Here is a 144,179-nt window from a genome sequence, read left to right as displayed (position 1 = left end):
GTAAAGTTACGCAGATTTTCGAGAGTTTCCCTCGATTTCTCTAGGATTCCATCATCAGATCCTGCTTTCCTTATCATGCTACCACACCAGGGATATCTCCTTTCCACCAAAAAAAGAATTATTAAAATCTCTGTTCATAAACGACGAAGTTATCCCCGAATATACATTAAAATATATATATACTAGCGACCCGCTCCGGCTTCGCACGGGTATAAAATAAAATTATAGCTTATGTCATTCACTGAAAAATGATTAAAATAGATCCAGTAGTTTTGATTTATTCATTACTGCCCGTGGCCCGCACGCGTTAACTTTAGAGTAAAAGCCGGCCGGAACTGTCGCAAACGCTACGTATCGCAATTTTTAAATCTATAATATCTTCAAAAATATTCATTTAAATCATATGCTGTAAAGGGCCATATAGATCTATATTAAATCAACAATGTATTAAAGGTATTTAATTAGATAAGGATTAATGCTGTATTGGTTAAAATCGCTTTGAAAATTAGCCATTATTTGTTGTAAAAAGTAAATGACATAAAAATGTTATTGTGGGATATCCATAAGAGATAGACATATACCATAGCAGAGTTTTCTGTAGAATTTTTCAATGTGTATAATACTTAGAACATTATTTTGATAAATCTCGTAGGGTTCAGGCTGCGTTTGCAATGTAAGCGAAAAAAATGTAATTATTTATGACATCACATTAGAAATCTCAAAAATAACAGTTTTTTCCACTATTTAATGGATGTTATTATACATATAAACCTTCCTCTTCAATCACTCTATCTAAAAAAAAAAAGCGCATCAAAATCCGAAAAAAGATTTAAGCATACATAGGGACATAGGGACAGAGAAAGCGACTTTGTTTTATACTATGTATGTGCTCATTTCTTAATTTTACAGAAGAGAACTTTTAATTTTTTTTTTTAATGTTCTAATGTTAAAAACTTTATTCATACAAAATATTATAAAACTTTTAATTTTTTTTTTTCGCTTTTACTTCCTCATTTCTGGATATTTATAGTAGGTTTGAAATCTTTATAAAATTAATAGTTTACTTTCTTTGCTATAGTTAAAAATCAAAAATTTGCTATAGTTTAAAAATCATAAGATTTTTAAACTATAGCAATCATTATCATTAAATTATCAAAAAGTCCTAATAAAAGACATAACAAAAAAAGTGTCCTGAATTGTGATTTTGTTGCACCGAAAGTGCGATACATAGATATTGAGTTTCCTTCAGCCGAATTGAGTAACCTCCTCCTTTTTTTGAAGTCGGTTAAAAAAGACTTCATCCAAACCGGCAGCGAATCATTTTAACTCTCTCTTCTACTACTAATCCTTCACGATTTACTAAAAATACCGAGCTGAGCTCGGTCACCCAGGTACTTTACACTATGTATCACTAAGTGCCCTAGATATATTATTTATTAAGCTATTTCTTTCGTGTCTTTTTTTAAAATGAATTTTACACATTACTAGTGTTAAATCAAATAAGGTACTAAAAATCTGTTTACAGTTTGAAAGAATATTTTATATTCGGAACAGTTGCCATTCATTTTATTACGGAAATATTTCATCAAACAATCAATATTGAATCTTTGCCGAAGTCTCTCGAGAAATTTAATAAAAGTAACATTCGGATTGATATTAAAAATTTGGAGCAATGAATCTTTACATCGTGAATTGAAAGAGTGGCCAAGTTAACTTATATTTATCGCGTCAAGGGTTTCGTACAACTTAATTTTATAATATATTCCTTTTATTTTTACTCATTTGGCTTGCGATATATTATATGAACTTTAATTAAAATTGTCATAAAGTTTGAAAGATTTTGGGTAGGTAGAGCTTCGAACTATCCAACTTGTTTTTGGTTCTTAATTTTTTTTTTAAATTATCTATAATTGTTATTCTTAACAACAAGTCTATCTTTACGTAGTTTGGAAATCCTAAATATTTTGATGCGAACTGATTGTTTTTTGTTCAGTAAATTATTTTTCTATTCTGTTTTATCATTATCATACAAAATAATATAGGTATGTATATGTATAGTGTCAGTGGAACAGTGATTAAAATGATACATACCTTTATGCATATATGTTTACAATACACAATATATATATATAGATCTGTGTAGATATCTACATTTATGAAATATTTACAAGATATATTTAATAGATGTTAAATTATTATATATTTATACAATATTCATACGTAAAAAAAAACGAGTGTGCTTTAGACCACATGACTAAACTAAAATTTACAAAACGTAACTCTCCCTTTCTATCTTCACTAACTTATATCTCCCTCTCAACTTCCGTTCACCTCGCGCGATTACCTTTTCGTAACGCTCTCGTCATGCATTTAGCAGGTTATGTGTAAAGAAGTGTTACTTCAAAAAAAACTGTGTCTTAGATATACATAACGTAACTGGCTATGAAAGAAAGAGACAAAGAAATAAAAAAGATAGAAAGAAAGAAAATAATTGTGTTTGCAGACAAACGAAAAAAAACCGCCTTCAATTATATCAACAAGTAATACAACGCAGGTAGACAAAAAAAAATAGTCAAAAAATACGCATCATCAAAGATTACTCCAAAAGTTGTAATCAGATCTCGATGAAATTAGAGAGGTCTGATGACTACTTTTTGAGTAATCTTAGATAATGCTATTTTACTTGACTTGTTTTTATCTACCTACGTATTACTTGTAAATATAATTGGAGTCGGTTTTTTTACGTTTGCGAGCAAACACATTATTTTGAAATCAATTAAAACGCAACATGTGTAAAGATGTATTTATTGCTGTCGTGTACGTGATGTCCAATCTGGACTATCAGTTATATAGCGCGATACGAATTTTCATATATGTACATGTGACTGTATTTGTATAGAAAGTATTGTTTCACAAAATACAGTAAGTTCATACTGTACATCCTGAAAGCGCTAGGCTTTATACTACTTCTGTAACACAGCTCCGGTGGACTCAGAAGTTTGTATCACGACACTTTTCTCTCTAAAAGTTTTGTAACAGCCTTGCGGTACCCTTTAATCGAATTTAAAGAGAACTTCTTTGTTGAAACTTATAAGACCAAAGTTGAAAAATTTCGTCCTGAACAACGACGTACTTGTTGGTAACTTAGAATACGATAGTTGTACTTTGAATATGTTATTTCAGGCATGACATTTGTGTTGTAGGCTATGACTGTGGCCGTTGAAGGAGTTAGTTATACTTTACGTAGGTACCTTAAAGCTTCAGAAAAATGACAGGCTACAAGCGCAATACAGCTGTAGTACGCGTACGTACAAGTAAAATTATTTAAATATAAGCAGAAATATATATAATTTAAACATAGAATGTGTTGGATTTTACGAACTTATTTACGACGCATAAAATAAACAGTATAAATAATTTTATTGGTTTAGGAATTTGTGGCATCCGCATCGATTACTAAGAAGCATTACCAAGTTATGAAATAGAAACAACCAAATAAAAAACATATCATGTGTGATTCGGATAAAAAGTAAATAAATATTGTTGTCATGACATCGATCTGATTAAAATGTAAATATTCATTTGACATTGTTCCGCATTCAAATCAGCTGTTGTTTGTTTTGTTAAAAACATTGTATAAATAAATAAAGGAAAAAATATAGGAAGTGCGATCGGTTGATAACTTGATACATAGCAAATCCATTTATCGTTAACGAAGGAACAAGTTCTTTAAGAGAAAATAATGTTTTATTCTTCTAAATATCTCCTCTTTTGTATCATAGCAATTACTTTGACACATTTTGTACGTAGCGATACGTGTAATAGAAATGGTCGGGTATATGTTTTATTTGATTTTTTTTTTTTTTTAATTTAAACATCGTTTAATCACTGTATTTTTGTAGATTCACTAGTTAAACTACCCTCAAGTTGGCCATGCGAATGGAACAATGGAATAATACATTTTGCTTTTAATTTTTATGCATTGAGTAAGTGTAAATAATTTAAATTATTATGAATAATTTTGAACTGAGAGCTTAAGAATTATTTAATATTCGTTTATATTCGCAAGAAATTTTTAAATCACACAAACTCAACAACAAACAGTTATAACTGAGTTGTATGCTTGTAAGTTTCTCGATAGTTAATTTTATGGTCTATAAAATCTACGGCAGTAGATATGCAGTCGGTTTTATACAACAATAATTAATCAAACATCCTAATTTGCGTACTAAGTTTTAATATTTTTGATATTATCCAATTCTTAATTGTACCAAATTTATATGTATATATTTTTGAGCACTTAATAAGTTTATTATAGCATATTTCTGTACTAATTATTGTTGTTGAACCTTGACTTTTTACTTATACTAATACTTGTTCCATTAATCTTTATAGCATAAGGCCGTTGCTTCTTTCCTGAATATACTAGGCCATAGCCTGAAATAATAACACATGTTACAACTTATCTGTTTTCTTTGTGAAGTAGTTTTATATAATTATTATATCAGTGTGATCACAGTGTGATATCAGGTACATTACAACGACATTTTCTACTTATGCGTATTCCTGAGCCTCGTTTTTTTGTAATACATGAAGTGGCCGTTTTACCTACCATTACGGAGATAGGCTTTTGTAATCTTCATCTTCTAGAACAACGGCAGAGAGCTATTGCTGTTTCTTGTAATGGGTTCTTTAGACGCCACAAAATATTGTAAGGTACTTTTCGTATAATGTATGAATGATACATGCATTTGTAATAATTTCGTTTATTAATTTACAACTAAACTAAAGAGATATATTATTCTGATTTGAAAAGCGAGGAATATTTAATATCACATTTTGTAACACATTTCGTTAATTGCGTTCTGATTTTTACGTTTATCAGCTCAGGAATAATTACATACAAATATCTCTATCATATCAAAATTTTATATTCTTGTTTCACAATTTAGTAAAGAAAAAAAAGTTATCCTGGGGAATTCTGGTTGTAAAACGATGAAATGTTGACGCTAGATATTTTCAACAACACGTATGGATTGTTTGCTGTTTAAACAATGTTATTACTTTCTTATTATGTTTTTATAAAGCACACATTGAGAAATATATGAAAATTGTATATTCATCGCCATTCCAAGGCTTTGCGTTTAATTTTTTTTTGAGGCTGCATGTACATATATATGTATATTAATAATAAAGCTTTGTTAATTCTATAAGTATATGAATACAGTTCCATAGTATAGGAATCAGTAAATATATCAACCCATTTAGAGTAAATAAATTAGACATTTGATTTTTATAATTTTTCATTCAATTATATATTAAAATAATCATGTATAATAATTTCAATTATGTACCAATCATCAATATTACAGTTATAATTAATAAGTAATAAGTAAGTAAGTCTATACTTATAGAGTATGCAAGTAATAAGTATTTTATAATTTTTATAGTAGTTAAGTACCCCAAGCAATTTTAACGAGGGCGGGATATGGTAAGTCACCTCATATTATCGAGTTGTAGTGTCAGCATTATAACCATATCAATGAACAAACAGAAATAAGCGTATACAAAACAATAGTATTACTATCGCGATAGGATCCGTAACTCGTAGTTCAGTAGTTTTAGTGCTAACCTTTCATTAATCCATCCACATACTGATAACAATAACATGGTTACAGACAGTAACAAAAACAAAAACAGTAAGATTTCTTCGAAATCATTGTTATTACTGTGATTAATAATTATTGTCTAGTGTATAGTTTTATTAAAAAACCTTACATATATGTATATTCTCATTATACCCCTTTTAGTTGAACGTTATCTTTGTAAGGTCCAAAGCGTTTAGTCAGTGTCGTCCGAAGAGGCATCAAGTACATTGAGGCACGTTCCTGCTTGATATTCAAAGAAAAGAATCCAATCGAGCTGGCTAAAGGAAGCAATTTGACGTATCTATTCTTTACCTTCTCTGACGTTTTAGAAAACTGCTGCTTACCGTACTTGCATTTCTATAGACGACGGGTATTATTATTGTGATTATTATTCAACTATTTTAAATATACAAATTCTTAAAAACTAAAATTAATTTTATAAATTTCCTAAACTTTTTTTTATACAATTAGGTCGGCAAACAAGCGTACTACGGCCCACCTGATGGTAAGCGATTACCGTATACTATAGATGCTTGCAACACCAGAAGCATCGCTAGTGCGTTGCCGACCCGACCCCCGTGAGCTTTAGTCACCTTACCATCACCATCATTTAGCTGTTATCTTCTGTAAGGTCTAGGTACTTCCCCAGTCTGGCTGCTCCAGATTTAAGTTATACAGACTTAATTCATTAAGTTGACGTATAGGTAAGTAATAACTTTTTTCAATCACATTAAAATTCCACTCTAATGTTCTCTAAAAATTCATGAATCTGAGTCTCGGCTACTGTTTCCATCGGAATAATAGCCAAATCCACAAAAGGTTCATTTTCAATATCTATATATAAATAAATAGGTATAAATATATTTTGATAATATGTGTTTTAAATTACGAATTAACGCTGTAATTTACGTTTCCATAATGTCGCGAAAAACTAATGATTTTACAAATTTAATTTTTTGCTATTGTAACGTCCAATAATATTCTTATTTTAGACCGTATTGATTACACCCCTATGTATTTTACCAAAAGAAGTGGCTCACGCAATTCTACACGCGATGGGGTTGAAACACAAAAAACGGGAGCCATTTTCACAGTTTCGAACAAGGAATGTTCTTTTTCCTGTTAATTGCACTGAATAAAGTAAAAAAAAAACGGTAATTTTTTTTCTTTCAAATATATATTTGACATTAAAAAAATTCCTAACCTAACCTGAAGTCTCCACGTGTTACTCTTTAATAGAATATAGGAACGCTGTAATGATAGCGTGATTTGCCCACCAAATCTATAATGGTCACGGGAGGATTAGGCATCAAAAAACTTAATAAATCGCGATGAAATCCGAAAAAGTTGTTTCATTTTAGTTAAGCAACCTAGGTTTGATTGCCATAGTAATTATAAACTTGTCAGTATAAAAATAGTTTAATCTATAATAGGAGGTTGCTTTATTGTAATTTATAGGTCTCCGCTCAGTAACTAGTAATAAACGTTAACCTCTGTTTGCTGAGCACGTAAGAAAACAATCTAATAATATCGTTTATCGTACTGAAGTATAAAGTAAATTGCAATAGAAATTGATTTCAAGACTGGTTTTGTGTAACAACAAACAGTATCGCGCAGAATTTATTGCATCTTGGTTTTCTTTTAAGTTTGTATTTCAATAGCTTTAGAACAAGAAATTTAATACAAGTGCGATGAATTGTTTTACTTCAATAGCGATGGGTAGTAAGGTAATATGGGTTTTTTATTATAAATTTTAATTTGTTAATTTTATAAAGTTGATTTTATCAATATAATAATGATATTTTTTATAATTTACTACTGATACTCGAGACTTTATCACAATTACTTATTATATTAACAATGTAATTAGAATTTTCTAAAATAAATACTGAACCAGCAGTTCTTATAGAGATTGTTGTTTTTTTTTTAAACTTTAATTACTGTAATTTAAATATAGACATGGGTGCAAGATGTATAAGACTTAATTGAATTTTTTCCAGTACTTAATGATTAGCGCACATCTGCGGCCATGTATCTTATATATTTTATGTACTCGTAATTTACGAGATTATGTCATATTTAACAGTAATGATGAAAGTTTTGTAATAAATGAAAATTAACATACTTCGTAGCAATTTTGCAATAATTAAACTATTTTTTGTTCTAAGAAAAAACTTTCACGGTCACTATGAACACTTAAAATTCCATATTTACATATTCCGTATTCCCCATATTTCGGTGCCATGATCATATCGGGAGTTTCAAAATATTAATCGCGGAAAGTCCCGTAGAATCCAAAGAATTCTTGTCCTGTTCAATAGATACAGTGGCGTCTTCGTAGCACTTACCCACTATCTACATATTGCTTTCATAACCGATTCTTATATTTTTATAAGTTAAGTTTACTTATAACTTTTATTTTTCTTAAGAAATTCTATTATTTTCAGAGTTTGATTGCATTCGAGATGACCTCGAGCAAAGAAAATAAGTGGAATGTACATTTCATATACATAAGCATTAACCATATAAGTTTAATGAATTTTTTCAAATGATAATTTCAAATTTATTTTTTACTGCACTTAAGATAAAATTAAAAGATACAAGGATCTGAATCTTTACGAATTTCTTATCTTCATTCAACAGCAAAATTTAAAAAAGAGGGTGTGGAGAGGGAACAAGAGAAAGAGTAAAATCATGAGAGCGGAAAAGAGGGAGAGCCTATATGATAAAATGAAAAAGAGAAAGGGAGGAAAAGAGTAGATTTCTGGAAAAAAATAACCTTAAAGAAATCTGTAAGAATTTTTGCATTAAGCTTTGTAGTAGAACAATGTAAGTGTAGTTTAATATTAGTTTTGTTTATATATATGTGGGACATAAAACCCTATTAAATGAAAAGGTACATATTCTTTTGTAGCTGTGTTACAATTTGTTATAAAATTATATATTTAACTTATTAATTTCGTCTGAAATTCAATTTTTTTGCAAAGTCAGTTAGATATAGCTTTTAGACCCTTCCTCCCGTAAGAAGGGTATATCTATATGGGTAGCTACGGCTATGTGTTTATGTATCGAAATTCAATGAGGGTAGTATTGCATAAACAAACTAAAGTTATACTGTTGCCGTATAACACTATCCATGAAGCTGGAGGATTCTGGTAATAAAATCATTTCATGCAGTGATCTTTTTTACGACGGTCCTCTGTATAAAGGAACGCTTCAATTTTATATTCCCGTTTACAAAAAATATTTATGTGTTTCTTGAAACATAATTGCAGTTTACTGCGTCTCTCTTTATATTAATAAAGTAAAATATTAGACGTCGTAATATTCGATCGAAATAAAAAAAGCCGAATAGCAAATATGGTAGGTAAGTGTTCCATTGCAAATCAACAGAAATAGGTACAGCTAGTTTTTTTTCCATACATTTACAGGTTTTCTAATTATATTGTTCATTCCTTCAAAATTATAAGGTATTTATTCCGTTGATAAATGATTCGATGCTAAAAATGTAGCCAAATACTCAATAAAACTGAAAGATACCCACATCATCCTAGTTGTGTTTGACCATAAATTAAGGTTACTTCAATGTATTTTATTCGGAGAGTTAAATAGGATTCAAATAAAGTGTATTAATATGAGTAAATTGCATTAGACTTAGTAGTATGTATAATAAGACTTATTTTTGAACTGATGTAGAAACAAACATAAAAAGGGTAAAAGGATATCTAGCGTTTTAGGCACTTATTATTTATTTAGTACTAGTTTTCAATTTATTCGGCAAGTAATGAGCAAACTCGTATGTGCAGGACTCGAGACGTGCTTACATTACCAAACACACCGCCGCGCTGTCTTTTCTGAGACGTTATATATTTTCGTGTTAAGATTATAGGGTATAAATTTTATAATCTTTCTTGTTTTGAAGAAATTTTAAGAAAATCAATAATATTTTTTTAGGGGTAAAAACGTTATACTCGTACACTTACGTATTAGAAGGTAGCATCTATTTCGATTTTAGAAATTATACACAATTGGACTATTAATCTAACAGTACTACTAAAATATTTCAATGAGTATTTTATTGTCACTTTAACAAAGAAAGTATTTTCACCAAAATTAATAATTTATGTATAAGAATTAAAAAAAACCCTGAAGGTCTAACATGAAAACTTTTAAATGAACCTTTTCTTACAATTATCATTGTTAGCGGTATTACGTAAGCGAACCGTTTATTTTTTTAATGTTAATTCATTTGTTAAATGAATTAATAATAATTAATAAAGGGCTAGGTAAAGAATTGTAGGCAAACATACATAAAAATGTACTGTAGAACTACCACTTTTTTAAACCCCGTTGAAATGACAAAGATTATTGCAGTAACTATTTCATTTAAAATTTCATAGAAATGTGTGTTTTGTAAGCAAGACGGTATTTTACGGCAGGCGAAGTCTGCGACAATTTATTGGATTTTTGCCAAACGTTCGGACAGATGGATTTTCGCGATCACCCATTTTAAGACATTGTTTTTGAGGATATTATAAAATGAAATACTGGGAAAAAATTATGGAGCAAGCTTACCACTTACTTACCTCACCATAAACTTTATTTGTAAATATATTAAATATTAAAAATAATTTAATAAAAACTTATTAATAACTTTTACTTTATTTCGTTTAAAATATTATTATAAGTTAAATTACAATGAATTGTAATTAGTCGATTACCACGTATTATTAATTGTTCTATTGATTGCAAGTTTATTTGACTTCTTATCGTTTATTACAACAACTGGTGCTTATTAGCTTATATTATAATAACATCTTAATTTTATGGTACTCAAAACGGCTCGTAGTATTATTATTACATCAAACTGACAGAGATAATTAGCAAACTATAAATAAATAATAGTTTGAATGTTAATCGAACAAAGTTGACATAATACAAGCATACATTAAAATTCGATGTATATTATTACGCTACATTAATGTTTCGGTCCAAGCATAAAAGCGAATGGTCGGTAATATGAGCTCTGGAATCGTTTTGTTTTATGGTTATGCCAATTTTATACCCTTTCTGGTTAATTCTTATTAATAAAACCAGATAACGTTGCTTAGTGCCGAGCGTCACTGGTTTTGTAATGTTATAAAAAGAAAAACTTTGTAAGAAATGTAACTTGTAAAATTATACGTTTAAAGTACGGTGTTGGTTCCGAAACTCATGTACGGAAGTGAAAATTGGGTATGGCAGAAGAAACATGAAAGCAGAATAAATGCAGTTGAGATGAGAGCATTAAGAAGTATGATAGGAGTTAAACTGAGTGACAGGATAAGAAATAGTGAGATAAGGAAACGTTGTGGTCTGAAAGAAGATGTAGTGACAAAAATTGAGAAAGGTATGCTCAGATGGTTTGGTCATGTCGAGAGAATGAGTGAAGAACGATTGACGAAAAAAGTGTATAAGGCGACTGTGGATGGAAGGGTTGGAAGGGGTAGACCTAGGCAGACGTTCCGAGACCAATTAAGGGACGTCTTGAAAAAAGGCCAGGTCAAGAGTACCCTAAACCGAAGAGCATGTATGAAGGGAATAATAAAAGTGGACGAAGCGAAAGAAGTATGTAAGGATCGTAGCAAGTGGAAAGAAGTGGTCTCTGTCTACCCCTACGGGAAAGAGGCGTGAATATATGTATGCATGTATGTATGTATTAAAGTAAAAAAAAAAGCTATGACGTCTAGGGTCTACTTTTTATCAAAATTAATTTTGTATTGCTTAGGAAATTTTAAATTAGAAAAAAAAAAACAATGAACCACACTGGAACAATTTTTGCTCATTAGGTTTAATTTTATTTTCATAAAAGCTTAATTGATGATGTTATCTGTTCTTTTATCAGAACCATCAATTTTGTATACTTTTGGTACGATTGTTAGTTCAGGCCAGTAGATTAAATTCAGTCATATATCACAACATAAGTGTAGTATTTTTTCTTTCAATACTAATCATATAACGTTGTTTACATCTTTTTAATAAAATGTAATGAGCAATTTCTATCTATTTTAACTCTGCAGTGACCGCGCGGATTTCGTATGTAATCCACCCAAACAAAATCAATAATTTCTAAAAATCATCTTGACTTGAGTATACGATCAAAACAGTTCCTTTACACAAAAAAACGCAAAGCCACTGTACAGTATTTGTGCTTCCTGGACCTAACGACGATATCATCATCTTTTTGGAGACGTTGAATGAGCTAGGCCAAATGCTGGGTGGCATAAACGAGTGCACCCGACGAGTCTCGGTATGAATTTAGATAAAACTAAAGTTATGTTTAACAACCAAGTATATCGAGACCAGGATTATGTCTACCTAGTCCACACCATTCAAATAGACCGAAACAACTTCGAGAAGGAAGCTGATAGGAAGGTTTTCCTAGGCGGCGTTCGTCGAGTCTTCACTTTTAAGATTTCGCAAAGCTTAAAGACAAAATTGCCTTTGAGCAATGCGTCCTGCCTGTTTTAATGTTAGGCGCTGATACGTGGACACTGGTGAGGAGACTAATTCATAAGCTTAAAGTCTTCAGAAATGAAACTATCCACGACAGAACGAAAATGAGTCAAGATTAACGTAAGTACTCTGAATTAGTTAATTAAGGTGGCAGTAAGCTGGTCACCTGTGTTGCAGGACCGATGGTCGCTGGAGCAGACGTGCTTATGGAGTGGAGACCGCGTCTTGGCAAACGCAATGTGAGACGCCCTCCATCCCGCTGATCGATGATCTACGTAAGATTGGCGCTGGTGGCTGGATGAGGATCCCAGGGGATAACTGGGATGTCTGGTGCGTACTTGGGGATGCCTATGTCCAGCAAAACTGCGATAGCCTGAAGTGAGGACCTAAATGTACAGTTAGACTAAAATAGCAATTTTTTGTGTCCCTAAGCTGTAATACTTGTTAATTTCATTGAATTCGTTTTTTTAGTTTCGCAGCAAACAGTTACTTTTAATTAAAATCAAAGATTTAAATTGCCGATTAGATTTATATTATTTTCACACAAAACAATTACCTTTTGTTATGACTTTTCTGATGGAACCATACCTGTGTTATCCACCATATGCGAATACCTGTAAATCATCATCATCATCATCATCATTACAGCCTATACAGTCCACTGCTGGACATAGGCCTCCACAAGTTTACGCCAAAAACAACGTGAACTCATGTGTTTTGCCCATAGTCACCACGCTGGGCAGGCGGATTGGTGACCGCAGTACTGGCTTTGTCGCACCGAAGACGCTGCTGCCCGTAACCTGTAAATGGGTTAGTCGAAATGTACAATTTGTACTCATTTAATGTCTTATGTGCTGTTGGTGTTCCAAATAAAAAAAAAATAAACCTTATTATTAGTTACTTAGTAATAATATTACTTTTTTTGGTAGTATGAAGCTGGCCCCTTACTAAAACATATTTGCATAAATTTATGTCCCACCTATCAATAACGTGGGCATTGATGCATTTACATTACGATTTTCAAGAGGAATTTGCATAAGCATATTGCTTTAATTTATTTATCTCTTGAATGGAAAAATAATATTTAGCATTTATATTTTGAAAAATAATTCTATAACTGACCTCAGATTATTGTAATAGAGGTGATAGATATTAGCTATTCTCACTATCAAATTTCACCTATTACTTACAACCTTACAGTGTCCCATTTTGTCACGCCTATTCTGTTCATATTTTCAAAAAGCGTGATTCGTATTCGTGAGTTGTAGATAAAAGGAGATTTTGCAAAAAAAGAAACTGCCATATTTCAAATAAGTTCTGAGAAAAGACTTCTCGTGAAATGCATTGAACAGCGTGGTTTATTAAGCTCCGGAACTCTTGCCTGAATAGGAAAGGAAGCCTTTACCTAGTATTAACGAACTGTTAGCCTTTAGCGATTTATCCCGATTTTACCTGTGTGGAATGTGCTAAGAAAAGTCGTTGTAGTGTACAAAATTATACTTTAAAAACACAAGTACAAAAAATACACAGATAGAAAAAAATTATTTATCTAACTATAGTACTTACTTTTTTTGGTTTCTAGTGATTCTCGTGGTAGTTGTCTCTCTCATCGCAGTGTCATTAAATATTTTTAATCGGACTCATATTTATTTGTGTGCACAAATAATTCACATTTTAGTTTTATTATAATCAAATAGAAATGCTATGATATATCAATTTAACGTTTTCGGGGAAGAGATTAGATGATTAATAAAATAAATTGCACGCAATGGCAAAGCTGTTTCACAATTTAATATTAGTATTAAATTTGTAAGCATAGGCATTTCTAATATTAATTTGAGCACATCATTTGTAGATTCGTATTAAATTATTCGAGAAAAGATAAAATAGGCCTATTGCGGAGGGTTTTTCATGTTTAATGTATTTTGGAAATGTACGATTTTATTTTTGTGTTATCCACACATTGGAAATTCCAAAAATTTTTGAATATCGTATCGAAAAATGACCGCTCCAGCAGGGATCAAACCCGCGTCTCTGACTGACGATGATGATGGCTTAAACCGAATATAAAAATCATCATATCAAAAATTTCGATCTAGCGGGTATATCGTTCCATAGCTTAATTGGCTAGAGCGCCGACACGGTCAGTCGGAGACGCGATTTCGATCCCCGCTGGAGCGGTCAATTTTCGATATGATATTCAAAAATGTATTTTGGAAACTTCAGAAAAGGAGGAGGTTCTCGATTCGACTGTTTTTTGTGTTATTTAATTTATTTTGCAATTTATTTATGACGCCGCGTTGGCGCTACGGTTACAGCCATGGATTGTGCCTGTTGCGCTGACGGTTGCAGGTTCGATCCCCGCACATAACAAACATTTGTATTGGCTGAATAAGTGTTTGCCGTGGTCTGGGTGTTTGTGCAGTCCTTGTGGGTCTCCCCACCGTGCCTAGGAGAGCACGTTAAGCCGTCGGTCCCGGTTGTTATCATGTACACCTGATAGCGATCGTTACGTTGTTGGATTAAGCTCTGATCCTTCTCCTTACATGGGGAAAGAGGCCTATGCCCAGTAGTGGGATATTACAGGCTGAAGCGATGTATGTAAGTTTATTTGTTCGAGTGGAATCTTGCAAAATCAAATCAATCTCAAATCTGAAGCATATATCTTCAATCGGTTGAACTGAAATTTTGTATACACGTTTTATTTAGATAACAATGCAAGTTAGCTTTATAACGTCACTCTAAATCCAAGCTAGCTATGAGATGAACACAATGAGAAACCTACGTAACGATAGCTAAAAAGTAAAAATAATTTTAAAAGAAACATGCTTTTATTGTCAAGAATAAAATAAACTTTTTAACCGACTTCCAAAAAATGAGGAGGTGCTCAATTCCACTTCAGCACTTTTGAGTGGGTGGACCGATTTTGACAATTTTTTTTAATCGAAAGGTGGTGTGTGTCATTTGGTCCCACTTGAATTTATTTGAGATCTAATAACAACATTTTGAGTTATATCTAATAATGCGTTTTTACTTGACTATTTTTTCATCGACCTACGTTGTATTATACCATACTTTTTACTGGGTGTATCGATTTTGATGATTTTGAATTTAGTCGAAAGTTGGTGTTTATCTTGTGGTCACATTTAAATTTCATCGATATCTGATAAAACTTTTTGAGTGATCTTCGATAACGCGTATATATTTACTCAACTATATTTTCGTCTACCTACGTTGTTATTACTTGTCGATGTAATTGAAGTCGGTTTTTTTTTTCATTTGCGAGCAAATACAATTATTATTTACAACTTTTACTATCAACATAATTTCTTATTTGAGATAACACATGAGTTCACGTTATTTTTGGCGTGAACTTGTGGAGGCCTATGTCCAGCAGTGGACTGTAATGATGATAATTTTTTATTTAACGTCACTATACAATTTATATGACATCAAATCTTGTTGAGAAATCTACCTGTGTAGATAATGAAGTAAATTAAATAGTTGGATATTACTGATTTCAATTTTAAAATTTTCAAGCTAAGTAAATACGAGTACTTAAATTTTTTAACGTTCAAAATATTTATTAAGATTTAACTCAAAAATACGAACTTATTTGCCACTATATGTTCGAAAAAATTGATTCTATTATTAATTCAGAAGGTAAGCCAGGTGATATTCTGTGAAATTACATATTTACCTTCGAACGAAATAGGTACTTTCGCCTCTGAAAAGGTCACTTTAATTTGCTCTAAAACCCACAGGAGTTGAAGTTATTTTATGTTATTTTGGTTTGTACCAATCATGTATGTTTGTAATTCAGAATTAATTATCTGAAATTTTTATCATCACTCATCGTCACATCACTTCAGCCTATCGTAGTCCAAAGGCATAGGCCTAGGACATAGGACTCCACAAGTTGCCAAAAATGGCGTGAACTCATGTTTTGCCCATATTCACTACGCTGAACAGGCGGGTTGGTGACCGCGGGGCTGAATTTGTCGCACCGAACACGCTGCTTATATAGTTAGCAGTAGTCGGCATTGGTCGGCTTCTTAAGTTCCAAGGTGGTAGTGGAACTGTTTTAACCATTAGTTAAAAAAATTTTTAAGAATAAGATTACTTATTAAAATAGAATTATTAAAGACAGATATATAATTATGTAACAGTAATGTTTATTTGAAAAAGAAATAACTGTGTTTGAAAAAAGTGTCTGATAGACACGTGACTGATAACACGTGACTCCTTAAGAACGAGTACTGTGATATTTAAAAATAAAGTTATAATTGTGTTTGCTAGCAAATGAAAAAAAACGACTTCTAATACATCGACAAGAAATAAACAACGTAAGTAGACGAAAGTGAGTCGTCACTACGATTTTCGAAGGTTCCCCTCGATTTATCTGGGATGCCATCATCAGATCATAGTTTCTTTATCATGGGATAAAGAAACCAGGATGCCTTGAAATATCTCCTTTCCAAGAAAAAAGAGACTATGAAAATCGGTTCATACACGATGAAGTTATCCGCGAACACACATAAACAAAAATACATATACGGTCGAATTGAGAAACCTCCTTCTTTTTTGAAGTCGGTTTTATTTTATTTATGTATTTTATACTTTATTGTACACCACAAATACATTATATAAAAATATTTAAGAAAGTTACATATTATGGAATACAATAGGCGGGATTACGGCTAATTAGCCATTTGTTCTAGACAACCCAGATAAATAATTTATTTTTCATTCAGTAGCAAATACGATTACATTTTAGTAAAAAATCAGTTTGACTACATTTATACTATTAAGTACTCTTGCTGCGTTTAAAAGATTTTAAAATAATGATGACTTATTTAACAGATTCTGCTACTTCTTAAGAAGCCTTTTCTACGATCGCCAATTAAAGTGCAAGTTGATTTATTCACGAATACAAAATATTTAAAATTTACGATCATTAAATATTTAGTACAGGGATAGTTAATCTTACATGTTTTGTTCCTTTTTCTCCACAAGAAATTCTAGGACGATAGGAAAAAAAAATGTCAAAAACATTCCACTATTCATTAGATAAAATGTAGCTTTATTTTATTTTTTCATGAAAGGTCTATTAAAACTTTATTTTCGTACTCGAGAGGAGCATTGTGGAAGATTACCTTTATTTAAAATTAATTTAAGATAAAATTCGTAAAAGATTGGATATTTCAATAAATTGACGTTTAGTTCCAAAAGGTCTCAAAGTAGTTTTTTGTGCTACCCTTCTATATTGAAACCTTATCGTCTAAATATGCGGGTACATTGAAACTTTAATAATTATTCCGGTAAGAATGAAATCGTTTTGATCTGACTTGAATAGATTTTTACTTTTGATAAATATCTACCAAGTTTTTTTTGTAATTGTTTTTATTATTCTATCGTCATTGAATAACTGATTGTTTCTAATCGCTATTATAAAAAAAAAACACCTACATTAGATTTCTCTTCTACTTGTGGAAAGCATTTCAGTTGAAATTCAAAGTTTTTGGTCAATAAAATACTAACCAAGGAGCTGCTTGTATGATAAAGTGATTAGGTCAGTAATTTTCCAGCTTAAACTTACTACATTCGGTACTCCGAAACGCAATTAACCATTACCGTTTGGTTGACTTTACTGCTGAGCGTGGTCAGTGGTCACAGGGCGTAAAATTATATGTCGACTATTACTTGCGGTATTCCGACTCAATTGGATGAAATTGAAAAAAAGAAACAATATTTATTGAGGTGAAAAATAGTACATATATTAATTCTTAAGAATCCCGTCACTTATAGGCTTTAATGGAGGCTATATTACTTAAACAAGAAATATATACAACAAAAGCACCATCATCTGTCGAAATAAATACGTTATTATGTCATATCAATTACACAAATAAGTGCAAAGTCTAAATGAAAAAAACTCTTTGTTCTACTAGTACATGTGTTACAACAGAATAGAACAAAATTTATTTGTTGTTAGTAACTTTTTTACTTGTTACGTGTGAACATATCAGTGTACGTTTTTTTTTCTCTTTTAATCACTTTTCCAGATATTGTTTTTAATGTACATTCGCTTTATTTGACTTCTTGGATACGCCTGCCTGTAGTGCCTAGTAAGTAAATATAATTAAACTAATGAATACGATTAATTTTATAAGGTGTGTAGTGACTATTTTGCTAACATTGACTCAATTATCTATATCTTTAAAAATTACTATTAATTGTTGTAGTTGCAGCAGATCTGAGGGTAGTGCACATAGATAATCTATACAATAATAAATTTGTCCAGTCTCCGGTGTATAATAAACCGCAGGCTATAATTTAATTCTTTCATAATCTTTGTTTGACTAAATTAAAGCTACGCATCAGAAGAGCGAGTGTCCCGTTCTTGCAGTTTACTCGATGTTATGAAACAGTGGAAGCTTCGAAATGGTCTCGTAATATGGCGCGCTCTTTTTCGTGAAGTATGCATACGAGTTATGGGAGTATAACATACACACAGATAAATAATACTGCTCCCAATTTGTGTTGCGTTCCTTTGGTAAGTTAGTCATCGAGAGCTTCGGGGGATGGTCGGCAATAGGATTGTAATGCACTTGCTGTACTCCTGGTGTTGCGGTTATCCGTCTGCGGTTTCCGCTTACTATCATGTTGTTTATGCTTGTGTGTCACCTTGATAAAACATATATGAATGTATTCTTACGGTAAGTTACGACTCAACACTTACTCTAATATGTTATGTTTATGGTTACTAATATCTTAGTTTACTACAATGGATAGTATACACTATAGTGTAATTCTCGTTAATTGGCATTCAACACCGTATAACAATTGAGAAAGAGCTCTGCAAAAATGAAAAAAACTTTACATGCTTCTCTGTTTAAATAGTGAAAGGTTCGTTAAACGCCAGTTGAAATTCGGTTCAAAGTTTATGTTGAAACCTCCGACTAACTACAAGTTATATGCGGTTTCAAATACGCTTTAGCTAACTGATGCTGGAAAATTTATCTCAACGAAAAGTTTGAACAGTGGAATTGCACTGACCAGATCGATATTCGATTAAAACATCAATGGTTTTAAAATAAAAGACACTTAGGGGAGTAACAATTATGTTTGCTATTGTTGATCAAAGTGAAATCTATTTTTGAGTTCGCTATGCTTGGGATGTTTTTGACAAAGTAGGGTGGACGCTAATCTATTACAAAAGTAAGTTAAATAGTCCGAATAAATATTTAGTTGTTGATAGAATTTTTAAGACAAGTCAAGAAAATATATTTTTAAATATAGATATTGAAACTGACGTTAATTACGAACCTACGAAAATTACATTTATGCAATGATATTTTTAATCAAAGTTCGGTAAAACCGCTAATGTAACTTTATTAAAATTACTCTGTATTACAATTACTCAATACCTTTAACATTTAATATCACTGACAAATAAAAGAGGAAAATAATGGACAGAAACATAAGATGGGGCTAAATAAAATTATAATGTTCATTTACGTACGTAGTTATAATGTTCATTAATTTCTTTTCTAGGCACATTAAAAATTGACGCCCGCACTACCGCACGTCCACTGCACGCGCCTGTGTCTCCTATTTGTTTCGAACAGTTTGTTGATAGTACAATGTGTAATCGTTATAGTACTGGACTGATATCGAAACTTTTTTACAGTGAGAACACAATTAATCAATATGTTTATAATTAAAAAGATAACCCATTAAATAATGAAAAAAATAGTAGGTTGTCTTACTTTAAAAAGACTACGAATATTTAGGAGTACACCAAAATTAAATTTACATAACATATTTTATTCTAAAATTCATTATCTACTATCTTATCTTACTATTTAACTACAGTACAAAGTCCTGTTTTATATCTCAAATATTCTTCAAAAGAAGATTTTCACGATGTTTTTTAAGCGCGTTTTTTATCATTAATTTAATTTATTATGTAAAAATCGTTTAATATCACATTACCTTATATCATGTTACAGGTCCTTACCGTGAACGCCGGCTTTCTCTACTCGTGTGACGCTGACGCCAATTAAATAGCCACGTCCCTTACTCAGCTTACATACCGCAACACATAAACTGGATCTCTGCTCATATAAAAGGAAGGGGACTAATCCACCACGCTACTTCACTTCACTTTGTTGAGTAACAACCGAGACCGAAGGCCTTTGGCCTTTCGAAGCACGATAGACAGGCCACAAGGATATACACTGGATTTTTTTGCATATATTACATACATACAAAAAAGATAACACAGCTAACTAAAAACATTTTTAGTTTTCGGTATTTCGGGTTAAATAATTTTATTTAATTGTTAGTTACATCCACCCTAAGACTGACGGATGACTTGTAACTTATGCTGAGAAAAATAACGCTGTCTTTCGGTCTAACGTTATTAATGAAGTTTGTCTGAGACGGACACAAATATTATTTCTTTCTGGAAAAATTATTTTAACCTTTGGAATGAGTTAAATTAAAATACTAGCTGTATATACTACTGTATATGTGGTTTTCGTCTCTTATTGTTGTACTCCCAAATTGATTAATTAATATTTAAATAAAGTTTGTCTCATATTCAAATCTTGAAGATCTGTTATGAAACAGTTATCGATAAATGAACATTTTTCTTCATTTGCAAGCTTTCTGATTATGTCCCTAATTGAGAGTAACTCAGGTTATATAAGGTCAGGTCGGAGAGAGAGAGAGAACATACATACATACATATATACATAAAATCACGCTTCTTTTCCGTAGGGGTAGGCAGAGACCACTTCTTTCCACTTGCTACGATCCTTACATACTTCTTTCGCTTCGTCCACTTTCATTATTCCCTTCATACATGCTCTTCGGTTTAGGGTACTCTTGACCTGGTATTTTTTCAAGACGTCCCTTATTTGGTCTCGGAACGTCCGTCTCGTAAGATCTAGGCGGACGTTCCGAGGGAGAGAGAAAGAGGGAGATATAGTGTTAAATATTGAAGTAAAGTGTTTGGCACAAATCTTTGAATTATGGTTTTAAATACTCATATCTTTTGATGGTGAAATAAACATCAGAATATTAGATTTTGTAGTTTGACATTGCATTTCACCTTTAAGCATGGATGGCATCTCCGTAATGTATCCGGTAAAATATAAATCTATATTTTATATGACACATGCCAGCCGCTAGGCAGTAGATAAGGAGTGAGACATGAGTCAATGTTTAAAATAAGTATGACATAGGATCACAATAACAGAATCAAGGGTGAGAATAATCATTTTACTACAAACGTCATCATCACCAAATAAAAAACTTACCACTTAAAAAAATTATCTACATTTAAAAAAAAGTTCTGGTTGACAATCATGATAATTTGGTTGAAGAAAATAAGGTGTAGAAACACCTTATTTTCTTTCTTGCTACTCTCAAAGTTCTGATTTATTCTTTAAATACGAGTATTTTTCTTTAGAAACTATCAAGTATAGTATGTTTCTAGAAATGTAAATAAGGATTCAAAAAAGCGTCTGATGATAGACCTAATGGTCGACTCTTATGTATTCTAGGTTTATCGTGTATGCACATTTTTTATTTAGTTTTTGGTACCATTTATGGTTTTTTTTAACATCAAAAAATAAACTCGAAATATATTTAACCGTTTCTTAAATAATTTGATTGTTACATAACTTTTTACAAGTATTATGGTTGTTGGACAATATTATCTATTAGGCTTATCTAATTCTATTTTTTTTTTATTAGCAAGGTAACTTAGTAGTGTATATTTTCCTCGTCATTATTATCTTTAACAAACTTTGAAGTCGTTAGTTATCTTTGCAATCTATGGAACACCAAACAGATACGATTACCAAACAACGCGTAACGTGTTAGTTCATGATGTATCTAATACGTTACCCATGTTTATAATTTTCGATGGCACTACAAACGAATCGAAATGGACAAATAACTTGTATAATTATATTTTTATATATTTTGTTGTGGCTTATTTACATAAAATCACATTTGAATGAAAAATTCACATCACGTAGATTTCATACGAAATTATGTAACAAATTATTTCTCGGATGGAAATTATTTAGTAATTACGTCGGCTTGTTGTGTTTTATACCGAATTTGTTTTGAATAGCGTGTTTCGTTACTTTTGAATGTGACGTGTGTGGAATTAATTGTAAATTGAAATAGAACCAACTTTCCGCATTACCATGACAAACGGGAAGGAGGGTACCCCCCTGCGGTTACGAATTTGCATAATTTGCTCTAATATATAACCTTGTTATTAGGCACTGATACAGCGTATCGTATTTATTATACCCTGGTTCCCACTTGATATACGACTGTAAATAGTATTTGCTATTATATATTATTATTAAGACTGATTCTCTTGAACATGCAAAATTCTTAGTGCTATTCATAAATAATGTGAAATGTCAAATTAGTTTGTCAATATAAATTGTTTTTATTAATAAAATAATTAATTTACAATACTTTTGATAAGCAGTGTTTGCTAAAATGGACTCTTAAAATGATTAGGAATGTCGTCTAACATATGTATGTTTCTTGACATTTTTTATTCTTGTATATTTTGGTTGTGGCAATCGATGTTATTAGATAGATACTAGCTGTGCCCCCATGCTTTCCTCGGTAAATGGGCTATCCAACACAAAAATAATTTTTCACTTCGAACCGAAGAAGTTCTTAAGATTAGCGTGTTTAAACAAACAAACTTATCAGCTTTGTAATATTAGTATAGATATATAGATTTGCGAACAAAAATTGTCGTATATAATAGGAAACGTTTGGTTATTTTGTATTTATCTGGGCGGTAGGTACTCACACGTCACATCAAACCCGTAGTTTACCTGCGTTGTTTTGTTTAGTATATTGTAAATAAATATATTTACATAAAAAACAGGTATTTCGAAATCACAGAAATACACTTCAGGTTTATTTATATATATAGATATCATAAATGATTAATGTTTTATTTATATATATAGATATCATAAATGATTAATATGTACTCGTATAATCGTCAACACTTGGGCTTGTATAAATACCTAATAGTTCAATCGAAAATAACAGCAATAGAATGATTAAAAATTCAGTACCTAATTTAGCTCAATGATAAATTCATTTGTGAAGTATATGAAAAGATTAACGCTGGTGACCCACACGGGTCAGTTTGTCTATTATATCTTAACAGTACCAGTGCCTTCTCAAAAGCTAAATAATTACTGACTTAAGTGAATGTGGTAGAGTTTAATGAGTTACGGTTTCAAAGCAGAAACTGCATTCGTGCTATTGAGCTGTAAGACTAGTTAGGAAATAAACGTCTTAACCTAACTCCACTGCAAAGTCCTCGATTGACCGACAGACTTTAGACCAGTATAAACCGGTACAAACCGGATCTGAGAGTGTATTTGTCACGATCGGTTTAAATTAGATTTCTTGTTATGAACGGTCTAGTCTTGTCTAGTTATTTGCGTTTGATAGCATTGTATCGTCAGTGAGAAAATGGATACTTTATTTTAAAATGAATACTTGTTCTACACAAATATAAACTGTATCGTTATAATTTGATTTAGATAAAATCCATAAGCTGATTTAGTCAAATTTCTGTTACCGACTTATAAAATATTTCTTTTAAAATAGCATCTTTATATATTTTAACACGATTAAAAGCCATTATACTACTGGGAAAAATGAATAAATTACATTTTCATATTTTATAAAGTGGAAATGGTCAATATTTAAATTAAGTGCGCTTTGAAAGAATTAATAAAAAAGTATGGATTTTATTTTGAGTTGGAGTAAAGATATATAATTACCGTCGCTAAATACGATAGAGTAAGTCATTGGTAAAACACTATACAGCTACGTTCAAGAACTCTTTGTTTGGTTTTTGTTTAAATAAATAAAAAAAAAAACAATAGTATTTTTTTTCTAACACAACTAAATTTTTGAACATTTTTTTATTTATTTGTAGTTTCAAATTATGTATTAAAATTGAACTTAACTTTTTTTGTCTAACTTAGGTAATGTAAATGAGACGATCCATTTACTATCGGTAGGAAAATCATTTGTCTCATAAGTGAGGCACTATCACATACAAAGAGCATAAAGTCCGTTACAACATAATACGAGTTTAGTAGGCACTGTCTCGTAGGGTGCTTGAAGACCCATCTGTCCAAACTGTCCTGGCGAGATTCCAAAATTGTCTGTTCATTCACCGCAGATAAAATATCACCTTGTTTGCACCACAAGAAATGTAATTTCGCATGACAAAATCAATTTTTCTACTTCTTGCTTTTTATAACAACAATTTTTTACTGTTTTAGTATTCTGTTTCGTGCAATATAATTATGTGATTATGGTTTCGATTTTAATGTCTAATAACATTTTTATAACGTTTTAGTTATTATATTGTTGCGCAAACAATAATTTTTTAATTAACATAAGTGAAAAGATATTTAACGTGTTTATCGATGGTTTATCGTTGATATTTGGACATCTTGAGTTAAAAAAAGCAAAACATCTATAATAATTACACCAAAAATAATATTAGTAAACAAACTGTAACTCAAAATTTAAAAACATTTTATACACAAGCATAAGATTATATCGTTTAAAGTTATATTATAAAGACGCATCTTATTTTAACAACAAACCTCAGTCTAGCGTCTTAGCGGCTTAATTGTGCACTTGTAAGTTAAAACGAGTTCATTAGCCGACACGACTAAGTCGCGACTCCTTCTGACTTAATTATTTCAACGACGAAATTAGAACATTTAAATACAATATATTTAGAATAATTGAGAGTATTTCATCTCAATTAATTAATATTTTTATTTAAATTATTATATTAATATTATCACCATAAGGTAATATGTATTGTTAGAAGAAGTGACTCAACTTTCAAGTTTTTTTTTTTTTTTTTTTTTTTTTTTCTTTATTTAAGGAGTTTTAGTCCACAAGGACTACGCCACTCCATAGGAACATCACAAATTTGCATACATTAAATTAATGAGGTCGTCGTCGCATACCAATATTTACAATTTTGTACAACAGTTTAGCCGGTTTTGAGAGAGGATACGCCAAAATTGAATTACAACCTCCAAGTTCTTTAAAATTTTGAGTTATTCGCAGAATATCATTTCTAATATCCTCATTTCGGACACATTCCACCATAATGTGAACTGCATCTTCAATGATGCCGCATTCGGTACACAGCGGAGATGGTACCTTTTTCATCAAATAAGCAAACTTATTAAGTGGAATGTGACCGGAACGGAGTCTAAATGCTGTGGTTAACGTTTTCCTACTGAGCTTACATTCATCAAACCATGGTATTCTCCACGGATCAATCTGCATAGTCCTATACCATATGCCCTTCTCCACTGATCGCTCATCAAAATAAACTTTCCACATGTCATAACAGTATATTTTAATTAGATGTAAACAGTCAGTGAAGAAAGGCATATCGTTTACACTATCACCATCAGTACCTGCTTGTTTTGCCAGTATGTCTACTTCCTCATTTCCAGATAATCCAATATGAGAGGGAATCCATTGTAGAATTATCTCCTTTGAGTGAGAGGTTAAATCTTCAATGGATTTTATGATATCGTAAGCTATCGATGTACCTCTTAAATAAGAGAAACACCGAGCCACGTGTTGAAGAGCACTTTTGGAATCAGTTAAAATGACAAATTTTGTACAATTTATTAATTTAATATAAGATAGTGCCCTAGAAATAGCAATAAGCTCTAGATGAGTAACAGACATACTGTGACAAATTTTAAATTTAAAGCCTTTATTGATTTGTGGATCAAAGAATGCGGCACCACTATTTGACATTATATCTTTTGACCCGTCTGTGAAAACTTTATAATAATTACAATAGTTACTTTCCAAAAATGCAGAACAATTACGTTGCAGAGACGAAATTTCGTATGTTCTTTTGGGTTGAGATATGCTATCTATTTCACATCTAAACAGACTTTTGAAGTTATACCTACTAATCCAATAATCTAATGAATACATTCCCAAGCATTTCCTTTGATCCATAGCTAAATTTTTAAATTTCGAGTGTATATCTACGATAACTGGGGCTTTTTTACGTCTCCAATAACTATGTGAACTAAGAGAATATAGATCATTGATAACATTAATTGTGTTATTATTATATAGGGAAATAGATTTTAACCAAAATTTACCGGCAAGGAAAACTCTTCGAATATGTAGGGGCTGTATACAAAGTTCACTCTCCATCACGTGGATGGGAGTACTTTTAATAAAGCCACCGATTACACGTAAGGATTCATTTTGAATCTTATCTAAACTAAACAATTTTGATTTACAGGCATTACCGTATAGAAAACAACCATAGTCTAATCTGCTTCTTAAAATTGAAATATATAATCGTCTTAAATGTTTAGGGTGAACGCCCCAACCTGAACCGGACAGTACTTTAAGTAAATTCAAAATCTTATGCGCGTTTTGATATAAATAATTTATATGTTTGGTCCATTTCAAAGACTGATCTAACCACATACCTAAGTACTTTACGTTAGATACTTCCTGTAATGGACTATTATCTATCCTCAAACTAACATGATTTCTATTGACACCCCTTTTAAATATACACATTTGACTTTTAGAAGAAGAAACACTTAATCCTAAATTGTGTAATGAATTTATCAAGTAGTCTAAAGAACTTTGAAGAGAACTACAGGCATCTTCTATATTTTTTCCCGAAACATACAAAGCAAAGTCATCAGCGTACTGAGAAACAAAAACATTTTTAATTGATTTACAAATATTGAGTGTAGCAACATTAAATAACAGTGGTGATAATGGATCTCCTTGAGCTAAGCCCTGTCCTGTGCTTCGACTTATTAATCCTTCTACGTGTCTAATTTTTAAGTTTCTAAAAGTAAGAAAGTTCCAAAGATAACTGCATAATTTTGATCCACAACCAATTTTATCAAGTATTGTAAGTAGTACGTTAATATTTACGTTATTGTACGCGTTATCGATATCCACAAAGCAAGCCAGAGTTGATAAGCCCTTTGTGAAACCAGACTGAACTCTCGAAACTAAACGAGTTAAACTATCTACACTTGATTTAGATTTTCTAAAACCAACATTATCTACTGAAAATAAGTCATTTTTTTCAAAAAACCAATCTAGCCGCCTGTTTAAGATTAAGTGGAATATTTTACAGATACAAGAAATTAAACTAATGGGGCGTAAAGATGAAGTGAGCGTTATATCTCGACCAGGTTTAGGAATCGTTACAACACATATATCTTGCCACTGAGATGGGCAGAAACCTGTCGATAAACAGTTGTTGAATAAAGAAAGTAAGATGTTTTTTCCTATAGGCGGTAAATTTTTAATCATTGAAAAAGATATCTCATCACATCCTGGAGCCGAATCTCGAGATTTAATGCAAGCATCTAATTCGTGAAGTAGAATGGGAGATTCTAATTTAGCATTAGAAGAAGTAAAAGTAGGTTTAGGTGGAACTACAAATGCAGGGCATAAATTTACTAAAAAAGATTCGCTTTTCTCTTTATCTAGATAAGAAGTTTGCGCTCTGTTTCCTTTCATCCATTTCATCTTCTTCCATATTTCACTTGCGGCTGAGGCGTGATCCAAGGAATCGCAAAATCTATGCCAACTATCCCTTGATGCTTTTTTAATCATTTTTCGAGAAATTTGGACGCATTCATTTAATTTAGCTAAATTAGAAGGAGTTGGGTTTTTTCTGAAAATTGATAGGGCTAATCTTCGTTTGGCGACAGAATGAGACAGATTGAGTGACCAATATGGTTTTGGTGTAAATTTAGAAACAGGATTTAGATTAATTTTTTTAAAAGGGATAAACTCATTTGCAGCCTTATTAATATTATCAAGAAAACTATCGTATACTAACTGAGGTTCTCGATGTGTATTAAAATTAGAAAAGGATTGTTCTAAATATGCTGTGAATGATTTCCAGTCGGCTAATTTAAAATTACGTTTCCGCATAAAACTAGGAGTATAAGGGGAAGCAGTAGAAATAATAATAATTAAGTGGTCGCTTCCAAGTGTTTCATTGGTTATCTTCCAGTTAAAAAAACATGCTATATCCGATGTTACCACTGAAATATCTGGCGAGCTTTGTTGAACTGTACCACCCACCAGCTTTACTCGTGTGTGACTGCCATCGTTTAATGATAATAAATTATATTCACTGATGGAATCATAGATTTGAGAGCCTCTGGCATTAGTTGTGTGAGACCAAGTAAAGTGATGCGCATTATAGTCTCCTAAAATTAAAGTTTTAGAATTAAATTTTGAAAATAATAAGTCCCAGTCCTGACGGCAAGTACGCACCCACTGAGGACAGTACACAGCGATTAAATTCTGAATATTTTTACAATTAAATATCTTGACATATAAAATCTGAATATCTGTATTTGGATGATTAAAGTGACATAACTGAGCTTGTACAGACTTATGCATAACAATACAAACCCCGCCATAGCCATCAACTCGATCAGCCCTAAAAATCCTATAATTGTTGATTTTAAAAGGAATATCAGAATTCAACCAGGTCTCACTGATCACAGATATATGAATTTTATATTGAATTAACAATTGTTCTAACTCTAACCGTTTAGGTTCGATGCTCTGCGCATTCCATTGCATAATATTAATTGTAATATTTTCCTTAACATTATTATAACTAGACATTATTGGGATTTAAAAATGATTCAAATAATTTATTAAACAAAGACATATCCGAAAATCTATGCATTATTGTTGACACTCCCCATTCTACAAACATACAAATAATTGTTTTAACTTTCTCGATACAACTACACCTTTTAGAAAATATAATATTTTTTATTTTATTAATTAATTCTTGAAACGACTCACTCCTTGGATTCGACGTTGACTGAGGCTCAGAGTCCGATTGTTTATTAATTTCCTCTTCAACTGTGTTATACCTATCTCGCGTGTTTATGTATAACTCCGCACCACTAGGTTTAGCTCGGTGACGCCGCGGACGCAGTGACGGCCAGACCTCAGTACGGGGTCGTGCGCCGTTGAGCGTAGACGTTTCGTTCTCCGCCAAGGTACATGCGTCAGGTTTCGATGAAATTGAAAAATCACTGTCCGATGAAATCTGCTCTGATGAACTACGTTTCTTCCTTTTATTATTGGTCTCGTTATCTTTATTAGCTTTGTTATTATTTTCTAAAATGTTCGTGTAAATATTATGATTAGTTTCTTTATTTCCGTTATATGACAAAGATACACGATTTGAACTAGGTGAAAATGGAGCTACGTACATAGTTAATGCTCGACGATATGTACAGTTGAATTCCGACATTAAGGCTCTAATCTTCTTTTCTTTTACGTATACCGGACAGAATTTGGCTAAAGACATATGATTTTCCCGACAGTTCACACATTTGAAAGTAGTTGTTTCACAATTAGCATGATTTTTTCCACACTTAGGGCAGATAACTTTAATTGATGGGCAGAACTTTACTACATGACCAAACCGCCAGCACCGCGAGCATTGAGTAACAGGGAAGACAAAGGGTTCAACTCTTACTCTTAAATTATGTATGGTGATATATTCCGGTCTTGAACTCCCCAAAAAACACAAACGTACTGTTTCGCTCGGTAACCACCCAGATTCTGACGTATTTCTTCTTGATAATCTTTTTACAGAGAGTATTTTACAACCATTACTGCTTTTTATGGATTCTATAAGCTCTTCATCTGACAGCTCAGGTTCTATATCCCGTATAACTCCATACGATGACTGTACCTCCCATGTCTTGTATACTTTCCAGCCATTCTCTTTAACACTATGACAATTTATTAATTTTTCTGCATCTCTTAAATTTACAAATCGAACCAATACCTTAAAGGCATTAATATACTTTACATAGTTTATACCAATAATTTTTTCTTTATCAAAAAATTTTGCTAGTGAAAATTGTTTAGGCAACTTCTCAGAACTGGTGATACAAATATCAAATTTCTCAATTTTTCTTCTTTTTTCTGATCTCGATAAAGTCCAATCGCCGTCTATATTACCATCACCCTCATCCGTATTGTGTAAGTTCTTGTCATTATTAATTAAGTGGGTTTCACCCTGTGTGTAGTCTTCTTCCTCCATATCTTGCATAATTATATTAATATCTTCAAGTTCATTATCTTGAATCGCACCTTCACTCATACTCCATAAGGTTCTATTTTCGACACTAGCCGAGTGCGCTCAAGGGCGCCTTTGTTTACTTAAAGAAATATATAATACAATGATCTAATGCGTGCACGTGTTATTGACTCGAGACTGAATCGACAACTGAACTTTCAAGTTAGAAGGGGATGAAGCGAAGTGTTGCGACGTGTTTTCTACGTCACAACATCACGCGATTATCAGGCGATGCATGCAGGAGGCCTCAAGGTCGACAACAACGCACCGAACACGTTGGAACATTTTTTGGAGGGCTCTCGTCTAGTTCACTTTTGTCAGACTCACTACCATTTTTCATTGAAATTCCTTTGTTGTAATTTGATCATTTTTCTTTGTCGAATATTTTTAGGAATTGCAACTATTTTGTGAATTTTAGTTTTTATTTAATTTAATAATCCGCCCGATTTATAAAAGTATATATATCATATATACATGTACAGATTTAAATTTAAATTGACAAAAACTTTGTATTTTTTGGATAATAATAAAAAAAACACGGTAATTGAAAAAAAATTGTGTTTGCAGGCAAACGAAGAAAAACCGACTTCAATCATATCGACAAGTAATACAACGTAGGTAGACGAAAAATGGTCAAGTAAATACGAATTATCAAAGATTACTCCAAAAGTTGTAATCAGATTTCGATAAAATTTAAATGTGACCACATGATAAATATCGATTAAATTAAAAATCACCAAAATCGGTACACTCAGTAAAAAGTTATGCGGATTTTCGAGAGCTTCCCTCGATTTCTCTGGGATCCCATCATCAGATCCTGGTTTCCTTCTCATGGTACCAAACTAGGGATATCTTCTTTCCAACAAAACAATAATTATTAAAATCGGTTCATAAACGACGCAGTTATCCCCGAACATACATACTATATATATATATATATACGATTGAATTGAGTAACCTCCACCTTTTTTTGAAGTCGGTTAAAATTGATTTTAAATCGACAAAGACGTCACAAAAAACACACTACAATTTTAATTTAACACTATATTGTATTAATTTTAACTTAAATAATAAAGATTTATAATTTTGGCTCACGAGATACGAGTATCATCGTTGAAAGAGATATTCTAGTTCAAACAAAGCGTTATCGAGCCGCGCCATTCGATCCAGAGATAGATGATATCTGAAACATATGACGTGACCTCGTGAGTAATGTATCCTCACTAGTTTTATTACACGATCTTGTCCTTGTGATTATTTACTAAACAATTGTCATTATCAGCAAGAGTAAAGCTTTATCATTCGAAAACTCGACCATGATTCATGGTTACATCATTTCATGTATCATAATGAAGATTTTAATTTAAAAAGTGCATACATTTGCCAAAAATGTATTTCTTATGAACTTATGATTCCTTCTGAAATTTTCAAGATATTCTTTTACTTCCAGTATCTTCATTTATCCTTAATGTGACGTAAAAAAACTACTTATGCTTTTCCTTGTACCTCTCTGCTTCCTCTGTATCCGAAGTCCTCACTAGTGGCGCCATTAAGGTCATTAAGATTAACAGCTACAGACACTTAGATTTTAAACGCACAATTTCAATAAAAAGCATCACATATGGTTTTCATTTTATTTTTGATAAATCTTTAGTATAGACTGGATAAATGTGATCAAAAATACTGGACAGTAATAGACGATGGCCTGTAAAAATTATGTTTTAAAATGAAGGTACCTTTAGTTTTCTATCATTAGATTTAAATAGTCGGAAATAAAATAACAGATCCAAAATAAACCAGACACAACACATGTATAGTACGAGTATGTGTATGAAGCTTTTTGTATCTGAGCTCAGCAAATACTGCAAACATTTTTAAGATTCCTTTTTAAATCTGTATATACGGTCTTATATTTACAAGGATCACGTTTACTTACTTTTTTGCCTTAAAAATAAAAATAGTAAAATGGGTAGTCTGGAAAAGATCACTAACTACTGATAGACCACCTTTGCACGCTATGTAATTTTTTTAAGCTTTATTTTTATATTATTGTTATATGTTACAGTGTGCAATAAAGCTATACATTATTATTATTAATACTAATAAATATAAAATCGAGACTATAATGATACAATATGGTAGCTTACATTATAAGCACTTTTTCATTAAATAAATTTATAATAACGTTTGTTAAATGTCAGAACGTTAACACAATGACGTAATCAATCGTATTAAAATAATATAGTACTGTTATCTCAACCACACCGACCAATCTCCTTCGTGTTTTCTCCACTCCGTTTCCGTCCGTTTTACATGACTTTGGCGGAATCAACCCTGCTCCACTGGCACAAGTGAAAGCCATTAAACCAATCAATCACTCAATCAATCAAAATAATATGGTACGCAGAACTTGTACTTAAATTATATTAAAAAAAAAAAAAAAGAATAATTAGTGTAGTTTAAATAATTTTCTGTTTGTATATTTGTTGTTAAATATAATATAACTAGCTGTTGCCGCCAACATCATTGGCACGGGCCTTTTCATACTATCGCATATGCGTATATTCCCATAGTAACTGCACGTTTTGTAACGGAATACATAACTGAAACAATAAAAATATCATATTAGCACATACCTAATTATCCTATACATGAGCAGTGCCTCGTTTTTAACCGACTTCCAAAAAAGTAGGTGGTTCTCAATTCGACTGTATTTTTTTTATGTATGTTGTTACATCAGAACTTTTGACCGGGTGGACCGATTTCGACAATTTTTTTTTAATCGAAAGGTGGTGTGTGTCGATTGGTCCCATTTAAATTTATTTGAGATCTAACGACTACTTTTCGAGTTATATCTAATAATGCGTTTTTACTTGACGCTTTTTTCGTCGACCTACGTTGTATTATACCGCATAACTTTCAACTGGATGTACTGATTTTGATAATTCTTTTTTGTTGGAAAGTAGATATCCCTAGTTTGGTACCATGATAAGGAAGCCAGGATCTAATAATGGAATTCCAGAGAAATCGAGGAAAACTCTCGAAAATCCGCAATAACTTTTTACTGGGTGTACTGATTTTGATAATTTTTAATTTAATCGAAAGTTGATGTTTATAATGTGGTCACATATAAATTTTATCGAGATCTGATAACTACTTTTTGAGTAATCTTTGATAACGCGTAGTTACTTGGCTATTTTTTCGTCGATCTACGTTGTATTACTCGTCGATTTAATTGAAGTCGGTTTTTTTTCGTTTGCGAGCAAACACAATTATATATGATATACTCATTTTACTATATGAGATTTGAAAAATCTCTAAAAATGTTTCATTGTTTTATATTCAATAGCTAAATTATTTGAACTCATTCATCAGCCGAAATTAACGATTAATAAATTTTACCGCAATCAAATGACTAAACCTTCATTATTGATAACGATAGTATATATATTTGGTATTTTAGTATTCTTATCTGTACCTACTGTAGGTTTTTTTTTTCAATTTATTGGCCAATACGTAACAAATGAAATATATATTATACACAATACATTATACTTTGCAATTTAAGTACCGCGAAAACCTCGCGAGTTTATCTGGGTACAGCAAGTCACTCAGTAAATTCCGTTTGTTTTTGTAAAAAAATATTTTTTGTTTTTCGTGGTACTCTTATACATTTCTTACAGTTCTCTGGGTAGTTCGTTAACATATTCAGGTATTAAATAGTCGTCAGTTACTGTTATTATGAACGTCCCAATGCAAAAGGCTGTTGTTCTACAATTATTAAGTTATCAATTAAAGCTGAATCCAATGCATTGCAAATATTTTAGAGAATATAGATAGCATAATTTCAAGTCTCAAATTCACTTGAAATTATCATCATTACAGCCTATCATTATAGGCTGTAATGATGATAATTTCAAGTGAATTTGAGCCGGTCACATACTAAGACTGCAAGGTATCAATCAGGTCGGCCAAGACACCAAAACCAAGTGAGACGTTGGAAAGGCGAGATTCGTACAAATGGGTCATGCTGGTTCAATTAACGTTAGATTGGAAAATTTAGCAATTTTTGGAGAAGGACATCATTATCTTAAGGGTTCTCAAGGGTTAAACAAAAATATTTGTCTGCAGTAGCAATTTTTGTCACTTTTTCTATATATTGAAAAATATAATTCTTTTGTATTTTTTATTTTTAAGTAGGTATTTATAAACAGGAGCGAGTACTTTAATATCTTTCGTTACTGCACGACTGAAAAGTAATTAGATATTCGCATTCCCTCAATATATACTATAAACGTGACATGTAGTGATTAAAACCTTCGGCATAATGAAAGCGGAAGTCTTAGTATTCACCAAACAGAATACCGTATAGAACACCTAAAGTCTATTATAACATACTTATAAAGAACAGTAAAAACGGTTTCAATGAGGAAACGTACAGAAATTCTATTTCGAAATTCGATAACGTGTTGATTATACACGTAATAGAGAGTGTGAACCGAACAAAAGTTATGGCAGTGCAACCTCACGATTTATAGAGTTTAAATCAACCGTTCTGCTCGCTAAGCGGCGTAATGGTGCTCTTAAACCGAGGCCGTTATTGTGACTTTGTTAGTTGTAACTATTTAATGATTACTATTTTTAATAAAATCGCAAATACTATTTTACAAATACTAAAGTCTGGTAAGGGTAAAAAGGGTCCTAAAGTATAAGTACACAACTCTTTCTCGAGACATTAGTGGATTATCTTACGCATTAATATCACTAATAGTATTTATTAAAAAAAAAAAATTGGTTGTCTGTAAAGTCGGTTTACGGACGACAGTTTACAACGTCATAAAAAACATCTCCTCGGACGTATAGGCCAATCAAGTGATAGTGTAAGGAATATAAATAGATGCGGCGTAAGCCGTATGTACTTATTCCATATTATCAAGAAATAAAGAAAGACATTTATCTGAGACACATACACTGCTTACAACATACAACAAACGCAATGAGAGCACAAATACAATAAAAAAAAAATAATAATAAAAAAGTCAAAATTAAGTAAAGATGTAACTAAACATTTAAATAATTAATTTAAAAATGGAAAGTAAAATTTTTATTAAATAAAAAGTTAAAATAAAAAGAAAAGAATTATAATAATAATAATAAAAGCAACAAATACAGCCTTTCTTTATAATATTGAACATAAATGCGAAGAAAAGAGTAAAAAAGAATAAAAAAAATAAGATTAAAATAAAATAATATACTATCACTGGGCGTAACGGTACAATGGGCGTAACGCTAAGAGTCATCCTTTTCGTGCATGCCACCGGCGTTCATCGATTTATTAAACGTTGTCACGTCAAAAAAATAAGAGATTTTTAAAGAAGATATTTCTTGTAGCAAAAAAAAAACCAAATTAATATGTATAAGTATTGTATTAACTTATCACTGGGTGCTTGGATAAAAGATAAAAGACTTATTAAGAATCAGGTAGAGAACTCATGATTCATTTAGTATGGAGCGAATTAACTCTGACGTTTTACTAACAAACACTAACAAAAAGTCTATTAATCAAATGTAAATCAATATGGTTTTTTTATCGTCATTATTAGTAAATAACATCCATGCGAAGTCACTTTATTATTTGTATACTATATAGTCACTATACTGAAGTCACTGTGATTTCGTTATTAACTTATCTTGATCTCACGTCTGATGTTTAACTTAAGCTATTTTTGAAGTGTTTGAAAAGCAACAATACTTTTGGGATCCGTTATAAATATTTAGTATTAAAAGATGTATTTAAATAATTAACTGCGACAACTACAACAACAGTTGCAATAATTTTGTTCATTTCCAAAACAAGTAACTAGTTATTTTTAAAGGTGAATATAATCTAAAAAAATTCTGACCTTTTTATTGCTAATTTAGAGACGAATATATCTTAGTAATGATAAGGGAAACAACTCAGGTCTTTTATCTATACATATATAAGCACGCATAAAATATTAATATTTATGCGTGGGCATAAAAATGCAGCAAAAACCATTAAATGTGATTTATAGTACGTTTCATGAAAATAAAGCTACAAAATTATCCAATAACTTTCTCATTGCCTGAGTAAAATATGCGTTATTTATTGCATTTTACAATTGCCCCTAATTCAATTTGTTGATCTATTTCCCACTTAACAATTACTAGCGTTTTGTAAATGTGCTTAATATTTCGTGCCAGCTGTAATTGTATCATTACATAATAAGTTAACCAACGTGTGTTCCGTTTTTGACAGACTTTAATACAGTAACATACGTTTCATGATTCATTTTAAAAGTTTACAGTAATGGGCTGTGAAAACCAACAGTAACGGAGTACTTACCGTTTTACACAATATGTAAAATCTCATTAGTAAGGTCGTATAATAGCTACTCGTAAGTATGTTTGTTTATATATTGATTCATACGTAGGTATACAATACATTCAACCAAGATAGATCGGTTAAAAATGTTTATATGTACTAAATGGTTTAAGATTTGTATCAAATCTAGTTGTCAGCTAAATTAAATTGATTAACGTGCTTAGCAGTAAAGTGCTTACAGAAAACGTCGTTAAAAACATAATTTTTTTGATAAATTCCCAGAGAAAGAGAGCAGTGGATTAAGATTCAATTCCTTATCTTCAGAAAAGATGAAAAGGTAACAGCAGTAAAGAATATAGCCACCCCCTCTCTTCCAGTGTGTGTCGTAAGGGGCGACTAAGAGATTAGACAGTTCCACTTTTTTTACGTGGGGAAAATCCATCATGGATACCCTCCGGCGTGGGGGTGCCAGAGGTTGTGTTAGACTCCTACTGACTAAAAACCACCACGTGTGAGCAGTCATTCGCCTGATGGCGGGCGAGATGGGGCGCGCTAGCATTCGCCACCTCGCCTCAGTGGTGGGCCCGGACAAAGCCTCCGGGCCGCGGCACAATGGTGGGGTGGCCTCGCTCACAACAAGGCTATCCCTCAGATATCTGGGGTCGTGTCATCCGGCCGGCCGAGGTTCCCCGACTGTCGGCCGGCGACCCCATTACTACGAGGGGGGAGGAGTTGGGCATAACGTCTCCTCCTTGCCCCCGTACGTCTGCGCCGGAGTGGGTCAGCGGAGACGTCATTCTCCCTGGCTCGCTTCGCGGCCTCCTTCTGCATCATTACCTCTTTGCAGAAGGAGACCACCCACCACAAACTGTGCTAACGTTTTAGTCGATTGTTAGTTTTGTTGAACAGAGTGGCCAGCGTATGTAATAAGTATTTCGTTATTTATTTAACTATTTTATTAAATTTTGTTTCCTTCAAACTGTAATAGAAAACATTAAAAAAGGAATGACGAATCTCTATAGATTTTATGGTTTTCTTTATTTTATTAAAATGGCTATAATGTTGTTTTAAATACATCATTATTATTTATTTACATTTCTTATTTATTATTTCAAATAAATAAACAATATAAAAATTTAGTCCCGATAACGTAATTACATGAAATTTATATAATTGTATAATCTTCCTCAGAGTATTTAGCTACAATGAGTCTTAACTATTGTTTAATTTAATTACCAAATTTACCTGGAACCCGAAGTTTATTCATTTTGCAGCAACGTTTAGACATAACAAGTTAATTCTATCGATAACAAAGGCATACCGAAATCGTATCAACTATTTTCATCTAGTAAAAGTATGTTCAAACTGAGCCGATTTTATCAGTACCGGATAGATCTCATCACATGGGGTTATTTATTTCAATTAAATATTTCAATTTAATAGATATATAAACATTGTTTACTATACATACATATAATGGATATAATAAAAGTTCTTTTGAAATCGATGCACTAAAGAGGCGTGAAACACACATTTTGTATGAAGCTGTGTCAGTTTTATTAAAATGTATGAACTGTATTAATCGCTTCAGCCTGTAATATCTCACTGCTGGGCATAGGCCTCTTTCCCCATGTAGGAGAAGAATCAGAGCTTAACCCACCACACTGCTCCAATGCGGGTTGGCGGATATATTTCCTATTATGACTAACGATCGCTATCAGGTGTACATGATAACAACCGGGACCGGGTGTTTCTTTGTTATTTCGATTGTAGAATATTCCAATGGACGAAAATCAATCGCAGACTGAGTGTGACAGTAGCGAGCGTGAGATCTGGCTAGACATGGCTTAGAATAATTTGATATGTATTTTTTATGTAAATAACACTGACTTATTTTAAAGGATTCTTATATTGACACTAGCTGTTCTAGCTATTTCGTTCATGATTACCAATCCTTTTGTTTAGCTTAAAAAATATTTATATAAAAACTAAATTAAGACGATACGTTTAAAGTACTCGTACATTAAAAAAGTTTTGTATATTTCGAGTTTAAGAATAAGACGAAATGAACAGGTTCATTATAATATAAATATATGTCTACATATGTAAATTTCCTTCTTATATATTCAATTTATATAATAAGTACGTATATCGAACGAAGACCGCGTGTAGGCAAACTTTGATTACCAAATATTTGTTGAAGATTATTATAATATCATATGGTGATGGAAGCCGTATAAGCAATGTTCTTTGATTAGTTTCACCCCTCAGTTTTATAAAAATATATTGAAGTTCATATTGAGGCAGCCAGATATCACTCCGATGGAGATATTATTTTTCTTTGGAACAAGTACTAGTGGTTGCCCAATGGTCGAAATTCGACCGTTTTATTTTTTTATTATTATTATTACAGCCTATACAGTCCACTGCTGGACATAGGCCTCCACAAGTTTACGCCAAAAATAACGTGAACTCATGTGTTTTGCCCATAGTCACCACGCTGGGCAGGCGGGTTGGTGACCGCAGTACTGGGTTTGTCGCACCGAAGACGCTGCTGCCCGTCTTCGGCCTGTGTATTTCAAAGCCAGCAGTTGGATGGTTATCCCGCCATCGGTCGGCTTCTTAAGTTCCAAGGTGGTTGTGGAACCTTGTTATCCCTTAGTCGCCTCTTACGACACCCACGGGAAGAGAGGGGGTGGCTAAATTCTTTAGTGCCGTAGCCACACAGCACAATTCGACCGTAATTAACTTAAATTATAAATTTGAACATATATATAATTTGATTTATAGTATAATATATGTTAGTTTAACTATATACATATATTAGTTATTAGCTATTATGTTTGGCATTCAGTAAAGACAATATTAATCTATTCTCAATTTGATTGACGCGTGTGTGTCAAATATAATAAGTAGTGTAGGTATTTTTTTAAATTAATGTATTTATTATCTAAGATTTTATTTTTGTGTTACCCACATTAGGAATTCTAAACATTTTTGAATATCACATCAAAAATTGACCGCTCCAGCGGGGTTCGAACCCGCGTCTCCGACGTACCGTGTCGGTCAAAGAACATTGCTTATACGGCTTCCGGTCAATTTTTGATGTGATATTCAAAAATGTTTAGAATTCTTAATGTATTTAATTTAAATGCATAATTAAAAAAATATGACCATACTGCACTTCTTCTCTATATAACTATAAGTATGCGAAATTCATACACCTTTCCCGCGCAATTTTCGTAAAAAGGGGTACAAATATTTTGCTTCACGTATTAATTTTATAAATATTAAGGCGTATACGTATTTTATGGTTTAAGTTGTATCCTTTTTATTTAACGGTTTTGTCAGGTTGCGTAACAAAAACATGTAAAAACATTTGTTAATCTCGAAAACGTTAAGGTAAGGATTTAATAGAACTATACTAAATCATAAAAATATTAATTATAAACTTTTTGTACAGTTTATACCGATATGAAAGTTTTTTCCCATTATCCCGCGGACACCACTTCGTTAATTATTATTCTTACGTAAAAACAATAAAATAGATTTAATAGAATAAATAAAATTTAATTTATTTAAATATGTCATGTTATATGCATGTATAATTTGGTTAAAATATTGATAATTCATATGGTATACAAATAAAATACATTTTTCACCTTTGTTTTATTAAAATTAATGTTACCATACGATATCTATATTAAGTATTAACATTACGTCATAATAAAAGTTTATACTAAAATCTGGGTAAAGCAAGGTTGAAGATATTGCGAATCCACCTCATTATTTCATTGATGGCTGATACTAGCTGTAAAACATGGAATAGAATCCATAGTCACAGTAGCCGAAGTATCGATTTTGTCTGGAAGCACGGTTCTTCAAAAAAAGTTTTACAATGCGAAGATGAAATGGAACCTACTTAGTAATATCTGATTTAAAATGTACAAAAGATGATGAAATTCAGTTTAAATTAAGCGAAGTATTTCCTATTTATAAGTTGAAATAAAACCTTTAAATACAATATTATTCATATAAAAACGTGTGTATTTTGTACTAAAATATGATTGTTAATCAATATTTGTACTCCATTAATCCATTCAGGAATCACATCCTGATTTTCCGTATTATTGAGCACTGTGAAGCCTACATTTAAAGGATTATGGAGTTATATAGTGTCGTTTGCAGGGGCAAAATAGTAACCAGACAACACTATGCCAAGTAATCTAACAAGTTGAGACGTAAGTTACTGAAAATACAAGAACAGTCTTAAATAATCTATTATAAAATAAATAAATGCTTCACACTAAATTGTATATTTAATTTAATATTGTAATATATTATATGTATATATATTATAATATTATATGTATATATATTATAATATATATTGCTTATTTAAATGCACTAGTTTCTTAATAAACGAATTCAAATGAAATTGTTAATTATGTACTCTATATTTCTTATTAATATTTGAAAAGCTAAAAAGAGAACCAACTTATTATCAAAAAAAATGCTCCATAAAATACAAGTAGTTTCTCTAAATCAGAAATCGATTTTGAAACTTTCAGTACTAAAACTCTAGCTTCATTATCAAATAAGCTCGATGATACCATAATGGTGCATAATCCGACTCTCCAAATTCCAGCGTAATCGGATTGCAATCAGACAGAATGAGGTTGCAAAAATGGTTAGCAAACTCTTGAATGGATTACTTGCAGCGAAATAAATACGAGTAAAAATTTGAAAATCATATTCGGTAAATGAGTCCTATCTTAGTTCGATACTTCTATCCTACTTCTATAAAGTTCCATTTCGAAATGGAAACTATGTTTTTTTTTTTTTTATTTGATGTTACATCGGCTGAGACAGTAAGAATGTTTTGAGAGAGGATTGTACATAAGTATCATTTGTAGTTAGATAGATATCTTTATTTCCTAAAACTACTCAACGACGAACGTTTTTCCGTCTTCCGAGCTATCATCGACCATCTACAGAGTATAATAAAGCCTAACAATAATCAGCAAGAATTGATGGCGCCATTTTTTGAGTTAAGTGCTTAGTAACATATTTAGAGTTTAATTTATTTTTTATCTTTCCACAAGTTTACAATTACTTATTTAGACCGCACATTGTGCTTAACGTATGTCTGATAAAGCCAATCCAATTTTAGGCATGACAGCAAATCAACGCTATAGACTTAAACTCGTATATTATATATTTTATCTTGTCACTGACATTATTATATATTATACTAACAACTAAACTGGTTTAACAAATACCCTCTTATAAATAAGTTAATTAACACCAAAAAGAAATTATCAAGAAATAGTATAAATTAAAGAATAATATTCTATTTTTAAGGCTTATAACTAACTTAAACTTAAAGACTAATAGATTACTGTAACAATACTAAACAGCCTTTACCTTTATAAAACGACAAAAATAAAAAAAATAATTAAATTTAATTAATACTGTGACTAATAAGAACTCTGTGTGAGAACGATACATCAATATCTAGAAAAATATTTTAATTTCTTACGGCTACATATTCTCATTAAATTTTAATATTATTTCTTTTTATAAAATGAAAAATCCGATTTCAAAAAAAGGAGGAGGAATTTGACTCTATGTTTTTAATTGTATGTTAGGTATCTCACAACTGTTTAATGGATGTACCGACTTAGATGACTCTTTTTTTAATTTGACTCTTTTTTATTTTTGTAATCAAAAGTACTTGTTTTGAGTTGCCTCTCATTAAGCCTTTTTGATTATTATTCGAAATAATTGTCAATTTTTTCGACTACCTACATAATGTCTGACTACACTGTATTACTTGTCGACGTAAATTGAAGTCACTCTATTTTTGTTTGCCAGTAAACAATATTTTTTTTAAAAATCGCACATAATGATGAATCTTCATTATTTGTACACTAAATAAATAACTAAATATTGGCGATTAGCAGTGGCCACAGACTTCGGCTATTTTACTAACAGTCGCCGTTTCGCTTCTGGTATGTGTTATCATATAACAACAACGATATATAATAGGAAGGTGATATCTAACGAGACATAAGGATTTTGAATAACTTAAATATTGTGACTAAGTTAAGGTTGCTGACAACATTAGATACACTATGTTATATAAGTTTGTAATGTACCTAATTAATTTTCTTTTATTATTGTTGTTTTTTTTTTGAAAATAATATTATTTTCGATTCTCGTTAAGTATGTGCAATAACCTTATAGAAAAACAATTGTTCTAATTTCATTTAATTTCACCTTAAAGCCACTTACGCAATCTGATTTCGTGTAAAATTTGTATCAACACTGAAAAATTACACGCGTCATAACACTCAGTTATTAATTTGGTTATCCGTTGAACCAATTTATGACAAGTCAATTTTGTGTATAGTTTTAGTCAGTCAGGTGACATTTCAAATTAATCCATCCTCAAAGGGTTTGGTCCAATCATAGTTGGGCCGTAATCTATCGCTGAAGGTTAACTAATAGTTGTTATACAAACAGTTATAGTTCTGGGTTACAATTATCTTTGAGGTTGAGTAATATTTGTAATTTGAATAAGTTTTAATCTCTGTTTGTATAATAAATTTAATATAAGTTATAGGTACAATAAATTAAATCTAGGAATGATGATTATAATGAACATAAGATCGAAATTGATATTTTGATACTGTGTATTTTATTTATAAATATATATTTTTCGTTTATTTTAGGAAGTCATACATATTACAATGTTTCGATGCGATACATTTCAGCCTGTAATATTCCACTGCTGGATCTCTCTCTCTATGCCTACATGAGAAGGATTTCAGCTTAATCCACCACGCTGCTCCAATGCGGGCAGGTGGTTATGTTCCTACTACGAGTAACGATCGCTATCAGTTATTTATGATAACAACTGGGACCGACGGCTTAACGTGCCTTCCGAGGCACGGTGGGGAGACCCACAAGGATAGAAATTCAAACCGGAAAGAATTATTTCATATCATTACTTGTTCAATAGAACTCAGCGGGTAACTAACTGTGCAGGGTTATAAGTCATTTTCTTATTTTTCCATATAGGGAGTTCGACAGGGCTCTCATTTAGGGCCTCTTTTGTTCCTTATTTTTATAAATGACATCTCAAATCATATCAATTATTTACTATAAGTATATTATTGACTTTGACTGTTAAATATGAGTGAGCATCATTTGTGTGAGTCTAGTCAGGCTGTATGACTGTTATATTATTATATATTTCTTTTCTTTTTTTCTGGAATATTTTTATTGTTACTTCTGTTATTTTTTTCTCATTATTAAGTTATTTTTTTTTTCTTCTTTTTTTACGTGTCTATCTTTCGTTGATTTTTATTTTATATTCTCTTTTTTATTAAGCACATTATGTTCTTGTGGCGTTTGGCGTCTGAAGTCGCCGATGCAGGCTCTGACGGAAGAGCAGCGCCTTAGCAGTAACAATTTGCTGCTAAGCAATGCTGAGGCAGAGACCTGGTTGGCCTTCTAACTTATTGTATTATTAAAATTTTAAATGATTATGGCCAATAAAGAACTTTTCTTTCTTTTTTTCTTTCTATATCAAAAACAGTCAATATTCTATCTTTGCAGACGATTTAAAGCTCTACAAAATTATAAATACCAAGCAGGATGTTGAGTCACTGCAAACAGACTTAGACTCAGTAACCCACTGGTGCAGTACCAATAAAATGAACATAAATGCTTCCAAGTGTCTTCATATAAAGTTAACAAAAAAAAATGTTAACCCATCATGCTATGCAGTTGATAATAAGAACACTAACTATAACTCCGCCTGTACGTAATTTAGGTGTCATTCTAGACAAAAATTAAACTTTATTGAACACATTGATTTAATTACGTCACGTGCCTGGAAAGTATCCAGTTTGGTTAAGAGAACATGTAAAGACTTTAAAAATCCCGCTTCTATCCTTATCCTGTATAAAGCCTTGGTACGTAGTATCCTCGAGTATGCGTCCCCTATCTGGAACCCTAACTATAATATACACATTGACAGAATTGAACGCGTGCAGCGCAGTTTCACACGCTTTCTGGCATACAAGGATCCTAGTTGTCCCCACCGCGCGGACTCTCACTCTAGATTATCACTCTTCAATTTCAGCTCCCTCGATATGCGACGAAAAATTTGTGACTTGAAAACGCTTCACAAGATTCTACATGGGCAAATGAATTGTTCAAATGTCATCCAACGAATCAACATCAGCATCCCTAGATCTATTCTATTTATATTGTATTCCTAGAATTCCTAATAACAACATTTTCTTTCCCTCCTGTACCAGGACTAACGTTGAAAAATATTCTCCTCTCAACAGATTAATGGAAACATACAATGAATTGTTGTTGAGAGGTAACATTGATATCTTTTCTTCTATTAATTGTAAAGAATTTGCTAAAAATTGTCTATTTGCTTACAATTCGTTATTAATTTAAAACTGTAATCTTTTAATCTGTTGGAATTTTGTGTATGTTTATAAGACATAACTCAGCTTTTATATTGTATTGATTCATACCTGTCAACCCTATGAGCTCACTAACTATTGTATAATAATTGCTGTATACACCTTAAAAGACAAATCAAACTGTATTGTACCTGTGTCTAGCTTTGTATTTCTACTTGCAATGTTTTTATGATGTGTCGATGGTGTGTCTATTAAATAAATAAATAAATAAATGTAAAGTGTTCGACTCCTCACTGCGTTCCTTCAAATGGGGGGCTCTGTTGGAGTAATAGATCACGTTCCGCGTAAAAATCGATCGTTACTCATAGTAGGGAATATATACGCCAACCCGCAATGAAACAGCGTGGTGGATTTAGCTCGATCCTTCTCCGAAATGATAAATGAGGCCCAGCGTTGGGATGATACCGGCTGAATCGTATCGTCGAGGAGATACTTCATGTTTTATGTATAAAGTATGCAATTACATAATAAGTTAAACATTTTTAGTAACACTAACGGACATGTTTAAGATAAAATATCTCATATTTTTAATTATAGCTTTTAGAAAACTCACTTTAGTTTCTCTGTCTCAAAGCAGTATAAAATAGCTAAAGTATTGAAAAACATTATTTCGCGTTAAGAGAAAATTTTAAGCATGTCTTAATATTTTTACTTATTTTATTTTTATTTTTATGAAACAAAGTCTCTGAAATAAATAGAATATAGATAACGAGATAAAACCAACCCACATCAATGAATAAATCGTAATGATTGGTCTCATATTGTAAACGAACTGTGACCGATACATTGATTAGACGTGATATCCTTGCATATTAAATAATGCGGAAAATCCCTTCATCGTAACAGGGTCTCGTTACATTCTGCTGAAAGAAATAAATCAATCCGGTTGTTTTTGATCCATTTCCATCAATCCCGTATTCACTTTGTTCGTTAAAATTTAATTTTAATCAAGGGAAATGTTTTTTGAAGCGAATTTATCGGAGTTTTAGTATTTATTCCTCAGTACATGCAATATAGTACTTATTTTTAATTTATTTTTGTACAAGACTTGAAATATTCACCGAAATATAATAATATTTAGCTGAATAAATTATAGTTTGTAGAACATATTTATATAGGTTATTGGCAACTATCACAACGTATACTTACAACTCAATCAAGGATAACACATAAACTAGTAAGTACTATTGTAAATTGTTAATATCCCTAATTCCTAAAGGTTATGGTCTTCAGTAGCCTGAAAATAACATGACGCAGTAGGAAAACAAAAAAAAAAAACTGTAGTTTGAAAGCCCATTAAAATCTTACTACACAATTAAGGTAGAGAAACCGCAGGTATATTTTACCCTGAAAGTCTGCGGCACTGAAGTTAATCTCCGTTATTAACTCGCATGTAGGTTAAAATACCGCATTGAATTTACTTGTTCAGCACGTTTTGTTTTGATTTTTTTACTTCTTTTTTAAAGAGTAAAGGACGTATTGTGTTCCGGAGTCGTTAAAATGGATGATTTCGATAAAATCTGAAATTTTTCGCGATTACAATACCACTTTTATTTCGTACTTGAATTTTCGTACTTGTTAGTTTTTCTGATGTTTTTGTTTGTTTTCAAACTTTAAAGTGGTAGCACAATTTATACATTGTAGCCTATTACTAAATAAAGAGATCAATTAGATTTTTAATCTTCGACTAGCCCGTTGGCGCGGTTTGTCGTGACCCCGCTTTCTGCTCCGAGGGTTGTGGGTTCGATTCCTACCCCGAGTCTGTGTATAATATATATATTTATTTATGTATGTTTATTAAATAAATATGAAGCTATACCAGTTCGCTGTTATCTATAACACAAGCATTAAGTTGCTTACTTTAGGAACAGAAGACCGTGTGTGTATGATATAATAAAAAAAAGTGACGAAAAGATTCTGAGATATGCTTGTTTTATTTATTTATTTATTTATTTAAGGTCAATTTACAGTTATAATAATACACAATTAGAGTTTATACATATTAGAAAATTACAAAAACAATTAAAAATTCACACAGATAAATTGTTATGTTGTATTGATAGATTATTGATAAGCAGTATTTCTAAAATGTATAGATAATTCATAAAATAAACAACAAAATAAAAATTAAAAAAAAAACGTATTTCGACACAAAATCCAAATGCAAAATGAAGTACATCGTAAAATAAATTTTCTTCAATGCCTACTATCACTTCACACTTTCCTTATAACTTGCAGAAATTTTCAATCGATATTAAAGTAATATGAATGCAACCTCACCAGTCTTCCAGTTCAAACACATTCCTTATTTTCATTTATAGTAGGTGACGCTTAGTGTTTAAACATTAATACTTTCATTAAAAAAATAGTTTTATATGGGATAAATTGGCCTAGGCCTTTTATTAGCTTTATCTGTATGTTTGTATGTTTGTAACCGACTCCTTTGGACTTCATTTTGACCCACTTCGAACGTTCGATTTCATTTAGTTGACTATCGAGGACCGATGACCACACACTAATTTGATAAAATGATTCCTTTTTAGTATGGTTTATTTATAAAAGCGTGTTTATTAGTTTTTTAAAGCATTTTATTTCTATTTTTATATTACTTGTTTATTTTACAAACGAATTACTTGTGTAATTATTACAAAAACGTTCATACCCGCTGACTTCTGTAAAATAATAAAATGCCCTCTGGTAATGTAAGCAGTCTCAAGGCGTCTTTGATTAGAAAATTAGAGTAAACTTTCAAAAAAAATATGCTTATATTTTACGAAATAAAAACACTATAAATACAAGAGGGAGATCGTTAAGTTTACTTTAATAGCTTGAGATTTGCGTGAAATTAACGCTAAACTGCTGTTGTGGTAAACTACTTGGAAATTCTTTGTAAACACTCTTGAATTATTTATCTAACTCTGTGACCTGGATTTACTTAAGTTTTGACTAAACCAGGATTCGTTGTATAAGCTTAGATACATTTGAAGGATTACTTTAAGAAGTTTTTATGAATGCGTTTAAATCTTTGTACATTTAAAGGAATTGCTTCCTAAAATAAAAAAATAACTAATTTTATTATTAAGGACTGTACTTATAACGACAGTATAATCATAGAATTTTAATACTTTCCCTAAAGGTCCGCATTGCACACACAGCTCCTATAATGTCTCAGATGTCCATGGGCAACGATACCTATTTAACCTCAAATGGTACCGTCCACTAGCTTGCCAACTTTATTATACAAAAAAAAATTAGAAAAATAAATTACATGATATTTAGACTTTATTAAGGCAATCCGTGATAGAGAATTGCTCACGTTACAGTCTGTTTTCAAAATTAGATGGTTCAGCCATTCTTTTGAAACGTAATACGAGTATTATACAAGTCTTTACATATTTAAAGGTGCATATTTAAACGCAACGTAAACTTTGGCACAACGGTCACAACACTGGTTTGTGGCTGTTGCGCTGGCGGTTGCGGGTTCGATCCCCGCACATAATAAAAATTTGTATTATTATTTGAATTGGAGCATATTTAAAGACAAAAGCGTCTTCTTCCTTTCAATATATTATAGTATCGAAACAAACCCGTTAAATTCATGAATAACGTTAGTATGTTACGTAATATTAATTAAATGTTACCATATAAGTTATAACAACGCTGGTGTAACATTTGTTTATTACAAACATGCAAGACCGCGATATTAAATGTAGCTTAAATTAGAACGACTCGTCATAACTTATGAATACAACAAATTACCGTCCTTGCCACTCGGCATGTCTGTTTCTGAAATGCATTGTCATTAACTAAATGTAATATTTAAACTAGTTGGCAATTAGAAAGACGAAAAAATCTTATTTAATGGCTAAGTTGGTCGGAAGTCATGATACGTACATAAATTTTAGTGAATCATTTTTCTTTATACTATAATATCTAATTTTATTTAAAATTTTACTCATTTAGCTAAGTTTTATGATTGAACAAAATGTTTTATTTTAGCGTAGATATTATATTTGTTGTATGATATTTCATGTTTGGCGCAAATTTGGGGAGGCCTATATCCAGCAGTGGTGGACTGTGATACTAAAAATAATATATACGCTTCAGCCTGTAATATCCCACTACTGGGCATAGGCCTCCTTCCCCATGTAGGAGAGAAGGATCAGAACTTAATTCACCACGATGTTTCAATGCGGGTTGGCGTATATATTCCCTACTATGAGTAATGATCGGTATCAGGTTGTACATGGTAACAACCGGGACCGACGGTTTGACGTGCTTTCCGAGTTACGGTGGGGAGTCCCACAAGGACCGCACAAACACCCAGACCACGGCAAACATCTGAATGGCCAATACAAAGGTTTGTCGTGTGTGGGGATCGAACCCGCAACCGCCAGCGCAACAGCCAAAAACCAATGCTGTGACAGTTGCGCCAACACGTCGTCAAAAATAACGAATATATCATTTAAATAAAAGTGTCAAGGTAAGCGATTTTATCTCGTTCGGAGGTGGTATGTTGCTTCTACAGAATGCATACATGTGCGTAAAATTAAATAGCACATTTCACAACGCATTTTATGGCAGTATTCGGTAGCATCTGTCGATTACTACTAAAACCACCTTTTTAATTACGGTTGTTCAACACGTTGTTCACATGTTTCAATGTGTTATTTAAAAATAACACATTGAAACAACTCAAAAAGTGTTAATCATGTCTCGCCAAGGTTTCGAGCCTTTCGACAACTGTCGAAGAAGAAAAAAATAAAAATCACAAATACTTGCGACGTACATGCTAACAATCCCTTCATGAGTTTATAATAACATACTTATTGTTTAATTAAGGATAACCATCAAGTTTCTCGCAAAATACTGCTGTGTTGGTAGGTATGGGGTTAACCAGATTGTAGACAAATGCATTCAAATTGTATTAAGCCGTTTAAAAACCGTTTAACTTTGTTGACAGATTAGTTGGTTTCGTTTTTTAGTTGCTTATTTAAAAATCCGAAAGTATTTTGCAGTATTTTCAACAATTGTAGCATGTCACAAAACAAATATGTAGCTAATAGACCAGTCTTGTAAAATCAAAAGTGTTCAAAGTGATCGTGAAAGTTTAAAAACTTATAACAGAATATAAATTAGAAGATGGATTATGTGCGAAAACCAAAATAAATTATTACATAATATCTCCTAAAGCATTATATAACTAACTATAAACCTTTTGTAAATATTATTATAAAATTTGAATACATTTAGAAATATCTTTTAGTATAGTCATTAGTAAGTCTGATTATATGAAAATATTAAAATATTGGTAGAAATATTGAATTATGAAATACTTAAAAATTCATCGATGTCTCATTTAAGAATTATAATCAATTTTAGTTATTCTATTTGAAAATTACAAGTGAAGTCCTGATTTTAAATATTTAACCGTACCGAGCTAGTCCCTTGTTAATCGCAGTTGAGTCACGTCTGTAAATGTCATTACGCCAGGGTATTGGAAAATGATTTCAAAGCAAATACTTTCTGTAATCTCTTCGTTTGGTCTTCCTTATTCTTATACCAAGTGCACGTATTTCACGTAGTAAATTTTATTTATAATGGTAGAAGTTTTAAAAATCTTTGTTAAATCTTTATTAAAAGATTTCAGTAATTCTTTTTTTGTCTTAAACGTATTTTCTAGCATCGTTTTATGTAATGAATAAATACAAAACACTTCTTTGTCGTTGTAATGATCTGATTTTTGTGTCAAATTTATACAAATTAACAACCACACAAAGATGCAGGTTTACCGCCTTATATTAATCACCCAAACCATATATATATATATATATATATATATATATATATATATATATATTTATATATGTGGCTGGTGCATTTTTTGCCCAGAGAATCGGCATAGCGATTCAACGGGGAAATGCTGCCATCATTCTTGGCACAATTCCACGCGGACATGATTTATACCAAAACTATCTGTAAATATTTAGTTCTTGAGTTGTGAATTGTAAATATTTAATAATGTTTAATAAACTATTGTTGATTTTGCAAGAACATATAACATTTCTTAAAGATAAATAAAATCGATAGTTTCAGGATTTTTTGTAGACAGTACACATCAACTCTTGATAATTGATAGATTTACATTTTAATTTTTAAACGTCGTAACGTCAACGTTTTGAGCTTTAAAAATCAAAATTAACATCAACTTAATAAAACGAGAGACAATTAAACTGCTATTTATCTTGCGCAGTCGTTTATCAAATGCATCTGTGTCGAGGGAAAAACTCTCAGACTATATTATTTAAAAATATTATAGCTGACGACATTTTGTGTGGCGAATATCTTGAAATATTTAAATGATACAAAAATAATAATATTGTTATACTTATTTTAAGCACTTCTACTAATTATATATAATGGTAGTACGTAAATTACCTATTAATAGCAAGCACAATATCCTAAGCTCCTCCCAAATGTTTATTTTATTCAAAGATGAAATCATATATAACGTACATATATGTAACTTTTAATAAATAATTTGCTTAAATTGTTTTCTTACAAATAAATAAGTTTCTATTGCAAATACATTGCGACTACATTGTCTGCCTTATAAAGAAAATTAAATTTAACAGCAAAAAAGAAATTTTACCGATCCATACTTTTTGACACATAGTTACCTATTTAAACTGATAGCTGTCATAATATTTATTAAAATAATAATAACTATAACTTCATTTACTTAAACTAAGCAAGAATTATTCTATCGCGTCTCAGTATACGCCTTCATCTACGCCATGACAGAACCTAATATTTGCAAATGACACGTCAATTAAAGCGTAAACACAAGGAGATTGAACGATGAATGAAGTTTAATTACAACATAAAGAAAACCTTTAGTCTACACAACATGTTAAATAAAATTCTATTTTTTAATAGAATATTGAGAACACTAGCTTAAATTTGATTTTTGACATGTACGAGTATAATTTTGTTTGGTTATTAGATATTAGATTAAATTTAACTTCATTTTTAATGATTATTGCGAAAATTATAGTATTTTTGGCAGAAAACATGTTGTGAAATAAATCCGTAAAATGTTTATAAGTAATCAAATAATGCAATATGCGAAGTACTGTCGCATTATCACTGACCCGTACGGTAAGAGCCTCGCTGAAGATAATATAACATCTTTAATATTCCTAAAGCTCGAGGCTAAGCAGGTTTTCTTCGAGTCGACGAGTCCGCGAGGACAGCAGTAGATTCCAAGGCAACACAAACTGTCTTGCCGAAGAATGTTATTAAAAAGTAATTTGTTTTTTTTATTGTTATTCTTCTTGTTACTCTTTTACACTGTAAAATATAATGTGGATAATTAATTCGTGATTACTTCTTATAAATATTACACCAGTATAATTTATTTAATCAAACACAATTAGAAAATATTACTTTTCAAAAAGAAATCGTTTTTATATATTCGTACGATTTTATTTTTGTGTCACCCACATATTAGAAAATTCTAAACATTTTTTAATATCATATCAAAAATCGACCGTTCTAGCGGGGATCGAACCTGCATCTCCGACTGACCGTGTAGGTGTTCTAGCCAATTAGGCTATGGAATGATGTACTCGCTACATCGAGCAACGGTCGATTCTTGATATGATATTAAAATATCGTTTTTACATAGTTTTTTATTGAATGGTAAATAGATATTTACAGAGAAAGATACAAAGTAACATTACAAAATGGAAATTGTTGTTTGCCTTTGAGATCTGTCATGATAATTTGATACACACGATACGAGACATTACTTACACTTGCTCAACACAAGTAAGCTTGCCACTATTACGTGTGCATCTGTTAAATTTGTAACAGATTGATTTCATTGTCGTCTGCATAATGATACTCATTACCGATGGCAATTAGCATCATATCATTAACCGGTAATCGTAATGCCATTACAATTTAATCGATTCGAAAGAAATATTTTAACGTGGAATTAATTAATTAATTTTAATTTTCTCTTCCATTGTGTACTTTTCAAAGAAAATTAAAAGTGCGTAAAATAAATACTTAAAATAACGATTGATAAAAATTTATTCTATACATTATTAAAACATACATACATATTATACATACATATGTGTGACCCAGTGGCCCACTTATTTAAATTCATTTACTCGGTACATCGTGTATAATGATTTTAATAATTATTTCTGTCAGAAAATATTTTAAAATGACAAAAGCTAGGAAATATCACGCTTCGAAACCCAGTAGCAGAAATGTAACCGTAAATGTAAGGTGAAGTCACGAGGGACGTTCAGACACAATGCAGGTTTTACTGAAGAGAAGTTTCAATTATGGTACGATATCTTATGATGAAATTAAAATTAATAATTTATTATTTTATTTTGAATAATATTGTCCCTAAAATAAAACAAAAAAGTTTTAATAAAGTATAAATAATGTAAACTATTTTGTACTTAACAAACACTAGCAAAGAATAATATTTAATGTTTAAAAGCATGAACAACTGCTGTAAGCTACATTTGAAAAAAGAATGCCTTTTTTAATAAAGGTAAATCTCTAGGAGCTGCGAATAGCGAATAGGTTCGCTAATGCAGCGTAAATGCGGGGTTAGCTCGCCAGACATCTCGAAAGTTCTGAAGCTGCTTTCAATTGATTATTAGTATTTATTTGAGTCCGACTTAATCAGGATTATTGCTTTAACGTACCGTTTTAGACTTTCATATAGAGAAAATTGAGTTGGAAATATTTATATATGGTTGTATTGGTACGAGAAATTGTTTATAGAATCGTCGGAAATCGTCTTAGATTTTATTTATCTTTGCTTAATGCAATTAAGGTAACAAAAACTGAATACAACGGAGTATGTACGTAATCAAGAATACAAATTAATTAAGATTAAACCAAGCGAAGCTGTTGTTCCATAAGGTAACCTGTGATTCCTTTTCTAAACATTTTTTGAACTCGATATTTGTAAAGTATTGAGATGTTATGAAACAATGCTCTTGGTTTCAATAAAAAGAGTTGGTTATTATTACATATTTAATAAACGAGAAAATTTTTAACACTTTTTTACAAGACATAATAAACATTGTTTTTTTTTTCTACAAAATAACTGTGACAAATTTATTTCTATGCGAAATAAGGTTCACAGGGATCAATAAATCTATTAAACTATCAAGTATATGCAAAAAATGTAGGCACTTTGCTGTAATTAATTTAAGTTTCACATTTGAAAATGTAAAAGAGATTTTTTATTACAAATCCACGTCGCTAAATTGGGATTTCAGTAGGATAATACGTCATTTTAGATATCTTCTCTCCTTAGAATAGAAATTAAAATCGAAATGATATCATGAATAAATGTGACTTTAAATTTTATCATTAACATACGTACAAAAACTAAGGTTAGTAATTTATCAAGACTTCCTTTTAGTGAAAATAATAAAACTTATTTGTTTTTCAACACGAATGTTTCCTACTTCTATGTGTAGTCAATAATAGCCTTGCACCCATAACCAATTCATGTTTAAAGGCTGTCAGAGAAAAGTAGACATTCGTTTTTCGTAGTTGTAATTTTTATTCTTACTTTTCCGAGGTTTTGTAGTAAAGTATTTTTTGATACGTGCGTAGATATGAAGAAAATAATGAGTCATTTATAAGTCATATCTACTGTAATCCCTGTTCTCTGTCTGGAACATTCTTTACCTTCATTACCGTGTTTCATTTCACGTCTTTCATACTCCCGCCACTTTTTCATCTTATTAAAATCCTTGGTTGTAATGAATGTGACATGAATTATATATCGTGAGTTCTTCTAGATATTTTTCGTAATCAGACCTTGCTTGTGTTACTGAAACGTTATGGTATAGTTAAGGCGTTTTAAGAATTGTGTGCGTGTGTTTTTTTACAACTATGTTGGTAAAGAAGCATACAGTCCCCTGATGGTAAACGATTGCCGTTGCTTATAGACGCCTGCGACACTAGAAGAGAAGAAAAATTAAAACACATAAAAACTATTGAAATCGTTTCTAAAATCAGATCTATTAGGTGAGAATTTTATTTGCAAACTAATAAATTCTAAATCAAATTTTTTCAAATATTATTTACGAAAAAATTTATTTAAAAATTCGTTCAGCATATTTTTATTAAGTAGACTTTAAAAGCACTTTTACGTCATAGTCCAATTATATTGTAATTCTAATGATCAGTCTATTCTAATATTCTACGTTATACGTACCCAATGAAATATCAAAATAGACCATTATACAGTGATTATTTCGGTTTATTAGCATTTCGAGGGTCAATGCCTGTATCAGTGACGCGAAAGAATAAATAAATTACGATCCACCCAACCCTCTTCAACCTGTCCCGACAAATAGAACAATTATGCAGGCTTTTGTGGTGGACACATATTTATTATTGAAGTAAAAAGGTAATACAGTAGAACAGTGGAGACCTAAAGGGCAAAGTAAAAAGGCAAGTATTGTAATCGGTTTTTTATTAGAACAGTCGTAAGTAAAGTAATTACTGCATCCTTTATATATCCTGTATATTATGGTATTTTTAATAGACGAAGCTTGTTCCAAGTCTCTTGACTTCAGCCTGTCGCAGTCCGGATGAACTCTTTGCAGAGATGACATATCGACTGCCGATTTATCGAGGTGTGTCTGATGCGGCAACGATAACCGCCCATATCCAAGACCAGAGAACAGGACCCATTTCCATCCGGCGCGGGGTAAGATAAGGAGATCTAATATCACTGAAACATAGGCATTAACGTCAACGACGAATACATCTCTCACCTTCGTTTCGCCGAAGATATTATTATCTTTACGGAGACGTTGGATTAGGCAGGCCAAATGCTGGGCAGCCGAAACGACTCGCTCTCGGTATAAATGTGGACAAAACGAAAGATATTTTTAACAACCAAGTCATACCGAGACCGATATTGGTCGATGGTATCCTTCTCGAAGTTGTTCAGGATTATGCTACCTAGGTCACACTATTCAACTAGGCCGAAACAACTTCGGGTAGGAAGCTGATGGGAGGATTCGATTGGGCTGGGTGGTGTTTGGTAGGCTTCGTCAAATCTTCACTTAGAAAATTCCACAATGCTTGAAGACAAAAAGTCTCCGTTTTAACGTACGGTGCCGAGACGCGAACACAGACGAGGGGATTAGTCTTCAAGCTTAAAGTCGCTCAACATGCAACGGAACGGGTTATGCTTGGAGTCTCTCTCAAAGATAGAATAAAAAATCAGACTATCCATAAGAGAAAAAAAATCATTCATGGTTAACGTGTTTACATGTTATATTTGAATCTAGGAGATGAAATTGTATTTTATGGTTTTTGTAGTTTTGTTCTTATAAATTAAGAAATTTCGGTCAGTTTCAGGCTAGTAAAAAAATGTATCCTTTTTAGTCCTTAAACAAAACACCACGGCAAAAAAGCTTTCTCTTGTCGGCTACTGACGTATAAGATATTCCATAATAAAATAGTCTAAAATAAATACAAAAGTATTAGGCGCCAGGTTGGACGTCATTCCAGTCACGGAGGGTTCGATGTTTACTTTAAAGAAACTAATGTTAAAACAATTTTATTTACATACTTTGTTATACTTCAATAGACCCTACCATTAAACGAAAAGCAAGTAGATGAATGTTTGCTTAAAAAGAGGCTTCATTCATTAGTTAAAAGGTTGTATGAAAATAAAATTAAAAAAATATTATTTTTAACCAAATTCAAAAAAAGAGGAGGTTTCTCAATTTGAGTTCGAGGGTACCTTCGTCTTTTATCATTTTTTTGATATTTTTTTTTGTTGGAATGGACATATCCCAAGAGTGGCAACCATGGCAATGAAACCAGGATCTGATGGTGGAATCCCAGAGAAATCGAGGGATACCCTCGAAAATCGTAGTGACGATTAGTGCGTTTGTTAATTTTTTTCGTCTAAGTTGTATTACTTGTTGATGTAATTGAAGTCGGTTTATTTTTCGTTTTCTAGTGATATAATTTTTTTAACTACACATGCAATTTTACATGCGTTCAGTTTTATATTTTTAAATGAACTTATTATATTATATGAACTCTTGGCCTAAATCGATCTGATTGATTTTTAAATATTACTTTTACATTAAAAAATCAGCGCATTGAAACAGCTACATGATTAAAAATCATCAATGAATTCAGAATGTATTCACAGTGAGGCACGGTGGGGAGACCCACAAGGATAGACATCCAAACCGGAAAAAATGTGTATACAAATACAAATACTATCCCGAGCTGGAATCGAACCTACAAACCATCGATGTTTTAGGCGGCTACACCAGAGTGGTTTCAAATATAACTAAATGATATTACTATACCTACTGCTATAGTGGCTGTAGATGCTACCTCATTTAAATATATTTGGAGTGTAGAATAAGTATTTTATTAATTGATGGTGCTATTTCTAATAAATTCCTTTGTTCTCAGGTGTTGCCCTTACCTATCTGTCAGTCAAGTTGGTAATTTCATTACGCATTCTGGTCAATCGCAGATACCCCAATGAATACTTTATAAACTCTTTCTGTGAGCGAAATTTAAAACGGACTGGTGTTTCTATATTTATTCAGAGTAATATCTCGCTGTGAACGTTTTTGTTCATTTTACTTTATAATAAGACTGAACGATTTCACCAGCGCTGATATTAATGTAATGAATAACCGCTCCATTTGCAGTAAATATATTATAGGCTAAATTTTCAAGTTTTATTCATGATATTTACGAAATATACCCAATACTTTTGCACAACCCCGAAAATCATTTCCTGTGGTACAATACATTAAAGAAATTATATATATCTATATCTCGATATTCTTAAACCGGTCAAATGATTAACGATTGAAGAAATAAAATATTTTACCAATTATATGACAAAATCAGGGTGGCCCGTATGTCTTCAATACATTAGAAAATAGATACTATTGTCTCCTAGATTTTTTTCCTATTAATTGAGCTCTTGAAAAGTTACCATTTAAGAATCATTTGCTTTATTTGTTGACTTAAAATGGTTTGCTTAATATTACCGTAAGAAATATGATTACATCCTTACTTATTTTTACTTATTCTTCGACAATATTTTTTTGATATTTTATTTCAACTATTTGACTCTTTTTGTATATGTTTTAAATGAATGATACAAGTTTCGTTAGATTATTCGAAACACGCCTAGAACAAATTTATCTGTACCCAGAGTATGAAGTATACATATTTTGAGTCATGAATACGTTGTATGCGATTTTATCTAGACTTTTACGTAAATAAAAAACAGAAAATACGCGGTATGAAAAGGAGGCTTCATAAAAGATAAAAATTATTATTAAATTTTTTTTACTATGTGTTTGGAATTTAAAAATGAATCTTTTAATATTTTACTCAATTTATACTAACTTTCAGTTATTAATAAAATAAATGGTAATTTTTTGTATGTTTGTTATCAATACATTCATAGACTCGTTATTTTAAGTTAATTTTTCAAGACACGTTAATCACTCATAGAAGTGCCGTTTACACGGGCCATTAATGTTAATGCAGATGAAAAGAAAAGGGAAGCTATAGATTGACCTTATGGACAATCTATAAATCTGTAATCTGTTCGAACAATCAACTTCATCAAGTATGTGCTTAATAAAGTTAAACATTATGATCCTGTAAAATAAAGTACCCAAGTTAAGTTTCTCTCGAATATCATATACTTCAATATATCTCATATTACGCTATGGTTGATAATTAATATTAGCTCACAATATTGTACATTTCTATTACGCGTTTTGTGTTATTCGAATTTTTTACCCTGTAACTCATTATTGCGATTATCTTAATATAATAGTTGTAATGATATGAATATTTTTTTTAGTACCTAGGTGTCTTTAGTTCCTATAATAACTATAGCGTTACGGCTAATAGAAGTTTCGTCTATTTTATTTTTATTTTTTATAAATCATGGTCGGCAAACTAGCGTACAGTTCACCTAGCAAGCAATTACCGTAGCCTATAGAAACCTGCAGCACCGGAAGCATCGTAAGCTCGTTACCGACCCTATCCCAAATCCCACCAGGAGCTCTGGTCACCTTACTCGTTACAGGAACACAACACTGCTTGAAAGGAGTATTTAGCTGTGATCTTCTCTAAGTACTTCCCCGATCGGGCTGCTCCAGATTTGAGTAGAATATTTCCTGGTGTCCGTATATTTCCAGGTTCAATTTACGACTTATAATTTGGGTGACAAACTCTAAAAACTTGACAGTAATCGCAGATCGCGCTAAGCGTTTAATTCCAGATATATAGCTTATTTAAATTTAGTATTCCTATCTTATTAGTAATTAATAATTGCCTACCTCTAGTCCAGAACTACTTTAATGTCTAAGACTACCTAAAGTAACTTAATATTTTGATTATTTTGAAGTTAAGGTTGCGCATAACACTGGGTATATTACTTAAGTTTGTAATGTACCCAATGTGAAGATATAAATTTTTATTTTATTATTTGATTTTTTTGCTGCCTTAACTTTTTTATTACTGTCGTGTTTTTTATTTATTTATTCGTATTATTATTTTTGTAACTGACATTATTTTGACTTTCGTTAAGTGTGTATATCACCTTATGACGAAATAAATGTTTTCATTTCATTTCATTACCTAAAGAAAAAAAAAATATTTTGCTAGTTTCAATCTTTTTTAAATTGAACTTTACTATCGTTAACGGCTTTGTAATATTTTAAGTATGTGGTCATGAGTAAATTAGCTCCGTTGTACTAAGCTATTTTGTAAACAGAGCCGGTGCTTAAAACATAATTACGCGACTCTGCATACACTGTGCGCCGCTATTTCCCTTGTTTTATTTTAATTGCATCCTACGTAGTGTTTGCGATTTTATTTACCCCTGACGCAGAAGGGCTGTGGTGGGTTTGACACAAACATACATATTTTAGTTGGAATTGTCTCGTTCTATAGCATTTTTATTTTAAGTTGGTATAATATATTTTAGTAGAAATGGTCCACTGGATAGTCATGTATATGAGCTGTGGGTTGGGGCTGTGTCAAGAATTGCTTATTATTTTTTTTTTAGGCTTTGCAATGCTTTAACGAACTGATAAACGATTTAATAATTCTGCAGTGCCTTTATTATAGTTCCGTGTGTGACAGCAAATGAACTTTAAATTGAAGATCTTTTAATGATTCTCAAAAATTAAGCAAAGTAGTGTCATTTGCAACATGTTTATGTTTTACCATAAGTCTTCGCCGAATCTAAATGAGTTCAAAAGGACGAACTTATGACCAAGACCCTAATATACAGGTATAATATATAGATTTAGAAATATTACTCGGTTGCGAGTTGGATCTATAAGAAATTATTGAATAAAAATTTGTCACCTCTTTTAACCGACTTCAAAAAAGGAGGAGGTTACTCAATTCGACAGATATATTATCCATCACGATGTTGCTGCTTCTAGACATAAGCTTTTTACGTACTTCTTTAGTTTTTAGCGGCATTTATTACCCGTCAGCAACATCAACCGCGTGTGTTAATGCGACGCAATTTATGCAACAGAAATCAATTTTGCACAGGTGGATGAATATACGTCTGGTTACCCGTTTTAATGCTTAAAATATACTAGTTAAAATGTATATATTTACCCGATTAGTTCAATATGAAAGTAGGTAATTTTAAGCCATGAGAAGTAAATTACCATTTAAATGGTTTTTACCCGCATATTTACATAACAAAGTGCGAGCGACGCAAATCGAATACACAATAAATAAAGAAAGGGCTATCTTCTACTAGTAGATATAGGTTAATCGCGAAAGCTTGGACAAAATGCAAATTCTCTTGGAAATTGTTACGTAATTAATTACATTTCCGCAAATTGAAACGTGAACTTGAACTAATTTAAAGTACAAAATTGAAACAAGCCAATAAATGACTAATTTTTATATTAGTTAAGTTACGAACAACGATGTAAAGAGGTGTTTAAACATTGCATTGATGTGCATTTTTTTGAACCGCAATAATTGAAATAGTTTTGTGTGTGTAAAATTGATGTGTTGTAGTTACATACAAGGATACACACGTATACATGACATGAGAATACATAAATAATAAGTGGTTTAAATTACTTTTTTTTAAATTGTGTACATGGTCTATTCAATTAATATTTAATGGGCTTATTTAAGGCTTACGTATGAGTGTGCTTTTGACTATGGTATGATTTCAATTAGAAATAAAAAACGTATTATTAATAAACAATTTTAATGTCGTATTTACATTACAATTCTATAGGCAGGTAACTTATAATACAGTCTACGTGGAACAGGGTACGATTGCTTATTCATATGTCACTAATATTTACACAACTTTACCTAAAACTAAATAACGCTTACAATAAAAATAACCTCACAAAAAACACTTAAGTACCAAGCGCGGTAGATCTTTTTAAAATTGTTATATTTTGGTTACTCTTTTACATTGTATTTCGAGTTGAGTTGGGACTTATAAATTAGAATGTTATAGTGTAACCTAAACTTATCATATTTTTCAAGTTTAGCTACAATAACTATATTTACAAATAATAATTTACAATTTATTGATATGCTTTTTTAAGATTATAGATTTTTGTTGCACTATTATTAGTGCTGTCATATGGCAAATGTATTTTTTTCATTTGCTTAACGTCATTATGAGCGTGTTTTTTACGAATAATTCTTAAATTTGAAAAATAAAAGTACAGTACAGTACAGAACATTAAGTTAGGTACAGTACATTAAGTTGTTTTATTATATACTAGATAACTTTCGTGTTTTTAATTATATTGAAATTTGATTGCAAGTTGGTTGACATTTGTGGCTAAATGTACTTTTTATTTTTAATCGTAGCTTGTTTTTTAATTGGCCATATCTATCTGAGTAATGTAAGTACAATTAAAATGGATTTTTTTCAAGTACGGTTATTTTTTCGGAAATTGTCCTCTTCATAACTAGCAAAATATATTTAAAAACTCAATTAAAGTCAGACATATTTGCTCTTAAAATAAATAATAATATTAAAGAAAAAACAAACACTTTTGTTTTTGTACTTTATTTGTTTTTAGTCATAAAACTTTCGTTACAAAAGCAATGATGAAATGGTTCTTTTGTTGTCCTTTTTATCGTCACAGTCAACTACAGTGACATTATAAATAAGATTACTTTACGTACATACAACATTATATAAATACATTAATAAAATAAGTAAAAAAATCGTTGTTATTTAAATTATAAATCTATGTTATGCTATTTGTTATTGTTACAAAGTTGAGGCTATAGACTCAAATCGAATAATAACAATAATTGATTCAGATATTGTTAAAATGAATATTTCAACTGAAATCGAAATACTGCATTCATTTCATTCACAATAATTTAATCAATTCTTACAAATAATACATATAGAGTAAAATTTTGGTGATTTCATATTTTGTAACATTTTCTTAAACTGTTACAATTCTGCTAACTATACTATACTGATGTTTTAAAGTCAATGTAGGTCTGTCTGTCAAATTAAATATGTCTTATTGATATATGTATTACTATGTAATTTTATTTTATTTTGATTTGTTTTTAAAGGTATTATTGTTCAAGGTAATTATTTTAACCAATAAGTTTTATCAAGATCAAAAATAGTATAGTCCATTTATACTCGTATTAACGCTTCATTTGATTAATGGTTTCACCGACAAATACTCAATCATTATAATTATAAGAAAGCTGACTAGTCCAATTTTCTGGATATAAGTTTCATCAATAATATTTGCATACCAACAACAGCAATTAATATTAATTATTATTTTACAAAATAACATTACTTTTGTATAAGATTAAATTGACACTTAAGATTTAATCACTAAACTTATCATCTCGCACTGTTTATAATTTGTTGATATCTGTGTTTAAATATACAAGTAAAATTTAAATTTAAACTAAATAGTATGTAAAACATGAGCTGTGGTAGCCCTGTAATTAAAGCGAGGGTGGAGAGAGAGAAAGTTTGATGGGCGCTGAACGCTGTAGATTCTGTAGTCGGCTGCCAGTTGTTGTCGAGGACGGACTGCTCTATGACGTTCTGCATTGTATCTAGTAAAAATACACACTTTTATTCGTAGTTATATACTCTACTAAATATTATTTCAAGTATAATACTTCTAAAAAAAAAAAATACTGCCATCTTAATTTAAAAGTTGAAATTTTTTTTTTTTTAATTTTTGTTGTTTATTTGTAAGGAATAAGTAAAAATATACTTGTATCAAATACTAAACAATACAATAATGTATAAAGTTTACCATATGTAGTAACATCCGGTGTATAAAACTTGTGTTCAGCTGGCTGCAAAGCCACCACGTAATCTAAATAATAAAGAGACAATTAAAATATAATCATACTATTATATACCACCAAAACTTTGATGTAAAGTTCGTTATATCTTAATGTTGGGATATACTAATCAGTAATCACGATAATTTTGATCAACATCTTGTACAATAACAATGTCAAAAGGAAATATATACCAAGTCAATATTGCTTTTGGATCTTCAGTAAAATTGTATTGTGAAGGAAAGAAACCATAAATAAATTTAAAAAGTATTACCTATTAAAAGTGCGGTGTACTTTTATAACTCAAAAAACATAACAAATAACATCCGTGTTTTCTCATATTAGCCAAATGTATTACTCATACATCTTCTTGTAAACATAAACAGTAAAAGTGCATAGTATAACCAAATGATGAAACGTAATGGAGTCGTAAATCAGTAACAGCTGAACAAATATGCATTACCGACGGTTAGCTCTGGGCGTCTGTTACACTATCCATTCATAATTACCAATTTACATATTCGTTTAATAAAATTATGAAGGGTGAATACAGATTGTCTCATTTATTTATTATTTGCTCCGTAATAAAGAGTCGTTAATTGCTTATGCCACATAATTACTTTGATTACCTGAATTTTCTAAGTAATTGTGTTAGTTTTATATTACTATTATTAAATAGTAAGTGCATAAATTATGATTTATTATTAGGCGATTCGTACATTGACTATAGTGTCTGCTGTTAATCACCTAGCGGCAATAGGCTATTTTTTATCTCCTTAAAACTTCTGCTTACAGGAATCTTGCATAAGATTTGAAAAGTATAATTCGGCTTGTCCCGAAACTAGACAAAAGGTCAGGCTCAACCAGATCATGTATCTGGACCAGATCAGGATATAGTGAGGCATGCCGGATCAGGCAAGCTCTATCAGGATCAGGTTTGGTCCAGACGAGGATAGCCTGATGTAAAATATAATCAAGTATGGTAAGGCATACTGGATCAGGACCCGGCCGGTCCAGATCAGGATAGCCTGATGTAAAATATAATCAAGTATGGTAAGGCATACTGGATCAGGACCCGGTCCGGTCCAGATCAGGATAGCCTGAAAGAAATTACGCGAACTGATCCTGAATCGCGCTATTAATGTTTTTAAGCGCACTTAGTATATATACAGTTATTAGGATAGTTATAGGTAGCAGGGAGTCCATTTCTACACAGTGGAGCAGTCGTAATAGGAAATAGTTAATTAGTAGTTAATTATTAAAAGTTAATAAATAAAATTTAATTAATAACATAAAAATAAATAAAAATAATTAATATTTAAAACATAAATAAATAATACACTGGAAAAAATAAACGGAAATAAATATCATAATAATTATGTTAAGTAACATATTTATAATATCAATTCGCTTTTTTTTGTTAAACAATTTTTTCAAGAATATACATTCGTGTTTTTTAAAAGGACCGGACCGAACCGGCTGATCAGGATGAGATGAGACTTCCTGATCTGGACCCGATCAGGAAAGCTCATCTCATCCTGATCAGGTGCAGACCAATCATCTGCGTTATGATGCCTTATCTAGTCCTGATCAGGCATGCCTGCCGGCCTAGCATGCATACAACGAGATATCTCTTGACGAGAGAGAGAGATAATGTCTAACATCGAGTATTTTCTCGATTACCCTAACATGCGCACTACGAGAGACAAAATTCTCTTCCGAAGACTTCGCCTTGTCGAGTAGAGAAACATTATCAACCATAATCACAACTGAATATCATTCTTATTTCTTATGTCGTAAAGTTGAATTTACAAGGTTATTGACCAATTGTGCCAAACCGGGATGAGCCAACGTTTGTATAATTTCAAACGAGTGACACATGTTTTATTTAACAATGTTCTCGGCCTTTTGGCTAAGATAAAAAGTGTATATCTAATTTAAAAAATCTAATATGGAAAATAAAACGGCGTAAGTAAATGAATTTAATTATATATGTAAAACAATATGCTCGTGTTGTGCTTTATATCTTGTCGCACATTAGATAATTGTAATTCTATCACGCATTGTTTTTTTTTTTTAATTTTTAAAATTTTATGAATTTTCGAATTTTTTTTTTTTTTTTGATTATTGATTTTACTTTTATTCTATTTAATTTTATTTTTACTTATTGATTTTTTTAATATAATTTTGTTTTGTTTTTTATTCTGAATGTTGTCTTGTCTTGTTGTACTAACCCAATATGGACTTATACTTTGGTCTGAAATAAAGTATTATTATTATTATTATTTAGAATAAGAAGCAACAGGCCGCAAATACGTTTTTTGTGTCATTATATGGCACACTTCACTCAACTTTTCGCATTTCCCGCTCTTCGTATACCGAAATTATATAATTATAATAGGGAAACGCCATGGTATACAAAAAATAGGCACCCGGTTTTATTTATTTTTTATTTATCGTCTTTCTCGTCGATAATATTGAAAACGAGAAGTTTCTCTTCTTAAAACGACAAAATTCGACAAAATTACGATGTCATGTTAGCTTCCGTAGAGATAAATATCACAGATCACAAAAATTTAATGATTATCTCTTCTATTGACGTAACGAGACGAGTATCGCGTGCATGCATGTTAGCTACTGTAGACATAGAGAGATAATACGAGAAAAGGGGTAGACAAAATTTTGTCGTGGCGCGCATGCTAGGCCTGCTGGTCCGGTCCTTCTAAGAAAGACGAAAAAATTTCTACTCGGGGTATTGAAAATAATCTAACAAATAACATTTTCCTATTACATGGATCGTCAATAAATACTTACGTGGAGGTGTTGTCATTTCTGTAGTTGTAGGTGCTGACGTCGTTGTTGTTGTTGTTGTAGTTGTTGTTGTCGTCGTTGTTGTTGTAGTAGTTGTAGTTGTTATCTTAATTTCTGTAAACCCAATATCTTTTTAATGACTCTGTTGGTCTTTTTTTGTTCATTAGAGTTTAAAATTATAGAGTTACATTGATATCTCGTTGCATAGGCATTTCTTTCTTGTTTCTACGTTAAATTTTCCAAGTGTATTATCAAGGTATTTACGTTCTGCTCCTAGACAGCTTCAGGTATTCAATGGGGTTGAGAAATAAATTACCTTTATTTAATATATCACACATAAAACAAAATAAGATCGAAATTAAAGCAGGATTCGAATACAGGTTTTAAGCAATTAAATTGTATTTTTATATTTTTTCATATATTTTTAATATTTAATAATACCAATGTATTGTTTATTTTGGCAATTTATAAAATATGTGGTTTTAAATATAGCGTATTTTTTACATACCGTTCAATCTTAATGTTCCATCAGCCTTTCCTATTGTGTTTGTTGCAATACAAGTATATGTTCCTGTATCTTCAGTGCTAAATTCTGTTATAGTTAATATTGTCCTTGTCTGATATAATGAGACGCGTACCTCCTTAATTGAATGTTTACCTCTAAAATGAAATAGAGTATTGATGAATTAAATATTAGTAGTTTTTAACTGAGGTAGGGCACAGCAGGAATTTCCTGCTCAAAATCTGGAGCAGCCCGACTGGGGTAGTACCTCGACCTTGCAGAAGATCACAGCTAAATAATACTGTTTTCAAGCAGTATTGTATTCCTGTTGGTGAGTAAGGTGACCAGAGCTCCTGGGGAGGATTGGGGATTGGGTCGGCAACGCGCTTACGATGCTTATGGTGTTGTAGGAGTCTATACGCTACGGTTAATTTCTTGCCATTAGGTGAGCCGTACGCTTGTTTGCCGACCTACTGATGTAAAAAAAAAAAAAAACTATTTATTCTCTTGTACTTTTTTTCTTAAAAATTAGTTAACATTTTCGAGAAATGCGTTCTCTTAAAATGTTTTTCTTAAAAAATTATTTCTATAACGTATTGCTTAAATACAACGCTTAAATGTGTAATCATTAAGTAATCACTAAAAAAAAAAATCTCAGTATTATATGTATTGCACGTATCCTTTTCGTTCTATACTAGAATGTTTTTATTTCATAGTTTTATCGAAGTAAGTAATAAATATATAAAGTGATTATAATTCAGTGTGTAATATAATCTGAGAAGAGAACGTTTTCGTTACTAATTAAGTAGTCAGCATTGTTCTATAGTGATTTTCAATAGTCCATAATCACTTACAGTTTTTCATGCTAGAAACAAAATTTTAACAGAGTGCTCTTGGATGGATTTTTTGTAAGCTAATAATTCATAGATATGCTATGAAATAAAACAGATATGTTTACAATAAAATGCGACTATCACACAGTTCCGTAATATTGGAAAACGTACTTACTATTCAGTTATTTATTTACAACAATATACTTTACTGTTAAAAGTATGTAATAAATTGTAATATTGTATAATATGTTTCATTCCGTCCTATTTATTTTTTCACATAAATTTTAGTGATTAAAAAAAACTCGAACAATGCAACTTTTGTTAGTTTTTAATAAATCGAAGCAAATGATTGCCGTGTGCAATATTTCACTGTCATTTTGGATTTTGTATATTTCTCCTGTACTGTCAGTATATCACTACTTTTTATTTTACGTAAAAGTATTTTAATTGAAAAATACTAGTAGATGGTAAACACTTCTTGTCCATTTGTAAAATCGTTTTTCACAAACATTAGTATTCTTTACAATGGATTGTTGAGTGTTCGAATATGTGACACGTTTTTTTTTATTCGGATTTGCTGTTGGTTCGAGACTAACGTTGATCCGGACTGCAAGACAAATCTAGTGTATTTAAATATTTATGTATGCAATGAGAACTTACACCTAGTTTACTAAGAAGTGACCTATTTTCTCGCTTTACTATATTATACGATATTGGCTCTTAAAGTGACTTTAATACTGTTTTTTTTTTATCAGCATATTTAATATAGATCCTCTCAACTACAGCTAGAGTAATTATACATTTACCTCTTATAACATAGTAGTATCATAAGCGTTCATTATCTAATATCTTTAAATGAGCAATGTTTGTATATATATTTGTGTAGAATCTGAATCTCGGAAACGGCTCCAACGATTTTCATGAAACTTAGTATGCAGGGGATTTCGGTGGCGATAAATCGATATAGCTAGCATTCATTTTTTAAAAATATCATTTTATCCCTGTTTTAGGCAATGAAAAAATGGCTACAATATTATTAGAATACGAAAAAATTGTTTAAAATTGTCTATAAAGTCAAAATTGCTCAGGTGGGAAATCGGCCGGTCGGGACCGACTGAGAAGACCCCGGTTCAAACCTTCATGCCTAGATCGATTTTTTAACCGACTTCCAAAAAAGGAGGAGGTTTTCAAGTCGACTGTATTTTTTTTTTTTTTTTTATGATTGTTACATCAGAACTTTTGACCGGGTAGACCGATTTCGACAAATTTTGTTTTAATCGAAAGGTAGTGTATGCCGATTGGTCCCATTTAAATTTATTTGAGATCCAACAACTACTTTTCGAGTTATATCTAATAATGCGTTTTTACTTGACGCTTTTTTCGTCGACCTACGTTGTATTATACCGTATAACTTTCTACTGGATGTACCGATTTTGATAATTCTTTTTTTGTAGGAAAGGGGATATTCCTAGTTTGGTACCGTGATAAGGAAACTAGGATCTGATGATGGGATCCCAGAGAAATCGAGGGAAACTCTCGAAAATCCGTAATAACTTTTTACTGGGTGTACCGATTTTGATAATTTTTAATTTAATCGAAAGTTGATGTTTATCATGTGGTCATATATAAATTTTATCGAGATCTAATAATTACTTTTTGAGTAATCTTTGATAACGCGTAGTTGCTTGACTATTTTTTCGTCGATCTACATTGTATTACTTGTCGATGTAATTGAAGTCAGTTTTTTTTTCGTTTGCGAGCAAACACAATTATTCCCCCTCTTTTTCTAATAGCACTCGTGATTTTTTATTAAAAATAACCACTTCATATTTATTTTTATTATTATGTCGGTAAGATCGAAAAATATTATTCATATTTTATTAATATTATAATTCGTATTTAAATATAATTTCCAAAAAACACTACTAAAAATACCGAGCTAAGCTCGGTCACTTGGGTACTTATATTAAAATTAGTACAAACAAACTCATTTTTAAAGAAATACAATATTAAAAGTAGTTCCCTTATAATACGACGTAATTTTGAAAAAAAATATATCTAAATATTTCATTTATAAGAACAGTTCTACACATTTATTTACTTTTATTCATATTCCTTTTATCTATATAAAAATGTGGCGCGTATTTCTAACATACCTATATTGATCATTAAAAACACTGCTATTAAGCAGTAATTTGCTGGACTTCAAAGGTTTTAGACAAATGTAAGTCTACTATATTGTTTAAAAAGAGGATTATTTTCCACTTACATACCCAGAGAGTATCATTTCTTCCCCACTTTTAAGCCAATAATTGATGGCTGGAGGATATGCCTCTACAAGACACTCGAGCTGAGTTTGAGAACCAGTGGGAACTCCGATCACCTTTGACGATATCAGTATTGATGGTCCAACTGTAATAAAGATATTTATTCAATAAAGCAAGTTTAAACTGACATATAATATATACACAGATGGACAAAACAAGACAAGCTTTTCATAAAATTCACTCAATACAGCCCATTTACTACTGGATATAGGCCTCCTCAAGCTCGCGCCTAAGATCCATAATTCATAAAATTACGCATAATAATATTTCGCAAAAGTACAAATAAGCGTAGAATAAGTTTGCCAAAAATATTGCCACAATTGCTTTGAATTTTATTATTCAATATGATTTCAAAATGATTTTTACAGTCACAGCTATTTACAGTTTTCTTAAATTCATTTCAAACTTAAATTCCACAGGTTGTAAAAACACTTCGATCGAGTCACATAAATTTAGTCTATCCAAAAGGAATAAGTTTGAAGACCTTTTACTGCGTTTTCGATACGATCCAGACATATAAAATTCTCATACTGAAATTAGATTTTCTTCCCGAATTTTCTAACTTATTTAAAAAGACATTTCTGAAGTTGATTTAAATCAAAATTTATTTAGTTTTATTTCAATGTAGGTACGTTGAGCTTTGATAACGAAAATATAAAAACCATTGAATAAAATATCAACTATTTTTGTGCATTTTGCTTTTTCTGTTTTTTATAAAGTTAAAAAGTATATAAAAAACGAAATTAATGTATTCTCGTCCTTCCATTTTTTTAAGCAATACATAAAAGAATCCACGAATGTTAAAGAAAAACCTACACAACGCTACATTAGATAATGTTAGAATGTCATAATATTAGTCGTTTTGTTAGCATGTTGGCAATATTTGAGAGCTTTGTATCATTGCTACCGTAATACCGTATTACATATAAGACATCGTTGTTATGTATGTAACTAATGTGTAAATGTAATTATTTTAAGAAATACTCACAGTTAACACTAAGCATTATTCTCTTGCTGACAGATGGAGGTACATCGTTGGAGGCTATACAGAGGTAAGCACCCATCTGACGGCGTTCCACCTTCGTCAGATTTAGCGATGGCCCCATATACATATCCTCTGTGTGAAGAGTAAAAGTAATATTTCAGAAAGTAAGTAAAACATAATCGTTACGACATCTGACTACTTGACTAGCCTGTTGGCGCAGTTTGACCCTGCTTTCTGCTCTGGGGGTTGTGGGTTTGATTTCCACGCCGAGTCTGGGTATAATATATATATTTATTTATATATTTATACATGTATTATTTATAAGTATGTTAATCGATTGATATAGCTACACACACACACACACACACACACTGACACACACACACATATATATATATATATATATATATATATATATACATATATATATATATATATATATATATATATATATATATATATATATATATATATGTGTGTGTAGCTATACCACTCGGCTGTTACCTATAACACAAGCATTAAGTTGTTTGCTTTAGGAACAAATGACCGTGTATGTATGTTGTAAATATTTATTTATTTATCTCCTACATCTACTTGTCATACATACATTACATACATTATATATGTCATACATACATACATACATTCATTGCGTTTCTAATTTTTACAAAAGTTGGGTAGTTGTATTAAGTACAATCACTTATATTATATTTTGTGGCATATAATCAAAGGTAAAAAGTAGTTAATATAGCTTTTAAACATTAAGTTTTGTCTAATTCATAGATATAATAATAAATGAATAATGTTAAGGGTTTAAACGATACCATTTAGAGTCTAGATTTCATTTAAAGCTGAATTAATCTACCAACATCAATTTGAATACATTTATATACCTCTTAACGACTTAAAATGTCATGATTTCTAAGATTTTAGTATTAATATAGCGATATAAGCTGAGGTAATCGGTGAACCGAAAGCTGTAGTATTTTTTTTTAATTTAATTCTTAGGTTAAGTTAATCCAAAATCGATTTTCATTATAAACGTTTAATAGTTGTTGTTAAAGTATTTTTATGCATTTTCATGTTAGTAAACTATTAAAATATTAAATGGTTGTTATTTTTACGATTTTGAAAGATTTCATAATTCGTTATTTCTTTCTATGAATGCCGTGTGGTAAGCCACACGAGACACACAATAGAGCAGCAATTAACTGAACTTTTTTGAAACTGAATATTTTTTTCCGTGTTAACACATTCAAACACATAATTTAATATTACATTTAAATAAATAAAATAATTTTAATAGAGATTATGTAAATAATTTTAATAAAAAATAATTTAAAAACAGTGGTTTATAATACGAAGCTCCTAAGTAGTTGAGCATACTTTTTATAAAGGATTTTTTTTGGATTTAAGTATGACACAAAATAAGTTTGTTCCATTTTCAAATGCATTTATATTTGAAAATGGATCAAACTTCAGAAAATATTTTGATGACAATTAATCAAAAAAATAATTTTTAACATTTGGTTTTTTTGTTTATAATATGCTTTGATTGACATAAAATAAAAAAGTGTGTGTCAGCTCCGACGCACGACTGGGTTTACTCCTTCAGATCAACTGTGTAAATAGGCACAAAAAAGGCTTACTAGGCTAAGAAAAACACTAATACCATCTCAAATTGAGGGTTCCGATAGATGGCATTACGAGAACGTTATGTCATTCGTTAGTAGATTTTACTCCTTATATTTTTTTCATACCGGGGGCCTTCTATGAAAATCGATGCAATAATTTTGTTAAAGCAATTTAACTCATATATAAACTATAATTTAAAAAATATAAACCTCAAACTAAAAAACGTATAATTTATTTTTCCGTGTAAATAAATAATCAAAACAAAATTAATTTTTAATGGAAAATTACCAACCGAAAATTGTAAACATTTTTTATAATGAATGTTAAATACCTTTCATTATCAAAGATGAGAGAGCATAAATTATGAATGGCTTTTGTTTAATCCTGCTGAGATAAATATACAAAAATAATGAATAATTTTCCTCCAATAATACTTGAAAAGGAAACAAGAGACTAGCCTGGCAGAGAAATTAAAGTAAAAACTCTCGTTTTACAAAAGAAAATTTTATAAAAACGTTATCCATAAAACGGAGCCGTCACAGTCATTTATAAATAGCTCCCCTAATTTACGTTTCTGTATGAATCGAATTTCGCATTGAATTTTCCTTAAGTTTTCGGAGCTGTGTTTTTTCATCTTCAGAGACTAAGTACTTTTAAATTATAATGCTTATATGAAACATGCTTTCCTCTTTGTTCGAATTTAATACGGTTTTTTACTAGAATTATTTCGATAGTAAAGTATTTTTACATACGAAGACAGAGTATAATTCAGCAGATATTTATATCGATCAGAGATACCAGACAGTAAAAACAGGAAATCATACTAAATTAAAACATGGGACTTAAATTTACACTAGTTTAATTTTATTTCTGAAACGGTATTCTGTCCTACCTTCAAAATTAGTAAAATAATATATATATATTATATTCCGCAAGAGAGGGGCCATTTAGGTATTAGGTACCACGTTTAACTTTTAAAACTACGTAAAACAGCTATTGATCTCTCAAATCTTCAATGTCAAAAAGGCTTATAACAGTTATTCATAAGCTTAGCCTTATGATAAGTATTGAAAAATGATGTTAAAGATTTCAACGTGACGTGAAGACTTTGGAAATGTCGCATACCTTTGTATAGCTCACCAGCTTCATTTCTTAACTGTATGTTAGTGCCGTCTTCCCGCCTCCACAGTATGCGTGGGAGAGGTCTGCCGTCCGCTCTGCACGAGATGCTTACGTCTGTTCCCTCTCGTGCTACCAGGTCCCCACTGGTACCCTCGTCGACTATGTTCGGCGGAACTGTGGACAAAAAATCTTAATAAATAAAAATTAACCGCCTAAATTTTTGTACGCGTATAACTTGCAAACGTCTGAACCCACATGAACATTTTTTTGTTTTCTTTATTCTCAGGAGCGTAAGAGAAGTGTAAAAGAAGGAATCAGGAGTGTAAAAGAAGATGTATATATATATATAGGAAATTTGCCGGGTCACCTAGTATTTATATTCTAACCTACCTTAACCTGCATGCAATAAATGGCTTACAATTGTTTAAAAATCAAAATTAACACAGTTCATGCTGGGTTATACAGTTTCGTGTTGCTTTTGTAATGAATTTTAAACCAAACTAATGAATTATTTACGAAATTTTGTAGTTATTCTAGTTTATACTTGTTCAGTATTTGTCTATAGACCAATAATCTATAAATCTATACAAATAAATAAAATTGGAGTGTCTGTTTGTAATATTAAAATAACCGCTTTTTACTAAATGCACGTGGATATATGTATACATAGTAGAAATACCTAAAAAACATTTTTTTAAATTTTTGTCTGTCTGTCTGTCTGTTCATTCCGGCTAACCTCTGAAACGGCAGGACTGATTTTGACAGAACTTTCACTGGCAGTTAGCTGATGTAATAAGGAATAACTTAGGCTACTATTATTTTTTAAAAATTTATTCATTTAGTAACTCTGCGAACCAAAAAACATTTTTTTGCAAATTATACGCGGACAAAATCGCGGGCAAAGCTAGTTTTGATATAAAATGTCACAATTAATAACGTCAAGTGAAATTAAACTTGTCTGTTAGATTATTTCACTGACCTGACCGATCTCTTATCCTATTATATATAACTAGCCCCTGCGAATAATTAGCACTAAATAAGTAAAAAAAAATTCCGACCGTCAATCTTGTTGACGTTGTTTCATCAGCAAAATACAGCAAAAAATGTGTCCATCTAATAAATCAATTTGCCCTAAGTTGAATAAAGATCATCCAAATTGTGAGTAATTGAGAATAATTGTTTTCTTTGTATTAATTGTAAGGGTAATCATATGGCTTTTGATAAAGTCCTACATTTTAAAAAAGAGTAAAAAATTGGAAAATAAATTCAGAATGTTACTGTTTATATTTGAAATCTATAATAGGTACATCCTAAGCCTAAGAGTCAAACCTAAGATAAAGCATGTTTACGCTCCAACAAGTACATTGCTAGTAATTTATCCTAAAACTGAATAAGTTAATCAGTGAAGCCCTCAAACTTCTGAAACACAAAATACATTGAAGAAGAAAAAGAAAAGAAAAAAAGTATCAAATGTACTGAGAATATTAGATAGAAGGCAAAATGTATATGAGTACACCGGCTCAAGTAATGGAATCAGAATTGTGTATACAACATCTTTATTTCCGAAGATTGTTTTTAGCCGGTAAATTTTTATTGAAATCAATATCTATAACCACAAATTCACTCATTCAAATGTTAAACGAATTTCTATTGAGAATTTTAATTACTTCGTGGAAATGAAAGAATAACCCGTTGTTTATAGAGGTTTACGATATTCTAAAAAACGTGGAGGTCAATAAAAATTACTCTTTGAACTTTTTCTTACTTTGCACGTAGCCGAGCAGTATTCATATAGCGAATGTAATTAAAATAGAGATAATTAATATAAATACACCTAAAAGAAACTTTAGTACATCATATTTAAATAATAACTGTAAAAACTTTATTAACGAATATTATAACAGCTTTTACAAAAAAAAAAAAAAATACTGGCGGTTCTAAGGATGGCAAACACAATAGGTACAGCATTTTTTGTTGCCGAATCTTTAGCTTCATCATTGCAGCCTATACAGTCCACTGCTGGACATAGACCTCCACAAATTTACGCCAAAAATAACGTGAACTCATGTGTTTTGCCCATAGTCACCACGCTGGGCAGGCGGGTTGGTGACCGCAGTACTGGCTTTGTCGCACCAAAGACGCTGCTGCCCGTCTTCGGCCTGTATATTTTAAAGCCAGTAGTTGGATGGTTATCCCGCCATCGGTCGGCTTTTTAAGTTCCAAGATGGTTGTGGAACCTTATTATCCCTTAGTCGCCTCTTACGACACCCACGGGAAGAGAGGGGGTGGCTAAATTCTTTAGTGCCGTAGCCACACAGCACAGTGCTTCAATTGACTTTAAAATAAGTAGTCACATTTCTATCATACACGTTGAGTCTCGTACGTATCCATTGACTACAGACATTTTTTGTTATTTTCTCACTCTAAATGGGCTCTTATCATCTAACCCTAAAAGTACACCCGTGGCATATATAATTTTAAAACAAATATGAAGTTTAAGAGAAGAGTCTTAAACAGTTTTTTTTTGCAGTGGATTCCATCTCATATTCAGTACAGTGGTTTACATATAGTTAAAAATAAACAATTTGATTTATGGAGACAATGTTTTCATAAAAGGTTGAAAGACAAAAGCATCTTGTATATAGGACCATACAATCTCACCCGCTCAATGTGCCTTGGATAGACACAGAGTTATTGAATATAAAAGACATGGTGCTTTACCGTCACGGTCTGGACGTATACTATTCCATAAATTTAGCAATATGAAGGGTATAAATCCGAATCCTAATTATTCCGATTGTGGAGTAGTAGAGGATGTCTATCACATTTTAATGGAATGTGTTAAGAACACAACCAGAAGACGCCATTTTTTTCCTAATAAACTGTTTTATACCGATGTCTAAGAATGTAATAGTATTTCAGCAACATCAGAATCTACTTTGATAAATCTATACAAATAAATAAAATTGGAGTGTCTGTTTGTAATATTAAAATAACCGCTCTTTACTAAATTAATAGGTATGTATGGTACATATACCAAAATAACATTTGTTAGAATTTTCGTCTGCCTGTCTGTTTGTTCCGGCTAATCTCTGAAACGCCTGGACCTGTTTTGACGGGACTTTTTGAAGGAGTAACTTTGGCTACTTTTATTTTAAGAATTTGTTAATTTTATAACTCTGCGAACTGAACAATAACTTTTTTGTTAAATTCCACGCGGGCGAAGTCGCGGGCATGGCTAGTAAATTATATATGGCTATAAATTGCTCGATGAAGTTTTATTAATAATATTTTAAGGTTTTATTATGTAACTCTATTAACTTATACATATACGTATAATAACAGATTGACATATAGTCGCAGTAGCGGCAAAACTCTTTAATAAAAAAAGAAAAACGAATTAATAAGCAATGTCTAATATTTAGTCGTAAATTAAAAAGAATGGAATACCTTAAATAAAAACACTATTTTATAGTCCCATTAAAATGACTACTTCAATAAACTCGTATAACTAACTAAAGTTTCAACGCTTCTGCCGAACGTCGCTTAATTTACTTCAGACATAGTTCTGTTGAAAAGATGGATATCGATTTTATGCACAGAGAGACTGAGAAAATGACAGCTACTTTCAAATAAATAATAAAATTATTTTTTTTTTGCAAAAGTATGTAGTAATGCTAAAAGACTGTTAGCATGCATTTTAAGCGAGCACATCTAAGCATTAAAAATACGATTAAAAAAAAAAACCATAAGAAAACATTTGTAAACAGATTGAGGTGCATGATACAATGTGAATGTGAGGTTAAATATTTCACTAAGATAGTGCACAGCAGGAAATATCCTGCTAAAATCTGGAGCAGCCCGACTGGGGAGTACTTCGACCTTGTGTGTCTGTGTGTGTGTGTGTGTGTGTATGTGTGTTTGTGTGTGTGTGTATGTGTATATGTATATATATGTGCATGTGTTTGTGTGTATTCCTACTAATATTATAAATGTGAATGTAAGTTTGTTTGTTACGTTTTCACGCAAAAACTACATAACCGATCATCATGAAACTTTGTACACATATTCTTGGAGGTAATAGAAGTAGCATAGGATACTATTTGGTAAAATAATATAGTGCGAGCAAAGCAGCGGGTTAAAGCTAGTATGTAGGTGTGTGTGTGTGTGTGTGTGTGTGTATGCATGTGTATATGTGTATGTCTGTATGTATATATGTATTTACGGTTGAGTTGAGTTGCCTCTTCCTTTTTTTGTAGTCGGTTAAAAACTCACAAATTTTTGACCGCCACATTTTCGTACCAACTTTGCCTCTGGTACAACTGCATAAGACGCCGCGAGATCTTGGCTTGGGATGATACTGTCGTTTGTTCATTGTTTCTCCCACTTGATTTGTTTTGTGTGGTGCACGGGTCTACTTGACTAACTACAATATCGACTAGCTTTTTCGTTTCGTTCACAGAATTAAAAAAGAAAAGAAAGAAAAATCAAAAATAAAAGTAGCATAAGTTACTCCTTATGACATCGGATATTTGCCGTTGAGAGTCTCGTAAGGATCGGTCCAGCCGTTTCGGAGATTGGCCAGAACAAACAGACAGACAGACAAAAATTGTAAAAAATATGGAGTCACTTAGGCTACTTTTATTTTAGATTTTTTTTTTATTTTAATACCTATTTTGTTAAATTCCAAGCGGACGAAGTCGCGGAATCAGCTAGTATTAAATACAGATGTAAAATGTATATTTATAAAATTTTTTACTTTGCAATAAAATACAACAACAATTTGAATCATAATAACAATCTGCGCTATAATGCAAACCCCTTTTCAACTGTGTAATTTCTATACATTCCGATAAAGCGTAAAATAAAACATTGTGAATAAACAACGTTACCAACCAACATAACATAAAATGGAAATACGTTTTTAAATTTATGTAATGACAATTGGAGGTGTTTGATTATTTCGCGTATTACAGTTAAAAACAATAGGCGCTGAAGGGGACAGGGATAATTTAGGCGTCATAGAATCGTTATTCTTGACTGTGGAAATAAATTCTGGCGGGATAATTTACTTTTTATTCGCTTTTTTGGTCAAAATGAACGCATAAATCTAAGGATAAGGATCTCTGTATAAATATTTATGTTCTTCTTAAAATTAAATACTGACAGTGGAAATGAAAAGACCGTTTTCGTCACGATTTTTATGTTTTTAAATTTATGTCGCTTTGTAATATTTTATGTCAAATATATTCGAGATTTTTATTAGATTTTATATAAGCAGTTGTTTACGATGAGATTTTTTTTTAAATCAACAATAGTTTATTAAACATTATACATATTTACAATTCACAACTAACTAAATATTTACAGTTTGACAGTTTTGGTATAAATCATGTCCGCGTGGAATTGTGCCAAGAATACTGGCAGCATTTCCCCGTTCTCTGAGATTCTCTGAGCAAAAAATGCACCAGCCCTCTTGTCACCAGCTGAGGCAATAAAGCGAGGAGTTATCTCATTTAAATTTTTTTTTAGCACTGTCCAAGGTACAAAAATGTAATTTGTATTAGTGACGAATATTTGTGCCGTTTAGTCGTTTCAGCTTTTTCCGCTGCGGCTCCCGCTTTTAAGGCTGTTTCCCTGACATGAGACGGAGCAAGTGTGTCAACGCAGGTTGCGTCTCACAATAGCGTCCGCCCCCTTTCCCAGGGAACCAACGTCAATCCATCAGGTCTCTTGCCATCATTGCGACTAATTCCAATAGGCTCGATAAGAGCAGGAACGTCGATGGTGGCAAGAGCTCTTTTTATGGTATCGTTTAGGGAACCGTGGCGGGAAAAGCTACCTGAATTCTTGTTACAGGAAAGGCCGTGTAGTCCGAAAGAATCAACCTCTTTTCCACACGGACATCTTTGTTCCAAAGCACAGTGGAGCTCCCAACCGGAGAGCGAGAGTAATTCTAAAACTTTCATTGTCTAAAAGTGTCCCAAGATTTTTTGACGGCGTTGGGTGTAACCAATGACCTGACTCTTTATTGGACACAGCTAAAAGCCTGGCACGGTTTTTGTCACTTGTAAGATTTTGCGTCAAACTTATATTAGTATTGTGAACTATTGGCATATCCCAAGGTTTTTGTTTTGTAACGTTCTTCGGGATATCGCCATTAGGACACATTAACTTCCAGTTTTTTATTGCATCTGTAGCATCTGTAATTTGGACTGAATTAGATTTATAAATAATTTTGGGACAAATAGACAATATCTATAATATATATAAAAGCGAAAGGTCATTCATCACGAAATCTCCAAAACTATAACACCTATAAACTTGAAATTTGGCAGGTAGGCTCCTTAAGAGACGCAAGCATCCTTTAAGAACGGATTTTACGAAACTCGACCCCTAAGGGGGTAAAACAGGGGTTGGAAGTTTGTATGAAGTTCTATGTTTTTGAAGTAAGATGCTTGATATTTAAAATGTATGCTCTATAAATGATGAGGTTTTGGGTTAAAACGGGGGATGGTAGGTTGACTCACTCATCACGAAATCTCCGAAACTATAACACCTACAAACTTGGAATTTGGCAGGTAGGGTCCTTATAGAGCATAGACATCCGCTAAGAACAGATTTTACGAAACTCGATCCTTAAGGGGGTAAAACGGGGGTTGGAAGTTTGTATGAAAGTCCTATTTTTTTGAAGTAAGAGACTTGAAATTTAAAATGTATACTCTATAGATGGTGAGAAGGTGTCCAAATAATGTATCTTTAGAAATCAACTCCCTTTTGGGGTTAAAACGGGGGATGGTAGGTTGACTCCCTCATCACGAAATCTCCGAAACTATAACAGCTACAAATTTGAAATTTGGCAGTAGGTTCCTTAAATGGTGTAGACGTCCGCTGAGAACGGATTTTACGAAACTCGACCCTTAAGGGGATAAAACGGGTTTGGAAGTTTGTATGAAAGTCCTATGTTATTAAGGTAAGAGATTTGAAATTTAAAATGTATGCTCTATAGATGGTGAGGAAGTGTCCAACTAATACATCGTAATCTATATATATAAAAGAGAAAGGTCACTGACTCACTCATCACGAGAACTCAAAAACCGCTGGATGGTCCATCCATCCAGGATGGACAAAGATGAAATTTGGCAGGGAGGTAGATTATAGTTAGTAGACGTCCGCTAAGAACGGGTTTTGCGATATTCCACCGCTAAGGGGGTTTAATTGGGGTTGATAGTTTGTATGAAACATATACAGCAGCTATAAAATCGCCTGAAAGGGTATTTGTACTGCAGCCTGAAAATAAAACTAAAAATGTGGTGTATAGAGAGGTTTTATAAAAATAACTATTAAATTATTCTAAATTGTGCGTTTGAAAAGGTTACTCAGAGTGATAAGAATTTCAAGTGACTGAAATAAAAAAATAATTTGCGTTAAGCAGCTTAATAGTAATGCATATCTTTATAACCACGTGGACGTAGCTACGGGCAACAGTTAGTGTATTATAAAACAAAGTCTCCAAAAGCGTATGTGATCGATTCCCTAAAAATCTACTGAACGGATTTTCATGCGGTTTCACCAATGGAGAGAGGGCTTCAAGAGGAAGGTTTACGGAACGGCTAAGCCGATTTTGATGAGAGTTTCACTGAAATTTTACCGGGAAAACTTTGTGACAAACTGATTTCAACGCGGGCGAAGCCGCGGGCACAGCTAGTACATATATAAAAGCGAAAGGTCACTCATCACGAAATCTCCGAAACTATAAATACTTACAAACTTGAAATTTGGCAGGTAGGGTTTATAGGGCGTAAACTACTACTAAGAATGGATTTGACGAAACTCAACCCCTAAGGGGGTAAAACGGGGGTTGAAAGTTTGTATGAAAGTCCTATGTTTTAGAAGAGACTTGAAATTTAAAATGTATGCTCTATAGATGGTAACAAGGTGTCCAAATAATGCATCGTAATCTATATATATATGTATATATATAAAAGAAAGGTCACTGACTAACTCATCATAAGAACTCAAAAATCGCTGGAAGGTCCATCCATCCATCCAGGATGAACCCTCCAGCCATTATAGTTAGTAGACGTCCGCTAAGAACAGATTTTGCGATATTCTACCGCTAAGGGGGTTTAATTGGGGTTAACATATTTGTATGAAACATAATATACAGCAGCTATAAGTTCTCCTGATAGGTTATTTATACCGCAGCCTGAAAATAAAGCTAAAAATGTGGTGTATAGAGAGGTTTTATAAAAACAACTATTAAATTATACTAAATTGTGCCTTTTAAAAAGTTACTCAGTGTGATAAGCATTTCAAGTGACTGAAATAAAAAAATAATTTGCGTTAAACATCTTAATAGTAATGCATTTCTTCTTAGCCACGCGGATGTAGTCGCGGACAACAGTTAGTGTATTATAAAACAAAGTCCCCAAAAGTGTATGTGACCGATTCCCTCAAAATCTACTAAACGGATTTTCATGCGGTTCAAGAGGAAGGTTTACGGAACGCTTAAGCCGATTTTGGTGAGATTTTCACATTAAGTTTGCCGGGAAAACTTTGTAACACACTAATTTTTACGCGGGCGAAGCCGCGGGCACAGCTAGTTTTAATATAATTTAGGCAATATGAGAATTTAGAGTACCCAATTTGTCAGTTATTTCAACGAATATTTTAATTTTATTATCCAAAATTGGCTGTATGCCTTTATCAAAAATGGTGCACCTAGAAGACAAAATGTAATTCTTTGAAGTATTTTTAAATTAAGAGCAATTTTATTTAATAATTCTGTTGCCAAATTAATTTTGGAAAGTAATAGAAGATCTTATTATCTTTAAAAAAATATTATTAATGAATTAGAATTATAACTATAAAATTAATAAAGTACGAAGCAGAAAAAATACTATCATTATTTGCGCGTCCGTTAACTTAGTATGCAAGCCTAGCTTCAAGTTTAACTTGTTCTAAGACTTCTTGCAATATACTTTATTATGTTATATGTATAAAATACTTAATTTAATTTATTATATGAGTTATGATTAATTTTTTACCAAATAAGAGGTTTACTTGTAAATTTTTGGCCACTATAAATACTATTGTTTTCAAAGTTCTATACTAAATACTAAAAACTAAGAATAAAATAAAATATTTAGCAATTTCATAAGGATTTAAGTACCTAACAATACGAAAATGTTTTTGGTTTAAAATTAATTATTACATAAATTGTCACGATAGTTTTACGTGATAACGTCATAAAGAAAAAAATTGCATTCTTTTATAAATTGAATTGAATTATTATCACTGAATTATTTCGAACTGCTAGCTCTGACGTCACGCGAGAAGAGAGATAAATGTGTCACAAACCAACGCTTGCTCTCTCGCTTGCACGCTCAGGCTCAGGCGGAACGTGACACTTTTCGTGTGTTCAGCCTGTTGTCATCGATTTACAAGATGTTATCACGAGAAATCAACAATTAAATAATTGGAAACAACAAAAGACCTAAACTGATTGTGTTTTTCTTTAAATAAAGCTAGCGAAGTTTCCGTGCATTTTTCTATTATTTTGATGTTATAACCCGTCAAAGCTTTTAAAAATTCTATATACGGAACAAAAGAAGTATTTATACTTAAGCAATATAAAAGATTTCCACCCATAAGCAACAATTCACAATTCCTCCGCGACGCTGTTCTACGAAATAGCACTAACAGTTTTCTTCAATTTATGTGCCTTCAGAAACATTTTCTAAAACTTTATTTTATAGCAATTGTCATTGGAATCAGTAACTAAATGTTTGAAAAATACAATTTTATTTTGTGTATTATGTAACACTTCTACGTCAGTATATTTACACGGCCCAATTAAAATAATAGTTTTTTTTTTAGTTCGTCCTGACAAGACGTTTTAAAAATTAAGCAGTATTTTTGTTATTATTCAGACGTTACGTATAGTCTATGGCGTATAGTCTATTTTTACGAAATAAGAAAGCGTTTCTGAACGGCTTATTTCAACTAGTACAAATAGACTCGACGTTATAATTTACTACGATTTAATTGGTCAATTGGCGTATCTAAGCTCAGTGTAGAAATAGTTTAATAATTCCAGCATTCGGATAATAGAAATAAATAATATTTATTACTAACATATTTTTACCTCAACTTCAGAGGAGTTCCCATTTATCATGTCTGACTGGGAGATCTCACCACAGCGGCATCATCATTTCATCAATTAACCAACGTTGATGTTGCTCACTGAGTATATTTTTGATCTATCTATATACATATAATAAAATGGTAGGAAAGTCAAAACTGTACATTGAATATTTTTTTAAAAGAATACTTGGGGTGTAATCTACAATCGATACCGAAGCCAAAAATATAGTTTTTAGAATTTTTGTCTGTTTGTCTGTTTGCCTGTTTGTCTGTATCTATGTCCGGGATAAACTCAAAAAGTACTGCATGGATTTACTTCAAATTTGGCACGAATATTATTAAGAAGTTGGATCAACATATAGGCTACATATTATCATGCTATCACCTACCGGGAACGAGCAGTGAACCTTTATTTCCTCAACGCATTCTGTAACAACGTGTAATCTAACGGCGCATATTTGAATGTTGTTGTTATTATGTTAATAACCATGCTATACAAGCTAGCTTCACATTATAAAAATCACGCAATATAAGTAACTAAGCCGATAAACATAATTAAATGAATATAAGTAGACAAGATAATTTTAAAGCAGCGCCATCTATGAGATTTTTCTGTAGATATGAAATGTAAAGAAGAAACGGGTAAATGAATGTTATTTTAAAAGGTATAATCGTAGGTATTTTTGGTGCTGTATAGCGTTCACGCAGACGACGTCGCGGGCAGCAGCTAGTTGAGAATATTTATGTTGGAGAGTAGACCTATGTATATTAGTGCAGCATTTGTGATCTTGGATCTAAATTATAGTCTTTCTGTGGTATGTTTTTATTTATATACTAGCTGTGCTCGCGACTTTGTCCGCGTGGAATTTAACAAAAAAAGGTATTTTTAAGTTCGCAGAGTTATAAAATAAAAATTTCCAAAATGAAAGTAGCCTATGTTACTCCTAATTACATCAGCTATCTGCCAGTGAAAGTTCTGTCAAGATCGGTCCAGCCGTTTCAGAGATTAGCTGGAACAAACAGACAAACTGTTGGAGAAAAATGAGTGTGGCCATCGACAATGCGGTAAATTAACATTATAGAGCATATGTGATAAATATTAATGCATAGAGCATGTCGTAAATAGTTATCTTAATTATTAGTCTACATAAATATATATATAGGTATATAACTTAAAGAAAATATGATTGCAGTGATTGCCTTGCACAAAGTGGGTATGGAGCCGTCGATCATATTCCAGACATTTCAAAAGCTTGGTATCAGCCGTATGTTCGTATATAGTACTATCATCAGATACAGCAACACTTCGTTAGTCGAAGACCAGAAAAGATCGGGGCAACCGCGTGTTGTTAGAACTACAAACGTTGTTAATGCTGTAATTGCTGTTCAAGCCAGAATTCGTCGAAACCCCATTAGGAAGCAAAAAATCTTATCGAGAGAAATGAAGATTCCCGCTAGGACTCTGTCGCGTATTATAAAAGAAGACCTGAAGCCCGGTGCTTATCACCGATATACAGGACATGTCCTAAATCAATCTTTACAATTAAAGAGAGTGGATCGATCAAAACGCCTTCTGTCGCGATACGCAGGTGAAAGGCACAGAAATATCCTCTTTACCGATGAAAAAATGTTCACGATTGAAGAACACTACAATAAGCAAAATGATAAAGTGTACGCTCGCAGTTCTAAAAAAACTGCTCAAGTTGTCGGAAAGGTACAACGTGGTCATCATCCTGCGTCAGTGATGGTTTGGTGGGGCGTGTCTTATCAAGGAGTCACAAAACTATATTTTTGTGAAAAAGGAGTGAAAGTGTAACAAGATACAGTCTTTGATCATGTTGTGAAACCTCTCAGCAATACACTTTTTAAAAATATACCGTGAACTTTCCAGCAGCACTCTACACCTGGGTCACAAGGCACGAATTACCCAAGCTTGGCTTGAAACTAACGTTCCGGACTTTATAAGAGTTGAAGACTGGCTCTCATCTAGCCCAGACCTCAACCAGAACTCAGTACATTATACGTTTCTTTTAGTGAAAGAATGTTCAAAATCGGTCCAGTAGTTTTTGAGTTTATCTATTACAAACAAACAAAGAAGTAAAATATTTCATCATTATTATATTAATATAGATATTTACAAAACATCAATTACTTCGACAGAAATAGGAACAAACGCAGTGGAAATATGAGAAGGAAAGATAAAATTATAACTCCAATTTCATTAAAAAACATCTCCTTTCTGGGCCATGGGTTTCGCATATGCAATAAAATATCACTATTGATTTTATAACTGCCAATAAAAATGAAATGTTCAATTAAAAAGACTAATAGCCAAAACATACTTTTCAGTGCAATAATTATTACAGCGGATTTAGTGGCGAAGTATTTCATGCAAGACGTTAGGCTATATTTGTAATGGTTGAAGGTTTTGAAAAGAGTCTTACGGCAAGACACTGTTTTCGAAACCTACTTGAATACAGAAATTATTAACTTAAATTTTTGATTTCTATAGTATATTTCATTGTCAATGTTTACAGTTTTATGTGTTTTTGAGCCCCTACGACGACTTATTATTTAGGGTAATCAATAATGACTACGTTCTATAATTTTACGTTTTTAACACTTTTGATAATAATATCAAAAATCTATCAAAAGAATAGTGAGATGGATTTAAATATGCCTTTTTTTGTTTATATAACTAGGTCGGCAAACAAGCGTACATACACATGCTCACATACTACGAGCAATACTAATGAAAAAAAATAAAAAAATACTACGAGCATCACAAGCGCGTTGCCGACCCTACCCCAAATTCCTCCCAAGTCACCTTACTGACCACAGGAACATAACACTGCTTGAAAGCAGTATTATTTAGCTGTGATCTTTTGTAAGGTCGAGGTACTTTCCTAGTCGGGCTGCTCCAGATTTTGAGCAGATATATCCTGCCGTGTCCTACCTCAGTTAAATTATTAAGTCAGCTATCTCAAAGTGGTTTGTAAAATTAATTTTCCGTTCGCATAATGACGACAGTGACAAATCGTTATGGCCAAAGTATACAAATTTTCACAAAATATACGTGCTACTATAGTATAACAACATGTATTGAAGCGGGTAACCTCCTCAGACATTTAAGAAAATTGTTCTTTAAACTTAATTTATATTAAAAATATGCACTCTAACAATTTTCGAATCCGATTCAAAAAATTAATTCGTAAGTCAATTACTAAATGTAATCCTTCCTTTTCATCAATTATATTAATTTGCACTATGCAATGATTTTGATCACTGCACAGTTTATAATTCCGTAGACAAGTCTTTGTACGTGTAACGTATTCATTATTTGTATTTCATCAGGCATAGAAGCTTTTAGTTGTGCCTAGAGAGCATAGATCGTTTATCGAATGTCAAAGAGGATATATGTACAAAGTTTACTTAAGTGGATGTAATATATCTATGTTGTGTCCAGTTCGATGATCACTTATGAACTTATATCCACATATTATGTTGATATATTCTTATGAATGTAGTGTTTGATCAAAGTTGGTTTTGATTCATTGTAATTTCTTAACACCATGTCACTTTTATCCTTTAGGAGGGTTTAAAGTAAATGAACTAGAAATAGTATCGAACGTTACTTTTTTTTAAATTTCTCGCATAGTTTTGATATTTTTTAACAAAGAGGTTGTCTTAATTTTGATATATTTTTTTTTATAAAGAAGCTGTCTTAAACCGATGTCTTTAAATTGGATCGCTAATAATTAATACACGCGACTAAGAAAAAAGAAAAAAAAATAATAATTTTTTTATCAATAAATAAATCAAACTGGTACGCAATTACTACTGTAAGTAATAGTTTATAAACTGATCTAATGATATCCACGAAAGCCTCAAGAATTTTGAAGCCTTGGATATGAATGTGAAAAACAAACCAGAAAACCCACTAAAACAGAGAGGAGAGTCTCGCCTTATTGGTGGACCGCATAATCGCTTACGGAAAGCTTTTTGGGTCCACAAAACGATCTTTACTGTCTAATTCAGATAAATTTATTTTACGTATATCACACGTAAATTCTTGTGAAAGAGTAACCCAAACTCGTTTAATTGCCCGGGTAAAACTCGGTTTCAGGTTAGTGTCTTTTAATGTATAATTTATCAAAAGAAAAAATATAAAAATTAGTTCAAAATTAGTAAATCTTTTCTTTCAAACTCGTTAAGTAGTAAATAGTTTATAGAATACTACTTTTTACCTGCTTACACATTCGAGAAATAAACAGCAGTGCACATAATTATTAGTGCATAATAATGATAATCATGATGAAATAATGAGTATCAAAATCTGTTCCAGTAAATGTATTTTACGATTAAATCGAACCTGCAAATTGTAAATCAAGCAGGCGCTGTTTCTAATATCAACGATAACGCTAGTCTATCGATACACTATTGTACGGTATATTGTGTTTTAATCACTGCGTAGTGACAAGCTCTTCAACGATAAATGGATACGTTTCATTGTTCGTTAGTACTATGAATTGCATTCAATGAATTATACCATTCGATTCATATGGTACTTGAAATTGTACAGTATATTGAGTTAATTATAAATTCGTCATCAAAATATCAAGTATCTTATTTCGCTAATTAATACGTTTCAAATGTACTTGTAGCAATAAAATGTATTCAGTTGCACAAAATAACTACCTCAAAAATAAATATTATTCTAATAATTTTTTAAAACACATATGGTAAAACATTTGAAGGCTTTTAAAAAGTATGATTTAAGGGAAATAAAGTTTTTGTTTCGCGTATTAATATAATACATATGTAGGTACATAGTGTGGAAAAATTACATTGTAATTAATTCCGTACCATCAGTTAAGAAAAACTAAACACACACATAGAAAGATAAATACCTTCTTAATTCTAAAACAACATAAGTTGCCTGCGTTATCTATAGGATAGAATGCTTAAAATTATTTATCAACTATTTGAGTACACGATACACATTACGTAAAATTTTTATTTATGAGTTACCGCACATTCAGCAAAGTCATTGTCTTTGTAATCTAATAACTTCCTTTCATTTATGTTATTTCTTACAAAATTGCTGTTTCCCTGATGCGGATGACATGTGTACTTCCGCCTATATCCACTCAAGATAATCTTAATAAACTCAGATCGAATTTCATTGGGTTTGGTTTACCTTATGACCTTCCCTCATAATATATCGTCTCTCACTCACCTTGTAGACTGTAATGAATACATAATTATTGAATTTTGCATTCTATCCTTAAATTGATTGAAAACAATTTCTATTTTCTATGCTTACTTTGATAGTTCCTAATAAATATGTTAAATGCACGCGTATCGTGCATATATAAACAGTTCACTTTGTTACTTGATTACTATTTTTTTTACACAGAGTGTTCAGTTAAGGCTATCGTTACGTTTTAAATTATACCTCAGTTCATAGATCTAACACATCTTCCATAAACGTAGAAATAATTTAAAAGCCGTAGATCGATAAGATTTAGTAATAAAAAGTCAACAGTCTCAATGTTTGGGAATTCATATTTTACAAAGTAGTATGACTACAAATATTCAAAGAAATTTAGTGAATTTGTGACAATTTCGTGCAAATAACGTAGTCTACGAATGTCTCGAATATGGTCGGTATCTATATAATATTAATGCTATGTGATTTAAAATACAGGCGACACATATGAAATTATACTAGAAAAGTCGTGAATTGGAACATTCCGGAATATTTACGTTCTGATCATGCGTGCGAAGGAAGATGATAGAGTCATAAATTACACTAATAAAAGCGCAAATGTTACACTACTATTTTATTTCTTAAATTCTTATTTGGTTATGCAATAGTGCGACATTTTTATATATAATGAATGTGTTCGAAATAGGAAATTTAATTGATAGAAAAAATTAGTACTATTGATGCATACAATTGTGTGATAGTTTGCTTATATTTCAGAAGTCCTGATAAAGTGAATTTATCTTTATCGTCGAGGTATTTTTGTTACAGTTATATATCGCTTCCTTTTAGTAGTAAGGTCTGCAAAAAACATGATTTCACGGCGTAGCAGACTACGGTTCAGATATAGTCATATGAGTTTGTACAACCTAGAAATTCTTGAAAAACGAAAAAAAAATATATTTTTTGAATTTTTTTGAAAGTTTGGTAACAGTTTATATTACACATATTAAAGGTATCATACGAGTATAGTTAAATAGGCTTACGCTTACTAGCTTGTTAAACGCTGTGGACAAAGTTACGAAGGCTTAAAATACTGCAAATATTTGTAGTACTTACTACCTTTCAAAGCAATCAATAGCGCGTAGGTACACTGCATCATTGCTAAATTTTAGGTATATATTTAAGTTATTATATATAAGTTATAATTCCTATATTATAACTTATTTAAATAAACAATTTAGAAGATATTATAGTTTTGATAGTATAATAACCGAAAAGGATGTAGGGGGAACTCTTGAGTAGCAAAATGCCGTTGCGATCTCCTTATAACATGATTTATATTCAGGAATAGTTGGGCAAGTTAATAATTTATATCAATTTAATATAGCTCAACAGTTTGTTCAGTTGGACCTTTTACCATAGAACTTGTACAATTTTGAAAATCTAAATATTGGTTTTATGAAAAAGGTACGGAAAATGATATCAAAATATATTATACTAGCGACCCGCCCCGGCTTCGCACGGGTGCAATGCTGATACTAAATATACTACAGAATGTATTTATAGTGTGAAGCTAGCTTATAGCATGGTAATTAACATAATAACAACAACATTCAAATATTTGTCGTTAGATTACACGTTGTTACAGAATGCGTTGAAGAAATAAAGGTTCACTGGTCGTTCCCCGTAGGTGATAGCGTGATAATATGTAGCCTATATGTTCACCCGACTTCTTAATAATATTTGTGCCAAATTAAATAGTAAATCCATGCAGTACTTTTTGAGTTTATCCCGGACATACATACAGACAAAGAGACAAAAATTCTAAAAACTATATTTTTGGCTTCGGTGTCGATTGTAGATTACACCCCAAGTATTCTTTTAAAAAAATATTCAATGTACAGTTTTGACTTTCGTACCATTTTATTATATGTATAGATTACTAGTTTTACGTGGAATTTCATATTTATTTTCTCAGAAACAAAAGGATCTCCGATCGTACCTATAAGCATCGCATTATAATTATGTACATCGGTCTCTTCTCTTCAATTGGTAGCTTAACTCTTTGTAATTTTACCTACACAATAACCATAGAGACAATGGGGTTAGATTATAGCAACGGACTATTATGACAGCGGTCGCGATTGCGCTCCCTTACATTTTGACATGTTATGTTTGTATAGGCCTTACAGATATTTGTCGTATTCTGGACGCTTGTGCATACACCATGCGTCAGTGTTCGAATTCTAATACGTAATTCTCACTCTGCTGGACACCTTAGAATGTGTGAAATTTATTATATTACTATTCCGTTATGTTCAAATGTTTCAGTTATTATGAGTAGACACAGGAAAGACACTATAGTTAAAATACTTGTGCTTACATAGGTCTAAACCTTACCTAAAACATCTACACAGCCTATCTGCTTCTTCATGGTACTTGTATTGATCTGGCACATGTAGCAGCCCCGGTCCTCGACTTTCAGCGGTCGGATATGCAATTGCCAAGAGTCAGGCGAATCATTAGTAACTGCGTAACGGGAACTATGCGTCACCAACCGCGTGTGTAGTGTGAGTATTGTCTGGTCGTCAGCTCGTATCCACGCCACCTGAAACAAACCTACTTTTGAGTGGTTGTGTAAAAGTGATTTAAAATTTGTCTGCAACGGATCTATAAAAATTAAGAGTTCAGATAATTATAGTTTATATTTTTCAAAATATACAGATCAGCCAATACAAAATTAACAAATAACAAAAATAACAAAGCTTTGTTTGTTCCATACATGTCTGAATTACAAAAAAAAAATTAAATATAATAAGTACTGGAAGAATCAGTAAAAATATCAAAACATCATAATTATTGTAGCTATAAAAAATAAATTTTATTTTTCATTATTACTTATATAACTAATCAATACATTTATTCAGTTCATATTTTCTAATAATAATGTATAATAATAATAATAATAATATAATATCATGTTAACTATCATTATTTTACCAACCAATTATAAATAATTACCAAACATATATATTTAGAACAAGTTATATTATAGAAATATTAATACTATCTTTTTTAATAATATTTTTTTGGAAATAAATTTGACATTATTGGTTTTTACTATTTCTCATAAAATTAATCAATATGTTGAATCAGTTCATGTTTTTATACAATCATATATATAATAATAACAATTTTGACCAACCATAGATACCAGTTATAACTTAACAAGCAAAAGAATAACAATATCATACTATCATTACTTTTACAAATCAATTATAAATAATTACGACTCACTTATATCAATTTACAATAAATTTTATTATATACTTTTTTTGCATTAGTTTTAGTAAATAGATTTTGCGATTGACTTTAACAAATTTTCATTCAGCTCATTAGTATCTTTTTTTTTTATCATTTAGCAACTATCCACTATGTATATAAATTATGAATGGGACCCCCTTCGGGTAAAAGCCTTCTCCAAAGAATGCTAAAAGTCTTTCATCTTTTGCTATCTCAATCCAGTTTGTCTGTATTTCTTTGGAGGGTTATGGCCGAACTCTCCCACGGTGACCGGCCATACTGGAAGATATAGATGAGGAGGGCCTGTCTGTGGCTGCTATATTGTATTTTGTTGCGATAGTCCTGGTTGTTCTTGGTTGTTGTTTGTGGGTTTGAAAGTTAATTTTTATTTTTGTATAAATAAGTCCTTAATGTTGGCAGGCTTATTTTTCTTTAGTGGTTGTTTTTTTTTTTGTTTATTTGTTCCTTTGGTGGTTGATAGTAGGAAGTTCTGGAGATTCAGATAGGGTTCTCTTATTTGTATATTGGTGAGAGGTGTTCTTAATGTTGTCCAGTACGATCAGTTTATTATATTTAATAAATGCTGTTTTTAACCTAGTTCTTGCGTCTGATATATTTTTCAAAATTGTTTGTTATAGCACACAGTTCCTGAATTTTTCCCTCAATAACTGCATTTTTTATTTCTAATTGTTTAAATTTCTCATTATTATTCTTATTGATTGTATTTTTTTATGTCTTCTTTCATTTCTAATATTTCAGCTTTTAGTTGTCGTGTGTCTTGTTGCATGTTTTCTAAATTCTTGGCTTGGATTAATTACAATAATCGATATTTATTTTAGTAAAGAAAGTTTCTCGAACAAAAACGAAAAACAAAATAACATAAATAAAACAAAATAACATAAATAAAACAAAATAACATAAATAAAACAAAATAACATAAATAATAATAATAATAATAATTGCCACTTCATTTCATGCGAGGTTTGAACTGGGCTCGTCAACGATATTTATTCTCTCTTGTTGTTGTTTTATAGGCCACATACAACTTACAGATCAATCCGATCATCATCACCAGTTGACAAATATTTTTTTAGTCCACCCTCACAAGCTATTTTTATACTTCTATAAACCCTATATTAATAATTTAATATTGTTATAGTTTTTTGTATTACAGGATATTATTTCCCACTTTTAATGGCTTATTTAGGTCTATTTTTTACTTGAATCGCAATTTATTCAGTTTTTGTACTCCAATAAAACGTTACAGAAAGCTTAGTCTGTGAAAGGGTGTTAATGTTTTTGGAATAGTTTTTGAACACTTTAGCTTAAAATAACACTCACACTCGTGAAATAGATGTAGAGACGTGTTTGGATGCACTATTTGCATTGACCGCAGAGGTACCCTCACAAAGTTAACAATACAATAATTGTGTTTGCTCGCAAACGAAAAAAAAAACCGACTTTAATTACATCGACGAGTAGATCGACGAATAATTGTGTTTGCTCGCAAACGAAAAAAAAAACCGACTTCAATTACATCGACGAGTAATACAACGTAGATCGATGAAAAAATAGTCAAGTAACTACGCGTTATCAAAGATTACTCAAAAAGTAGTTATCAGATCTCAATAAAATTTATATGTGACCACATAACAAACATCAGCTATCGATTAAATTAAAAATTGCCAAAATCGGTACACCCAGTAAAAAGTTATTGCGGATTTTCAAGAAGTTCCCTCGATGTCTCTGGGATCCCATCATCAGATCCTGTTTTCCTTATCACGGTACTAAACTAGGGATATTTTCTTTCCAACAAAAAAAGAATTATCAAAATCGGTACATCCAGTAGAACGTTATGCGGTATAATACAACGTAGGTCGACGAAAAAAGCGTCAAGTAAAAACGCATTATTAGATATAGCTCGAAAAGTAGTTGTTAGATCTCAAATAAATTTAAATGGGACCAATTGGCACACACCACTTTTCGATTAAAAGAAAATTTGTCGAAATCGCTCCACCCAGTCAAAAGTTCTGATGTAACATACATAAAAAAAAAAAAATACAGTCGAATTGAGAACCTCCTCCTTTTTTGGAAGTCGGTTAAAAAATAGTCAAGTAAAAACGCATTATCAAAGATTACTCAAAAAGTAGTTATCAGATCTCGATGAAATTTAAATGCGACCACATGATAAACATCGGCTTTCGATTAAATTAAAAATCATTAAAATCGGTACACCTAATAAAAAGTTATTGCGGATTTTCAAGAAGTTCCCTCGATTTCTCTGGGATCCCATCATCAGATCCTGGTTTCCTTATCATGGTACTAAACTAGGGATATCTTCTTTCCAACAAAAAAAGAATTATCAAAATCGGTACACCTAGTAAAAAGTTATTGCGGATTTTCAAGAGTTTCCCTCGATTTCTCTGGGATCCCATCATCAGATCCTGGTTTTCTTATCATGGTACTAAACTTGGGATATCTCCTTCCCAAAAAAAAAGAATTATCAAAATCGGTATATCCACTAGAAAGTTATGCGGTATAATACAACGTAGGTCGACGAAAAAAGCGTCAAGTAAAAACGCATTATTAGATATAGCTCGAAAAGTAGTTGTTAGATCTCAAATAAATTTAAATGGGACTAATTGGCACACACCACTTTTCGATTAAAAGAAAATTTGTCGAAATCGCTCCACCCAGTCAAAAGTTCTGATGTAACATACATTAAAAAAAAATACAGTCGAATTGAGAACCTCCTCCTTTTTTGGACGTCGGTTAATAAAATAAGAAGTAGGTATAGTGAGATGAGTGTTACTATTTTTAATTTTATAAATAAAAATAAAAGACTCGCCCTATCCTACGACTATTTTTCTAAAAAGGGATTCAGAATAAAAATCTTGGCGTTTTTTAACCGACTTCAAAAAAGGAGGACGTTACTCAATTCGACCGTATATATATATATATATTTTTTATGTATGTTCGGGGATAACTTCGTCGTCTATGAACTAATTTTGATAATTATTTTTTTGTTGGAAAGGAGATATCCCAGATGTAGTACTATGATAAGGAAACCATGATCTGATGATGAAATCCTAGAGAAATCGAGGGAAACCCTCGAAAATCGTAGTGACGACTACTGCGTTTCTTAATTTTTTTCGTCTAACGTTGTATTACTTGTCGATGTAATTGAAGTCAGTTTTTTTCGTTTGCGAGCTAACACAATTATAACGAAGTATACTTGAACATATAATATGTATTACTCTTCGTTCAAGGAAACGAATAATGATACATAGAATTTCTAAATTAATGCAACAATCTAGGACATAATTAGGAGTGTTGTTTGAAATGTCTTCAGTTTTGCGCGTAGTATTTAGTGTAAATGATTTGTTTTTTATTTCGTGATTTTTGTTATTATATATAAAATCGGAAACATAAGACGGACTGTAACGACGAATAATTGCTTACCGACTTGCAATCTTTCATACATTTTTTTTAAATAGATAAGTGAAAATTTAAAGAGTCCATTTATATCGGTTTCAATGATATAGCTCCGGGACAGGTTGATGGATGGACGGTTAGACAAATAGAAGGATGGTTAGACAACTGGAGTTTTAGCAAAGGCTTTTAGAAAAAAAAAGGAAAAAAGCTTTCAAGTTATACGGTTTTTTTTAATCATTAGCTGTATCATATAATACGGATACTAGTTTAAACTTTCTATACATATTCTGGCATCTGATTAGTGTCTTAGCAGTAAGTGTAACCATGCCATTGCCAAGCAAGCTACAGGATTTTTATTTATACCTCAAATATTATCCAATAAAATATTTCGTAATCGTAATATAGGTTAGATTTATTAAAAATAATTTTATGGTTATAAAACCTCTTTACATCTTACTATAGTACATAATTACATAGGGCTCGTTAAAACTAACCAGATAAATCTAGCAGCAGAGTGTTAAATAACCTGTTAATATAAGATATAATAGAATAAAGCGTTATAGAAAAATATGGATTGCGCCAACTCTATCATTCAGACTATAAATAGAAATACCTCCATCTATGTCAAACAAAAAGGGCATTAGACAGTAAGGTAATGAGAAAACTAAGACCCAAAAAAGCAGGTATTACGTGAGAATATTTCTTACAAAAGCTTTAAGGTACATCCATTTAGATTATGTGATTACATAACGTAGTAATAGTAAATAAATGTCTCGGTCTGAAAATACGATATTTAATTATGATAAATGTTTTTGTATAATTAACGTCGACGCTTTAGTGGTCACGGCATTGGTTTTGCGGCTGTTGCGCTGGCGGTTGCGGTTTCGATCCCCGCACATGACAAATACTTATATTGGCCATAAAGATGTTTGCTGTGGTCTGGGTGTTTGTGCAGTCCTTGTGGGTCTCCTCAACGTGCCTCGGGGAGCACGTTAAGGCGTCGATCCAGGTTGTTGTCATGTATACTTGGTAGCAATCGTTACTCATAATAGTGAATATATCCGCCTACCCGCATTGGAGGAGCGTGATGGATTAAGCTCTAGTCCTTCTCCTACATGGGGAAAGAGGCCTATACTCATCGGTGAGATATTAAAGGCTGAAGCGTAAGTTAACGTCTAAAGTTTATGAGCCATTTTTATTTAATATATTCTAACTTTATGTATGTAACATCGGACAGCTGTAAACATAGTAAAAATATGTTCATTGAAAGCAGTAAATGACTCACATGAAATAATATCTTTCGTTATTTCGTTTCGAATTAATTCACTTTTCGTTGCGCAGCGTTGAAATAAAATTTGTAACAAAAATTTTATTATGACGTAAAAAGAATATGCAACTAGATTCAAATTGTCGCTATCCTATAGCACTTTGCATAATAGTCCCTTTTAATATGCAACGGTAAAACCATGTCAAGTGCGCTGACAGCATACAAGAAGAAAATTGCATTGCAAGGAACTTTAGAAATAAAACCACGGAACAGTGCAAGATCCGACCCGAGTTTGTAAATTATGTTTATAAGAATATACTACAACTAAACATCCTACGTGACTTCGTCCATATTAAAGTTCATTATTTCAGAAAATTTATATAAGTACATGTGACGATAATACAGCTACTGTCGAATTCGTTCTTTTATAATTAAAAATTTTTGAAATGTTAAAATGTATAGAGATAGAAATTGTTGATTGATTGGTTTAATTGCTTACACTTGTGCCAATGAAGCACGGTTTATTCCGCCAATATCAGTTCACTGTAGAGTAGAGAGCACACGAAAGAGATTGGTCGATGCGGTTGAGATAATAGTTATAGAAATTTAAAAATACCTATAACAAACTGTTTAAAAGTCAAACAAAGTCATCACGTTATTTCATGATTCGTTGAAATTATATAAAATTTTGACACATTTTGATATGTTCACAACAAAATTTGACGAATGAAATACGCGTGGTATTATCCTGCAGCACGTCGACCGTGTACAAATACTACGCAAACTTGTGGTTTCATAGAAATTTCTGACCTGAAACTATATCTCAAATCAGACAGATGTAGATAATCATGTTTAACCAAAGTTTTCTTTTTTGTCATAAAATAACATAAAATGGAATTGTGTTTGCTAGCAAACGAAAAAAACCTACTTCAATTACATCGAAAAGTAATGCAATGTAGGTATACGAAAAAATTGTCAAAATATACGCATTATCAAAGATTACTCCAAAAGTTGTAATCAGATCTCGATGAAATTTAAATGTGACCACATGATAAACATCGGCTTTCGATTGAATTAAAAATCATTAAAATTGGTACACCCAGTAAAAAGTTATGCGGATTTTCGAGAGTTTCCCTCGATTTATCTGGGATCCCATCATCAGATCCTGGGGACAGATACTAGGGATATCTCCTTTCCAACAAAAAAAGAATTATCAAAATCGGTTTATAAATGACGGAGTTATCCCCGAAAATACATTAAAATATATATATATATATACATATACGGCCGAATTGAGTAACCTCCTCTTTTTTTAAGTCGGTTAAAACTGGGAGCCTACGTGCTTCACATTTGTTTATTGTAATTTTTCCATTCTTGGCAACGAAGCATCTTGTACCTATTAACATTTCTAAATAAACAAACTATCCAAAAACAACTATTCAAATTGGATCACTATTCTCTTATTAAAACATTTTAAATTCAACTTCGGCTTTATAATATAAGTACAGATTAACTGAAATGTATTCCAATTCGTGATATTACGAGAGTATTTGTAATCTCTTTTAAACATTGTGAGGTTTAATATACAAAATGAATATCTCATGGAATAATTCTGTTCGGATTTTGAGCTTGAACGTAATGTTTCAGTTTTGTGATAAAACTTGTAATATTTTGTATATGTATTATTAAAATTGTTAGTTTTTCTTTTTTTTTTACCAAATTATTACATTTTAGATATATTATTCTATATATGCATTAGTAACATTAAAAATAATAACTGGTTAATTTTTATTCTTCAATGTATATTTTGTACGGATATGTTAACGTAGTTCACCTAATTGAAATGGGGATTAGACAAATACACCACAGATAAAAGTAAAAGCAATTTAGAAAGTTCTCGAAACAGATACCTAACAAAAAACAATATCAGAAGGTACATTGTTGTGCTATGTGTATGTGTAAATACTAAAGTAGAAAACTATGTCTGTATGTTAAAAAAGGTAGGCAATAAGTACAGTAAATAAAACTAATTATAAATTGTCTCAAAGTTTCCTCAATGTAAATTGACTGGGTCATTGGCGAAGACGGCAAAGATGGCCCCATTTTACGTTCTAGTGTTATGGATTCGATTCATACTCGGAATCTGGATGGGCGACTAATAATATATATTCTTAGAATCAATAAGTAGCTGCCATTTTATATGTATGAGGCACATAAAAAAATGTAGTACCGCTTAATTTGAATATATCATGTAATTCACTCGTACCTTCTCTTGCGTTACAAGTAAGTGTATATAAAATCTTGGTATTTTGTGCAAACAAAGACAGCTACAAATTACTTCCGATCCGCTTGTGACCATCCGAGCGGCAAATTTAATTTGCATTTCGACGCGTTATCTTATTACGTTTTGCTTTCTTTTCTTTGCTATCTGTCTTCATATTATAATGACGACGGAATGTAAAATTAGATTTTTGTAGCTTCATTTTAAAAAAGAAAACTTATAATTCAATTTGTGATATCAATTAAGTTTTTTTATACAACTAGATTAGCAAATGAACGTACAGCTCACCTGATGATAAGTGAGCCTGGAATACTAGAAGTATCTCAAACTCATTGCCGACTCCGAGTTTCCCCAGGAGCTGAGAGTGAAGGAGAGGAGATGAGAACAGCATTATTTAGCTGTGGTCTTTTGTAAGGTTGAGGTACTTCCTCAATCGGGCTGCTCCAGATTTTGAGCATAATATTTCCTCCTGTAACCTACCCCAAAAACGAAAGTGGAGGTTTGCTAGAAATGTAAAAACAAAATAAATATCTAATAAAACTTTAGGTACACACATAGCACTTCATAGGTTTTGCTCAACCTGTACCGCGATGCGTTACAATATCGTGTCAAAACTCCCGTTGAACAGTTAATAGTGATGAATTTCTTTATTACCCTTAAAAAGTAATTAACGTTGCTGTGGCTAGTATAATAAAAATGAAATTTAACATAGTCAAGTGTGAATCACCTCAACGCAAGTTTACGCTACCCTGTGTTTCGCCGTGTTGCGATGCGACTCTTCTCCGTAGTGATGTACCTAGGTCATCAGCAGGTAACGATTGAGAAGTAATTAAATGAAGATGACATTTTGATTTTATGAAGTATTCCTTTTTAATGAAAATAATTATTCAGTTCAGAAGTCTTAAATATTTTTTATAAAAATATCTATTATTGAACACAGGTACATATAATATAACCGTAAAATATTTATTTGTTTGATGACGAAAATCTCAACGTTCTAAAAACACGAACGCACCCTAAACCCTCTGTGATAAAAGATCGTTAACAAAAAAGATGCGAATGATTTGTCGCCCGTGACTATAACGAAAATATCAAAATAATAATCTCGATAAGTTTAAGTGAAATTATTAATTGTGACATAAAAAACCTATATCAAATAGAACTATTTTCCATTCATATGTTACTTCTTTTAATAACTACTAAAATTAAAACTGTGTCGAAAATAAAAATTAAAGTTTATTTTCCCAAGCATTTTTGACATATTTATAAATCTACATCCGGAATCAAATGATCAAAATCTATGAATCAATTAATGAGGTCGATAATTTTCACAAAATTGCATGTACATATTTACCTTATTCTCTAAAATGATTACTTTCTCGTGTACCTAATCAAGTTCAACTTTGTTTGTAGTAAACGATTTTTTACTGATTAAGAACAAAGCATCATTTAAAATTTTATAAAATACACTTTATATTTTTTAGTAAAAACTAAATAGTAATAGTAAAACTATAGTAGGGCCTGATAACGTAATCGCTGTAGCACATATCCTTCACTTGTTTCTTTTGCTCACACACCGGCGCAGTGGTTTCTTTGGTTCGTGCGCATTTTTACCTTGCAAAGCGAGAAGCTACGAGAAAACAGAAAACGCGCTGTGATATCCACTATTCGTAATATTTATGTCACTGTATGATAATTAGGTCAAATTAAAAACATTTAACATTTACCTTTATTAACATGCTGAGTATTTAAAAAATCACCAACTTATTATAAAGACATATTGCTGGATCTCGTTGCTCTTCGAGGCACAAGGACTAACAAGGATTTTGTCGTACCTATATATAATTATATATTATTCTAATTTATTCGATAAAATAAACATAATATGAATTCCTTCTATTATATATGAGTTATTTCTATTAATAAAATATATTTGTTTCAAAACAGATGTTGTCCTAATTATACACTATTGTAGTGCTTGCTCCATTATCTGTCTCATTTTGACACAAAACTGCGCAGCGTATCTTTTTGTTCTACGTGAACGATAAACGTAGCATCGCTTTGCGACGTGACGCAGCGTGATAATATCAAATAGTCTTTATAATTAGGTATAAGCGATATACATGACGTTGTCTGGAAGAGATCGATAATTAGTTATAAGACTATCTTTTTACATAACTATGTGTATCTAAATTTTTCAAAATGCTATAATATATGTATTTGTCTTTCTTTAATCCATAAATTCACGTCGTGTTAAACATTAGTTGCGTAATGCTGTATCCATCGCACTCGACTAAAGAACCATGTACATTTTGTTTGTTTAATTATAAAGTTTACACTTTCGTAATTTCTCGTATATACTACGTCACAAACAATTCTTCATAAAAACCAATGAAGCTGCGATAAGGCAATATAATTTACAAAACTACTTATAACACTACATTATTTCAAAAAAATCTTTACAGTAAATTATGTATAAGCAGAGTTATTTTTCATATGAATGTATAGTGGTACGGGCTCGTTTCACTGCATTGTATTATAGTACATAATTCTGTTCAAACTATTCAAGCTATTTTGCCTCTTTTAATTTGAAAAAGAGCAAAATAGACTTTAAGTTAAACAAGTTGAGCAGTTTTCTATGCCTACAGAATGCATTTAATTCTTCGTAAACATTAGCGCTAAAAGACTGCAAGCGTGCTAATTTTACGTAGAAGAAATAAACGTAGCGAGTGCCTTTTATTTCTTCGATAGTAACTCCGTCTACGTTACTAATGATTATTATTTTCACTTCATATAATAAAACTGCGCGTAAAGATATTTTTTTTACAAAATAATCTCGTGTTTATTTGTGGTCATTAATTTTTTTGGTGTACTTATAATTATTATTTTTTTTACTCTATAATTATAAGTGATTGCGTAATACACAAATAATTCCAAATCAGTTAAATACATTATGAGACTTTCATGCAAATTATACATATCGAATTTGGAACTAAACAGACTCATTCCGGGGATTCATAATATAATAATTGTAAAGATAAATAACTAACCAACTTAAATTGAAAAAAGGACATAATAAGCGAAATTGGCAAACTTATACAATAATAGTTTTATTATTTTTTTCTGGCGAACGAAAATCCAAATAGCAAACGAGAACTTTCAATATAAAAACTACTTGGTTGTATTTTGTTTAGGAATTCCATTCTTACCAGTGTTTTATTTGTGAAATACAAAAGAAACAATATTCTTAAAAAGGAAATAAGTTGTTTGTTTTTCCTCAGCCTATTTTAAGGGATGATGTTTATCAGATTTCTTTTTAGGCAACTGTCATAAGAGTTGCGAAATAAAACAAGACGTTTTACATATAACAATAAAGTGTGGAAAAATATAATCTATAATTGGAACGAAATTCCTTACGGCTGGCTTGACATTTGGCTGGGCAACCGAAATAAAAAAAATGTGATACTAAAACCGTAAGAAAAATATGTAACGGAAGTGACGTAATATCAGTCACACGACTGTATAATATGACCTTTGTAAAACTAAAATATTACTAGTAAACTCTTAAAAAAAACTTAACTTTAAACTTTTGCTTTTGTAAACTTTTTAAAATTATTTATGTAATTTTATACTGTCGACAAAAATAAATAAAGACACATGTTTTTTTATTTCACTTAATAGTTTGAATTATTATTATTATTATTATTTTGTTTGATTTATTTTATTTTACGATATTTGTTATTTTCTATAATACTAAATTTCCTCAATACTTTAATGTACTTAATTAAAAACCAATCAACAAAATAAAAAAAAAACAAAAATCAAGAACTAGAAAATATATATAAAATTCAACATTTTTTTTTTTCAAATTGCGTTGCTTCTTTACTATCCGAAGGAACTTCGTTCCTACCTGGTGTCCCATGACATCATATAATGTTTATTATTTAAATATAGATTTTTATTAGTGTTTCGTAACTTAAAATGCTCGTGAAATGAATTCGGCAATTGTTTGTCAAAGATTTAAATGTCGCACGCAAGCATTAAAATGATATTCAGCTTAAAGTAGATATAAAAAACTCAGACCACGGCAAACATAGGTCAGGTTTGTACAAATATATATAGCATATACGTGGATTGAACCCGCAACCGTCTGCGCAACAACCATGACCCAGTGCTGTGACCGTTGCACCAAAGCGTCGTCAAAACATACGCAATCTGGAAACATACTGAATACCTACAAAAACCAATTTTAGAACCACGACGAAAATTGTATGATCTGTACAAAAATTTGTCATAGTGGGAATCGAATTTATGACCGATAGTAAAATCGCAAGTAGCGCTGTGACCAAAACGCCGTCAAAATTTCGAACTTCAAAGTTACTTTAGTTACATGGATTATTCTCGAATGGATCAAGCTTTACCTGCTATGTTACAGTTACCGTGTCGTATATCTACTGCCATAAGAGATAATGTTTAACTGGTTCGAATTTTCGATCATCACAATTTTACACACAAAATAAAGGATTGTTATTGGTACAAAAATTATCAAACTTTTATGGAATAGATTCATAGCTAACCAAATGGTTTATTCCTTTTTTGTTAAGTTTTTTTTATTCTAAAGTTGCAGTGAAGTACCGATGCATGTTTAAACAAAAAAGAAAATGGAATAACAAAAGCACGGGCATAATAAGTCTGTGGATATATCACTCATAAGTCACATTACACTATATTATGAAAAAAAAAAAATAAAGAAAATTAATACAAAACAACTACCTACTAAAATGTCGAAAGTTTGCTTTGATATAAGTTAAATGAAATAGCGTTAACAACTAATTAAGTTTTTTATAACCAACTAACTAGAACGGATTATTTCCTTTCAGCAAAACAAAACGTCCGTTTGTTGTAGATAAAGATAGATTGCTAATAAAGGATGATATTTTATTTCAGCCCTCCGAAGTTCGATTACGCAACACGCAAGTCATCGAGATCATCGCTAAAACACTGTTTAAATGTCATTAGAGTGATCGATCGTCCTCAGGACGGCAGCTCGTTTGTCATTGAGCCACTAAATGGGTCCTCTATAAAGGTTATTTACAGACCACTCAAAAAAAAAAAACCACGTGAAAGAGTAAATCCAGCAGATAAAATGTTTGGAATTTCGCATTGGAAGATCATTAATTTTGTTTTCTTCGCCATTTTGTGGATTCTGCCCTATTGCAGCTGTTTTGTAAGCGAATAATAAATAGCTCTTAAATTTATCTTTATCCATATTTGCTGGTTCTGTAATAGGCTTTAGGGAACAGAAGTAGAGTGTTTTGTGGATACTTAAGCGATTATGCATTTTCTGTTTGTTTTAATGCTTAGAATGAGGGTTGTGAAATATATTGTTAATGTCTCAATTGTAAGTATGACATATAATATAAGAATAGAAAATAACAATTTTTGTTTTGAATAATTACTACTTATCATTCAACACCTTTTATTTAATGATACTTTAATTTTTATGACCAACTTTGGTGTTCCAGTATAATTTATATTCAACAAAATATTCAATAATATAACTAGTCGTACCCGCGACTTTGTTCGTGAGTACCACATCTTTCATAAATTTGATATAACTAGCTGTGCCCGCGGCTTCGCCCGCGTGGAAATCAGTGTGTCACAAAGTTTTCCCGGCAAACTTCCAGTGAAACTCTCATCAAAATCGGCTTAGCCGTTCCGTAAACCTTCCTCTTGAAGCTCTCTCTCCATAGGTGAAACCGCATGAAAATCCGTCTAGTAGATTTTGAGGGAATCGATCACATACATTTTTGGGGACTTTGTTTTATAATACACTAACTATTGCCCGCGACTACGTCCGCGTGGTTATGAAGATATGTATTGCTATTAATTGGTTGGCGTGTTGGAGTGACGACGTGTTGGCGTGTTGGCGCATTGGCGTGTTGGCGTGTTGGCGTGTTGGCGTGTTGGCGTATTGGCGTGTTGGCGTATTGGCGTATTGGCATGTTGGCGTATTGGCACATTGGCGTGTTGGCGTATTGGCGTGTTGGCGTATTGGCACATTGGTGTGTTGGCGTGTTGGCGCATTGGCGTATTGGTGTGTTGGCGTGTTGGCGTGTTGGCGTGTTGGCGAATTGGCGTATTGGCACATTGGCGTATTGGCGTGTTGGCATGTTGGCGTGTTGGACTGTTGGCGTGTTGGCGTATTGGCACATTGGCGTGTTGGCGTGTTGGCGCATTGGCGTATTGGTGTGTTGGCGTGTTGGCGTGTTGGCGTTTTGGCGTGTTGGCGTGTTGGTGTATTGGCGTATTGGCATATTGGCGTGTTGGCGTGTTGGCGCATTGGCGTATTGGTGTGTTGGCGTATTGGCGTGTTGGCGTGTTGGCACATTGGTGTGTTGGCGTGTTGGCGCATTGGCGTATTGGTGTGTTGGCGTGTTGGCGTGTTGGCGTGTTGGCGAATTGGCGTATTGGCACATTGGCGTATTGGCGTGTTGGCATGTTGGCGTGTTGGACTGTTGGCGTGTTGGCGTATTGGCACATTGGCGTGTTGGCGTGTTGGCGTGTTGGCGTGTTGGCGTTTTGGCGTGTTGGCGTGTTGGTGTATTGGCGTATTGGCATATTGGCGTGTTGGCGTGTTGGCGCATTGGCGTATTGGTGTGTTGGCGTATTGGCGTGTTGGCGTGTTGGCGTGTTGGCGTATTGGCGTATTGGCGTATTGGCGTGTTGGCGTGTTGGCGTGTTGGCGTATTGGTACATTGGCGTGTTGGCGTATTGGCGTGTTGGAGTGTTGGCGTGTTGGCGTATTGGCGTGTTGGCGTGTTGGAGTGTTGGAGTGATGGCAGATTGGTGTGTTGGCGTATTGGTACATTGGCGTGTTGGCGTGTTGGCACATTGGCGTATTGGCGTGTTGGCGCATTGGCGTATTGGCGTGTTGGCGTGTTGGCGTGTTGGACTGTTGGCGTGTTGGCGTGTTGGCGTATTGGCACATTGGCGTATTGGCGTGTTGGCGTGTTGGCGTGTTGGTGTATTGGCGTATTGGCACATTGGCGTGTTGACGTGTTGGCGCATTGGCGTGTTGGACTGTTGGCGTGTTGGCGTGTTGGCGTTTTGGCGTGTTGGCGTGTTGATCTGTTGGCGTGTTGGTGTGTTGGCGTATTGGCACATTGGTGTGTTGGCGTGTTGGCGTATTGGCACATTGGCGTGTTGGCGTATTGGCGTGTTGGAGTGTTGGCGTGTTGGCGTATTGGCGTGTTGGCGTGTTGGCGTGTTGGAGTGTTGGAGTGATGGCAGATTGGCGTGTTGGCGTATTGGTACATTGGCGTGTTGGCGTGTTGGCACATTGGCGCATTGGAGTGTTGACGTGTTGGCGTATTGGCGCATTGGCGCATTGGCGTGTTGGCGAGTTGGCGTTTTGGCGTGTTGGCGTATTGGCGTGTTGGCGTGTTGGCGCATTGTCGTATTGGCGTGTTGATGTGTTGGCGTGTTGGGGTTTTGGCATGTTGGGGTGTTCGGGTGTTGGCGTATTAACCTCAAAAGGGAGTTGATTTCTAAAGATACGTTATTTGGACACTTCCTCACCATCTATAGAGCATGTACATTTTAAATTTCAAGTCTCTTACTTCAAAAAAATAGGGCTTTTATACAAACTACCAACCCCCGTTTTACCCCCTTAGGGGTCGAGATTTGTAAAATCCATTCTTAGCGGCTGTTTGCGCCCTATAAGGAGCCTACCTGCCAAATTTCAAGTTTCTAGGTGTTATAGTTTCGGAGATTTCGTGATGAGTGGGTCAACTTACCATCCCCCGTTTTAACCCAAAAAGGTAGTTGATTTCTAAATATACATTATTTGGACACCTTATCACCATCTATAGAGCATACATTTTAAATGTCAAGTCTCTTACTTCAAAAACATAGGACTTTCATACAAACTTCCAACCCCCGTTTTACCCCCTTAGGGGTCGAGTTTCGTAAAATCCGTTCTTAGCGGATGTCTACGTCCTATAAGGAGCCTACCTGCCAAATTTCAAGTTTGTAGGTGTTATAGTTTCGGAGATTTCGTGATGAATGACCTTTCGCGTTTATATATATTATAGATTATAGATAACAGCTTAAGGATAAGTCGTGTATCGAAAATTTTATGAATATTCAGAGCTTCATGTTAATTAGGACCAAATACTACGAGTAAATTAGTTATGTATAGCTAATGAACTAATGAACCAAACGCTGAAACGTTACAAGCACATTCTTTGAAAATCTTCTTTATATAAAAGGAATGAAATCTGACTAAGCGTTACAACTGTGAGCATTTTGCCTTTCGTCCTCTCTCCCAAGAGATTTGTCCTGAATTTCGGAATAAACGGTATCCAATGTCGTAGCTCGTTGTATGAACTTAGTCGTGACAGAGATACACAAATCAAAATTGTTTTATTAGTAATTGTTTTATTAGTTAGTTAAGTAAACGGCAATACACTTTAGATGTTTCTGGTGTTGCAGGCGTCGATAAGCTACAGTAATTTCTTACCATCAGGTGACCGTAAACTGGTTTGCCGACCTAGATATTTAAAAAATTGACTATAGAGCCAAAACGAAAATATTTTCAAAATATCTGCTATGTTTAGATTGGATCAGTTGTATTTATTATTACGACCGCTTTGGTGTGATGGTGCGTGTGCCGTGTCGGCGGCACCTAAACACCGACGGTTGTAGGTTCGATTCCCGCTCGGCTTGTTTTTATACAAATATTTATTTCTGTTCTGGTTTCTAGATCTTGTGGGTCACCCCCCCATATAACGATCATTACTCATAGTGGGTAATATATCCGCCAACCCGCAGTAGAGCAATGTGGTGGATAAAGCTCTTCTCCTCCTCCTCCTCCTTTTCCTGCACGGAGTTTTCCAACAAGGATGCTTTTCCTACACGGAGAAAGAGGCCTATGCTCAACAGTGGTATATTGCTCAACAGTGGTATATTGTGATAATTTAATATATTGAAATTGTTTAAACTTAATTTAAATTGAAAAAGTCATTATTTCTTAAGCTTCTCTATTGATTTAATTTTGATTTTAGTTTTTAGTTTTAATTTTAATTTTGATTGAATTTTAATATTGTTTTTTTTTTTAAATTTTTTATTATTGTAATTTTGAATTTTAGTATTTATTTTAATTTTTTAATTTTAATTATTGTAATATTGATTGAATTTTAGTATTGAATTTGGTGATCATTTTAATTTTGGGTTTGATTGAATTTTAGTATATTGATTTTGATGTTATTGTTATTTTTATTGATTTTTGACTTGGTATAATTTGTTTGTTTGTCATTTGTCACAATTGTTGGAACTAACATAGTTCAGGAAAAAATGTAACTAACTAACAAAAATATGGACATATGTCTGAAATAAATTGTTATTATTATATTATTATTATTATATTAAAGGCTGAAGCGTATGTAGTTAAAAAAACCTTGTTTTCAAGATTTTTTTCTCCTTAAATTTAAGATATTACATATATTAAAATATTTCACTTTTTGGAAATAATTAACATTACAGGCATAGATAATCTATTTTAATTATTAGCCAGTTTAGGAATCTAAGAGAACGAGTTTAAATTTTGATTTACTTAAAATTAATTTTGTATTTTCATTGCGATAATTTTTTTATTTATGTGATTTGTTCTTTTGTATGTTAGTTTCCTTAATAAGCTTTTTGATACAATTTATATAATAGTAGGTAAAAATTTTAGTACAAAAGGATGCCGTAAACCACCAAAGGGTACTAATGGAGACTTTTTGTACTATTTTCTCAACAGTAACGTGTAATCTAACGACGCATATTTGAATGTTGTTTTTATGTTAATAACCATGCTATAAGCTAGCTTCATACTATAAATAAAGACATTCTGTAGTATATTTAGTATTAGTATTGCACCCGTGCGAAGCCGGGGCGGGTTGCTAGTCAAAGATAATTCAAAAAGTACTTGTCACTTGTCAGATCTCGATTCAATTTAAATGGGACCACATGACAAGCACCACCTGCCGCGCGCCTGTATAAGTCGCCTGAGTTGCTCAGTAATTAATGTTTTGAAAATATTAAATATTTTAATAATCCTCAAACGAACGCGGACGAAGCCGCGGGCACAGCTAGTTATTATATATGTAGAAACAGTTTTTACAGCAAACGAAAGAAAGAAAACACGCAAAGAATACTTTAGGTAAAGGTAAGTAAGTACCTATTTGATAAAATCTGAAATTGTATCTTAGGAAAAATAAGCTTTAAACCAAAAACTATTTTATGTTTATAGAAATAAGACATAAAAGAACTTACGAAGGTAACTCGTGTTCGGCGGAGGCTTAATAGTTTAACGTGTTCGCCTCAGAATAATGGAAGACATATAAATTCGGGATATATTTTTTTCTAATCCACTTTGTTTCAAGTTACAAATCGAAACGAAATTGTTGAATTCAATTTTGCGGGATTATAAGTTGAAGTAAATTATGTAGGTCGTGGGCATGTATGATGGATTAAGGATCTACAGGCAGCCCCGATTAGAATAATAATTTTCAAGCAATAGGACTACCTATTTGGATCCATACAAGTATAAATAATAACTTTTTTTGTTGTAGATTACATAATTATGTAGGAAATATGACTATTTATAAATTGGCTTTTAAATATATATGAGATCCGAAAATAACTTCCATTTATCAATCTATCAACTCAAATTATTGTATCTATAACATAAATTGTTTGTTAAGTAGTTCATTATTACAAATCTCACCTTATATTCGCCGATATCTGACACGGAGCAAGTAAGCACGGCTTCTCTGCCTAAAGCTACTGTTACGTTCTCGATGGGACCAACAAAGTTGGGCTCAATGTCACGGAGGGACACCGTTGGACCCACTCTGCTTAAAGGTGACGTTGTCTGATACCGTATGCTGCTCTTCACCACTGCAACAAACGGTAAGGCTATAAATAATTTTTCAAACCTGTCTATGTCACATATTTATTAATAATTAAGCTTAAAGTAAATGTAGCTGTCTATCTATTGAAGAATTTCTTTAAAATATTTAAAGTTAGAAAAGGGGCCACGACCATAGCTGTACTTAAAAACGAGGCTCAAATTATTAGTCTGTTTATTTTTTTAAATGAGATTCAAAAAACTTTTGCTGATAATTTTAAGTTGGCAACATTTTTACAGAGTAAAAGTTTTTGAAATGTAAAGCTTGTTAATTAATTAACTGCTATTAACCTCAATGCCTTTGACAGGAGACGACACCGTGCTATTTTTAATTTGTACGATTTTATTTTTGTGTTACCCACACATTAGGGAATTCTAAACATTTTTTTAATATCATATCAAAAATTGACCACTCCAGCGGGGATCGAACCTGCATCTCCGACTAACCGTGTTGGTGCTCTAGCTAATTAAGCTATGGAACGATGTACCCGCTAGATAGAAATTTTTGATATGATGATTTTATATTCGGTCTAAGCGGCCGTGGCGCCGTCATAGATTTTCACTGTAATATGAATCTTTGAATAGTTACGGGCTTCTGTAAAGAACTCACTATAGACGTAGGTAAGGTGGTAATGGAACTCTGTTATCCCTAAGTCACCCCTTACGACACCAACGGGAAGAGAGGTACAATTAAAAACTTCAAAATAACAGGTTTATTTTGTAGAGTATATAACTGTAAATCTACAAATCTTATATATACTTAATTAAATGCAATGCCTAGATATGCAGAAGAAATTAGGTAACATTTAATAGATTAGTCTCTAGTAAACTTTTTTGATACAGTAAAATCATTTTATCAATTTAATTAAAAGTACAACGGGTTCAAATACTATATGACATGAGAAATCAAAATCTATCAGTCCATTTTGTCAGCCTTATAAATTACAGTTTGTCGAACTAATCTTGTCAAAAATAGATTTTATCGTGAAATGAAATGAGAATGTCAAAACGTATAAAAGTCCCAAATCAGAAAGCCTTTGCACATCGGTCCTCTTATTTACATAAAAGTAAACTTTTATTGCATGAAAGAATTTTTCGCAAATCATTTTGTGTTAGGCGCTCGACCCTTACTCTGTCAATCACAAAAACCTGCTAAAATATTTTTGGCGTGCCGTTATTATTTCTATGTAATAATTCTCTCTTACGAGGAGAATAGCTTACTCATTGAAAAAAAAATGTATTTTATTGTTTTATTTGCATCATAAAAGATAGGTTATTTAATTTTGTGCAGTCCTTGTGGGTCTCCCCACCGTGCCTCGCAGAGCACGTTAAGCCATCGGTCCCGGTTGTTATCATGTACGCCTAATAGCGATTATTACTCATAGTAGGGAATATACCTGCCAACCCGCAGTGGAGTAGCATGGTGGATTAAGCTCTGATCGTCCTCCTACATAGGGAAAGAGGCCCATGTCAAGCGGTGTGATATTACAGGCTGACGCGTAGTATTAGCGTATATAAATTTAATTTATGAGTTGTATTATCTTCTTTTCGATTTTTCTTTAAATAATGCCTTTATTTTCACGGAAATTAAATTTTCTCGTCATATTTTCCAAATATTAAATATATGTTCAAAAAAATGTCATGTAAAAAATAAAAGTATATAAGTGTCATTGTTGCAGTAAATCCGCAACACTTATCGTTACACCAAGTTGTTTATTCACGCGATAACTTTATTCATTTTTATCACAAAATCTCGACGTACAAATTTTAAGGCTGCTCGTAAACCCATTCAAAGTAACGTTATTTTATCTGCATTTTTCCAGCGCCTAAATCCTTCAGTGACGATGTCATAACAAATTTAATGGAAGGGAAAAAGAATTTAAGGCGGTTCTTCTTTCTTTTATAAATTGTTGACCCTTATTATCGCAACCGGGTAAGGGTTGAGACTGGGCGTGTGCAGCCGATGTTTGGTTCGGCTTCTAATCTTACCTCTGAATGCTTCTTACGATTTTTACGAGGCCATTACGGCTTTCTACGAGCCAGTGTGTTAAATTGTTGGCGAATAAAATTCCCAGCTATTTCATTATTCGGCTTAAACTCGGGGTGTTTCTTAGGTAATTTTATTGTTATTAGGATGTAAATCTCAATGTAACACACTTTAAAGTTCGCCCTCGCATTTTGTTTTCAGTTAGTCCTACATTTTTCTACTACGTTTTAGGTCGTCGATTTAATTCAATTTACGATTCATTAAACATGATTCACAGTGACTTCGAAACGCTTCTGTGTAAGCTATCTCCAGGATAATAATGATGAATCAAAGTAAACGTGGACGCCTAAATGTTTTATTTTAAGCGAATTTGAGACAGTTTGATCCATAATATTATCTACACAAGATTGGATTAGCTCGTAATAGATAAAATACATATATTTTTATTGATTTAATGTATTCCGTATTCTTTCTCTATATAAACTATGTTTGCGAAATTACATACTCTTCTCCGCCAGACAATTTTCGTAATATTGGAACAAAGTTTTTGCTTCACGTAATATATAAATATTCTGTGAGAGTATTGAACGGAAATTTATACAGTGACAGATAATAATAATATGCTTTATTACACACCATTAAAAGATACAAAAAAAAAGAAGTACAATTAGAAGTAGATGTACAAAACCGGTCTTATCGTTAAAAGAGCGATTTCTTCCAGACAACCTTTGGGTATAGGACAGGGCATTTAAAAGTGGTTAGGAAGTGTACAAATAATTGTTATATAAATAAGAATAAATTATAAATATATAAATACAAACAATTCTTACATAATATTATTAATAAATATTATTTATATCATCTAAAGGTGAAAAGACAATCATGGCATATTTAGCGACAATTAGAGCCTTAAGATAGATACTAACTTTTATAAAAATTTATGTGTAAGCTCCGACACATGACCGGGGTTTATTTGTTAAGAAAGACTACAGTGGTGTTTATATATATATATATATATATATATATATATATATATATATATATATATATATATATATATATATATATATATATATATATATATATACTAGCTGACCCAGCCACGCGTTGCTGTGGCACAGTAAATATAATAGATTGAATCATTTTTTTAGCAATTCTTTTGATACAATCAAATTAATATAAATTCTATATTCAAACGCGCCATCTATAATCTAGAAATAGAAGTATGGCGCCATCTACTGTATATCTATAAAACTTAGATGCCAAACTGCCATCTATTAGGATTTTATAGAACTAACTGATAAATACATACAATAATTGAGACAAAAACTACCAAGTTGAACCAAATTAAAAATGCTTACATAATTTGATAAAAATTGGTTCAGTAGTTTCGAAGTTACATACCGACAGCAGTGCCACTTACCGGGTCCAATTGAGATTGGTTTAGTAGTTTCGGAGTTACATACCGATAGCAGGTCACCTGTCGGGTCGAATAGAAATAAAAACTACGATATTGTCAAAGCCACACCAATTTACAGGTGCTTACAAAATTTGATAAATTGTTCAATAGTTTCGGAGCTACATACTTATAGCAGCGCCACCTACCGGACCTAATTGAAATTAAAACTACCCTATCTTCCAAGTGGGACCAAATTACATATGCTTACAATTTGATAAAAATTGGTTCAGTAGGTCCGGAGTCACAAACCGAAGGCTGCGCCACTTACCGGCTCCAATTAAGATAAAAACTACCATATCTTCCAACTCAGACCAAATTATAGATGCTTACAAAGCTTGATAAAAATTGGTTCAGTAATTTTGGAGTTACATACTGATAGCAGCGCCACCTACCGGGTCCAATTGAGATAAAAACTACTCTATGAAAATGCAGAAAATAAGGCACACAATTATTAGAGAGAAGTCAGAAGTGATCGACGCATTAAACTTCGCTATGAAATTAAAATGGAAATGGGCTGGACATGTATCTAGATTAACTGACGAAAGATGGACGAAACGAGTTACAGAGTGGACAGGTCCGCAAGGCTACAGAAGAGTAGGAAGACCACTTACGAGATGGGCTGACGACTTAACACACACCGCAGGCCGAGACTGGCTAGACATAGCTAAAGATAGAGACACGTGGCATTCTCTGGAGGAGGCCTCTCAGGTAATGAGAGGGGTTCTTGCATCTCAACTATATATTTCTAAATTTATTTATTCTGATTTTTATTTGCATTGACTGATTTATTTTAAATTGAGTTATTGTAATTTCATTGTTGCAGTAATAATGTAATGTAAACCTTGACAAATATTTTTGAATTTGAGTTATTAATTATAAGCTATATTGACAATTATGAATGTAATATAAATACCTTGACAAATATTTTTTATTTATTTTTTTGAATTTGAGTTATTAATAAAATTATTAGCTTTATTGACAATTATGAGTGTAATGTAAATACCTTGACAAATTATACAGTCAATCAGACAAAAATTATTCATAAATGCGATATTAAAAAAATCAATTATTAATTATTTTTTTTTACAACAATAGTTTTTTAATAATTTGTCATTATATCATGGTTTATTTATTTTCAGTCTGATAATGTTATTACATTTTTTCAACAATTTTAATGCAATAATTTTAGTCAAAAAATCTGTAATAAAATGACGCAAGAAATAAAAGGCTTTTTTATTTTTTATTTTTTTATTTTTTTTATTTTATTTATCTCCCAAGTTAGACCAAATTACAGATGGTTACAAAATTTGATAAAAATTGGTTTCGGAGTTACATACATTTAAAATGTTCATTGTTAACGCACACCCCCACAATCCTTATTGGGGGTGAGTTATCATAAAATCCGCTCATTGATCATTTCTACATCACATATAAGAGATTCCTACCAAATTTAGAGCCGATAGAAGCTATAGTTCAAAAACTGGAATTTGCCATTGTTGACGCCCAAGCAACCCCCCGTATTTGGGTGGAATTTCTTAAAATCTGTTCTTAGCTGACCTCTACTCCGCGAAAGGAATATTCCTACCAAATTTCAAGTTTCTACGCCTTATGGTTCCAGAGATTTCGTGATGAGTCAATATATAGGTGGAAATCTCTTATATATATTTAGATATATTAAAACTAGGTGTCTAAGTCGCACCCACTTGGGGGTGCTTCCCCGGTCTAGCTGCATTTTATTTTGAGCAGGATATTTTTTGCTGTGTCCTCAGTTAATTGAATCAAATTATAATTAATTAGAATATAATTTAAATACAATTTGCAAACATAGTGTTGGACGTTTTCCAGCCAGATGGAACGACGTTTTAAGGAGCTGGCAGTGACTGGATGCTAAAGCGGGTGATTGGGTCTTGTTGCATGCCCTAAGCACGGCTCTAACAGTCCAACGTCATACAAAAATCAAAACAAATATTGACGCTTGCAGTTCGTATTAGTAGAGTAAATGCTAATATACCTAACCAGTCAGTTCAGCCTATTGCAGTCTAATGCTGAACATAGGTATCCCCAAGTTTGCGCCAGACATCCCAGCTTTCCGCAATCTTCATCCAGCCTACATCGGCAATCTTACGTATATCGTCGGTCCAGCAGGCCGGAGGAGTTCCCACAAAGCGTTTGCCTATATACTATTATAATTATATTTTAAATGAAAAGCTAAAAGTGCAATCAAACTCTCAGTGTTACTCAATCACATAATTTCACTCCTCAATTGTTTTATAATATGGGCTCTATATTGTTTCTAAAGGAGTAAACTCAACATATGCAAACTTCACTCCAAAAATAAAATAAAAAAAGTAATTATAAGAGTAGTTCTACTGGTTCAATGTTGCACCCGAGTATAGATATTAGAAAACATAGACTCAGCGAAGTGCCAAATACGGGTGTTTAGGAAGTTTGCCAATGTAAATAAGACTGTTTTGTGTTAACCTAGTAATTAAGTAGGTATTTTATTACAGCCTGCCTTAAACCGTTTCAACGTCCAAGCAATATTTTCTAATCGTGATAACTATTAAAAGTTTGAAACCCTTATATAACATACAAAATTGTCGTTTAATTTAAATTCATTTTACAATTTATAGAGTAATTTGTCTGACTGTCTAACGATTAAGGTAGGTCATTTAAGAAGCAAGTGTAAGTATGAAAATTAAATAAATTTATAGTGAGGTAGTAACAATAGTGTATTTCTTGTAACATATGTATTTTTTTCTGGATTAGTGTGACCTTATTTGATTTGTGTGATGAAATTATATTTGGACTTTTTTTAATATAACTTTATCTACACATATTAATTAAATGTTATAATATTATGTAGCACAACAGGAGCCTGTATAAGTTTTAAGTGTGTGCTAAAAAACACGACGCACACTCCAAATACTTGTACTTGAAATAATTGACTTATCACAATAATTAAACGGGTTAAGAAACTCAATAAGCTTGACACAATTTTCATAGGTACGAGTATAACCCCCGTGTTATACGCGCCTCTTTAAACGTTAATACCCCTTAATGCCTCACACTCACCCATGTCAATTCTGTGTCAACCTGATCCAAATAACTCGATTTGTATTTTCGTTTCCGTTCAATAAAATAGTTTCAAACATTTAACTTCTAATATCAGCGAGAGATGACATTGTATAATGATAACACTTTCTCGTCTATAACGTTTTATTTATGGAGGGTAAGATTAAAGACTGTCTTAAATGGGAATCAGTTGAAACGAATAAATATATTTGTTTTACTTTCTAAGAGTATAATAATAACTACGCAAATGAAAAGGTTAAGTAATAGATATATTTTACTAAACAATAATGTGCGCTTTAGAACTGTTTTTTTACTCAAGCGGTAAATCAATTGCTTTTGTTATTTAATATTGTTAGACAATGAAATACATAAACGTGTCACATCTAACGTTCCCCGATATAACGATAATCCTGTGTCAGGGTTCAGGAAATACACACACCGCTAACTCAAACGCCTTGTTATCGTTTCCTACAGAATAGGCAATAGTGTTTATTACATTTATCAAAACCAAGCAATAGTAAGAGTCATTAACAAAGTTGCTCACGTTTTATGTGTATTCGTATATTATTGACGGTTGATTATTACGTTCAAATAAAGAAATTGGAAATCAATATATACATCGTCCGATTATATTTTATTTTATTGGTATTAAAAAATGGAGTCCAGAATAATAAAAAAGTAAGCTAAATAAGTTTTGGAAAATTTTCATAAGCGTGTCCACAATGTACTTACTATTTCAAGCAACAAAATCTAGATATTTAAAATCTAAAAATTAAATAATAATAAATATATCTAATATATTTATATATGAATGCGTGAAGCAAAACTTTGTTCCCCTTTTTACGAAAATTGCGCGGACGGAGGATTATGAACTTTCGTCCACTTATAGTTTATACAGAGAAGTGCCGAATACTAATACTTTTTTAAATAAGCATAAAAAATACATTAAATCTATAAAAAATATTACACACACTACCATGTATTTTACACACATCCACGCATATATATATATATATATATATATATATATATATATATATATATATATATATATATATATATATATATATATATATATATATATATATATATATCTACGCTTTTGTTTAATGTTCAAACTTATCATCATTACAGCCTATACAGTCCACTGCTGGACATAGGCCTCCACAAGTTTACGTCAAAAATAACGTGAACTCATTGTTCAAACTTATAATTTAAATTAATTATGGTCGAATTTCGACTACTGGGCGACTCTAGTAATACAAAATGTGCTATATAGCAAGGACAAAGGTCGTTAATCTGTTTATCCATACACATATAAGTAAAATTGAAGTGTCTGTCTATGATTTCAAAATAACTGTATTTGTTCCAGTGCATTTAGTTATTTACACGATACTAAAACACAAACAAATGATTTTTAATTTTATTTCTGCCTTTCTGTTCGTCCGGGCTAATCTTCGGAACGGCTGAACTGATTTTTATAAGACTTTCAGTAGAAGATAGACGAATTTGTCAAATAAGATATTATATTTATCTTGGAATTCTCGCGAAATCGTTATTTACGTGAGACAACCGTATTTACCGCGCGCAAGTACCTAACCACCCAGATATATATGAAATAACCTAACGTTTTCTATTAAATACGACAATTTTGCGAGCAAATCTATACATCTACAGTGATATTAAAAGCTGAAAAGTTTTTTGTTTGTTTAAACGCGCTAATTTTAGGAACTATTGGATAGTCCATGTACCAAGAAAGGCTATAGGTTATTTCTTCCTTAAATTAACGCGAGCAAAACCGCAGGGCACAAGTAGCTTAAGTAATAATAACGTGTTCTTTTAGAGCTGTGTGTGTGTATGTGTGCTAGTGGTCATTACATATTTGATGAATTGTCAGTTTTATTACACGTCAAATAACCGAATTTTGATTTTTTATGTACATGTGCTGTTCCACTAATAAAATAAATGAGAGTATTATTTATAAATCTCGGAATGTTTAATTTTAAATAATGATAAGTAAAATAAATTAAAATGGTTTATATCTACATAATTTTTATTACTTATGACTACGTAAGTACAAATTTGGCATATTCGTAGTCTACAGTGTTTCCCTTTTTTTTAAGTTTATTTATACCCATATTAATGTATAGCTTCGTTTTTTTTTTCACGTCACATATTAAAAACATAAAATCTTTACCCATTCGATAGTTCATTTATTTACCAATTCAAATCTGTAAAATAGTAGTCAAGAAGCTCTAAACAACTCAAAATAACGGTTCTCTTAAAAAATCCACTTACATTTTTAAATGCGTCATGACATGTGAATTTAAAACTTAGTACAATCATTATATATCCAATACTAATAAATATCATTTCCATTCGTAAATACGCGTGAAGATACTATGAACAAAATGTAACTAAATACTACTAATATACGCTACGCAATAAGTATTCATTAAGCTATAATAACCTTGTTATTAAGATCTATACTTGTGTAATCAGTATGAATAGCCGGTCAGAATCAGACCGATACGAACAATAACAATACATGTTAAATTAAGGAAGACGAAGTACAAGACCTAGTACTAATGAACGAGCGAATAATTTCCAAAGTTGTTTGAATGGCCCATTATTCTTGATGAGCGGGCAATCTATCACGTGAGCTTTCAGCAGGCTGTAATTAAAGTGTGGCGAACCCTAACGTTAGAGGTCGATGTTTATTACACTAGGTATATGCTTTATATAAAAACGGGGTAAAACCTCGTTTCTACTCAAGTAAAAGTTGTGTAATGACGCGTTGGTATGAATTCCTATATTTGTAACTAACATGCTGTTAGTAACACTTTAAGAGTTTATTTTCTAGAGTAATATTTATAGTAACTTTGAACGTAGCAATAATTGTCACATCTTTCGCTTTTTTAATCTTATATTTTCATTTAATTATAATTTTTGTACATTATAATTTACAACGCCCTTGTATTAAGGATTAATGGCGGTATCTTAATGTTAAATCTGAGAGGTTAAACTGCCCGTTTGTATTCAGGGGTGAGATTAATTAGCTTGTAATACTCGTCAAACGGTATTTTCTGCTACAAGTTTGTAAATTCACATACGGAATTGATGCGAATATACCTTAGATGTAAAAGTTAACTTCTTGTGAATTGGCCTTAATGAGAAAATATATTATTATGGGTTTCAATAAAGTATCGGTTTTATTCGCTTATTACAATAACACACTTCTTTTCACACAATTTTTTGAAGTCATATCATGTATCCTAATCAAGAAAATACGAATGAGCCATATTAGTTCTATTTGAATAATATTACCATTACCCTTATTAGTTTTTTTTTTTATTATATAAACGGTATTTTATAGTCAATTTGTTTATATATTCACCACATTTTTGCACATTCAGAATAAAATTAAAGAAAATATCTATATTCGAACTTAAAAAAAAATGGCTAGCCCAGTTTTGCTATTTTTTTTTTTTGTATGTTCCTTAAGGCGCACGGAAAGTTTTCATACTTAAAAACATATTTAAAAAAATTTTTTACTATTTACTTTTGACAGAACGAAGTCTATCCGGGCAGGCAGTCCAGGCAGTATTGAATAAATTTTATGGAATTCTATTCACGTCATAACTATAGTAACACAAAAGAAGTAAAAAGTTTGCAAACATTTTTCTAGATTCTCATCATCTTGTTACCTCTATAATAAGAAAGAATATAATGAACACGTATAAATAATCGCAATAACTTTGAACGTATTAGTTCGACCTTCGTAGCATCTTTTTTCGTATTACTCTCCCTAATTTATCCAAGGCGTGTAACAATAGCTATGTCATCAATCTATTTGTATACGAAGCATAGTATCTATCTAATAATGATTCTCCATATTGTAAAACTATATAATGAATTATTGTAGAGGATTCTATTTAATAATTATTTAGCGAAACTACGTGCAGTAAGGCAGAAAAAATTAAAAAATTATGAAATTTTTCAAGTATATGTGAAAAGCGGAATTGAAACTTTTGTAAGCTCTTTAAAACTTGGGAAACACGGACTTGAGCATAACGTAAAATCCATCAGTGCAGGCCTCTGATCAAGATTTTACTAAAAAGAGTTAAAATTCAAATAAATTTATTCGTTGTATACGCCGCCCACAAACAAAAAGTACTGAACAATAACAGTACCTAATTGAAAATAGATAAAAGTATTTTGACGAATATAAATAAATAAACATACATATCACACTCGAAATGAACGCACCCTGCTAGGATCTACTACTGTGTCAGTCAAAAACCCACCCACACAAAAACACATACACACAGGTTCAAACACACACAATACGCAAAAACAATCCTTTAGATCGTTACAAAAATATGTATGGTTAGATCAATGTCGTGACCACCAGCACGTCAGCCAATACCGTGACTGCTATCGTCACATATATGTAAACATTAATTTACAAAACCAAACTATTAATTTACAATTGAAGTGGATGTAATCAACAGACCGATTACCTACACAAAGTTAATTCACTGTAACAATTAGATGGCTCATGTGATGTTCAAAATAGGATTACATTACAGGTTACGAGAATAAACATAGATGTTAATATGATGAGAATAATTTAAACTGTGTAATTAGGGCATTGAATTGTTCACATGATGAATCAGTTATATCAAATGTAATATATGTATTATTGATGTAATGAGGTCACAGTAATTATATGATGTACTCACGTATATGTATATGAACTTTTTATATTACGACAATATCCAACCTCATTTTGTTACACATCGTTATAAATCGCGCTGAGGCGCACATAACGCGAGGCGTACATCACGCTGAGGCGTACATCACGCTGAGGCTTACATCACGATGAAGCGTACATCACGATGAGGTGAAAATCACGCTGAGGGGTACATCACGCTGAGGCATATATCATGCTGTGGCGTGCATCGCGCTGAGGCGTAAATCACGCTGAGGCGTACATCACGCTGGGGCCTACATCCATATGAGGCAAAAACCACGCTGAGGCGTACATCGCCATGAGGCGTATATCACGATGAGGCGAAAATAACGTTGAGGCGAACGTCACGTTGAGGCGTGGATCACGCTGAGGCGTATATCACGCTGCCCCGCAGCAAGGACGTGCATCGTCGACGAGGGGCACAACAAGAGCATTGCAGCCAGGTCGAGTCTAGCTCTACTTTAAATACGCTTCAGCCTGTAACATCCCACTGCTGGGCAGGCCTCTTTCTTCATATAGGAGAATAAACAGAGCTTAATCCACCACGCTGTTCCAATATGGGGTGGCGGATATATTCATTACTATGAGTAACGATCGCAATCAGGTGTACATGATAACAACCGGGACCGACGGCTTAACGTGCTCTCCGAGGCACCGCGGGGAGACCCACAAGGACTGCACAAACACCCAGACTATGGCAAACACCTGTATGGCCAATACAAATGTTTGTCTGTGCGGGGATCGAACCCCCAGCGCAACAGCCAAAAACCAGTGCATCTACTATACATTAATTTTGGTCAATGGGAACCAACGATTCGGAAAGTAGTTAGTACGCCGTAGTACGCCGTAGTAGTAGTACGTTGCGCCAACGCGGCGTCTACTTTAAATGATAATATCCAAATATTGTCACCCGTAGAACGGTATTTGGAAGGGGGTGATGCGGTATACCCACATTGATACGAACTTTTTATAATATTAAAATAATATCAAATCTCATTTTGTTTTTAATTTTTTATAAAAAAGTATTTTTGATAGATGTCAACAATTTATATTTATATCTTGTTTTTTTGGAAGAGTCCTAATTGGTAAACAAACCGCTGTCAATCGTAATTCACGTTTTTTCCGCATTTATCACTCACTTTCACAACATATTAGCTTACGGACATTTGTAAAACTCCATTTACTATTTATTTCACTAAAAACAAATATCAATTTATCATTTTAAACACATAAAAACTACAAAATACGAATTCCGAGAGTACAGATAACTAATATTTTCGAATATGACATTTCAATATCTTTTTTTATAAGGCAAATAGGGATGTGGTCATAATATTTTTAGAAGTGAATGAGTATAAGTGAATGAACAGCATGAGCGATAAAATAGGCCATGTTCTTTAACTATATTTTAAAATTTCACAAATTATAACTTGTTAAATAATATTACAGTAAAGCGATTTGTTATTTATTTGTATTTTGTTATTAATTGTTTTTTTTTCTTCTTTTTTTTATGTTGAGCGCACAAAAAAAATGCTTACAAAATATTGCAAATGTCAATCATTTATGGTAAAGTGTTCATTGTAAAGGTTTTATTTTATATTATGAATATTTCTGAATATCAATTTCATCCTGAACATTTTTAATGCTATCCCATATAATATTAAAGTATACCACATAGCAACGGCATAAACGTTTACTGTAGTTCACAGGAAAAAATTTTGAGACTTTAGGATGAGACTTAAGATTACCCAATGAGAGCTTCGTGGAGTACAATGTTATTAGTCCTTTTTTTAGATGTTAGAGAGAGTGTGCCGCCGGCGCAAGGTTTTTTATTCATAGTAAATACAAATAATGTGACAATAATATTAATAGGGTCGACTTTTTTTAGACACAGGCGGCCCCTTTAATTTGTTGTAAATTTTATTTTTGGCTTTTTTTTTACCGACCATATCACATAAACGAAATATATAGGGGACTGTCCACTTTGTATGGGGGTTTCGGCCCCGAGTGGACAGTCACTGAGAATAATAATTATATATTAAGTTAGTAGTACTAACAAGTATGAATTAGAAAAATGATATAGTTTTGTATCCAGGTGTTTCATTTTTTGTTTTTTTGTGGATAATTACAAGAAGGTTTCTGAAATAAAAAATCATTGTTTTGTTATTTTTGTTTTACTAATCGGATTCGTACGTTAACAGAATGTTATCTAAAAACTAGGCAGGTAGATTTATAAAATCTTGAAACCTTTTTCAGCCCAAAAACCAAATAATTTCATGACATGGCCACAACAACCTACTGTCCGTCGACCAACCATGCAGTTGCAATAATATTTTTTTGTGGCTTCTCTGCCTGACCTTTATTGTTTACATATAAAATAAATACAAAATATATTTTCCTACTTATGAATATGCCTACTGTGTATTTTACGTCGCAGTAGTGATGAATTCTCGGTTGACGGAAAACCTTACAGTAGGTTGCTATATCACCATGAAAGCAACATCGAAGTCAAATGAATGTATGAAACAAAAGTCTGTAGTTTAGGGTTGCCATAATAAATAATATTTTCAATAAACAAATAAATCGATTAAATCGATAATCGAATTTAATATAATTAATTGCTTGCTTTTTATTTAGTCAATAACAATGTTTCTAAAATAGTTTATTTTTCACCAAAGTTAAATGTTTTTTTACTAAATACACTTTTATAGACTTTTTTTTGACTTTTTTCTTATTAATTCGATTTAACAATACTTTTAATCGATTTTAACAAATAATTGATTTAAAAATATTTTAAAATCGATTGTTCGTTAATAATAATTGTTTGTTTAAGACTGGCAACGTGTTGTAATCAAATCACCAACCGAAAATAAACTAGAAGTATATAATTAATGAATTAAAATACTTATTAAATAAACTTTTCATCAGTTTATATTGATAAAACTGCAATTCACGAATAAACATGATTTAATTTATGAAAATTATTGGTATATTTGTTTTTTTGTATGAATTCTGTTCACCTTGGGCCAAAATGGACAGTCCCCTTTGTTGCCTTTTATGCTCGATGCTCGATTAATATTTTTTTTCGTAATTCTGTACCTCTACTAATTCTTAGCAAAATTATTTAATATATTATTAGTTTTTGAAATAATTTCAGCAATATGGTATCATTAAATATTTCGATGTAAAATTAATTTTACTTTGTCTATGGCTTATTGATACTGTTCATTCATTTGCTCTTTGTGTCACTTCACTAAGCTACACTATACTCTAATTGTCTGTGGTCATAAGTACGCCATATTTGTTTACCAATTAGGACAATTCCAAAAAAACAGACCTTACATTTATTCATGATTTATATTTTGCTATCAAAACTGCAATTACATTTGTAGAACATTTTGTATAAAACTATACTTTTTCATTATTTTTGTAAAATCCAGTTACAATATTTTACGCAACGTTGCGCTTATAATTCAAAACTTTATTTTATGTTCTTCTAAAAACTAACATTTTTTTTTTATAAAAGAGAGTTGCACATACTCATAAAGTATTTGTCTTGAATCTTTTAGAATACTAACCGAAATCTGGACGAAATTTTTTGAAAAATATAGAACACGAGTATGGTGTGGTAACAGTGCAGTGACCGTTATGCTAACTCGTCGTTAATTATTATATTACCTACAATTTTGGTTCTGTTTTGCTCCTGATTTACTGGGAGAGAATTACAATAGGATTAATTACTCCTTTGTTTAAATTTTTTTGTACATCATAAAAGCGTCAAAGTAAATAAATATCACTACATACTTATTTAAAGCTATTTTTTACACGTATTTTCAACAACTTTGATCAATATAAAGGCTACATCTCGGTTGTAAATGATTACGTCACTTTATTATTTCAGAAACCAGTGAAACACCGCTTATATATAAGTTTTAACGTTAAGCGAATTTATCCTGTCCAAACTATAAGTAGATTTGTTTGTGTAGCCACATTTGGCAGTGTTTTCGCAGTAACGCTTTGGATAAAACTAAAAAATTCGTGCGACAGAGTTAATAAAACAGTTGTAAAAGTTTTCGCTCACATAATAACGAGGCTAAATGTTTAGCGACTTTAATACGGTGCAGGTGAAACTTTTAATTGGCGTCTAAAAATGATATATAAAAGTGTACGCTTCAAATATTTTCTTACGGGAACGAGTCTTTAATCGATCGTTGAAATCAATTTAAATTTTTCATAAATATATTTCCCATTTTGCATTCCTCTTATCGCATGTAGATTGAATGAAAAACTAGTATAGTTGGTAGTTTTTATATACTCTATATTAGCGTTTTATAATGTTCTTATCCATTGTGGAGGAGCAGGACACGCTTCAAGCGTACACTGCTAGTTAAGTTGATTAAATTTTATAAGTTTATTTTGTTCTTTATAATATACTTTTTGATAAAGAAGAATAAACACAGCTTATAGATTACATATAAATTAGTAAATAAACACAACTTATGACAACATTTGAAATCTTAAAACGTTATAAAATCCTAGTAAATTTTAAATATGACAAGTAAATATACCTACATACCAACCATTGAAAGACATTTGTTTCAACCAACGTTAAACAAAAGTATGAAACTTAATTCCGATATAATTTCATGAAATCGGAACATCGATTCGATTGGATCGAGAACTCTGAAAAAAAAAATCTTTCAGTTGTAAATAGTACTGCAGCAACTTAAAAAAAAAGTCAACGACACTAAAAGAGTGTTCTAAATCCGTAAATGTTCTTAATATGCGATCAACAGTCAACATACTTTTAGTTCCGTTATACTTGTATTTCAGATACAATGACAAGAATTTTTCGACTTTTCATTTTCAATTTTCATGTTCAAAACAAAGACCATTACTTTTTACAGAAATTAATACTCACTGGGTACTGTTCTGAACTTTGATTGTTCCGTTTTAAAATGGGTTACCAAATATTCCCATTTCAGTGACATTTTTACTCGCTAATTAGTTCGAAAGTTGCATTGTAACTTGTTAGTAAAGCTCTTACGATGCAAGGTAACTTTTCTAATTTATGTCGTAATTATTTTTTTCCTTTCACCTTCCGTTGTGGAAGAAATTCATATAAGTTTGGTTCTGTCCGTATGTATAATAGCTGTTGGGACTGTTAGTTACGTTACTTATCACATATTTAATGCGCATAACTATATTTCTCTTTAGAAATCGACACTATTATATTGTCATTTTTATATAGAATATATCTGATAAAAATTAATATTGATTTACGTAATTTAATATCCAAAAATACAATATGTCGGTGTACGTATCACACAAAGGCCACTAATTAAGCTTTAATAAAATTTGTAACGTACCATAATTAATATTGTTTTTGAAATGCTCGACGTTTCGGATACTTTACAGCAACCATGATCAACCATGGTCAGTCCTCTCGGGGCCATAGTATAAAATCCGAAAAAGTTGTTTCATAGTATTAATATGGAAAATTATTATGTTAAAATAAATAATTGAAAAAAATCTCATTTAAGCAAACGAAAAGCTATATAGCATAAAATAACCTTCGAACAAATCGTGATCATAATTGGATTCAAAACGTAACTAGACGTTTGACCCGGTATGGGTTCAAAACTTGAAACGGCGCTTAAAATATAATAAATGGTAATGGTACATTTTTCTCTTATACGAACCGCAGAATAATTTAGTACCCTTTTAAGACACATGCTATTGTTTTCCTGATGTCGAGAAAGATATGGAACGGATGAGGTCACTACGGCCTGTTAGCCAGAGCGAACGTGTTAGCGGGCGACAATGAGAGCTATATTTTATTCTGAAATGTCGACCTGTACAAAACGAAGCCACACATAATGGCCTCATCAACATAATAGTAACGTTCAGTGAAATATAATCAGCGCATCTTTTATGAGTTTTATGTGTATTTCAATCGATATGCTCGGCAGATGGGGTTTTTTATTGTCTCGTATAATGTAGCTTGATAATATTGTTAACTAACCACCCTGATATGGTGATGTGATTGTGTATTTTATTTATTTTTGATATTATTCGGTAATTGTCTGCACGAAGCGTTAATATTCGGCTGTAATGACACTGATAAGTTAAATTTATGTAAATAAATACATCTAATAAAATATAATGCTTTTTATATATTTACATTTTTTTAATTTATAGAACTTGAGCACTTTTAACAGGTTTTGTGATATGTATATTGGATATATAATGTCCATTAAATATGTGAAACTCAGTAGGAGGGAGAGGTTTTGAAAAAATAACGAAATATCACAAGGAGGGGGTTTCTAAACCAGAAAAACAACTTGACGTCTTTCCGGAAAGTATCACGATATGTAGTTTTCCAAATTTTAATTAAAGTATGTGTGCTGTGTGGCTACGGCACTAAAGAATTTAGCCACCCCCTCTCTTCCCGTGGGTGTCGTAAGAAGCGACTAAGGGATAGCATAGTTCCACTACCACCTTGAAACTAAGGAAGCCGACCGATGGCGGGATAACCATCCAACTGCTGGCTTTGAAATACACAGGCCGAAGACGGGCAGCAGCGTCTTCGGTGCGACAAAGCCAGTACTGCGGTCACCAACCCGCCTGCCCAGCGTGGTGACTATGGGCAAAACACATGAGTTCACGCTATTTTTGGCGTACACTTGTGGAGGCCTATGTCCAGCAGTGGACTGTTTAGGCTGTAATGATGATGAATGATGAATTAAAGTATGCACTTAAAGAGTATATTCTGAAAATTAAAATGTACTTTGCAGGAAAAAGTACACATGTCCATTGGGTATGGGGGGATTGTCTAAAACCTTACCACATAACACCAGAGGCAGAGGGTTGGATGGTTAAAAATATACAAATATCAAGTGATTAATGGACGATACCGACTTGGAAATTGATAGAAGAATGAGAAACAAACGATTGAATTATGTATAGAATTATAGGTTATTGTTCGATTGTTAGTCAACCTTAACACGTGAATTTATATCATAATATATATATATATATATACAGTTGCGTACGGATTCATATGTATGTATGATGTATATACATTTCAGCAGTGTACAAAATAATAATATTTAAATTATTAACCATTAAATGCTTATCGTACATACATTTATTAAATACTTAGAAATCATGGCGTTATGACATATGTGTATATAACATATATATGAGAATACCCTTAACCTTACACACGAGATAACGACCTTCATTCATTTCCAGTGATTGATGACTATGATTAAACATATTTCAGTAGCTTTAAAAGTAATCTAACGTCATAAAGAGTAGCGCGAAGAAAGTTAATTTAATATGAAAATCTCGACAAATCTTTACGGGAAATATTTTTTTCCCTTTGATAGGGGTTGTTTGTAAAAGATCATTATTATTGATAAGACTACAATTGAATTTTTTTAAACTGAATGTGCAATAAATTATTAAATAAATAAAAATTAAAAAAAGTTACAGCATGTTTGGGAGTGTGTGGATAATCACGTCGTGTTCACCAGTTTGCGGGCGAGAGGAACAGGGTGTAACACCATCGTGAAGGGAGGATCCTCCGACCAGGGGTGTTGTGTCTGGTGAACTACTGCCCCGACGGTTGTTGTCGGTTTATTGTATATATTGTTCAATCGATCGCTCTGATAACTTTAATATCCCGATGTAGGGATACGTCAGTTTTGAGTTCGTGGATAGATGTCGCTACACATGAATTATAATTTGAAAAAAAAAATAAGACAAACGTCACAAATATATATATATATATATATATATATATATATACTAGCTGTGCCCCGTGGCTTCGCCCGCGTTGAAATCAGTTTGTTACAAAGTTTTCCCGGCAAACTTCCAGTGAAACTCTCATCAAAATCGGCTTTGCCGTTCCGTAAACCTTCCTTTGAAGCCCTCTCTCCATTTATGAAACCGCATGAAAATCCGTTAAGTAGATTTTGAGGGAATCGATCACATACGCTTTTGGGAACTTTGTTTTATAATACACTAACTGTTGCCCGCGACTACGTCCGCGTGGTTATGAAGATATGCATTACTATTAAGATGCTTAACGCAAATTATTTTTTTATTTCAGTCACTTGAAATGCTTATCACTCTGAGTAACTTTCTCAAAGGCACAATTTAGTATAATTTAATACTTATTTTTTATGAAACCTCTCTATACACCACATTTTTAGTTTAATTTATAGTTTTTCAGGCTGCAGTATGAATAACCTATCAGGCGAACTTATTGCTGCTATATATGTTTCATATAAACTATCAACCCAAATTAAACTCCCTTAGCGGTGGAATATCGCAAAATCCGTTCTTAGCGGACGTCTACTAACCATAATCTACCTGCCAAATTTCATCTTTGTCCATCTTGGATGAATGGACCATCCAGTGGTTTTTGAGTTCTCGTGATGAGTGAGTCAGTGACCTTTCAACATACATTTTAAATTTCAAGTCTCTTCCCTTAATAACATAGGACTTTCATACAAACTTCCAACCTCCGTTTTATCCCCTTATAGGTCGAGTTTCGTAAAATTCGTTCTCAGCGGATGCTTACGCCCCATAAGGAACCTATCTGCAAAATTTCAAGTTTGTAGCTGTTATAGTTTCGGAGATTTCGTGATGAGTGAGTCAAACTGCCATACCCCATTTTAACCCTAAAAGGGAGTTGATTTCTAAAGATACATTATTTGAACACCTTCTCACCATCTATAGAGCATACATTTTAAATTTCAAGTCTCTTACTTCTAAAACATAGGACTTTCATACAAACTTCCAATCCCCGTCTTGCCCCCTTAGAGGTCGAGTTTTGTAAAAACCGTTCTTAGCGGATATCTATGACCTATAAGAAACCTACTTGCCAAATTTTAAGTTTGTAGGTATTATAGTTTCGGAGATTTTGTGATCCTATCTACCAAATTTCAAGTTTTTAGGTGTTATAGGTTCGCAGATTTCGTGATGAGTGAGTCAACCTACCATCCCCCGTTTTAACCTCAAAAGGGAGTTGATTTCTAAAGGAACATTATTTGGACACCTTTTCACCATCTATAGAGCATACATTTTAAATTTCAAGTCTCTTACTTCAAAAACATAGGACTTTCATACAAACTTCCGACCCCGTTTTATCTCCTTAGGGGTTGATTTTCGTAAAATCAGTTCTTAGCGAATGTCTACGCCCTATAAGGAACCTATCTGCAAAATTTCAAGTTTGTAGCTGTTATAGTTTCGGAGATTTCGTGATGAGTGAGTCAACCTACCATCCCCCATTTTAACCCCAAAAGGGAGTTGCTTTCTAAAGATACATTATTTGGACACCTTCTCACCATCTAAAGAGCGAACATTTTAAATGTCAAGTCTCTTACTTCAAAAACACAGGACTTTCATACAAACTTCCAACCCCCGTTTTACCCCTTTAGGGGTCGAATTTCATAAAACCCGTTCTTAGCAAATGTCTACGTCTTATAAGGAGTCTAACCGTCAAATTTCAAGTTTGTAGGTGTTATAGTTTCGGAGATTTTGTGATGAGTGAGTGACCTTTCGCTTTTATATATATTATTATAATTATATATATATATATATACCTGCCACCCTGTCATATAAATATATATATATATATATATATATATATATATATATTGCGTTTCAATTACATTTAAATATAAATAATTACATGAAGACAAAAAATATATAAATACTATTAGAATCTAAAGTTATATTTAATAATAATTGTGGTTTTTAACAAAAGAAAAAAAAATAACTACTATTATATGCAACGTGCATTACTTGTCGAGCCGATTGTTAAGTAGCCAAAAAATACTCAAGTAAATACGTATTATTACAGATAACTCAAAAAATATTTGTCAGATCGCAATAAATTTTAAATTAGACCATATGACAAGCACTAGCTTCCGATTTAAAGAAAAAGTAATAAAAATCGGTACACCCAGTGAAAAGTTATGAGATAATACACATAAAAAATACAATCAAATAGAGAACCTTCTCTTTTTTGTGGCCGGTTAAAAATGCAAAGTGACTGGCACAATACGAATTAATGTTTTATCTACACATTTACATAATTTGTTTACCCTTTCTGTTATGATAACGAATTTATCACACATGTATCCATTGTCATTAAAATTTGTTTGTAGTTATAATAAGATTAAAGCTGACTTGTAGTTAAATTAATATTTGTTTAATCTTGCACTGTAATACATCATATTGAAAAAAAAATCTATACAATATGTGTGTATATGTGTGGTGACTATGAGCAAAACACCAGTAGTGGACTGCGAAAGGCGGATGTGATGATGATGATAGTGATGATCATGTCCGGGCATGATATACCGTATTTAAAAGGGGAGAATCATTCAGGTATTTTTATCGATAAATCCAGTTTAATACAATGTCATACCTCTCCCCCTACAAAATGGTAGACAAAAAATTAATAAAGTCGTTTTCTTTTGAATACTTGTCTAATAATGCGTATTTACTTGACTTTTGTCATCAACCCACGTTGTATTTGTTATACCGCGTAACTTTTCACTGTGTTCTGTGTTTTTGTTTTAATCGAAAGCTGATACTTGTGTTGTGGTTTCATTTAAATTTGATCAAGATATTTTTTGAGTAATCTTTGATAACACTAATAAAATATAATTGTGTTTGCTCACAAACGAAAAAAAAACCGACTTCAATTACATCGACGAATAATACAACATAGATCGACGAAAAAATAGTCAAGTAACTACGCGTCATCAAAGATTACTCAAAAAGTAGTTATCAGATCACTATAAAATTTATATGTGACCACATGATAAACATCAGCTTTTGATTAAATTAAAAATTATTAAAATCGGTACACCCAGTAAAAAGTTATTATGGATTTTCAAGAGTTTCCCTCGATTTCTCTGGGATCCCATCGTCAGATCCTGGTTTCCTTATCATGGTACTAAACTAGGGATATCTCCTTTCCAACAAAAAAAGAATTATTGAAATCGGTACCTCCAGTAGAAAGTTATGCGGTATAATACAACGTAGGTCGACGAAAAAAGCGTCAAGTAAAAACGCATTATTAGATATAACTCGTTAAAAAAAATTGTCGAAATCGGTCCACACGGTCAAAACGTCTGATGTAACATACATAAAAAAAATACAGTCGAATTGAGAACCTCCTCCTTTTTTGGAAGTCGGTTAATAATGCTTTTTATACATTTCCATTTTTTTAATTTATAGAACTTAAGCACTTTTAACAGGTTTTGTGATATGTATATTTGATATATAATGTCCATTAAATATGTGAAACTCAGTAGGGGGGAGAGGTTTTGAAAAAATAACGAAATATCACAAGGAGGGGGTTTCTAAACCAGAACAACTTGACGTCTTTCCGGAAAGAATCACGATACGTAGTTTTCCAAATTTTAATTAAAGTATGCATTTAAAGAGTACATTTAAGATACTTTTTGAGAAATCTTTGTTAACGCGAATTTACTCGACTATTTTTTCGTCTACCTGCGTTGTATTACTTGTCAAAGTAGTTGAAGTAGGTTTTTTTTCGTTGTGTCTAAACACAATTATACCTTTTGTTTTTATTTTTTAAACTAATGTTTTTATTTTATTGCAAAAGAGATCAATAGTGACTTTTGATATATAATAATATATTGTTATGACGTCGCCATTAAAGTACAAACGACGTCTAACAATGGCGATCCTTTAGGGTGACTGAAGTAATGACATAATCAAATTGTCCCGCGCATCTGCCCCGGCGGTAGCCCTTTGTCTACAGACGGCACCTCAGCATGGCAGACACATTAGACATGCCATCAGTCATGTTTTAATTTTAGTACAATATAAATCATTAAGGCAACAAAGACTTGTTTTTTTTTTTAGATTTATAGGGAACATTTACGATGACAGTTTATAATTTTGATGACGGATCATATGCTACGATTCTTGTTTATTTTTTTACTTTGTTTAATTTTTACGTTTGTTCTTTTAGTGTGTAATTATTTTCTGAAAAAAATATGTTTTTTTATCACAAGTAAAATAAAACTTAATATTGGTCTTAAATAGTAACATCTAGTTAAATTTATATGATTACTTTGACAATAATCTCATCTTTAAAAGTGATAGGTTAGAGCGGCAAACTGTTGAAAAACTCACTTTAGCCGTGCTACGGAATCATTATGCTCTGCAGCAACTTTTGGTGAACGGATTAAAACGTTACGGATTAACAAATATCTCGCACATAGCATACTAACAGAACCGGCGAACTTGGTACCGTCATTTTTTTTTTTCTTGACAATATCATTTTTTTTTTCATGAAATTTTATTTAATAATAAACTTTATCATAAAAATAAAAAATATAAAAAATATATATCAGATTTGGTGCATTCGTCCAGAATTTGAGGAACGTACATACATTTAAGTGATTCATTTTAATTGTATATAATAGTTATATAAATAAAATTCAACCACAGAAGGCAGCCCAAAACAATGTTGCTCTAGTAATAAACTAAGAGAGGGCGATTTAGAGTAGAAAATGTACAAAGAGACGTATTTCATTACTCTGATTGTTTATTAAAAATATTAAAAGTATACATTATACAAATTAAATTTTAACTTTAAATTTGAAAGGTAACAAATAAGTATGATTATATTTAGTGTCAATATTTCCAGGCTAAAATAATAATAATATGGGAATATTTTCAAGCCAATTAAATAAAAATATTTCGATTATAAGCTGAAACAAGTAATACTGAGATTAATGCAATAAGTTAACCTCATTTAATTAAGCTAAAATGAATTTATGTTTTCTATTTAGTACGTGTCGAATGAAATATTTTATGAAATTAGAATGTCAATCAAAATATTAAAAATCACTTCTATTTTCATAAGTACTAAAAATAACTTACAACAAAATTATAAAAAAATAATTTAATTCGCGCTACCAAATTATAGTCATACATACTTATTTACGCTTAACTAAATTGAACGTACCTGGAACGTGGGAGACGTGGGAGATTAATCCCCACCTTGCTCCACTGCACGTTGACGAATAACTGCTCTATCAATAAGTAACGATCGCTATCAAGTGTCTGTGATAATAACCAGGACCGACAGTTTTACGTGCTCTACCAGACAAATTGGGGAGACCCAGGGGAACATTGCGAAACGAACGCTCGAACCAGATTTGTTTTTACAACCGACAAAATTCTGCCATACGACATTCGTGTTTAGGTAACCACGCGTACCTCTACACTAAATGTTTTTTATACATGTATATCATTTAGTACTACTTATTTTAAGATACATGCCATTTCTACTGATTTTTTGTTCTGAGGACAATACGCATGAGTGCCCTCGATAATAGCTTCGATACATGCAAGCACAAGGTGATTTATTACACCTTAAACGGATTGTCAGTGCACATTCGCTATATGGGTGTTCGATAGTTTTACACCCTTTCGAAACGGGGATGCATGTCGTCTCCCCTTTGTAGACGTGATTCGTGCTGATATTTTAAATGATACTGAAATCGATTCCATGATTTATTGTCACACTCTTTAATTATAGAAAGTAATTGTTAATTATTATTGTTAGCGAAGAGTTTTATATGGTTTATAGGGTAAGCAAAATGTATAAAACATAATTTTTATACAACTAGGTCGATAAACAAGCGTACGGCTCTCCTGATGATAACCGATTACGATGAGCAACGGCTTTTAGGCCCCGCAACACCTGAAGCTCTGGTTTCCTTACTTAACATTCCTATGTTGTGCTCCTGCACAACACTGCTTGAAAGCTGTATTGTTTAGCTGTGAACTTCTGTAAGGTCGAGGTACTTCTACAGATTTTGAGCAGGATATATCCCGTTGTGCCCTACCTCAGTGAAAAATATAAGGCTATGACCTATTTCAAATTTTATGTCTTAAATCATTCACTCTAGTACAATTTATCATTTTTCATTGAAGATTTATCATATTGCTAATAATAACTTTTTCAATTGGAACTAAATACCTATAAAAGCCGTAAGACGATGTAAGACGATTTTGGCTGATTTCTTAATCAAAAATCGTGTTTATTTATAGTTAAAAAGTTGGTATTATTATATTTTTAAAGAAAATGTTGTTATTTTCTTTGGTTGAAACGTTAGATTTTGAACCTAAAAGAAATCTTGTAGTCGTAGATGACGTTTTTGTAGTTAAATATTGCTACGAAAATATGTCACAAAATGAAAAAAAATCCTAAAAAAACCTGGAATCCTAAAAGTTCCTGGATTTGTTTAAGTTTACCTAACTATTACAGAATAAAAAATAAAAACAGAGAATCCTAAATATGAGTGATAATATGATTCTAAAAATAATGCAATATTATTTATAATTACTATTTTATAAAGCGAATTGTATTTAGACTATAATCATTTGTACCATAGCCAGAATACTGTACCCCTAAATGTTCCATTTTTTTTTATACGCTTTAGCCTGTAATATCTACTGGGCATAGGCCTCTTTCCCCATGTAGGAGAAGGATCAGAGCTTAATCCACCACGCTGCTCCAATGCGGGTTGGCGGATGTATTGCCTACTATGAGTAACGATCGCTATCAGGCGTAGATGATAATAACCGGGACTTAACGTGCTCTCCAAGGCACGGTGGGGAGACCCACAAGGACTGCACAAACACCAAGACCACGGCAAACACCTGTATGGCCAATACAAAAGTTTGTCATGTGCGGGGATCGAACCCGCAACCGCCAGCGCAACAGTTACAATCCATGGCTGTAATCGATGCACCAACGCGGCGTTTTGATACTGAAATAAAAGTTTGTAATAATTTTGTTTCAATACATTAATATTTGATGAAGTATATGAACGAAAAATTCTTGTGAGGACTACGAGCAATATGTTTTGAAAGATTTTTTGAACAGCGTTTTTCTCGTTCCTCCAATGAGTTCGCTGATTAATGGGAAATAGTAAGAAATAAATCTGAACCGTTTATATGACGAACTCAATATATAACAGTAACGAGGACCTATTACTTATTTTCACCCAATAAATGAAAATATTTTAGCATTTCCTTCCCCTTCAAGTTGCAAGTTTTTCATAACGAGTTTCCGTAATTTTGGATTTTTTTCTACCGGAAAGTTGAGAACGGCGAAGGAAAACTGGGACGCGCAAACATTGCGACAAGGGATGAATGAGTGTAGGGAATAAATCAGAGAAAAATAACAAAATTTTAGACGAACGGCACCGGGGGAAACGGATAGCCATTTATAATTTAGGGAATGAAGCAAGGGTGAGCCTCTTAAAAAGCAATTTCCTTGCTGCCAACATAATCCCTAGGGAGAGCGGCATAAGGATTGATAAAAATAAAATGACCTGTCTGGACGACAATGGGATTTAAAAAACAATAGTCGGTGACGATGGGATGATAAAAATACATGCACTGGTTGTGATGGACGCCCAATGCCATATATCGAGCATGCGGCTGCAATGCTCAATAAACTATTGCCGTCGGTAGTGTTTCCAACCGTAACTATATTGTCAATACAGATATATTTTTTGTGAAAATTTTCGGGTTAATTTGATATTTATTTTAATCTTTATATAAAAGCAATAACAATATATTTATAATGGCATCGATTATAATCGCTATATTTGTACAGCTCTTATAATAATCAGAGTATGACCCTTGCTGTCAAATCGCAGGGGAAATATGTAAGAGGGTACTATGGGAGACGTGAAATGTGCAAACAATTAGAATGAGCTCTTTTTGTGGGGTACCTACAATGGCACTTTATGGTGACGACAGCTTACGTTCACTGTATAGATTTTAAGCACGGAACCCCATTAGTGCACACTAGACATCTGTTCCTGTCTCACGCTAAGTAAAACATACTCAAAAACTTTTAGTAACAACAAGGTGGAACCGAATATGCTAGTCATGTTAATAAAGATGTTGTATTACTACTTGCACCACATGTTTTCGTAATTTCTTACTAATATAGATATAAAAACATGGTGAGCAACAAAAATAAAATTGACGAATGTTGTGTAAGCTTTACAACAAATTATAATGGAACGACCTAATACTCATCGGTTTCTTGTAGTCAAAAAGATACACATTCTCATTGAAATGTCCAGAAATTATCACAACACGAATGTAAATACCAGGATGACAAAACTATTTTCTGGCTTGTACATTTTTTTTTTGTATGAATTTGAATCGAACTTACAATATAGGATCACGATTTTTACTTGTATACGCAGTTGCTATGAACATAACGCTAAATCGTTGTAATTAGCACTTTCAAAAAAAGGTCCGTAGAAATCGCAATCATCTTAAACTCCTAGTTAAATTCTTCAAAAAGATAGATTCAATATATTCTGTATAATACATTACAAGATTTATTTGATTTGTATCTGTTGTCAGTATAGAATTATGGATTACATTCATTTTTTCCCAATATATTTAAGAAAAAAAGCAGTGGCAAACAAAAAAACAGCATGGCGCTTCTCTGCGTGAACCCATTCGATCTCATGCATTTAAATTCAGAATTAGTGAAAAGCTTTGCCCGAAGACTGACTTTTTTCCTAAGGTAAGCAAACGATTCTTTAAATTCATTCCGATACCAGTTTTATTGAAAACGTGATTGGTTTAATGGACTTTGCTAGCATCTTTTATGGAAGTTTGATATCAGTTACTCGCGAATGATATTGTCCATGTAGATTTATACACGGATATCGAATGAAATTACTCTTTGATCACTTTTGGACGATTTATTTAAATACATTAAAAACCGGTAGTGTATGTTTGAATTGTTAGTTTAAAGTTGGCCTGTATAAAGTGCGATCGGGTAATAATTTAGGAAGCTTTATGGCTTCATGTCCTAGTCTCTATTATGTGCAATGCTAAATTGGAATTCGTGTGTCCGTTACGTATTCATTGAATTTATTTGATATGATCTCTTTTAATCAAAACTCAATCTATCAACAAAGCACATTAGCTTGAAAAATCACACATTTGTGAAATTTGTAATAAACTATTAATATATCTTTTTACAGACTTCCAAAAAGAGGAGGTTCTCAATTGGATTGTATTTTTATTATCAAAACTTTTGACTGGTAGGATTGATTTCGATGATTTCTTTTAAATAGAAATGTCGGATGAAGGATCGGATATCAATAGGTCCAATTTCAATTTAATTGAGATCTGAATAGTACTTTTTGAGTCATATTTAATAATGCATATATACTTGACTATGTTTTCGTCAACCTATGTTGTATTATACCGCATAAGTTTTCACTGGATGTACTAATTTTGATGATTCTTGCTTAAATTCAAAGCTGATATTTTTTTTGTAGTTTCGTTTAAATTTAGTCGAGATGACGACTTGTAGCGTAATCTTTGATAACGCATATGCGTTATCAATAATTATTAAATATTTACTTAACTATTTTTGCGTCTACCTACGTTGTCCATGTAATTGAAGTCATAATATTTTTTTCACACAAAAACCATTTTGATAAAAAACTATGCAGATCTTCGACACACTATAGGCACCCAGACAATGAATCCGTGCCATAATGACCTCTTTCACCCTCCGTCAAAAACGGCACCCGAAATGTAATCTATAATACAAAATCCTTCTTATTTCTGACTTTTACAAAATTTTATCTTCTTAACTAAGGGACACAAGCAATTTCCCAGTCTGTATCACCCATATTTCCTTCATTGTAATTGCAATTTTTCCGGTTGACAGGGGTCGCCACTAGCAATCAGCATACCTTTCCGCGACAGAAGGAACGTAAATAATCTATTCGGTAACAAGTCGCCTTTTCCTGGCGTTGGAAAAATGTATCTACGACATAAGAGGAGGGGGAGAGGTTCGTTACGTTTTGTCGCCCTCTGGGGAACAACTCGGTGGGGCTCCTACAACATGAATGTTTTACGTTCCCGTCAGAATTCTGATTTGTAACCACTACTCTACAGATTTTAGAGTTGTTGCTGTTCTAAATTCTGATTTTTGAATGTGCCTTTATTGTTTATTATTGCTCAAGGCTTAAATAATCTTGACTCCCTCAGAAGTAAGAGTTCTGAGTGATAATGATTATTTACTTATTAATTATTAATAATCTTAAATAATGTTTATTAAATGCTTAAATATGTATGCAAGACACATGAGTTCACGCCATTTTTGACGCGAACTTGTGGAGGCCTATGTCCAGCAGTGGACTGCGATAGGCTGAAGTAATAAAGATGTATGTGTAATATTCACTAAAACAACATAAGCATATGCCTCATACCTTTACCACATAACTGATACTTTTAAAATTTCAATGAAAAGAATGTATTTCGTTATGAATAGCTTGAAAATCACAAGCTGATCACTATATTAAGCAATATCATACAGGGATTTAGCTATTACGAGATATTAGGCTAGCAAGTGGACCAGTTAGCTTTTGGGCTTTAGCTGCCACGCGGTTGTTCTATTTTACACGTTATTACATTTTAATATCCAATTAGTTTATATTAACTTGTTATTTGTAATCAATTATTTTTATAAATAATTCTACATGCCATGGTAACATTTTTTTTGCCTCCTTTATACGAAAAAGATAATCTTGCTACAGCAGCAGAAAAATTGCTTCGAAGCTATACACACAAACACACAACACACAAATAAAAAAAAACTGTAAAAAAACTATTTCATTATTTCAGAATTAAATTAATTTTAAAAAAGCTGGCATTGTAATTGTATTGTTTGCTATCTTTTTTATATAAAATTTAAAATGGCGAAAAATGTAATATGAACGAGATACAAGTGGACGTAATTTATTTGTTAGTTCAATGTGTCACCAATATATCAACATCAATAAGATCAATGATCAAATGTATTAATTCGTTTTTGATTTGGAATTATGCAAATGAGTTTATTACAGTCGAATAAATTTTAGTGCAATATTCAAATCCGTTTTAAAAGATTAGTTCCAATTACCTTTTGTGCTCTCGACGACTCCATCGATCCTCCAGAGAAATAGTGCGCCGTAGACTATCAGGAACATTTTGTAATCGCGGCAGATATCGTTTTCAGGGACCCACCTCATCTCTTCCCAAGCCCTTGGCAATAATGCCCTTGATACTCAGCGGCAACATTAGATTTTTCTATTTGTAGCGAAACACTTTATTTTTTTGTAATTTTTAAAACTGAAGTTATAGTTACAGTAATATGTGTTTAATGTCGATCATCACTACTTATAATGTAAAAAAAATTGCTACGTTTGTGTGCTGTATGACAATTATTAATTTTTTTTTTAAATTTTTTATTATTATTATTAATATTTTTCTTTAAAATAAATTCAAATGTCTAATTTTTAGAATATTTTAAAAAATAGCGAAGAGATGAGTAACCGTATTTTTTTAAAGCAGAAACGATGAAGGCTCAAGTCACCAACGAAATCTGAAACAAAATTAATTTTACTAGAGTTTAAAAAGATAAAACCAACAGGGACAAACGTTTTAACGTACTATCATCAAGACGACATTTTTATTACCCTTACAAAAGATACAAACATTTCATTACAACGAAATTATTTAAAGCTCTGTAAAAGTAAATACATAAAAATTCCGTCACAAGTCACCGTCAATGTCTCAGTTACGGGATAAAAGGATTTTGTGTAAAGATTTTAAAGGGCCATTGTAGCTGTGAAAACATTTCTTTTTACTCTCCGAGACGTTACGGGTTGCTTGTTGACGTCATTTCAGAGGGATTCCATTACGACAATGATGCTACTTATGTGAGGGGCTATTTTATTTTAAAGGGACCACCTTGATTCAGCCTGAACCCCGTACCTATTTTAACAATAGGGTAACAAACGTTGCGTCTTGGAGGTGACCTGAAGCATTCGTTACGTAAAGTAGTTACATTTTACAGCCATCACACTATCAATGGTATTAAGTTTCCTTTATACTGCAATTAGAAAGCCTGTCGTTTGGTGGTTTTAAAATCGTTTCAAAGATTTAATCCTAAACTTACAGTCACGTATAAAGAAAATAGTTTGTATATTAATTATTAAAATTGAAACTAAGCTGAATGATCATCCCAATGCAATCAAACTCTACCTTTAGTTGCAATGAAAATGTACATCTCTATATATCTTCTTTTAAGTGTTGCAAACCGATACTCGTCACGAAAAAACTATATATATCTCAACTCAGTTCGCCAGATAAAGTTACTATATAATTGTGTTTATTCGAAAACGATAAAAAAAATGACTTCAATTACATTGACAAGTAATACAACGTAAGTAGACAAAAAATAATTAACAAATGCACTAGTCGTCACTACGATTTTCGAGGGTTTCCGTCGATTTCTGGGACTGCATCATCAAATTCTGGTTTCCTTATCATGGTACTTGGAATATCTTCTTTCCAACAAAAAAAGAATTATCAAAATCGGCTCATAAACGACGAAGTTATCCGGAAACACACAAAATATATATATATGTTCGATTTGAGTAACCTCCTCCTCCTCCTCTAATGCAATGCAATTCGAACTGTTTATGAAATTAAATTTGTATATGTATCACAAAGTCAACTCTGACTAAAGTCACTTTCGGAGCGTTTTTTCATTAAGTGATAACGACAAACGTATCTGTGTAAACGTGATTTACTGGAGCGACATCGATATTGTCATTGTGATTTTTTTCTTAAAAACAATTAAGTGATTCCGAAACGAAAACTGTAGAGTAGCTAAAACATAAATTGAGTTACCATTAACACAAAACTACTCGAAATCTAAGTAAATATTTATAATTCTATGTATAAAATTTCTAAGACTACTTTTTTTTCTCTGAAATGGCTCTATATGATTATTGTAAATTAGTATAACAGACGACGCCAAGGCGCAGAGGTCACATCACTGGCTGTTGCGCTAGCAGTCGAGGGTTCGATCTGCCATACAGATGTGTATGATTCGGGACCCCCGCCATAGAAGATTCACTTCGAAGATTTCGCAATGTTTGAAGACAAAAGTCTTCGAGCAATGCGTCCTGCCTGTGTTTACATAGGGAGTCGAGACGTGGACACTGACGAAGACACGACTTTGATTGCAATAGTTTCTTTTCATACAATGTGAAATCAATTCAATAAGTCAATTTATTAATTTTGTTTTATCTGCATGTTAATTTATTCTTATCTCCGCGTTTGTGTTCAGACTTTCAACACAAGATTTTCATCCTTCTGGCTGTAGGTAAATTAGAACAACTTATTTTATTTTACTGTTAGTCTAAAAAATAATAAGCATCAATATTATATAATTTATTTTGTGAATAATTTCACATTAAGCGGTAGAAATTTGCAAAAATCATGAACTAATTACATTGTAAATTTAACAATAAATTCTACAATTAGTACCTGAAAGAACAAAGAGATTTATTAAGACTGATTCCTTTGTTCCATTCATTGTTCTAAACTTTCTTAAAATGTAGTTCCTTAAAAGACATCTGGAGTAGAAGCATTTTGTCTTGTCTCCTCAAATTTATTCAAGTATAAATTAATTCCGGATATTTGTTTTTAAAGGCAATTTTGTTCTAGTCAGATAGATATTCGGCGAAGTTACACTCACGTTCACTTTTAATAGACTAACCTGTTGGCGCAGTAAGCAGTGACCCTGCTTTCTAGTTCAGAGGTTGTGAGTTTAATTTCCGCACCAAGTCTAAGTACAATATACGTAATTATTTTTATGTATATTTATCACAAAAATATAGCTATATCATACAGCTGCTACTTACACAGGCATTAAGTTGCCTAGCTATGGAAAAGGCGACTGTGTGAGTATGATAAAGAAATTTATCTATTTATCTTTAAACTAAATTACTGTTTCTATTTGACTAATTTTTTTAATCGATCACAATTACGATTCAGCCTGTAATATCCCACTGCTGGGCATAGGCCACTTTCTCCATGTAGAAGGGTCGGAGCTTGATCCACGATGCTGCTCCACTGCGAGTCGGCGAATATATTCTCTACTATGAGTAATTTTCGCTATCGGGTGTATATGATTATTAGCTTGTCTGGAAGAGTTTGCTTTTTAGCAATAAGATCGCCTGGTTGTACAATTTGTTACTAGGTATAATTGCTTGTAATGTAAATTTTGTTCTTTATTTAAATGTGCAATAAAGTATATTATTATTATTATTATTATTATTATTATTATTATTATTATAACAACTGGAACTGACTGTTTAACGTGCTAACATCAAAACTGGAAAGAGATCATTGTACAATTACAAATATCCACCTCGAGCAGGAATCGAACCCGCAAAACGCCGGTATTTAGGTACATGCATGGCACACGCACCACTTCATCAGAGTGATT

At 32.0% G+C, this 144,179-nt stretch overlaps 1 protein-coding gene across 1 annotated transcript; it reads right to left on the bottom strand.

Annotated features, from left to right (window-relative positions):
• Positions 1–63,214: 63,214 nt before the first annotated feature.
• Positions 63,215–140,907, bottom strand: LOC123658888 (protein amalgam-like). Its single transcript, XM_045594178.1, has 10 exons — positions 140,799–140,907; positions 110,309–110,481; positions 91,649–91,856; positions 73,891–74,061; positions 71,134–71,262; positions 70,092–70,230; positions 66,992–67,143; positions 66,487–66,597; positions 63,642–63,704; positions 63,215–63,435 (listed from the first exon to the last, which is right to left on the bottom strand). The coding sequence occupies exons 1-10, from the start codon at positions 140,905–140,907 to the stop codon at positions 63,215–63,217; spliced, it is 1,476 nt and encodes a 491-aa protein (XP_045450134.1).
• Positions 140,908–144,179: the final 3,272 nt, after the last annotated feature.

The sequence above is a fragment of the Melitaea cinxia genome, chromosome 13, assembly GCF_905220565.1.
Source record: "Melitaea cinxia chromosome 13, ilMelCinx1.1, whole genome shotgun sequence".
Classification (NCBI taxonomy): Eukaryota; Metazoa; Arthropoda; class Insecta; order Lepidoptera; family Nymphalidae; genus Melitaea; species Melitaea cinxia.
Note: the sequence above shows the minus strand (reverse complement) of the source record. Positions and strands in the feature narration are given on the sequence as shown.

Coding starts and splice junctions, on each gene's coding strand:
- LOC123658888 (XM_045594178.1), bottom strand. CDS start 140,907: ATGAGGTGGGTCCCTGAAAACGATATCTGCCGCGATTACAAAATGTTC. Junction 91,857..110,308: donor CAGATATCGGCGAATATAAG/GTGAGATTTGTA, acceptor GGTTTGTTTCAG/GTGGCGTGGATACGAGCTGA. Junction 70,231..71,133: donor AATAATGCTTAGTGTTAACT/GTGAGTATTTCT, acceptor TCTTTATTACAG/TTGGACCATCAATACTGATA.